This window comes from Anomaloglossus baeobatrachus, chromosome 3 (assembly GCF_048569485.1).
Source record: "Anomaloglossus baeobatrachus isolate aAnoBae1 chromosome 3, aAnoBae1.hap1, whole genome shotgun sequence".
NCBI classification, from domain to species: Eukaryota; Metazoa; Chordata; class Amphibia; order Anura; family Aromobatidae; genus Anomaloglossus; species Anomaloglossus baeobatrachus.
In genome coordinates, this window is record NC_134355.1 from 661,760,376 (window position 1) to 661,904,554 (window position 144,179).

The 144,179-nt window shown below is 46.8% G+C and overlaps 1 protein-coding gene across 1 annotated transcript; it reads right to left on the bottom strand.

Moving 5' to 3' along the window:
• Positions 1–13,326: 13,326 nt before the first annotated feature.
• LOC142297002 (cytochrome P450 2K1-like) lies at positions 13,327–60,794 on the bottom strand. Its single transcript, XM_075341209.1, has 9 exons — positions 60,605–60,794; positions 58,660–58,822; positions 57,508–57,657; positions 52,178–52,338; positions 27,921–28,097; positions 21,132–21,273; positions 20,518–20,702; positions 14,843–14,984; positions 13,327–13,666 (listed from the first exon to the last, which is right to left on the bottom strand). Exons 1-9 carry the CDS (start codon positions 60,773–60,775, stop codon positions 13,488–13,490), a joined length of 1,470 nt encoding a protein of 489 aa, XP_075197324.1. The 5' UTR covers positions 60,776–60,794; the 3' UTR covers positions 13,327–13,487.
• Between the last annotated feature and the right edge of the window lie 83,385 nt (positions 60,795–144,179).

Here is a 144,179-nt window from a genome sequence, read left to right on the forward strand (position 1 = left end):
AACATGTGTCAGCTGGCCTCGCCTCAAAGCCGCCACCAGGTTCCAGCCATTGTCACACACGACCTTTCCTGGCTTTAGGTTCAGAGTTGTGAGCCAGTGATCTGCCTGCTGTTTCAGAGCTGTCCACACCTCTTCTGCATTGTGGGGTTTGTCACCTATGCAGATTAGCTTCAGCACTGCCTGTTGCCGCTTCGCCGAGGCAGTGCTGCAGTGCTTCTGTGTCGCCCTGGACAAGCCAGGGGCCACAGAGCACAACACTTAAACACCCCACACTCCCTGCAGGCATATCATAGTCAAAACACAAAATCCTTGTTGCCTTCCCCAGGGGCTGTTGTCCACACCAGGGTGTGGAGCCAGGCGGTTGGTCTCCACCCACCGAGGAGGAGGGAAAACACAGGCAGTGAGAGTTAAGCTAAGGAAGTGGAAGGAGGAAAGTAGTAGAGAGGAGAAAAGTGACAGCAAAGAGCCTAAAGTTGGTCCGGGTGTGTGGCCTAGACAGGACAGCAAGGTTGGCAGGATGTGGTGACCGTCTGCAGTGGAGGCCGATTGGAGTCTGCCGTAAGGACCGTGGACGGGTGGTGACCCGGCCGTACCGGACCGGTATACAAAGAGAAGCCAGCACCATTGGCAGAGGACTTTCGGATCCCGGCAAGGCTTGGTGTCGCCGTGAATTTGCCAAATCCGTTAGTGAAGGGGACCTCAGGGTTTCCAAACAGCCAAGTCCAGATAGAAGGCAACCGTACAACCGTGAAGGGGAGACACAGCCACCGCTAAGGGCAACCGTCTCCCAGGGCCAGCGCCTGTGGGCAAAAGGGGCTCCTCCGGCCCATATCCAGGTCAGGGAGCGGGTTACCGTTGGGAAACCATCACTACCAACACTTAACTTAGGTGCAGGGAGAGACAGTCATCACTAACCTGCAGGGAGGAACAACCGCAGCCGTCCGAGTGACCCGTCCATCCAGCCACTTGTTTTACCGTGAACTGTGTCATCATCATTGGGCTGAGTGAGTACCTCCGTGCCGTGCGGCACAGCGCTGCCCCTGTGACCCTGCACTTCATCAGGCCCCGCAACCCGCCTGTCATCCATCTCTACCCCATCACCAGGCCCCGGGACAACCAACCCCCCTACCCACGGAGGGGAGAAATAACAGCAAAGCTGCTCCCTGTCACAGGCTCCCGGGATCCCCGTCCAGAGCAGCGGTGGTGTCCACACAATCATCACAACCGTGGGTGGCGTCACGGACAATATCCCCAAAACCCAAACCACCCCTTTTCACTCACGGGCGAGTAGCGCCGCTCGAGTCCCCGGGATCCGGCCATCGCTCGAGCCAACGAGCAGCAGCAGCCGTAGAGCTGCGTCAGCCGGACCCTAGCAGTGGGAGAGCGCACCATCCCCTCCTCCGCCTGCGACACTTCCAGCTTGGGACTGGTGTGGAGGGTAAAGTGGATCAGGATGCGCAGGAGGAGGAGGAGGCTGAGGAGCATGACATTCCGGAGCTGTAGAGTGTGGGTGAAACCCTGACTGAGGTAGGGCCTGCAAAACTTGGTGTGTGAAGGACGTGTTCCGTCCCTCGCTCAGACTGGGTCCCAGCTTGCACAATATTAACCCAGTGTGACGTCAACGAGATGTAGCGGCCTTGCCCACATGCACTTGTCCACGTGTCTGTGGTTAGGTGGACTTTGGCTGAAACAGCGTTGTTCAGGGCACGTGTGATGTTTTGTGACACGTGGTTAGTTATGCAATGCGGGGACGGCACACCGGGAGAAATAGTGGCGGCTGTGGACCGAGTAACGTGGGACAGCTGCCACCATCAGGTCGCGGAATGCTTCTGTCTCAACCAGCCTAAAAGGCAACATTTCCAGCGCAAGCAGTCGCGAAATGTTAGCATTTAGAACTGTGGCATGTGGGGTGTTGGCAGTGTATTTGCGCCTGCGTTCAAAGGTTTGCTGAATGGATAACTGAACGTTGCGCTGGGACAAGGACGTGCTTGATGATGGTGTTCTTTCTGCGTAGGCAACTGCAGGTGCAGGAGTGGAGGAGGCTTGTTCGCAGGCAGCATGGACAGGGGATTGGCTCGCATGCACAACCAGCGAAGACGTAGCAGTGACATCAGCAAGCACTGCTCTTCGACTCTGTTGTACTTCCCACAAAGTCGGGTGCTTGGCTGACATGTGCCTGATCATGCTGGTGGTGGTCAGGCTGCTAGTTTTGGTACCCCTGCTGATGCTGGCATGGCAGGTGTTGCAAATGGCCTTTTTAGAATCATCTGGAGCCAACTTAAAAAACTGCCAGTGTCAGAGTTCCGGGTTTTCCAGTTTTCTTTTGAAAGAGCTTGCCCTTTGTTAACATGGAGTTTTCTGTTCTGTTGCCCTACTTCCTGTCCATCTGTTTAAAAGCCGCCCCTAAAGCTTAGTCCAGTGCCTGAGTATACTGCTTCCTGTGTGCTCCTGCCCTGCTGCTTTTGGTTCCTGATTGTTATTCGGATCCTCTTGGAAAACAACCGACACCGACTCTGGACTTCATCTGGTATCATCTAGCTGTGCCTGGACTCCGTTTGCCGTCTTTGGTCGGCACTTCTGCCCGGTTCCTTCCGTTTAATACCACTCTGGACTCACATCACGTACGGACATTTTTCGACTTACCTATTGCCCTTTTGTGTCCCGGCTGCTGCGCATTTAGGGCTTCTGGGGTGATTGCCAGACAGTCCCTGTATAGGGGTTCGCTCTTGGTGGTCTCCCTGGGGGAGTCCGGTGCGCGGTCCCGGGAATTCCCTTTCGCTCAGTCCCTGGAAGGTATTTCCTGTATTTATGTTCTACTGTGTTTTTGTTCCGTTTATGTACATATTTGCTGGTTGCATATTATAAATGTCTTGCACCAAGAACTCGTCTCTGGTTGTCATTGCCCTAACGCAATCGAAATCCTCAATACATACAATAGTATTACAGCCAGACTCGGGAAGACCTAACATTTGTACAGGCACCTTGTGTCGTGTTGTTCCGGGGAACAGTTGCCTGCCGTCTGCCTGGGGCCACCACTCTGCTTCTTACTGCCTGTTGTGATGCTACGCCTCCCTCCCCCTGTGCACTGCTGTCCTCGCTCTGCATATCCTCCTGCCAGGTTGGGTCAGTTACTGGATCATCCACCACGTCGTCTTCCTCTTCCGCACCCTGCTCCTCCTCCTGACTTCCTGACAATTGTGTCTCATCATCGTCCACCCCTTGTTGAGACACGTTGCCAACTTCGTGAGAACGTGGCTGCTCAAATATTTGGGCATCTGTACATACAATCTCGTCATGGCCCACTTCAACAGGAGCTGGCGAGAGGCCAGAATTTGTGAATGGAAACGTGAACGAACAGCTCTTCCGAGTGTCCAAGTGTGGGATCAGTAATGTCCGTGGACGTGTGCTCGGCCTGGTGGTAGGAAGGAGGATCAGGTTCTGAAATGTGCGGTGCAGTATCACGGCTACTGACACTTGACCGTGTGGAAGACAGAGTGTTTGTGGTGGTGCCAATCTGACTGGAAGCATTATCCGCTATCCAACTAACAACCTGTTGACACTGGTCTTGGTTCAAGAGCGGTGTACTGCTGCGGTCCCCAAGAATTTGGGACAGGACGTGCGAGTGACTAGATGTGGCCCTTTGTTGTGGCGAAATTAGAGCTTGCACACAACCTCGGTCTCTGCCTGCACCACCATCACGTCCACTTCCTTGTTCGTTGACAACGCCCTTGCGCATTTTGCAATGCTGTGCTGATGTGTATTCACTAGACTTGTGCGTTATATCCAAGTTTTTGCAAAACTCACACAAATGCAGCGGAAAGCTGCCACCAACAGGCACACACGTGCGGTTTTTAAATGCAAGCACGGAGGCACTAAGAACCTAACAGGTCTCTATCCAGGGACAACGTGGAGCCTCCCAATTTTTGGCTGCCCTGCCTAAGGGCTATACTACAATAGACCCACTTCCTTACAATGGGCACTTCAGGTTTACAGGCCCTCATGCACGTCTCTATCCAGGGACAACGTGGAGCCTCCCAATTTTTGGCTGCCCTGCCTAAGGGCTATACTATAATACACCCACTTCCTTACAATGGGCACTTCAGGTTTACAGGCCCTCATGCACGTCTCTATCCAGGGACAACGTGGAGCCTCCCAATTTTTGGCTGCCCTGCCTAAGGGCTATACTACAATAGACCCACTTCCTTACAATGGGCACTTCAGGTTTACAGGCCCTCATGAACGTCTCTATCCAGGGACAACGTGGAGCCTCCCAATTTTTGGCTGCCCTGCCTAAGGGCTATACTACAATAGACCCACTTCCTTACAATGGGCACTTCAGGTTTACAGGCCATCATGCACGTCTCTATCCAGGGACAATGTGGAGCCTCCCAATTTTTGGCTGCCCTGCCTAAGGGCTATAATATAATACACCCACTTCCTTACAATGGGCACTTCAGGTTTACAGGCCCTCATGCACGTCTCTATCCAGGGACAACGTGGAGCCTCCCAATTTTTGGCTGCCCTGCCTAAGGGCTATACTATAATACACCCACTTCCTTCCAATGGGCACTTCAGGTTTACAGGCCCTCATGCACGTCTGTATGCCGGGGCATTGGTGAACCTCACAATTTTGGACTGCCCTGGCAAAGGAAAATACTACAAAGACTCACTTCCTCAAAATGGGCACATTAGACTCAAGAGGCCTTCATGTACGTCTCTTCTCAGGGACATCGGAGTGCCACACAATGTTTTCACGTAAAATCTTTCATGTATTAATCTCAAAAAGTAACATACACCAGCTCTATCTCACTATAGGGTATGTGCCCTTAACATTTCTGCCATGAAAAATCATTTTGGGGTCATTTTGGAAGGTTTTCTGGTGAGTCCGTAAAAATGGCGTGAAACGCGGACAAAATTGTTCACAGCTGTGACTTTTGAGTGATAAATGCTTCAAGGGGTCTTCCCCATGCTGTTGCCATGTCATTTGAGCACTCTTCTGAGACTTTTGTGACATTTTTAGGGTTTCTCCATGCTGCCGGGGGGTCATTTCACAAAAATACTCGGGTCTCCCATAGGATAACATTGGGCTCGTTGCTCGGGCCGAGTACACGCGTATCTTGGGAGGCTCGGCCCGAGCTTCGAGCACCCGAGCTTTTTAGTACTCGCTCATCACTAATAAAGATCTGTCCTAAAAGGGTTCAAGTTACCTGCCGTACGGACCAAGTCTGAAAGACAACCAGGAGGGGACCCTAGATGCTCCAAGCCACGGCTCCCACCAACCAGAGACAGGTGCAGGGGAAGTAAGCCATCAGGTCACCCCACCGGCACTGGAACTAAGGGAACCAGTGGTGAGGACCAGCCTCCATCGGGTTGCCAGCAACAACTTTGTGAGTAAAGAACCAGTTACACTGCAATCCCTTGTGTGGCCTACCTTCTTTACGCGCCCAAGCGTTATCAATGGATATAAACCACAACCACCATCATCTATTCCCTGGGGCCTGGCCCTACTTGCGGAGGTCCGCAACATCCCGGCTGTCACTACCATCAGCCTCAGTAGTGAGAGACTGTGCAGCGGCAGCTCCATCTTTATAGCCGCAACTTCAAGTGGCGTCACGACAAAAATTTTATTAATTATCCCTGTAAATATATTCCCCCTTTTTTAAAAGCGACCCCCAGGGTCAAGGAATCGGGCACCGGCCATTACACCCATGACATTCCTCAGTGAAACCAGGCCTGGGACTGAGTACCTGTCAGGGCCAGGTGGACGGGCAGACCCAGGAGGTGGATCCACTGGGCCGAACTCCTAGATGGTGGTAAGGGGTCCGGTAGCTGGAGCACTATAGGCAGCAGAACAGTCCGTGCACAGGAGTATAACGGAGAAGTCCCTGGGACTACGGAGTCACTGGTGGTAGTCCGGGTGACGCAGCTCAGGTTCGGAAGCCGAGAAGATGTCAGGCGGGGTCCGGAACCTTTGGAGCGAGATGACAGGTCACCGCAGGGATACGAGATGGTACGGACTGTCAGGATGGCAGATGGACTGCGTTCGGGGTTCGGGATTCGGTCTGGACCGGATGGCGAGGCAGGCACAGCTCTACAAGAGAGATAGGTGAGTATATACACATATACACCAGGAGACCTGACTCCTAGCTTAAGAAACACGAAGATCAGGCCCCGCCCCCTTGGACATAAACCCCCTTTATACCCTGTACCTGTTTTGCATCATTTCCTGTTAATGGACGCTGGCCCTTTAAGAAAGGGTCAATGACCGCGCGCGCGCCCTAATGCGCATGCGCGCGGCCCGAGTGCCAGAAGCCAGAGCAGGAAGCTGCGAGGAGGAGGCAGCAGGGCCAGGATGGGGCTGTGAAGCCGACGGACGCCGGGTGCGGGGACCAGGACGCTGGGGACGCGCTGGCAAGGGGTGCTGGAGAGCGGGGAGCGGCGGTGACCGGACCAAGGAACCGGGAAGCGAGACGGGGGACCCGGGGAGCGTGACAGGTGAGCCGGAGGGCACCACAGGGGACCCGGGGAGCGTGACAGTACCCCCCCCCCCCACGCCCCCCTCCCCGCAACCGGGACAGGAAGGCACGGATCAGCGGAGTACCCACATTCTCCCGGGGCTCCCAGGACCTATCCTCAGGACCATACCCTGCCCAGTCCACCAGGAAGAACTGTCGACCCCGTACGGTCTTCATGGCCACGATATCCCTTACCGCATAGATGTCGTCATCGGCTATAGGAGGAGGAGCCGAACTGGCAGCAGCGGAGAAGGGACCCAGGACAACCGGCTTGAGCAGGGAGACGTGGAATGAGTTGGGTATCCTCATCGTGGCCGGGAGCTGTAGCTTGTAGGAGACCTCATTGATCTTGTTCAGGACTTTAAACGGCCCGATGTAGCGAGGACCCAGCTTGTAGGATGGTATCTTCAATCGGACGTACTTGGATGCAAGCCAGACTAGATCTCCAGGAGAGAAACACGGAGGATCCAGACGTCTCTTGTCTGCGTGTCTTTTCATCCGCAGGGAAGCACGCCCAAGGGACGCCTTGACAGAGTCCCAAATGGTTGCAAAGTCACGGGCTACAGTATCAGCAGCAGGGACATCCGAAGAAGGGGATACAGGCAATGGAACGGAGGGCTGAAGTCCGTAAACGACATGGAAGGGAGAGCTGGAGGAGGACTCACTGACGTGGTGGTTATGGGAGAATTCAGCCCAAGGAAGAAGCGTGGACCAGTCGTCGTGATGGGCGTTGACATAGTGACGTAAGAAAGAGGTCAATATTTGATTGACCCTCTCCACTTGGCCATTAGACTGGGGATGGTATGCAGATGAAAAGTCCAGAGTCACTCCCAGATGGTTGCAGAGAGCCCTCCAGAAGCGGGAGGTGAACTGAGTTCCTCTATCGGATACGATGTGAGATGGAAAGCCATGCAAGCGGAAGATGTGATGTATGTAGGCGTCCGCGAGTTCCTGAGCAGAGGGCAATCCAGCCATAGGGACGAAATGAGCCATTTTAGAGAATCGATCCACCACGACCCATATGACTGTGTGTCCGGAGGACAATGGCAAGTCTGTAATAAAGTCCATCGCTATGTGTTGCCACGGAACTGAAGGTATCGGCAGAGGCAGAAGACGGCCATATGGCAGGTGTTTGGGCGTCTTGTTCCTGGCACAAGAGGAGCAGGCAGAGACAAAAGCAGCGACGTCCGTGCGAAGGGATGGCCACCAGTAATGGCGTACAATCGCACCCCATGTTCTCTTCTGACCAGCATGACCGGCTGTTTTCGAGGCATGACCCCAGTGTAACACTTTTTGCCTGTCTGTCTCAGAGACATAGGTCTTCCCGGGCGGTATCTGGGCCAGGGTGACAGGGGCCACCGGAATGATTTTGCTAGGACAGATGATGGGTTGGGTAGTCTCCTCCTCCTGCTCCATGGGCATGAAAGACCTGGACAAGGCATCAGCGCGTACATTCTTGTCCGCGGGTCGGAAATGGAGCTGGAAATCAAACCTGGCAAAGAATAAGGACCACCTGGCTTGCCGTGGGTTCAGTCGCTGAGCAGACCGCAGGTATTCCAGGTTCTTGTGGTCCGTGTAAATGATAACGGGGTACACTGCTCCTTCCAGAAGGTAGCGCCATTCCTCCAGAGCCAGTTTGACTGCCAAGAGCTCTCGGTCACCGATGGTGTAGTTGCGTTCAGGCGCTGAGAAGCTCTTGGAGAAGAATCCGCAAGTCACCATCTTCCCGGAGGAGGATTTCTGCATGAGCACTGCTCCGGCTCCTGAGGAGGAGGCATCCACCTCCAAGGTGAACTGGCGGTTTAACTCCGGACGGTGAAGTACAGGAGAGGAGGCAAATGCCCGCTTCAGCGAGCCAAACGCGGCGTCGGCCGCAGGTGACCAGTCCTTTGGATTAGCCTCCTTCTTGGTCAAAGCGGAGAGAGGAGCAGTCAAAGCCGAGAAGTGAGGGATGAACTGGCGGTAGTAGTTGGCGAATCCCAGGAAGCGTTGGATTGCCTTCAGTCCAGAAGGAGGAGGCCAGTTGAGAATGGAGGAGACCTTCTTTGGATCCATCTGCAGTCCGGTATCAGAGATGATGTACCCCAGGAAGGGGAGAGAAGACTGCTCAAAGACACACTTCTCATACTTCGCGTACAGACGATTCTCTCTCAGTCTTTGTAGAACCAGCTGCACGTTCTCTCTGTGGGTCTGGAGGTCCGGAGAGAAGACAAGGATGTCATCCAGATATACTACCACACAGAGGTAAAGAAGGTCCCGGAAGACGTCGTTCACCAGTTCTTGAAAGACGGCTGGGGCGTTACACAGGCCGAAGGGCATCACGCAGTATTCATAGTGCCCATCGCGAGTGTTGAACGCGGTCTTCCATTCGTCCCCAGAGCGGATGCGGACCAGATTGTAAGCACCCCGAAGATCCAGCTTGGTGAACACACGAGCTCCTCTAAGCCGGTCAAACAATTCAGGGATGAGCGGCAGAGGGTACTTGTTTTTTACGGTGATTTGATTCAAACCCCGGTAGTCTATGCATGGGCGTAAGTCGCCCTCTTTCTTCTTGACAAAGAAGAAACCTGCTCCAGCAGGAGAGGAGGATCTCCGGATGAATCCCCTTGCCAGGCTCTCTGTGATGTAAGTAGACATGGCCCTTGTTTCGGCTGGAGACAATGGATATATCCGTCCTCGAGGTGGTGTAGTTCCAGGGAGCAGGTCAATGGCACAATCGTAGGGATGATGTGGCGGAAGTACCTCGGATTCCTTTTTATCAAAGACGTCTGCAAAGGACCAATAGGCCGAGGGCAGCCCCGGTAGGTTCTCTGGAACCGGAGGTCGTCGGATGGGTTGTATGGTCTTCAGGCACTTCTCATGGCACGAAGAGCCCCATCGGGTGATTTCGCCAGTGCCCCAGCTGACTGATGGTTCGTGTGTCCGCAACCAGGGAAGTCCCAGCAGGATTTGATGGGACATGTGTGGGAGGACGTAGAGAGCGATGTTCTCGGTGTGCAGGGCACCGATACGCAGTTCCACCGGCTTGGTGATCCAGGAGATGGTGTCAGAGAGGGGTCTCCCATCCACAGAGGCAATCACGAGGGGCTTGTCAAGTGGAGTAACAGGCACCTGGTACTTGTCCACCGTGGCCTGCTGGATGAAATTGCCTGCTGCCCCGGAATCGAGGTATGCCTCAGCCGTGAACTGCGTCTCTCCCGTTGTCACTTGCACAGTCCATGTAACCGGGTCTGAGAGAGTCCCAGCACCTAGGGTGGCCTCTCCTACCAACCCTAGGCTTTGGAGTTTCCCGGCCTCTCAGGACAGGAGCGTAGCAGGTGTGTATCCTCTCCGCAGTAAAAGCAGAGGCCCTTGGCGAGCCGCTCAGCTCTACGTTGTTCAGACTGCCGCACTCTGTCGATCTGCATGGGCTCGTGGACGGGGACCCCAGCTGTCGAAGACTGAAGTACGGCGGGCTTCTGCGGAGGAGAGGAATGCCGTACCGGTCGTCTCTCACGGGACACTTCCTTGGATCGCTCCTGAAAGCGGATGTCCACTCGAGTCGCTAGGGTAATCAGGGCATCCAGGGTGGTCGGTACGTCACGACCCGCCAGCTCATCTTTAATTCGCCCCGAGAGTCCTTCCCAGAAGGCGGCGGTTAGGGCCTCGTTGTTCCACCCGAGTTCCGAAGCCAAGGTGCGAAACCGGATTGCGTATTGGCCCACCGTCAGAGTCCCCTGACGCAGCCGGAGAAGAGACGAAGCAGACGCGGAGGCGCGTCCGGGCTCATCAAAGGTGCCACGGAATGCCTGCAGGAAGTCCTGGATGTTCGTGGTCACAGGATCCCCCTTCTCCCACAAGGGGTTCATCCACGCCAGTGCCTCACCCTCTAGATGGGACATGATGAAGGCGACCTTGGCTTGATCAGAGGCAAACAAATGCGGCAGCTGCGTGAAATGGAGGGAGCATTGGTTTAAGAATCCCCTGCAGGTCTTGGGGTCTCCGGCGTACCGGGGTGGTGAGGCCAAACGAAGTCTGGAAGTATCTGAAGAAGTCGCCACGGGAGCTGGAGCCGTGGCTTGACTAGTGGAGGCCCGGGATGCTGAAGACGTGACTGCCGCTTGTAGCGTGTTCAGGCGGGCGTCCACAGAAGACATAAATTGCAGCATGGGGGTCTGAGTCTCACGCTGGCGTTGGAGTTCCTCCTGTACGGCTGCTAGTGCTGCAGCGGGATCCATGGCCTGATCTTACTGTCAGGGCCAGGTGGACGGGCAGACCCAGGAGGTGGATCCACTGGGCCGAACTCCTAGATGGTGGTAAGGGGTCCGGTAGCTGGAGCACTATAGGCAGCAGAACAGTCCGTGCACAGGAGTATAACGGAGAAGTCCCTGGGACTACGGAGTCACTGGTGGTAGTCCGGGTGACGCAGCTCAGGTTCGGAAGCCGAGAAGATGTCAGGCGGGGTCCGGAACCTTTGGAGCGAGATGACAGGTCACCGCAGGGATCCGAGATGGTACGGACTGTCAGGATGGCAGATGGACTGCGTTCGGGGTTCGGGATTCGGTCTGGACCGGATGGCGAGGCAGGCACGGCTCTACAAGAGAGATAGGTGAGTATATACACATATACACCAGGAGACCTGACTCCTAGCTTAAGAAACACGAAGATCAGGCCCCGCCCCCTTGGACATAAACCCCCTTTATACCCTGTACCTGTTTTGCATCATTTCCTGTTAATGGACGCTGGCCCTTTAAGAAAGGGTCAATGACCGCGCGCGCGCCCTAATGCGCATGCGCGCGGCCCGAGTGCCAGAAGCCAGAGCAGGAAGCTGCGAGGAGGAGGCAGCAGGGCCAGGATGGGGCTGTGAAGCCGACGGACGCCGGGTGCGGGGACCAGGACGCTGGGGACGCGCTGGCAAGGGGTGCTGGAGAGCGGGGAGCGGCGGTGACCGGACCAAGGAACCGGGAAGCGAGACGGGGGACCCGGGGAGCGTGACAGGTGAGCCGGAGGGCAGCACAGGGGACCCGGGGAGCGTGACAGTACCCCATAGCTCTGGGGTGCGACATATGCATAGGCTTTGTGAGGTTCAGAGTCCCTCCCTTATAGACACACATGACATGCCCAGATAAGGTAATACAATATTAAAATTACAGTTATCGGGGACTACTGGTGAGTGTTGGTTTTATTTTCCCCTCTAAAATGTTATATACTGTAGTCATAGGGGACGGGGAAATATGCTGACTAGTGAGAAATGGCCCGGCTATTAGGTTATGGAAGAGGTGGGGTTTCTTTTTTCTCTTTTAACTTTTGCAGTAAATACAAATCATTATACAGGATAAAAGGTTTCCTAACATTTTTTCCTGGAAAATCTATTTTACCTCAATTTTGTATGTTTAAGGCCTAAGCCACACGGCATGAAAATCGGAGCGAGTGCAATGCGATAAAACATCGCATTCCACTCGGACCAATATTAGACTGTGTGTCAGCGCCCATGAGCGATTATTTTCTCAGCCCTAATCGGACCGAGAAAACAATTGCAGCATGATGCAATTGTAGTGCGGTCCTTGTTTCTCTCACACCCATTCAAGTCTATGGGGCGAGAGAAAGATCGCACTGCATTCGCGGTACACCGGTGTACTGCGAGTGCAGAGTGAGAATGGCAATAGCCGGCTACGGAGGAGAGAGGGAGATAAATCCCTCCCACACTTTTCACCTGTGCCTCTGTGCCCACTGCACAGTCTGCATGTTTTTATTCTGCTACAATAAAATCAAGTTTTATTTCTACAAAATCTCCATGATGCTGGATTTTTTCCTTTGCTGATATCCATTGCCGCCCGGGCCAGGGTGTTTCATTGCATCAGTGCAGAATCCAGGAGTGAAGAGGGGTGAGCTGACCTTTTTTATTCTTATAAATCCCTCCCCTCCGCAGCTCCAGCCCTCCGTTCCTCAGCGCTGGCCTGCCCCTTCTCAGTGCAGGCCCTCCTCAGTGCAGGCCGTCCTCAGCTCCAGCCCTCCCCTCCTGAGCGCTGGCCCGCCCCTCCTCAGTGCAGGCCCTCCTCAGTGCAAGCCCTCCTCAGTGCAGGCCCTCCTCAGCTCCAGCCCTCCCCTCCTGAGCGCTGGGCCGCCCCTCCTCAGTGCAGGCCCTCTTCAGTGCAGGCCCTCCTCAGTGCAGGCCCTCCTCAGTGCTGACCCTCCCCTCTTCAGTGCCGGGCCTCCCCTCCTCAGCGCTGGCCCTCCCCTCCTCAGTGCCGGCCCGCCCTCCCGCAGCTGTGGTCCGATCACATGATCGGACCTTAGTCGCAGTGACACACGCATGACACTTGGCTCCTGCTGTGCTGCCAGTGTGATCCTAGTGTTATGCGAGGATCACACTAATCCCCCGTGTGGCCCCGGCCTTATTGTTAGTCCCCAAAAGGGGAGTGATACTCTGACAACATTGTTCTCAGGAGCGACCTGGGAGTCAGAGATTCCATTTGTTCCCGTTCCATTTGAGCACTGTTTCCACCCACGGCAATGAATTTCCTGCCCCCCTCAGACCTCCTGTTAGAGTTTTCCGAAACAAATGCTTGAGTTTCCCATTGACTTCCATTATACTGTGTATTGGAGTCGTGCCCATCCGAATGTCTGACCTGCTCGATTCGAGCACCAACACTTCAGCATTTTAGTGCTGATTCATTAATATTTATTACTATGGAATTGGAAAAAAATCAGCAATGCAAGAATCAATTCTGCATAAATAAAGTGTCTCTATAATTGGAGCATCTGAATATGCTGGATATTGTTATGAAATGTCAAAAGCAGTGTGTTTTTTTACTAGTATCAAATAAAAGGCGACATTAAACAAATATTTTAATTTGTATTTGTAAAATAAAAGTTTCATAAATGAATATTTCACAATATGTACATTATTATGATATCATTGTCTATGTATATTATAGTAACTCAGAAATAATATGTTTATTAAGGCATATCCATTGCCATATTATTATTTTCTTATCTGCGAGGAATCGCACATATTTCATGGGGTATTGGGGCATTAGTGAACCCCACGGCTGGATTGAGGTCCAGTTCTGCCCCTGGTGGGGCCCGGAATGTGAAGTTCTGTAGCAGAGTTGTGAAGAACAGGAAAAGCTCCATTTTTGCCAAGTTCTCTCCGGCACAACTTCTCTTACCTGGATGAGATAGAATAAGAAAGTTTAATGGCTGTCAAAGTACAAGTAACAGAGATAGGTATATATGGTACAATGGCAATAGGTGCACGAGGAGCTTTAGTTGGTAGAGACCTCTCTAGATGGGTCAATAGAATCAGCTGATCATTGGGCCATCTAAACATACCATGAAAGTGTTGGTTCTTAAGGTTATTGGATTGTTTATGTTGGTATTACAGGGTATCTGTATCTGTCATTGTAGAAAAACATGGTAGGGGTTTAGATCCTGATTTCAGCAATATGTCACTTACTGGGCTGTGTATTGCTGTTTCAATAAAATCAGTGTTTTATCAGCAGGAGAATATCACTGCTGGATTACCTGCCTTCTAAACCTTCTGCTGTTTTTAACCCCATACCCACCACTGATTAGCAGCTTTTAGACAATATACAATGTATAGAGAAAGCTACCAATTAGTGGTTTGGTCGGGGTTATACAGAGTTCAGCATTCTGAGCACTGCGAGATCCACAGCAGAGAAAACAGTGATTGTATCAAAATAATAGCATGTAGACAAGCAAGTGACACATCGCCGGAATCAGGGTCTCAGCCTCTACATCATGCTGCTCTCTGATTATATAGCAAAAACTTGGTGACTGTTTCTCCTTAAAAAATCATTTGTTTGCATAATATAGTTGATATTGGTCAGTGTTAATAAGCCTAAAACGAGCATCAAACACTCGTTATGAGAAAAGATCTGTCCATGTAAACCCAATGGTCCTAAGAAGAATTTTAAGAGAAAACCTCTTTATTACCAAAGGTAAGAGGTTTCACTGGTTCAAAAGTCCAAACTTCCCTTTGCAAAAGAACATGTTAATATTGTGCAAATATTGGTAATGTACATTATATATATATATATATATATATATATATATATATGTATATATATATCTTGACATAGGAAGTCTCTCCGGGGAGAAAGGAGACAAACTCTAGCACCACCTATTGAAAGTAGCAATCCTAAAAGTCCAAAGTGGCTTTTTAACAAGCCTTTTCATATGACCTAGGATTTATGCCAGATCAGAACCCCAATTTGCAGACACGGTGTTTTGGGGTGATTGCCCCTCGTCAGTGCAAAGTATGGGATCTGATCTGGCTTTTCTGCTTCATTGATTACACTGGCATTTCTGTCCTTCTGTCTTACCTAGTGAAAATGGGATAAAAGCTTCATTCTTCTTTAAATTTCCTTCCGCATCAAGAAAGTGTTCTGGATAAAACTGTTCTGGCTTCTCAAAGCAGGATCCATCCTTAAGGACAGAGTGCAGCAATGGGATAACAACTGTGCCCTAATATACAAATATCATGTAAGTGGGAATGCAATGACATTCATAGCAGAGTTTTACAATAAAGACGATGTCTCACACTCAGAAATATTTGAACAGTGACACAAGTTTTGACATTTTAGCAATTTACCAAAACATATTCAAGATACAGCTATATAATCAATATGGGCTTAAAGTGCAGACTCTCAGCTTTGATTTGAGAGTATTCACATTCTAGTAGGAGAAAGGGTTTAGGAATTACAGGTCTTTAGAGGAAACCTGTCAGGTCCCCCCGTGCCCCCCAGAACCACCAGCAGCTGTTTGTTCCTATCTAAAGTGCCTTCCTAACAGTCCCTTTATTACATTGCACTTTATTAACATCTTTGTATAGTGCTGGCGATGATGCTAGAGATGTGGTAACAAGCTAGGTGGGCTGACTAGTCTGGGAAACAAACGCCCCACCAACTAGTCAAGGAGGTCATTTACATATCATAAATGGACTAAGGGAATTTAGACCTGACAAGTTCCTTTTAATATGTAGCGGCCTCTTTTTCAAGTGGCCAAAAATAATTGAACAGGTAACTCAAAAGCCCTTTAATGGGCAACACCCTTGTTAATCTATCATCAATTCAGCAGGTATAAGGTCTGGAGCTGATTCCAGGTATGGTATTTGCATTTGGAAGATGCAGTCAAAGGAGCTCTCAAAGGAGGAGAAATAGACTATCATTAGAATGAAAAAAAGAGAGGAAATCAAACACAGATAGCAGAGATGTTAGAAATGGCCAAATCAACAGTTGGTACATTCTGCAAAAAAAAAAAAAAGTTCACTGGTGAGCTTGAAAACTCAAAAAGGCTTGGACATCCATGGAAGACAACAGTAGTGGATTATTGTAGAATTCTTCCCATAGTGAAGGAAAGCCTATCACAGCATCCATCCAAGTGAAGAACACTCTCCAGGAAGTCGGTGTTTTAGTATCTAAGTCCATTATAAGAGGACTTCATAAGAGCAAATTACAGAGAGTTCAGCCGAGGGTTCCAAGCATTAATCAGCCTTCAAATAGAAAGGAGAGATTAGACTAGGCTATGGGATGAGCTTAAAGAAGTGGTTGACCATTTTATTTTTTTTCTCTCAAATATCTTATGTTGCCAATAATGCCTGTGAGCAGCGCTATTGTAGTCCACTCACCCCATCGTATGACTCCCGGGGCTCAGTGATCTCGGGGATCCAGTGATATCACGTCAACTTCCTGTTCACGTGACATCACCACGGCCGGCTCAAGTCTCCATGAATGACTGGACTGTGGACGGAATTTCACCGCTCCTCACCACCCAGCATCCCTCCTGCTTGCACGCTTTGCAGTGAGGGAGGAGGGATCATTGAGATGATGGGATGTGCTGAGTGGTGAAATGCTGCCCACAGTCCTGTCACTCACGGAGACTGCAGATGCCCTCAGTTGACGTGACATCACCATATCCCGGGGGTGACTGAGCCCCGGGGGTCACATGATGGGGTGAGTCGACTACAATAGTGCCTCCAACAGGCACTATTGGCAACATAAGATATTTGAGAGAAACGTTGTTTCTCAACATAATATCCATGTGGCCAATAATGAAAAGGGGTGAGCCCCTCCTTTAAGTCTACATTCAACCTTAAAAACTATGAAACTATAAGACTTTACAAAAAAAAAACATTTAAAGAAGCTGTTCAGTTCTGGAAAAGCATTCAATGGACAGATGAAACAAAGATAAACCTGTACCAGAATGATAAGAACATGAAAGTTTGGAGAAGGCTTGAAAAGGCTCATGATCCAATGCCAGCACATTTTACATACTGGACTTAAGACAAAACGTAATGTAGCTAGCCTCATAAACAATCATAAACTGAAGTAAGCTGTTCTAAAGGGCTGAAAAAGCACTAGCAGACTTCAGGATTCTCCACAAAGTATTAAAAATAAATATTTTTATTATGGTAAAGTAAGTTTATCCAATTACTTTTGAGCCCCTGAAATAAGGAGGCTTTGTGGAAAAATGGTTGCAATTCCTAAACGTGTCATAATTATTTTTCAACCCTTTAAATAATACCTGGAAGCCGATACTTCACTGGTGCCGGCATCACACGAGACGATATATCGGGCGACATGTCGATGGGGTCACGTCGTAAGTGACGCACATCCGTCATCGTCTGATATATCAAAGCGTGTGACAGCTACGAGCGACGGTGAATGAGCAAAAATACTCACCTTATCGTTGCTCGTTGACACGTCGCTCATTTTCAAAATGCCGGTCCTCCTTCTGTGCGCCGGTTGTTCATCGTACCTGGGGCAGCACACATTGCTCCGTGTGGCAACCTGGGGAACGATGAACTGCAGCTTACCTGCGTCCCGCCGGCAATGCAGAAGGAAGAAGGTGGGCGGGATGTTACGTCCCGCTCATCTCCGCCCCTCCGCTTCTTTTGGCCGGCCGCTGTGTGACGTCGCTGTGACGCCGAACGTCCCTCCCCCTTCAGGAAGTGCATGTTCACAGCCCAAAGCAATGTCGATCAGCAGGTAAGTGCGTGTGACGGGGGTAAACGACTTTGTGCACCACGGGCAACTAATTGCCCATGACGCACAAACGATGGGGGCAGGTACGATCGCTCGTGCAATCGCACGATAGATCGTACCATGTGACGCCGGCATAGCATGTCAGTTGTTTTATTTTAAATATAAATTATTAACATGCCGAGCCAAATACCAAAGATTCAGTCATTGCCCAAATATTTCTGGACCTAACTGTAAGTGCATTATGTGAATGGCTCACTTATTTTAATGAGAGCCATGTAATGCTTTATATACCAAATGGTAGCACAGCGGAAAAATTGATTACGTGCTGCTAGATTCATTCGTTAAAGTGAACTTGTCGGGCGCAATATGCAATCAGAACCACGAGCAGTACTGGATGTATATTGATAATCACTGCCTAACCGCCCCTGTATCTAGTAGGATAGATAAAGAGATCGTTAGAAAAAGTATTTCTAAAGATCCTTTATTATATGCTAATGAGGCTGATGACTAGACACAAGGGCGTTAGTTCCCTTGGCTAGTCGGCCCACATAGCATGTTAGCATGTCCCTGTGGGCGTACTAACATGCTAATGAATACGCAGTGACGCCGCACATACCTAGCTGTTCATGATGGCCAATGGAGGATGAATGCGCACTGTGCATGATCTGGAGTCCCTGATACCTATATACCTATACCTTACTGAAGCCAGGAAGCTTACACCCGGCATCAGTTTAGTACGCATGATCGGAACTCTAGGGGAATCCGGATTATGCCCAGTGCGCATTCATCCTCCACCGGCCGCCATCAAGAGTGAGGTATGTGCTACATCACTGTGCATTCATTAATATGTGAGTATGTCCACAGGGACATGCTAACATGCTATGTGGGCCGACTAGCCAAGGGAACTAACGCCCTTGGACTAGTCACTGGCCTCATTAGCATATTTTAAACAATCTTTAGAAATACTTTTTCTAAAGATCCTTTATCTATGCTAGTGTATACAGGGACAGTTAAGCAGGGATTAGCAATATGTACCCAGAACTGCTCGTGGCTCTGGGTACATATTGCACCTGACAGGTTATTTGTAATGTAATTACAGCTAATCACTATGGTTTGAAGTTGCTTTTTCATTAGCAATGGCTGTAGCAGAGAAAAAATGATCCCAGGTATGGCTGTGAAATTATATTTGTATTATAAATTCTAGGCCAGTAGCCTCCTGAGCAGTCAAAAACATATATGTGCACATTGAAAATTATATTACATTTTAGGCTAATATTGCATGCTTCTTAAGCCTGCTTTACAAGCAACGACATCGCTAACGAGATGTCGTTGGGGGTCACGGAATTCGTGACCCACATCCGGCCTCGTTAGCGACGTCATTACGTGTGAAACGCACGAACGACCGTTAACGATCAAAAATACTCACCATATCGTTGTCCAGTCGTTGTAATCCCGATTATCGTTGCTGTTGCAGGACGCAAGTTGTTTGTCGTTCCTGCGGCAGCACACATCGCTATGTGTGACACCGCAGGAGCGAGGAGCATCACCTTACCTGCGGCCGTCCGCATTGAGGAAGGAAGGAGGTGGGTGAGATGTTCGACCCACTCATCTCCGCCCCTCCACTTCTATTGGGCGGCTGCTTAGTGATGCCGCTGTGACGCCGAACGAACCGCCCCCCTTAGAAAGGAGGCGGTTTGACGGCAACAGTGATGTTGCTAAGCAGGTAAGTATGTGTGACGGGTGTAAGCGATGTTGTGCACCACGGGCAGCGATTTGCCCGTGATGCACAACCGACGGGGGCGGGTGCTTTCATCAGCGACATCGCTAGCGGTGTCGCTGTGTGTAAAGCCCGCTTAAGTTCCAACTTTCATTTTATACTGATTCTTTGGTGGATAAATGCATAGACAGCTTGGTGCAAGACATAGTTCTGATAACTGTACTGTAAAAAGACATCTGTGTGTCCATCATAAGTCCAGGGCTGTGTAACGCCTGCCTGGATCCACAGACTCAGATGGGCTGTAACGGGGAGGCTAGAGGGAAGCCACTCACCAAGTAGGACCCCCAGAACCCTGAAACCCTTTAACCCCTATACAGGGATTTGGAATTACACAGGGAACTGGAGATCACTACCTGTGGAAGGCTGCAGTCCGATGAGAGTAGTAGTCAGGCAGGGTCAAACCAGGAATAGCGGAACAGGGACAGAATCAGCAGGCAGTGACGTAGTCAGCAAACGTAGCAGAGGTCAGATCCGGGTCGGGCAGCAAGGTACAAAAACAGTAGGCAGAAGAGTAGTCAAAACACGCAGAAGTCAACACAGGAATCACCAACACAATAGGACGTAACAGGAGCCAGGAAAATCAGATCTATATCTGGCAGTAATCATGTGACAGGAGGGGAAATAAGAAGGGTGTGGTGTCTTCCCATTGGCTGTAGCTGAACGCTGGCAACTTCAACTGGAAGACACATGCCACCTACAGTCAGCCAGCGGTACTGCAGATCCCAAGCTAACCCAGCCCAGTGGATGATCGGAGCCTGCGCCCACTGGTGCTGCTGGCATCGACTTCTCTCCCATCACCAGCACCATCCACGGCAGGAACACGGCGTCGCCTGGCGATCGGAGCAGAAGTCGCTGGAGCAGACTCCGGCGGTGACGTAACAGGCTGATTGTTATTTACATTATCTGTTTTCCTATATTTTTAGGATTCAATGAATTCAAGCAGTCAAAAGACTCTGAATTGTAAAATTGTATAATCTAATAGAGTGAATAGCAAGAATAACGTTTGTTTGCTGATTCCTATTTAAAATGTTTTTCTTTATGTTTAATAATTTGAGCACATAGTAGGGACTATTGTAAAATAAACATGCATTTTTGGTCACAATGTAAAAAAAATCCCATAAGACCTCCTTAGCACAATCTGATTACATTGTAAATTTGTCAACTGCATACTACAAACTCACCCATTACTAAGCACAAAAGGACATTACATATGATAAAATATTGTATCTCAAATCACCTTTGGAATAAAATAACCTCTGAAGGTTACGTCTCTAATTGTTGCATGTGGAAGGTTTACAGGTACGATATCACCAAATCTTTGAATTTCATGAATCACAGCATCAGTATACGGCATTTGTTTCTTATGTTCTGTTTTTGGTTGAGCAGATCCAATAACACTTTCAATTTCATCTTGAACTTTTTCTGTTCAGTAAATAAGATGTGATGTTTTAAATGTAGACACTTTAATTACTGTCAATATACAATTAAACTAGGATCACTTTCAATGTACAACTTGTAAATCTTTGATGAAAAAATGTTGTTCTGATGAATGCAGAGATAATATATGCTTTTACATTATTATGGGGTAGCTGTATGGCCCATTGCAGTACCATAAAATATATAATTAAACTGAATTAAAATACTTAACCGCTTACATAATACTAAAGGTTAGACTAATTGGAGAAATTATACAAAAATGTTCTGTCTGTGCCATGCTGCATATACTGTAATTGCTCAACCTGATAAAACAGTCACTTTTTCTATAATGTGATAGACCACAGTGCATTTGTTAAATAAATGAAGGTAGCATTAAAACATTGAATTGCTAATAATGTGAAATGAAAGCCTTACTTTGGATTTCAGGATATTTCATCATTAATAATAATCCCCATCGCAGGGTGGTTGAAGTCGTCTCCATACCAGCAGAAAACAAGTCTATCACCAGAACGCATAGATTTTGGTCATGAAAATATAGATTAGATTCAGGTGTTCCCTTTATTTTGTTGAAAGAATAAATGCTTGTTATTAGTAAAGTATTTTACAGATGATGATACAAAATGCAGATAAGATACGGAGACACTTCTTAAGTAAGGGTATGTGCGCACGTTGCTTTTTACCTGCTTTTTACCTGCTTTTTTGCTGCTTTTTCTTCTGCGCTGTTTAATGCCAAAATGGATGTGTTCTTCTATTCAAGCAAAGTCTATGGGAATTTGGGTTTCTTGTTCACACTATGTTGTTCAAAATGCTGCCTTTATGAGGCAGAACTTTGGTCAAAAACTCAGCTTTTCAAAGAAGCAACATGTCAATTGTTTTTGCCATTTGGGTTTTGCACTGCAAAGCTGAGTTTTTGACCAAAGTTCTGCCACAAAAAGGCAGCATTTTGAACAACATAGTGTGAACAAGAAACCCAAATTCCCATAGACTTTGCTTGAATAGAAGAACACATCCATTTTGGCATTAAACAGCGCAGAAGAAAAAGCACCAAAAAAGCAGGTAAAAAGCAGGTAAAAAGCAACGTGCGCACATACCCTTACCGTCACACTAAGCGACGCTCCAGCGATCCCACCAGCAACCTGACCTGGCAGGGATCGCTTGAGCGTCGCTACACGGGTTGCTGGTGAGCTGTCACACAGGCAGATCTCACCACTGACCAGTGACCAGCCCCCAGCCAGCAGCGACGCATGGAAGTGATGCTGCGCTTGGTAACTAAGGTAAATATCAGGTAACCAACCCGATATTTACCTTGGTTACCAGTGCACACCGCTTAGCGCTGGCTCCCTGCACTCCTAGCCAGAGTACACATCGGGTTAATTAATGTGTGCAGGGAGCAGGGAGCCGGCACTGACAGCGTGAGAGCGGCGGATGCTGGTAACGAAGGTAAATATCGGGTAACCAAGGAAAGGGCTTCTTGGTTACCCGATATTTACATTGGTTACCAGCCTCCGCAGAAGCCGGCTCCCTGCTCACTGCACATTCAGTTGTTGCTCTGTCGCTGTCACACACAGCGATGTGTGCTTCACAGCGGGAGAGCAACAACTAAAAAATGGTCCAGGACATTCAGCAACAACCAGCGACCTCACAGCAGGGGCCAGGTGGTTGCTGGATGTCACACACAGCAACATCGCTAGCAACATCGCTGTTGTGTCACAAAAGTCTTGCCTCAGCAGCGATGTTGCTAGCGATGTTGCTTAGTGAGACGTGGTCTTTAGTTTTTTTGCCCTGACTGTGTATATTTGAGTATTATCATGTTGTAAATCCCATTCTCAATGCTCTTAGTGAGGGAAGGAGGTTGTTAGCCAAAATCTTGCAATATATGACCACACCTATCCTCCCTCCAATGCAGTTATCTTGTTATCTTTGCAGAAAAGCATGCCCAAAGTATAATGTTTCCACCCTTATGCTTCACAGTTGGGCCGGTGTTCTTGGGGTTGTACTCATCCTTCTTTCTCAAACATGGTGAGTGGAGTTGATACCAAAATGTTCTATCTTGGTCTCATCTGACCACATGACCTTCTCCCATGTCTCCCATGGATCATCCAGATGGTCATTGGTAAACTTAAAATGGGCCTGGGCATAAGCTGGCATGAGCAGGGGGATATTGCATGCCCTCCAGTATTTTAATCCATGTTGGTGTTGTGGCGCCCCTGAGGCTCCAGTCACCACAGAGGTATTGCACTTCAGCCAGAAGTGTGGCATCCTATTCCCAGATAAGAACAAGGTCATAGGTCATTGCACACACAAACACCGACACTCTTTATTAGTGACACTCCATCAGGCCATGGTTCTTTTGCAGCCAGCTTGGAGGTGGGGATTAGTTAGTGGAAGGAGAGGTGAGAAGATTAGTGAGTGAGGAGTTAGGAAGAGGACAAGGAGTTGAGAGGTCCTGGGGTCTGGAGCTGGAGCAGCTCGTACCAGGAACAGGAAAGAAGGGGTCCTAGTGCCACGGGAAGTGCGCCATACACCCGTGGTCTCTTTTCCACAGTCGGCATACCGGTGTGACGGGACTTGGCCGCAACGGAGACCGGTCCCTAGACTAGTGGAGAACAACAAGGCTCAGCTATTAAACCGGAGGCCGAGGATACTTCAAGTACTGAGACCACCACCGCACATAATCCGTTGAAAAGGTGACCACATAGGACCAAGGGATAGAGCAATCAAGTTACCCGACAGGGTCCAGAGAAACTGGCTCAGGGCACTGTATGTGTAGGCGCGGGGCAGGTGGGAGAGGCCAGCGCAAGAAGACGACCAGGGAAGGAACATAGACAGGTCTACTGGTTTGTGCCTCCAAACTATCTGGGAATCGGCTGGGGCCCCTCACGGCAGAACTCAGCACTCTGAGGGCAACATCTGACCGGTCGTGTAAAGTGGGAATGGACAAATGTGAGTAAAGAACTTGTTACTGCATTTCCCGTGTTGTCCATTTATTTGCCGTGTCTCCGGTCCTGCACCCCGCCATTCCAGCCCAACACCATAGACTACATTAACCATATCTGCCCTGGGGCTAAGCTCTACACGTGAAGTGCTACATTACCTTGCTGCGTCACCACCAACCCCAGGGAAAATGGAATAGCAGCGGCGGCCCATAATTGGCCACGTACCATGGGTGGCGTCACAAACTCTTCCCCTGTAAATATTCCCACCCATCTTATTGACACCGGCAGGTTCACGGAGCTGGGCCCTGCCGCCTTGATGTTCTCCTGACAGTTCCGAGTGCCCCACGGCCCCGGTGGGCGTGTCAGTGTAGTGTGTAACTAAAGGCCCCGTCACACTAAGCAACATCGCTAGCAACATCGCTGCTAACGAACAACTTTTGTGACGTAACAGCGATGTTGCTAGTGATGTTGCTTAGTGTGACATCCAGCAACAACCTGGCCCCTGCTGTGAGGTCGTTGGTTGTTGCTGAATGTCCTGGGCCATTTTTTAGTTGTTGCTGTCCCGCTGTGAAGCACACATCGCTGTGTGTGACAGCGACAGAGCAACAACTGAATGTGCAGGCAGCAGGAGCCGGCTTCTGCAGACTCTGGTAACCACGGTAAACATCGGGTAACCAAGAAGCCCTGTCCTTGGTTACCCGATATTTACCTTCGTTACCAGCCTCCTCCGCTCTCACTGTCAGTGCCGGCTCCTGCTCCTTGCACGTGTAGCAGAGTACACATCGGGTAATTAACCCCATGTGTACTGTAGCTAGGAGAGCAGGGAGACAGCGCTAAGCATTCTGCGCTGCTCCCTGCTCTGTGCACATTTAGCTGCAGTACACATCGGGTAATTAACCCGATGTGTGCTGTAACTAGGAGAGCAGGGAGCCAGCGCTAGGCGGTGTGCGCTGCTCCCTGCTCTCTGCACGTGTAGCTGCGTGCGCTGGTAACCAAGGTAAATATCGGGTTGGTTACCCGATATTTACCTTAGTTACCAAGCGCAGCATCTTCCACGCGGCGCTGCTGGCTGGGGGCTGGTCACTGGTTGCTGGTGAGCTCACCAGCAACCCGTGTAGCGATGCTCCAGCGATCCCTGCCAGGTCAGGTTGCTGGTGGGATCGCTGGAGCGTCGCAGTGTGATATCTCACCAGCAACCTCCTAGCAACTTACCAGCGATCCCTATCAGGTTGGATCGTTGTTGGGATCGCTGGTAAGTTTTTTAGTGTGACTGGACCTTAACAGTAATCTTTGAGAATGTGATCCCAGCTCTCTTCAGGTCATTGACCAGGTCCTCCCATGTAATTTTGGGCTGTTTTCTGACCTTTCAGCTCACAACTATCTGTACCCATAAGGTGAAATCTTGCTTGAGGTCTACACCAAGTAAGATTGAAAGTCATGTGTTTCTTCCATATTCTAATAACTGTTGTTGCCTTTTCACCAAGCTGCTTGTCTAGTGTCCTTTAGCCTATCCCAGCCTTGTGCAGGTCTACAGTTTTGTCACTAGTGTCCTTAGACAGCTCTTTGGTCTTGGCGATGGTGGAGAGGTTGGAGCGTGATTGAGTATGTAGACATCTGTCTTTTATACAGGTAACAAGTTGAAACAGGTGCAATTAATACAGATAATTAGTGCAGAGTAAAATGGCTACTTAAAGTAAATATAAGGCTGCTTTCACACATCAGTTTTTCGCCATCAGGCACAATCCGGCGAATTGCGGATAAAATGGATCCGGTGTCGGATCCGTTTTATTCCCCTCAGACTTGTATTAGCACTGCATTATGCCAGATGCCCTTGCGTTGCATGCGGCATCCGCCGGATCCGGTGAAATTTCTTCACCCAGCTGCTGGAAAGGACGCAGAATGGAACTTTTTTTGGCATGTTGTATAATGGAAGCCTATGGACGCCGGAACCGTCGTCATCCGACATATGACGGAATCCAACCACGAATCAGTTTTTTTAAACTGAGCATGCTCAGTATCACAACGGATCTGTCAAAAAAAGGAAGGAACGCATGGGAAAAAACTGATGCTACGGATCCTTTTTTTCGCTGGATCCATCGCATCAGTTTTTTCGCCGGATTGTGCCTGACGGCAAAAACCAGATATATAAAAGTAGCCTAACAGGTCTGTGAGAGCCAGAATTTTTGTAGGTTGGCAGGTGATTAAATACTTATTTCAGGAAATTAGAAAGCAAATTAAATATTTAAAGATCATTCAATGTGATTTTCTGGATTATTTTTTTTATTTTGTTCCAGTTGAAGTGTACTGACTATAATAATTACAGATCTCTCATTTTTTGTAGGTGGGAAAACTTTCAAAATCGTCAGTGTATCAAATACTTATTTTCCCCACTGTAGATAGACAGACTGATTGATTTATGGATAGATACATATGGAAATAGAGTCATATAAAAAGTTTGGGCACCCCTATTAATGTTAACCTTTTTTCTTTATAACAATTTGGGTTTTTGCAGCAGCTATTTCAGTTTCATATATCTAATAACTGATGGACTGAGTAATATTTCTGGATTGAAATGAGGTTTATTGTACCAACAGAAAATGTGCAATCTGCATTTAAACAAAATTTGACTGGTGCATAAGTATGGGCAGCCTTATCAATTTCTTGATTTGAACACTCCTAACTACTTTTTACTGACTTACTAAAGCACTAAATTGGTTTTGTAACCTCATTGAGCTTTGAACTTCATAGGCAGGTGTATCCAATCATGAGAAAAGGTATTTAAGGTGGCCACTTGCAAGTTGTTCTGCTATTTGTATCTCCTATGAAGAGTGGCATCATGGCCTCCTCAAAACAACTCTCAAATGATCTGAAAACAAAGATTATTCAACATAGTTGTTCAGGGGAAGGATACAAAAAGTTGTCTCAGAGATTTAAACTGTCAGTTTCCACTGTGAGGAACATAGTAAGGAAATGGAAGAACACAGGTACAGTTCTTGTTAAGCCCAGAAGTGGCAGGCCAAGAAAAATATCAGAAAGGCAGAGAAGAAGAATGGTGAGAACAGTCAAGGACAATCCACAGACCACCTCCAAAGACCTGCAGCTTCATCTTGCTGCAGATGGTGTCAATGTGAATCGGTCAACAATACAGCGCACGTTGCACAAGGAGAAGCTGTATGGGAGAGTGACGCGAAAGAAGCAGTTTCTCAAGTACGCCACAAACAGAGTCGCCTGAGGTATGCAAAAGGACATTTGGACAAGCCAGTTACATTTTGGAAGAAGGTCCTGTGGACTGATGAAACAAAGATTGAGTTGTTTGGTCATACATAAAGGCGTTATGCATGGAGGCAAAAAAAACACGGCATTCCAAGAAAAGCACTTGCTACCCATAGTAAAATTTGGTGGAGGTTCCATCATGCTTTGGGGCTGTGTGGCCAATGCCGGCACCGGGAATCTTGTTAAAGTTGAGGGTCGCATGGATTCAACTCATTATCAGCAGATTCTTGACAATAATGTGCAAGAATCAGTGACGAAGTTGAAGTTACGCAGGGGATGGATATTTCAGCAAGACAATGATCCAAAACACCGCTCCAAATCTACTCAGGCATTCATGCAGAGGAACAATTACAATGTTCTGGAATGGCCATTCCAGTCCCCAGACCTGAATATCATTGAAAATCTGTGGGATGATTTGAAGTGTGCTGTCCATGCTCGGTGACCATCAAACTTAACTGAACTAGAATTGTTTTGTAAACCGGAATGGTCAAATATACCTTCATCCAGGATCCAGGAACTCATTAAAAGCTACAGGAAGCGACTAGAGGCTGTTATTTTTGCAAAAGGAGGACCAACAAAATATTACTGTCACTTTTATGTTGAGGTGCCCATACTTTTGCACCGGTCAAATTTTGTTTAAATGCGGATTGCACATTTTCTGTTAGTACAATAAACCTCATTTCAATCCAGAAATATTACTCAGTCCATCAGTTATTAGATATATGAAACTGAAATAGCTGTTGCAAAAACCCAAATTGTTATAAAGAAAAAAGGTTAACATTAATAGGGGTGCCCAAACTTTTTCATATAGACAAACAGAAAGACAGGTATGTAGATAGACAGATATTTGATAAATATTAGATATGCATACATGAGACAGATAGCACACGTTAGACCAGCGGACAGAACACAGCCATGTAGAAAGATCCAATATACTGTATGAAACCAATACAAGTAATACTGTAGTTTTTAAAATATTTTAAGTAATATTTACCTCTTGTTTCTTGGCCAGGAAAGCGTCAATGAGGCTCCTTTGATTGTTCACATCCAATTCTCTTCCCCGATTGGTAAATGTGTCTGTGATAAACGTTTTCATTTCGCTGAAGTTTTCCCTTATTCTTTGATGGCTCCCGGGCAGCCACTTGGTCAGATTGGGGTAACTGATAAAAAGCTTCATGTAAAAAAGATCACAACGGTCAGTTCAATCTAATAAAATACAATGTAACACAACATGAAAAGTCACCTATGAAGAGCAGGAGGAAATATTTAGAATTTCTATTCTTCCTTCATATTTATTTATATCCTTATTGTCAAACATATAAGAAAAAGAGGCAGAAAAAAATCTCTGTGAATGTGTACATAGTATGGAAAGTGGTCAGGACGGGACAGATTTTTTTTTTTTTTTAATTCTGGGCTATGAAGAAAATAAGGCTGATTGGGATTAGTTATTACTGTAATCCACTATGTTTGAGGCCCCCTTCACACGTCCGTGAACCACGTGCGTGATTTTCACGGACGTATCAAAGGTTCGTTTTCCCCTCCGTGTGCCGTGTTTATGGCACTACATGTGTTCTCCGTGTGTTATCCGTGATAATACACGGAGAACAGATAATTTCTACTCACCTGTCCCTGGCTTCGCTGTCCGTGGTGCTGATCTTCGGTCTCCGGTCCTGCCGACTCCCCGCTGCTGCTGCTTCCGGCCGCAGTGCAGTGAATATTAAATGAGCATAATGAGCGGCAGTCGGAAGCAAGTGACAGCAGCGGCAGAGACAGCAGGGCTGGAGAAGATTTGGTTTTTTTTTTCTCTGACACGTGTGTTTTCTCCGGCACGTGTCACACGTGACCGCATCCACACTACATCCGTGTGGTACGGGTGCGGGCCGTGTGACACCCGTGCTGCCGGAGCAACACCGAGATGTATCCGTGTGGAGCACACGGACACACGTATGCTCCACACGGAGGCATGGGCCAATGGCTGCACACGTGCATGCACATAAACCCATTGATTTTAATGGGTTTACGTGTGACCGTGTCTCCGGTACATGCGGGCACGGACCTAGCACGTACCGCTGACACGTGCGTGTGAAGGGGGCCTGAAACAAAGTTCTATTTTTGCAAACCTTACCCTGGCAAAACTATAAAGCGGTAAATATCAACTCTATACTGCCCCTTGATCCATTGGCATAATGACATCCTGCAGTGGATAGCTATAGGGCCAGGTTAACACAAGAGTATTTAATGGTTCATATATGGACAGGAATGCTGGAACTGATCACTGGTCTATCCACCTGGTCTTAGGACCTTAAGCCTGCTTTACACGTTACAATTTCGCATACGATATCGAATGCGATTTGCAACGTCCCCATCATATGTGTGGCACGTTCAATTTGTTGAACGTGCCACACAAAGTATTAACCCCCGTCACACGTACTTACCCGTCCATACGACCTCGAGGGGGGCCGCGAACGTCCACTTCCTGGAGTGGGAGGGACGTTTGGTGCCCCAGCGACATCACGCGGCAGCCGGCCAATGGAAGCGGAGGGGCGGAGATGAGCGGGACGTAAACATCGCGTCCACCTCTTTCCTTCCGCATTGCTGGCCGGGAGATGCAGGTAAGATCTGTTCATCGTTCCCGGGATGTTACACACTGCGATGTGTGCTACCCCGGGAACATTGAACAACCTCACGTTCAATTCATGAGGAATGAACGACGTGCGTGCGATGAACGGATTTTCGTTCAATCGCAATCTCACGTACCTGTCACACACTACAATGTACCTTACGATGCCGGATGTGCGTCACTTACGACGTGACCCCGCCGACACATTGTAAGATACACTGCAGAGTGTAAAGCCTGCTTTATACAGTGCCTACAAGTAGTATTCAACCCCCTGCAGATTTAGCAGGTTTACACATTGGGAATTAACATGGCATTGTGACATTTGGACTGTAGATCAGCCTGGAAGTGTGAAATGCACTGCAGCAAAAAAGAATGTTATTTCTTTTTTTTTATTTTTAAATGGTGAAAAGTTTATTCAGAGGGTCATTTATTATTCAACCCCTCAAACCACCAGAATTCTGTTTGGTTCCCCTAAAGTATTAAGAAGTATTTCAGGCACAAAAAACAATGAGCTTCACATGTTTGGATTAATTATCTCTTTTTCCAGCCTTTTCTGACTAATTAAGACCCTCCCCAAACTTGTGAACAGCACTCATGCATGGTCAACATGGGAAAGACAAAAGAGCATTCCAAGGCCATCAGAGACAAGATTGTGGAGGGTCACAAGGCTGGCAAGGGGCACAAAACCCTTTCCAAGGAGTTGGGCCTACCTGTCTCCACTGTTGGGAGCATCATCCAGAAGTGGAAGGCTTATGGAACTACTGTTAGCCTTCCACGGCCTGGACAGCCTTTGAAAGTTTCCACCCGTGCCGAGGCCAGGCTTGTCCAAAGAGTCAAGGCTAACCCAAGGACAACAAGGAAGGAGCTCCGGGAAGATCTTATGGCAGTGGGGACATTGGTTTCAGTCAATACCATAAGTAACGTACTCCACCGCAATGGTCTCCGTTCCAGGTGAGCCCGTAAGGTACCTTTACTTTCAAAGCGTCATGTCAAGGCTCGTCTACAGTTTGCTCATGATCACTTGGAGGACTCTGAGACAGACTGGTTCAAGGTTCTCTGGTCTGATGAGACCAAGATCGAGATCTTTGGTGCCAACCACACATGTGACGTTTAGAGACTGGATGACACTGCATACGACCCCAAGAATACCATCCCTACAGTCAAGCATGGTGGTGGCAGCATCATGCTGTGGGGCTGTTTCTCAGCCAAGGGGCCTGGCCATCTGGTCTGCATCCATGGGAAGATGGATAGCACGGCCTACCTGGAGATTTTGGCCAAGAACCTCCGCTCCTCCATCAAGGATCTTAAGATGGGTCGGCATTTCATCTTCCAACAAGACAACGACTCAAAGCACACAGCCAAGAAAACCAAGGCCTGGTTCAAGAGGGAAAAAATCAAGGTGTTGCAGTGGCCTAGTCAGTCTCCTGACCTTAACCCAATTGAAAACTTGTGGAAGGAGCCCAAGATTAAAGTCCACATGAGACACCCAAAGAACCTAGATAACTTGGAGAAGATCTGCATGGAGGAGTGGGCCAAGATAACTCCAGAGACCTGTGCCGGCCTGATCAGGTCTTATAAAAGACGATTATTAGCTGTAATTGCAAACAAGGGTTATTCCAGAAAATATTAAACCTAGGGGTTGAATAATAATTGACCCACACTTTTATGTTGAAAATTTATTAAAATTTAACTGAGCAACATAACTTGTTGGTTTGTAAGATTTATACATCTGTTAATAAATCCTGCTCTTGTTTGAAGTTTGCAGGCTCTAACGTATTTGCATCTTATCAAACCTGCTAAATCTGCAGGGGGTTGAATACTACTTGTAGGCACTGTAGATAGAGATGAGCGAACCCCCCTTGGTTCGGTTCAGCATGGGGTGTGCTCACGAACCTTTATCGAAATGCATTGGTTTCAATGGACATCAGTTTGGATTAGTATATTATTTATATACTAGAAGGTGGCCCGATTCTAACGCATCGGGTATTCTAGAATTTATTGTGTAGTTAATGTATGATTTTTGACTAATAATGGAAGGAAGACAATATATTTTGGTCAAAGATAAATTTTATTGTTTAAAAATTGTGAATGTTTAACATGAAGATGTACCTGTATGTAACTAAATATTGTTGGAAACTAACTGCATTAACAGTATACTATGTGATTTAGCAATATCATTGAAAAATACACAACATTGCGTTTAATATGAGCGGGGTTGTGTGTGTGTGTGTGTGTGTGTGCGTGGTGGTTTGTGTGTGCCGGTGTGTGTGTGTTTGATGGGCTGTGCCGTAGCTACTGCTTTTGCCACCCGGGGCGGTCGTCAAATTTGCCGCCCCCCCCCTCCGTTGGCTGTTGATAATCCAGAAACCTTAAAAATTCCGGAAAGCCATCAAAATATTTATTTTTCATGGAACTACAATCAAAGATCTAATTGTAGACTGCTGCTATTAGTCCTAGACTTTCAAATTTTTACACATATGTAGGCCTATTATACACACAAACAGCTCTGCATACAGACAGACACGGCTCTGCTACATACATACAGACACACACAGCTCTGCTACATACATACAGACACACACACAGCTCTACTGCATACATACATAACTCTGCTGCATACATACAGACAGACACACACAGCTCTACTGCATACATACAGACACACACACATAACTCTGCTGCATACATACAGAAATACACAACTCTGCTGCATACAGACAGACACACACAACTCTGCTGCATACATATAGACACACAACTCTGCTGCATACATACAGACAGACACGCACAACTCTGCTGCATACATACAGACACACAACTCTGCTGCATACATACAGACACACACAACTCTGCTGCATACATGCAGACACACACAACTCTGCTGCATACATGCAGACAGACACACATACACAACTCTACTGCATACATACATACAGACAGACACACACAACTCTGCTGCATACATACAGACATACACACACTACTCTTCTGCATACATACAGACAGACACACACAACTCTGCTGCATACGTACAGACAGACACACACAACTCTGCTGCATACGTACAGACAGACACACACAACTCTGCTGCATACGTAGACAGACACACACACACACAACTCTGCTGCATACATACAAACACACATATAGACCCACACACACACGGCTCTTGGGGGCCCACACACATGGCTCTTGGGGGCTCACACGCGCGGCTCTGGGGTCCAGCACATACGGCTCCGGGGGGGGGGTACAGGGCATACACCTGACGTGGGTGGAGAAGCCCATACAGATCACTGGGGCCCATAAATCGGGTGGCTGGGAGGGAACATACAGGTGGAGTGTGGGGAGGGGTGTAGCAGATACCGCTCGGTCACTGAGGAGAGGGGGGCCCACACAGCGCCGGAGGGAAGTGCTGTGCTGCAGGTCGCTGGCTGGCACTGTGCCTCCTTCATCTGTGGGACTGAGCAGGATGCCGCGTGGTAGCTCCGCCCACAGATGAAGCTCAAACCAGGAGGACGCTGGGAATGCTGTGGTCTGCATGCATTAAAGGGACGGCAGACACAGTTTCCTGCCGAGGACTGCAGTCCCCGGAACTCGGCCCGGGGGCAGCAGAACTGAAGGCGAGTGGCCAAAATACCGCCTCCCTGAAACGTGCCGCCTGGGGTGGACCGCCCCCTCTGCCCCCCCTTTGCTACGCCACTGGTGTTGGGCTGTGTGGGGGTCGTGTTGTGTGTGTGGCTTCATTTCCCGCTGGCCATGAATAGTAATGATTGGCTCATGAGCACTCTGGGATGCAGCTCTCCCACTAACCACCGATGAATTCAGGGGAAGCACATGGCTACTTAAATATTAACACTGCAGTGAATGTTAAGTAGCCATTCATGAATAGTAATGAGTGGCTCATGAATAGTAATGAGCGGATCATTAACATTCACAGCACTGTTAATATTTAAGTAGCCATGTGCTTCCCCTGCATTTATCAATGGTTAGTGGGAGAGCTGCGTCCCGGAGTGCTGGGTTCCTAGTGCACCGCAGCTGCGTCTCCTCCTGTCCCCGTCCCTCTATGTGTCTCTGTGACGTGGGGAAGGCCTGCGATGCCGCAGCTGGGTCTCCTCCGGTCCTTGTCACTCTGTGAGTCTCTGTGGCGCGGGGAAGCCCTGCGATGCCGCAGCTGCGTCTCAGCCGATCCCCATCCCTCTGTATCTCTGTGGCGTAGTTGGGTCACTGACCTGCGCTTTGGGGCCTCCTGTGGGTCGGGGTTTACTGTGCTCCGTCGCGTCGGGTGTAGGGAGCTTCCATGGCGGTGTCCCTTGTACCTGTCCGCCGGCTGCGTCATGGCGTTATCAGGGTTTCGGCAAGTGGGCATGTCCTAATTGAGTGGTTGTCGCTGCTGATTGGGTGTGGGTAGAGTTAACCCTGCTTTACACGCTGCAATGTATCTTACAATGTGTCGGCGGGGTCACGTCGTAAGTGACGCACATCCGGCATCGTAAGTTACATTGCAGTGTGTGACAGGTACGTGCGATTGAACGTTAAAACGTTCATCGCATACACATCGTACCTTAATCTAGAATTGTACGTCAGATTGTTCATCGTACCCGGGGTAGTACACATTGCAGTGTGTGTGACACCCCGGGAACGATGAACAGATCTTACCTATGTACTGCGGCTCCTGGCTCACAATGCGGAAGGAAGGAGGTGGGCGGAATGTTTTCGTCCCGCTCAGCTCCGCCCCTCCGCTTCTATTGGCCGGCTGCCGCGTGACGTCGATGTGACGCCGAACGTCCCTCCCACTCCAGGAAGTGGATGTTCGCCGCCCACATCGAGGTCGTATGGAAGGGAAGTACGTGTGACGGGGGTTAATCGTTTGTGCGGCACGTTCAACAAATTGAACGTGCCACACATACGATGGGGGCGTTGCAAATCGCATACGATATCGTATGCGAAATTGCAACGTGTAAAACAGGCTTAAGGTGTGGGTGTGTAGGGGATGTAATGCAGGGCCGCTGCTGATTTGGTAAGGTGGAGTGAGGGGTGGGTGTGGGGGAGTGTGTGTACACACACGTACACACGCAGGCATGTCCATTTTTTCTCTGACAGCACGGGTGTCACACGGATCGCACACTGATGTGATCCGTGTGACATCAGTGTGACACATACCAGAGAAAACACGGGTCTTTTTAATAAAAAGATGTTCTATATTTACCTCTCTCCGGCTCTGCTGCCTCCCGCTCCTTATCGCCACTCATTATACTCACTGAATATTCAGTGCCCTGTGGAGCTGGAAGCAGCAACATCGCGGGGACTTCAGTGCCGGGGACCGCATCGCTGGTGAGTATACAGCAGATTGTGTTTGTGTTTGTGTTCAGTGTATACATGCATGTGCTCTATGTGTGTGTATGTGCTCAGTGTATCCATGTGTGTCTGCTATGTGTACATACTTATCACAATTCCCAATGAACTCTGATGAACCCGTGAAGCTGTAGCGCGAGTGTCGTGGGTGTCATCAGGATGTCACATTGGGAACTCCGATGACCTCCTGGATGTCACTGTGCTTGCAGAATACTAACCTGTCCCCACGGTGCTGTCTTCAGTGGTGCTGTATCCAGCGCTGTCCCCATGATGCTCTGGCTTCAAGGTCCTGAGTGCGGTTGTGAAGTCCCGTTACCTTCAGGTTGCCTCATGGTCTTCAGGGACTTCACATGTTGGGAATTTTCCTGCAACAGGTGGGTCAGGTTAACTTCAATGGGAATTGTGACGCCACTCTCGGTATTGTGGTCAGTGGGTGACCTTCACTGCAGTTTGGGGAGCGACTGGGGCTGATGGTAAATGCAGTCTGGTGTTATGGCCTCCCGAGAGTGAGGCTGGCCCCAGGGTTCAGGTGTAAGTGTGTAGTACCACAGGTCGCAGAAGAACTCACACACAGGCAGCAATATCTTTCAGGGTTTTTACTCACTTTTTGCTGGTAGAGTGAGACAACCCGGGCGATGCTATGATGAACCAGGAGGGGAAACAGGTGCCCTTCAGGCTGATCCAGGGGTGACTGCTGACTCGCCTTCCTAGACCTTCTAGTTTTCAGGTGACCCCGACTTGGACTGCTTCGGGATCACCCAAGGAAGTTGCAACTGCTTCTTCTACCCTTTCTGGCCCATTTGCTGACAGCATGGACCAAGTAATGCTGGCTGCTTGTGTGGCGCCCTGGACTAGCCAGGTCATCACAGATAACACACAAACACCCCCACCCCCATCAGACAGGGACACCAGCCAAACAAAAACCCTTGTTGCCTCCCGCCAGTGTCTGATGTCCACACCAGGTGGGGATGGAGCCAAGCGGTTGGCCCCACCCACCGAGGAGTTCACAGGCCTGGAGGCGAGAAAAGTGACAGTTTAGTGTTGGAGTTTGAGGAGTGAGGAGTAAGCACTTGGGTGTCTGGGTTTGTGGCCCAGGCACTGACAGCAAGGTTGGCAGACAGTGGTGGCCGTCGGCAGGAGTGGTGGAGCAACGCGGAACCGTAGGACCGGGGACGGGCGACCACCCGTCGGTACCGACCGGGGAGCAAAGTGAAGCCAGCACACACAGGCAGGGCCATCGGACCCTGAACAGGCTTGGAGCCGCCGACAATAGTCAGATCCGAATGTGACTGGAACCCCAGGGGTTTCACAACAGCAAAAGTCCCGATTGAAGGCAACCGCCCACACCGTGAGGGTATACAGCTATCACCTAAGGCTAGAGACCCAAGGGCCAGCATCTGCGGGCAAACGGGCTCCTCCGGTACCCATACACTGGGGAGCGGACTACCGTTGGGAATCGATAGTAGTCAGAAAGAGAACATCAAGGTGCAGGGAAAGACAGCCGCCATCACCTGTCCGGGGAGAGACACTGCAGCCGGCTGCGGGACCCGTCCATCCAGCAGTTTGGTTTACCGAGGACTTTGTACCTTTCTTGCTGAGTGAGTACACCCGTGCCATCCGGCACCGCGCCGCACTGTCCCTGCAACCCTGCACCTTACCAACCCTGCCTCCCCGTCACAACATCACCGGGCCCCGGGACCACCGACCCCTACCCACGGAGGGGGAAAACAACATCCCAGCTGCTCCCTACCATCGCTCCCGGGATCCCCGTCACAAGCAGCGGTGGTACCCATCTTCACCACAGCCCGTGGGTGGCTTCACGGACTAACTCCCCCAAACCAACCACCCCTTTCACTCACGGGCGAGGAGTGCCGCTCGAGTCCCCGGATCCGGACCACCGCTCGAGCCACCGAGCAGCAGACCCGAGCGTTAGCGAGAGCGCAGCAGCGACAGCATCCTCCCCGCCCACGACACTTGCCTTTCCTTACTTATGGGCCCCCTCGTTGCTGTTGATGCTGCGGACTCTGTGTTGTTTGGTGAGGTACATCCAGCACCCTCACCAGCAGGTTTAGCAGGCCAAGTAGATGGGTTCCTGCTCTGGGGACCTGTTTCCCCATGCGGGCCTGGTCTACCGGTAGTCCCCTTACTCAGCCACCTCTTCACTAGGTGGTTTTCAGGCGGCACCACTGGGTAGCCGTTCTCCCCCGCCAGCAGCCAATACAGGTGCAGGGTCTGGCTAGTGTCCTGCTCTTCAGCCCTCCACTCCAGACTCGGCTGCTCCACTCCTACTCCTCTGACTGCCACTGCACATTTCTTTGTCTCCAGTCACACCACCCACCACTCGCTGGGATGCGAGGGCTCCACCCCCTCCCTGGGTCTGCCCAGGGGTCCCCTCTAAGCTGTGTGTGTGTGTTCCTGGTTACTTTGTGTCTGTGTGTACACACCCTAGTCAACCTTTGGGATTATCTGTTTGTACTGACCCAGCATGGGTGTAGTACTCAGTGGTGCCTGACCAGGTCAGAGGCGCCACACGGTGAATACACAAACCACATAAGTTGTGGGCCATTTTTTTTTTTTAATGAAGACATGTGTTATTGGGCCTGTGGCAGGCTTGAACACTGGCAGTAACCTCTCCACAACATTTAGAGACAAATCTTTTTAATCTCTGCCGACCCAAACAAAAAGCTGTTTAATATCATCAACTGCCCCTATCCATAGGGAATTATCCTCTCCTCATAGAGCTTTAAAACACCCGGGAGTTATGGTCCATGTAATAAAGGCTGTGAGCCTGCTTTTTAAATTCAAAAACTGATCCCAAACCCACCGTGCCTTCTACAGCAGTGCATCCAGCACATAATCCTGTTCTAGAAATTGCTGTACAACCAGCTTGATCCATGCAGTGTATATGTGATGTTGCCCAGATGTTGTGTAGCTCCACCATTGTGCCGCCACTAGTTTTTCAGCCTGATCACACTTGGCCTTCCCTAGCTACAGGTTCAGTGGAGCCAGCTATTTATCCAACTCGCTCAACAAAGTACTGAGAGAGGAGCAGATGGATGTTCCTGATGACATATTCATTCTATAGTAGATGTGGAAAGGGAGGGGAAGGCTATGGAAAAAGAACACTGGCAGTAACCACTGCACAACATTAGGAGACCCATTTTCTAGCCTTTCTTTGAAAACAACAGTTCAGTACCATCAATTGCTTCCTCCCGATAGGGAATTACCCCCTCCCCAGCTTTCAAACAGCAGGGAGTTACAGGCCACCAAACACATAGGCTTTGGCCCTTTTTTGTATTTTTGGGTTAAAAATCAAGATATGTGGAGGGTGTGGCTTGCATCCAAAATGGCAGTCGCATCTATAATTTAATCTTGCTGAAATTGAGCACCCAGACATATTTTCTGATCCTTTTTGAGATGGAGAATGTAAGGAGCCTCAGGATGAACAGAAGAAAGACCATTTCAGCTGCTGAGAAGCTCAGAGAGTTTGAGCGGCCTTCTGCCCAAAAGGGCATAAAGGCACCTGCAACGCTCAGTGGAGAGGTGAGGGAGAAGGAGCTTGTAACGGAGGAGGATGGAGGTGAGGAGCAGGAGCTCACTGAAGCAAATGTCGGAACACCTCCTATCTGCCATTCGGGACTCCAAAGTTTCACTTACTGGTAAGATCAATGAGGTCAAGATTGATATGGGCCTCCTCTGTTTAGATCTGCAGAACCTCCGGGAGCGAGTGAAGGAGGCGGAATCCAGGGTCTTGGTGCTGGAGGACGGCGCGGCTCCAGTTGCTGGGAAGCTCGCCTCAAGGGTGGCCAGTCTGTGGGCCAAGAGAGCAATGGACCTGGAAAATAGGCTGCACCACAATTATGTGTATCCTGGGCCTCCGGGGAGATTCCTATGCATTCGCAGACACATAGAACAGAGAACTGTTCCCAGATGTGTACCGCCCCGCGCTCGGCTGCAGCCAAGCCGCTCGGATCCGGGCTCGTTGGTGGGTGGCTCGAGCGCCTCTGGACCCGGGGTCACTTCACTCTGAAAGGGGACTGGCGCTTTGAAGGGGATGTAGGTTTATGGCCAGGGCCGTGGTTGTGGTTAAGTTCGTGATGCCACCCACGGGATGTGGTGAAGGTGTAGACATGGTTATGCAGCAAGATGTTAACCCTTCCGTGGGCAGGGGTGATGGCCCCGGGACCCATTGGGTAGAGCGTGCTGGTGTGGTGCAGGGCGGTGCACGGCCCGAGGGCACAGTTGTACTCACGATGATTGACACACACGAGTCTCTGGTAAGCCAAGATGATGATGGTCGGTGCCTGCAACCGGCTGCGTCTGATCCCCCACCCAGTTTGGTGGTCTCTGCCTTTCTCCTGCACCGTGTTGTGTAGCTGTGTACTGCCCATGCTTCATCGAAGTGACGCACATCTGGCGCCGGTAATGATGTCGCAACGTGTAAAGCCTAGATGCGCCGATAAACGATCGCAAAAGCGTCGAAAATCGATGATCTGTGTAGCGTCGGTCATTTTCAAAATGTCCCCTCTCATACTACATTCTAAGGCCAAGTTATAATAAAGTGGCTTAAAATTTTTGCTGTACAACCAGGTTGATCCATGCAGTGCATATGTCATGTCACATGGACATTGTGTTGCCCAGCAGGGGGAATGTGACCGTTGAACTTCGGGAGATTCACCCTGACGATGTTTCGAATTTACCAGAAGAAATCATCCATGAAGTTGTGGAATGTTCAGTGGGATGAATATCTGTGAAGATAATATGCATCTGGTTTTAGATCATGTAGATGTGGTCGAAATTGAAGATTCATTTGACAGTGTAGCAAGGACAGATGGTGAAGAGGATCCAGCTAGTGAAGATAGAGTAGACATTGAGACGATTCATGTCGAAGGCGTCTGTGGATATGAAGAGATGGCATCTGTTGAGGGATTGATTGAATATTTAGACACTCTAACTAGTGAAGACTTTCAGCACAGTGAAGATGATTCATCCACCTTCAACATCACTGAGTGTGAAGAGATGACAAGTAAAAACTATGAAGTGATTCAGGCAGAGGAAGGCGTTCTCTCTCCAAAAGGAACAAGTAAAGACATGTGTAAGCTTTGAAGAGTTTAAAGCCACTGTTACAAAAGTTTAATTGACTGACGTCAGTCAAGATTTTAAGGATAGTGGAGGTGAACAATTAGTGTCTGATCAAGACCTGAAACTCAAAGAGCTCTATGAAGAGTTTGAGGGTAAAAAAGATGTCAGGATGCCAGAGAAGAAAAGAATTGTTGATAGAAATGTAGAGTGTAAATGAATGTGCGATGCCCTGAACTATCAGATCGTCACAGGATATTGTGCAATCTGCCCTTCTGTGCAATATCCACCTCCTCCTTGGTTACGGGTCCCTTAAGCCTGCTTTACACGGGACGACCGATCGTGCGATTTCACGATCGATCGTACCCGCCCCCTTCATTTGTGCGTCACGGGCAATTGATTGCCGTGGCGCACAAACTCGTTAACCCCCCGTCACACATACATACCTCCCGGGCAACGTCGCTGAGGGTGGTGAACATCCACTTCCTGAAGGGGGAAGGATTTTTGGCGTCACAGCGACGTAATGCTACCAATTGAAGCGGAGGGGTGGAGATTAGCGGGATGTAAACATCCTGCCCACCTCCTTCCTTCCGCATAGCTGGCGGGAGCCACAGGACAGGTAAGCGATGTTCACCGTTCCCGTGGTGTCACACGGAGTGGCGTGTGCTACCCCGGGAACGATGAGCAACCGGCGCCATTTTAAATAAACGAGATTATGAAACCGAGCGACGAGTACACGACTCACGATTTGTGAGTGATACTGCGTCGCTCGGAGGTGTCACACAGCCCGACGTCGCAAGCAATGCCGGATGTGCGTCACAAAAACCGTGACCCCGACGATCTATCGCACGATAGATCGTCTCGTGTAAAGCACCCTTAACAATTGGTGTTGCCAAAACCAGCTAATCAAAATCCTAGAAACACTCTGCACCACACCCACCAGACACACGAGTGGACGGCCTGAGTGGAATAGGGTCGTCCACTTGGGGGGTTGGTTAAGGGGAGGTCAGGAGTGTCAGGAGTCAGTCAGTCAGTCAGAGAAAGGGGGAGTGTGATGCCCTGGCCTATCAGGTCGTCACAAGGATGCCGTGCAATCTGCCCTTCTGCATGGTACCCGCTCTTCCTTGGTTACGGGTCCTGTCCCTTTAGTGTTGCTAAGAACAGGTATACACAAATCCTGAGGAACACTCTGCACCACACCCACCAGACACCCATTGGGCAGCCTGAGGGGAATAGGGCCACCCAGATGGAGGGATGGTAGAAGGAGGGCCAGAAGTGTCAAGGAGTACTGAGAGAGTAGTCAGTGAGTCGTGACAGGAAAAGGTCACGCTGTGGAGCTGGGTTCCTTTACCCGTCCCAGGTGCCAAACGTTGGCCTGGCCTGGAAGGAGCTAGAACCCCGATCGCAGAAGGTAGTGAAAGGGGGCACGGTACTGCCACGGAGAGAAGTTCAGCCGCCTTGTGCTACAACCAGGCAGGGGTCAGGGCATGACGGGGTACACGGACCCTAGGCTGGGAAGTAGCTTTACGAAAATTTTTAAAATTTTGCAATTTTCAAACTTTTAATTTTTATGCCCTTAAACCAGAGAGTAATCTCACACAAAATAGTTAATAAATCACATTTCCCACATGTCTACTTTACATCAGCACAATTTTTGAATCAAAATTTTTTGGGGTTAGGAAGTTAGAAGGGATCAAAGTTCATCAGCAATTTCCCATTTTTTCAACATTTACAAAACCATTCTTTTTGGGACCACATCACATTTGAAGTGACTTTGAGAGGCCGAGGTGACAGAAAATACCCCAAAGTGATACCATTCTAAAAACTGCACCCCTCAAAGTACTGAAAATCACATCCAAGAAGTTTATTAACCCTTCAGGTGCCTCACAGGAATAAAGCAATGTGGAATGAAAAAAAATATATATTTTACCTAAAAAGTGTTGCTTTAGCGCCAATTTATTTATTTTAGAAGAAGTAAGAAGTAATGGAACAAAATGGAACCTAAAATGTGTTCCCTAGTTTCTCCTGAGTGCGCTGATACCCCACATGTGGTCAGAAACCTCTGTTTGGACAAATGGGAGGGCCCGGAACAGAAGGAGCAATATTTGAATTTTGGAAAGCAAATTTGGCTGAAATAGATTGCGGATACCATATTCTATTAGCAGGGCCCCTAAGGTACCTAAACAGCAGAAATCCCCCACAAGTGACCCCATTTTTGAAATTAGACCCCTTAAGGATTTTATCTAGAGATATAGTGAGCATTTTGAACCCACGGATACTTTATAGAATTTGATAACATTAGGCCGTCATATTGAAAATTTTCATTTTTTTTCACAAAAATATTGCTTTAGCACCAAATTTATCATTTTTCAAGAGGTAACACCAAAAATTGGACCTTACAGTTTATTACCCACTTTCTTGTGATCGCGGTGATACCCCACATGTAGTCAGAAACCTCTGTTTGGACAAATGGTTAAGCTTGGAACGGAAGGAGCAATATTTGAATTTTGGAAAAGCTGAAATAGATTGCGGACACCATGTCATATTTGCAGGGCCCCTAAAGGTATCTATACAGCAGAAATCCCCCACAAGTGACCTCAATTTGGAAAGTAGACCCCTCAAGGACTTTATTCAGGGGTATAGTGAGCATTTTGAACCCCCAGGGGCATCACAAAAATGTTGCTCTAACAGCAAATGTCTAACTTTTAGGATGTGTGCCCACGATCCGGCGACACTGAGTCTACGGAGATGTAAGTATTGTCCATGGGAGAATGCAGCTGGCCATGACCTCGATCCAGATGCGGGCTGCTGCTTACTTTAGCTCTATTCTCTCCACGGAGAATTCTCCTCTCCGCAGCATAAATTGACATTCTGCAGCGCCAGATGTCAGTTTATGCTGTGGAGAAAATAAGCACAGTGGCAGGAGATTTCTAAAAATCCTTCCACTGTGATTGTACTGTACAACGCATCAAAAACACAGCATCGAAAACGCTTGAAACCCTAATTGCGGGCACGCAGCCAAAAAAGCTAGGAAGGATAGATAGATAGACAGACAGATGTCAAACACATATATAATGTCCCACCTCCCTGCATATTCCAAGCTGACGCCCTTTAGTGACTTTCAGGTGTCACTAAAGGGTGCTTAGCCTTGTATTTAGCCAAAAAATAAATAATTAAAAAAAAAATGACGCGGGATCCCCCATTTTTGATAGCCAGCTAGGGTAAAGCAGATGGCTGTATCCTGCAAACCGCAGCTGGCAGCTTTACCGTGGTTGGTGATCCAATTTGGAAGTCACCCCAGGCTCTTTTTTTATAGTTATTCATAAATAATAATAATTAAAAAAGTAGGGTCTCCCCCAAATTGGATCACCAGCCAAGGTAAAATGGACAGCTGTGGTTTGGTAGTCTCAAGGGTGGGAAGGTCCATAATTATTGGCCCTTCCCAGCCTAAAAATAGCAGGCCGCAGCTGCCCCAGAAGTGGCGCATCCATTAGATGTGCCAATCCTGGAGCTTCGCCCCAGCTCATCCCGTGCCCTGGTTCGGTGGCAAACGGGGTAATAAATGGGGTTGATACCAGCTGTAATGTCACCTGACATCAAGCTCAGCAGTATGTGATGTCACGGCGTCTATCAGATACCCGACATCACAAACTGTCAGTACTAGCAAAAAAAAAATAGACGACAAAAAAAATTTATTTCAAAAAACACTCCCCAAAACATTCCCTCTTTCACCAATTTATTGTAAGGAAAAAAAAAAAATCTGGTCTGCAGTAATCCAATAAGGGGGTCCCAAGATGACTCTGGACCTTCTAGAATATGGGGGCATGCTCAGGAAACGTATCCCCCATTTTCTAGGAGTGCAGACCCTCCATGTGAGGAGTGTGGGTGCACTGAATCTGCACCCACTCTCCGAGGTCCACAGCAGCAGTATCCGTGCAGCCAGCGCAGCTCTCACTGTGACTGAACACAGGAAGCTGAGCTGACAGCTGCTCCTGCGCATGCGGCAGCGTCTATTGTGAAGGATTAGGGATGTGGGGTATCAATGCTGCACAGATACACTGGAACACTGGGGGACACCGGCGGGCTATAGGGGGGTGACCTGGCAGGGCCTGGGAGGATTTTTCTGTCGCATGTGTCATGGCACATGCGACAGAAATCAGAAGAGTAGGGTGAATGCGGCCGGCGCGCTGCTGTGCGCGCTGCCATCTTGGATTTCCGGGAGCGGGTTGGGAGTCGGGGGGAGGCACTTTGGCGACACCGGGGGACCGGAGAGGAGAATTATCTCTAATCTGATATGTTTGTTCATGCCAGTGAGAGATAAATCATTTTTTATTGGCGCTGTCATTTACTGTAACGTGATAATCGGTATACGGTGTATATCGGTGATCACGTGAGCGGGGACCGGAAAAACCGGCCTGAATTATGATCTCCAGGATCTCAGCTACCCCTGAAACCCCGGAGATTTTCTGACGCTGGGGGGCGCTATTCACTTATTTCTGCCTGCCGTTTATAAATGGCATTTCGGAATAAGTACCTTATTCTGCCCCCATTTATCTCCGTAAGGCTGTCGTAATGGGGTTAAAGGTTTGTGCAGCCGGCACAGCTTTCAAATTTTCCCTGTCAAAGCTGTTTCATGAAAACAGTAGTGGTTGTCTGACTGAATCTAGAGAAGGTCCATCGTCGTTGTTGAGGCGGCTTTGCTGCTAGCATCTTTCACGGTATATTTTCAAGTATAGAGAGTGGGCGACTTTACAACAGAGACGCCTGAAGAATGAGGATCTCACTTCTTTTAACCGCTTCAGTGTTTATGAACCCTGAAGTGCTTAAAAGAGGTGACATATGATATGTACAATGTTGTTTTGACATTGCTGTGGACTATTTCGTTTTATAAGGCTTTTAAGTGATGGTTTTATAGATGGAAAATAGGCGGAATCTTCTTAAGGCCCCCTTCACACATCCGTGTCTCAGGTACATGTGAAAACAGACATCACACGTACTGGAGACACGGGCACACGTAGATCCATTAAAATCAATGGGTCTGCGCACATGTGCATTTTTTCACATGGACCGTGTGTCCATATGGAGCATACGTGTGTCCGCGTGCTCCACACATAGACATGTCCATTTTTCTCTCGCAGCACAGGTGTCACACGGAGCGCACGGATGTGATCCGTGTGACACCAGTATGCTACATACCAGTGAAAACCAAGTTTCTGCGAAATAAAATTAATTTCTACACTCACCTTCTCCAATGCTGCTGTTTCTGCCGCTGCTGTCACTTGCTTTCTACCGCTGCTCATTATACTCATCGCATATTCACTTCACTAAGGACCGGAAGCAGCATCAGCTGAGCTGGGAGTCAGCAGGGCCTGAGACCACAGAGCGGAAGACATCAGCACCACGGACAGCAGCGACCGAGACAGGTGAGCAGAAAGTTCCTGCTCTCCATGTATAATCATGGATAGCACACAGACAACATTCGTGTGCCAAAATCACGGCACACGGAGGGCCATACGCACCTTTTACATGCCCGTGCAAAATGTGCATGTTTTTCACGGACATGTGAAAGAGGCCTTAAAAGGATGCTAAGAATTCTTAGAAGAGGCTAAGATTTATTTTTTTCTTATTTTTATATATGTGTAAAATCTATGTAACAAAAATTAAAAACACTGAAATACAGAACCAAAATGAGTCCCACACACAAAAAAAAAAACACCTGCCAGTTTACATGTCTGAGAAAGAAAAAAGGATGTGTGAAACCAACCTTATCAAGATAACATTGAGTCTTCCCCTCCAGGCTTATTAGGGACAGAGTCTAAATTGATGTGATTTTTTAGTCTGTACTTATGCTTAAACTCGATATTGCTACATGGGAGAGCAGGTTTGTTTATTTGTTTGTTTTGCACAGTTCATTGCACATAGCAATTTTTCATTATATACATATATATATATATATATAATTGCCTTATTCTGTCTGTCTGTCTCGCTCCAAAATGACATCATTACAGTGACAACCGTTGCCACACTGCGCGCGCTAGAGAGCCTGTGACTAACGGTTCAGCTAAGTGAACATCATGAACTACGGCGCAACAGGACGACGCCCGACAACTTTCCCCGCACCCGCAAGGAGCCCCGACTCCCAGGTGACTGCTGCACTCCCAGGAGCCAGCACCGGGAACCCAGCTGACATATACCCTTGCATTGCTGGGATCGTGCCGGGAGACGGCGTACGCTGGTAACCATGGTACACATCGGGTAACTAAGCAAAGCGCTTTGCATAGTTACCCTATTGTGTACCATGGTTACCAGCGTAACTCAGCTCCACCCCCCATGCGCTCCGCCCTCCGCATGTATACACTGAAAACACGTGCACACACACGAATAGTCACCTGTCCCCAGCCATGCAATACCCGGCACTGACGTCCTCAGTGCCATGGCCCCCCTCGCCTCCACCTCCCCCCGCACTCCGCCCCCCGCATGTATACACTGAACACACATTTCGGCACTACCGCACCCATCATCCTCCCCGCACACATTCCGGCACTACCGCACTCATCATCATCCAAGCACACACCCCGGCACTACCACTCCCAACATCATCCCTGCACACACTCCGGCACTACCGCACTCATCATCATCCCCGCACACACTCCGGCACTACCGCACCCATCATCCTCCCCGCACACATTTCGGCACTACCGCACTCATCATCATCCAAGCACACACCCCGGCACTACCACTCCCAACATCATCCCCGCACACACTCCGGCACTACCGCACCCATCATCATCCACCGCACACATTCTGGCACTACCGCACTCATCATCATCCAAGCACACACCCCGGCACTACCACTCCCAACATCATTCCCGCACACACTCTGGCACTATCGCACTCATCATCATCCCCGCACACACTCCGGCACTACCGCACTCATCATCATCCCCACACACACTCCGGCACTACCGCACTTGTCGGGGGCGGAGGAGGGGACGCTGCGCTCTCCCTCTGCTTGGGTCCGACTGCCGCTGCTGCTGCGGCCGCTGCTGCTCGGTGGCTCAAGCGATGGGCCGGATCCCGGGGACTCGAGCGGCGCTCCTCGCCCGTGAGTGAAAAGGGGTTTGGTTTTGGGGATTTATTGTCCGTGACGCCACCCACGGCTGTGGTGATTGTGTGGACACCACCGCTGCTCTGTATGGGGATCCCGGGAGCGGTGACAGGGAGCAGCAGAGTTATTTCTTCCCTCCGTGGGTAGGGGGTTTGTTGTCCCGGGGCCCGGTGATGGGGTAGGGGTGGATGGCAGGCCGGGTGCGGGGCCTGGTGAGGTGCAGGGTCGCGGGGGCAGCGCTGGGCCGTACGGCACAGTGGTACTCACTCAGCCTGAGACGTTGACACAGTTCTCGGTAAAACACACGGCTGGAAAGACGGTTCTCACGGACGGCTGCTGTTGCTTTTCCCCGGTAGTTAGCGGTGACTGTCTCTTTTCCCTGCACCTATGTTCAATGTTGGTAGCGATGGATTCCCACCGGTTACCCGCTCCCCGACTTGGATATGGGCCGGAGGAGCCCCTCTTTGCCCGCAGGCGCTGGCCCTGAGAAACTGGTGCCTTGGCGGTGGCGGTGTCTTTCCTTCACGGTTGGACTGTTGCCTTCAATCGGGACTTAGTTGTTTGGAGACCCGGAGGTCCCCTTCACTGACGGATTTGGCAAATTCACGGTGACTCCTAGCCTTGCCGGGATCCGAAAGGCCCCTGCCAATGGTGCTGGCTTCTCCTTGTATACCGGTCCGGTACCGCTGGGCCACCACCCGTCCACGGTCCTTTTGGCAACCTCCGATCAGCCTCTCCTGCAGACGGTCACCACCGTCTGCTAACCTTGCTGTCTCAGTCCGGGGCACACACCCGGACTAACTTCAGGGTTTCCAAACTGTCACTTTCTCCTTCACTTCAACTCCTCTACCACTTCCCTCTCACTTCAAACTCTATCTCCCTTCAACTCCAACTTCAACTTCAACTGCCTGGTTTTCCCGCCTCCAGGACTGTGAACTCCTCGGTGGGCGGAGCCAACCGCCTGGCCCACCCGCTGGTGTGGACATCAGCCCCTGGTGTGGACATCAGCCCCTGGAGGAAGGCAACAAGGATTTCTGGTCTAGCTTAGGTGTACCTAACCGGGGTGTAGGGTGTGTTGATGTCATTACCTGTGACCCCTGGCTTGCCCAGGGCGTCACACACTCATCATCATCCCCTCACACAAACCGGCACTACCACACTCATCATCATCCCAACGCACACGCAAGCACTACTGCACACATCATCATCCCCGCACACACGCAGGCACTACCTGAGTGAAGTCTCCGGTGACAGCGCGCCTCCCTTCAGTTGGTACGTGGAGCTGACACTGAGCGGTCATGTTCTACGGCACTCCCTGTCAGCTTCATGTAACAGAGCTGAAAGCGTCATGTGGATTACGTTGGACCTGGTTGGGTGTTTGGGGATTACTAAAGTGCTAAAAGAGGTTTTTTTTGTCTTTTATTCGAAATAAAGGATTTTTCGTTGTGTATGTTTATTTACTTTCACTTACAGGTTAATCATGGAAGGTATCTCGGGGAGATGCCTGCCATGATTAACCTAGGACTTAGTGGCAGCTATAAGCTCCCATTTAACTCCTTATTACCCCGATTGCCACTGCACCAGGGCAATTTGGGATGAGCCGGGTAGAGTCCCGGGACTGTCTCATCTAATCGATGCAGCAATTCTGGGCGGCTGCTGGCTGATATTGTTAGGGTGGTGGGCTCCCCATAACGTGGCGCTCCCCATGCTGAGAATACCAGTCTTCAGCTGTGTGGCTTCATCTTGGCTGGTATCAAAATTGGGGGGACCGCAGTTTTTTTTTTTAATTATTTATTTATTGTACCGCACGATATAGACCCGCTCACCGGTGGCTGTGATTGGTTGCAGTGAGACAGCTGTCACTCAGCGTGACTGCAACTAATCATAGGTGCCGGTGGGCGGGGGAAGCAGGGAAACGAGATTGAATAATGAGCGGCCGGCATTTTCAAAAGCAGGAGAAGCCGCCAGAGCAGTGTGACAGCTGTGCAGCGCCGTAACGGTGATCGGTGAGTATGAGAGAGGGAAGGGGGATAGAGGTGGGGTGGAGGGTGGGAGATTGGGGGAAGAGGGGGGGAAAGGGGTGGGAGAGAAGGGGGGGAGAGACCAGGAGTGATTTTAAACGATTTAGATCGTTCTGCTCGACATGCTGAGCATGCGCAGTAGAACGTGACGGGATCAGTCAGCGGATTCCGCCGCTTAGTGCATTGCGGCGGAATCTGCCACCATAGACAATCATTAGACACCTTGGCGGGTTCTAACAGACTCCATCAAGGTATTTTAACGACCCAAAAAATGCTACATGCAGCATTCCCCCCATCCGACGCTGCGTCAAATTAACGACGCTGCATCCTCCAGCGGATGCAATGCAGACACTTGCGTTACAGTGCGTCGTCAATACAAGTCTATGGAGAATAGTGCAGTGTGCGTTAAAGGACAGCACTTATCTCCATAGCGGCGGATTGCGCAGAACGCAAATGTGAAAGCGCCCGAACACACACACCTGGATAGTCACCTGTCCCCAGCCATGCAGTCCCCGGCACTGACGTCCTCAGCGCCATGGCACCGCTCAGCTCCACCCACCCGCACTCCTCCCCCCGCACACATTACCCCGTAGGATGGCGGCACATGTCAGGATGGTGGCTGCACCACGATGGGGGCACATACCAGCATTGGGCCACATCACAGCATCAGAATATTTTTTCTTAACTTTACACTGTTCATGGTTTTCTTTCATTACAAGCCATGGACAGCATTAAACATTAGACTCATCTATTAAAATTGCTCCTTCTGTTTGTCATTTTAAAACCAATAAACAGTTATAAGAATACTAAATTAAACCTAACCCATCCAGTCCATTCATTACCTTATTATTCAATCTGCTAACCTACATACACATTCTAGACTACCCGATACGTTACAATCGGGCCACCTTCTAGTTTAGTATATGTGTCATAGACAACTTGGTTTCCTTTGTAATTTTTGTTGATATCTTTGTAGAAACAGGAAAAGTCATCAATAAAATTTAATAGGTTAAATTTCATGAGATACCCAGGAATGAGAGCATCAGATGTCCTCCTTTTAGTAAGTGTATTAGTGCAGAAAAATCACAATATTTCAGCAATGCAGGCCCTTTATCAAGCAAAAGAAAGCCAGGAACCAGAACATTAAACGTCCTCCTTTTGGTAAGTTAATAAGTTCAGAAATATCACAATGATTCAGCCACATAAGGCCTTTATCATATATGATATGCATATCTATCTTTTTCTATGAATTGATAAAGGCCTTATGTGGCTGAAACATTGTGATGATAATAATAATAATAATAATAATAATAATAATAATAATAATAATAATAATAATAATAATATTAATAATAATATTTTTTAGTTCTATAGCGCCAACATATTCCGCTGTGATTTCTCTGCACTAATAAATTTACCAAAAGGAGGATGTCTGGTGCCCTAATTCCTGCATTTCTCTGTATTGCTATAATCTTGTGGAAGGTTTCACCAAGTGTGCACAGACAAAAGAGTGGATCATAGGACTCATCTATTGGAAGATTGGAGTGCAAGGTTGTGTAGCACCCCTGAAGCCATCAGGAGCTACAAAGTACTACATCCTGTCAAAGATGCAGGGCCTACCCCCAGGAACCCGGAAGACCAGTGCCGGTAACAACAAAACACATAATCCCTGTTTTTCCCTTCCCAAGGACTGGTGACAGACTAGAGTTTGACCCAATGGATGGCCACCTAGGGGTGGAGCCGATTCAGTCCACTAGATCACAACCAGCGGGGATGGGTCAGACACTCAGTAAGTGTAAGTGAGAGGAGATGGACGTGACCGTACTGACGGGAGTGTGTAACAGTGACCTGTCAGGTGCAGGCGTGTGGTTGCCGAAGGAGTATGGTGGAGTACTCTTGGAACCAGTGCACCAACGGGGTACAGAGCCCTAGGTCAGGCAAATGCTCCAGGCAGACCTGATAAAATCTGCACAGTGAGGGGGACCATTCAGGACCTCACTGACCGTAAAGTCCGGGGGCACCAGCAGTGACGGGAGAACCAGGGACCGGAACTGCCCGCCGTACAGACTAAAGACTGAGAGACTACAAGGAGGGGACCCTCAGACGCTCCAAGCCACGGAGACCCACCAATATGAGAAAGGTGCAGGGGAAAGAAGCCACCAGGTCACCAAACTGGGACTGGGACTAAGGGCACTAGTGGTGAGGACCAGCCTTTCTCCTAGTACCAGCCATCAAACTGCTGTGAGTAAAGAAAACCAGTTACACTGCAATCCTTTGTGTGGCCTACGTTCTTTCCGCGCCCAACTCCATCACCTACTCCCTGGGGCCCCGGCCCTACTTGTGGAGTGCCCAACATCCGTGACTGTGCAGCTTTGGTTCCATCTCCATAACCGCAACCTGCAAGTGGCGTCACGATAAAATATTTTTTTAAATATTCCCTTGTACGTAACCCATTTCAAGTGACCCCTAGGGTCATGGAACTGGGCAACTGCCACCCAGTGACACATCCCAGTAATACACCACCCGGGACCGAGTACCCCATAGCCCTGGGTCGAGTCAGTTGCAAATGCATAAAATTGCAAATAGTTTGTAAAATCCTCTGTACTTGCTGGTTTTCTAGCTACCTGCAAGCTCTTTGCTATATAGTTTGTAAGCACTGCTCTGAAGCTGGCTGGGTCCATGGATCAGGCCAGCCTTAATGTCCCCTCTCTTCTCCAATGATGCACAGTCAATGATGTGTCTACTAACAGATTTAATGAGTACAACGTTCTGTTCAGAGGCTAAGCCATGTCGTTGACACAAAAGCAATCATCAGGAGCTGGTATATTGATGGATCACCACTTAAGAAATAGACACTAGTGGTTATTGCCTGAAAAGTCACCTCGAAATAGTGTTTTTTTTCATCTTTATTTTTGGCCTGGGCTCACTGGAGGATTCCTAGGTACTTTGATGGGCATGCGATATGACATCTTTGTGATATTAGTGTAATGGAATAAAATTTATTAGCATTTTTTGATGGGGTACAAGATCTTCACAATGCTAAATCTAACCTCTTGTATAGAAAAACATACCTTGACCATTGGAGTTTCTACAATCGTGATATTTTCATTAATTAGACTCATGAGCTTCAGGGCTGTAGGGTCATCATACTCAAATCTTTGATCCAGTAGTATGGACACGATTACGTTGGCTACAGCAGTGTTCATGATGGACAGGTTATCAAACGGTTTTCCTAAAAGTAAGTCAAAAGATATGGTAAAATTTTGACTCATGCAAAAAGATGTTGCAAACTAACCAAGAGAAAGGACCCTAGCACTACCAGTATGCCCTAATGGCAGACATGCCAGATGTGCCAATTGTACAACTGGATAGCTGCCCAATAGGTAAGTAAACTCTTTGCTAGACTATTGGAACAATATAAGGAGATGACATATGATATAAATATGAGTTGGACTCTATCTGACTAAAGGGTGCTTTACACGCTGCGACATCGCTAACGATATGTCGTCGGGGTCACGTCGTTAGTGACGCACATCCAGCGCCGTTAGCGACATCGCAGTGTGTGACACCAAGGAGCGACGATCAACGATCGCAAAAACGTCAAAATTTGTTGATGGTTGACACGTCGCTCCTTTTCATAATATCGTTAGTGGTGCATGCCGCTGATTGTTTGTCGTTCCTGCGTCGTCACAAATCGCTATGTGTGACACCGCAGGAACGACGAACATCTTACCTGCGTCCACCGGCAATGAGGAATGAAGGAGGTGGGTGGCATGTTCCTTGAAGGAAGGATTGTTCGGCGGTCACAGCGACGTCGCTGAAAAGGTATGTGCGTGTGACGCCGCTGTAGCGATAATGTTCGCTACGGCAGCGATCACCAAATGTCGCACGAACGACGGGGCCGGGTGCTATCGCACACGACATCATTAGCTATCGCTAGCGATGTCGCAGCGTGTAGAGCACCCTTAAGTCACATGTTTTATTTCCTTTTACAATCATAAATAAGACCTATCAGGAATTACGTATAATAGATTAAAATAAACATTCAAGTAGTAAGAAAAAAAGTAATCAAAATATGATCTCCAGGACTTCTTTGGTGCTTCACATTCAGTTTAGAATGCTCAATCTCAAAGTAAAGCTAAAGTATAGCAAATCATTTTTTTCCCGAAACATGTCCTAAGTAGAGATGAGCGATCCTGCCAAGGATCGGATTGGTTCAGAATCACCGATCCTGCCTGAGATCGCTGATCGTATCTCAGCCGATTCAATCATCGATCCTAGCAGAACCCATTAAATTCAAGGGAAGCAAAGTGATGTGTTGTAAAATGGTGCAGGGGGGCTGCAAAAGAAAGAAAATAAAGGTATAAAGCAGTGCATATTTATCAGTCTCCCCATGGCTGCAGCACTACTTCCTGGTCCACTAATTATCCCTCATACATATTCACCGGCATTTTTGACTGCTGTTGGACCATGCCCAAACACTCTGAGACAGCATCTGTGATTGGCTGGAGTCACAAACACTGTCTGTGTCCTTATATTGGTGATAAATAAATAAATAATAATGAAAAATTGTCGTAGGGTCACCCCCTGTATTGATACCAGCAAAACTAAAGCCACGACTATGGGCTGCAGCCCCAGCCATACGCCTATTGTTGCTGTGTATCAAAATAAGAAGAACCACAAGCCAATTTAAAACAAGATATTTAAATAAATAATTTTAAAAAATAGAGTGCAGTCCTACCCAATTTTTATACCCAGTCATAATAAAACCACCAGCTGGGAGCTGGTAATCTCAGGCTGGGGAGACCTAAGGTTGTTGGGCCCCTCCAACCTAAAAATAGCAGCCTGTAGCTGCCCAGGATTTTTGCATCCATTAGCTGTGACAGTCCCAGAACATTACCCAACTCCTCTCGATTGCGCTGGTGCGGTGGCAATCGGGGTAATAAGGGGTTAATAGCAGTTCACAGCTACCCATAAGCCCTAGATTAGTAAAATATAAGAACACAAACACACAAGAAATCTTTATTTAAAAAAACAAACAAACAATCTTTCACCAATTTATTAACCCCCATAACACCCAACCTGACGTAATCCACACGAGGATTGCCCATGACAATTTCAGCTCTGCTACATTTGAAGGAACAGTGTGGGGCCATAGAACAATGACCACATTGAGATTCGGGCAGAGACTGAGCCACAGCGATGAACAGTGACGTTACTCAGGTTAGATGCGGTCACAGCTGAAGGTTCCCACTGCCTTCCACCTGTGAACGCATGTAACCTAACCTCAGGGGACTTCAATGAACTATGTGACCTCACCTCAGTAGCTCCCATGAGGTCCACTGAGGTCAGGTTACCTGGGGTCACAGGTGGAGGGCCATAAGAATGTCCAGCTGTGACCGCAACTAACCTGAGTGATGTCACTGCTGAACGAGTGGCTCATTCTCTGTCTGACATTACAGTGTGCAGTCATGTTCTATTGCCTTATGCTGTCAGTTCAGATGTAGCAGAACTGGAATCGTCATGAGATCTGGTGTGGATTATGTCGGACCTGGGTCTTTTGGGGGTTAATATTGTGGTGAAAGAGGGTGTTTTCTTGTATTTTATTTCAAATAAAGGATTTTTTCTGTGTCTCTGTTTATTTTCTATCAGTTACTATTCTAGGGCTTACTGGCAGCTGTGAGCTGTTATAACCCTTCATTATCCTGATTGCCACTGCACCAGGGCAATGAGGAAGAGCCAAGTAAAGGCTAATGGATGCAACAATCCTGGTTGGCTGCATGCTGCTATTTTTAGGCTGGGGGCCCAATAACCATGGTTCTCCCCAGCCTGCGAATACCAGACCCCAGCTGTCGGGTTTTATCCTGGCTGGGTATCAAAATTTGAGGGAACTTCACACCGTTTTTTCTAAATTATTTATTTAAATAATTTTGAAAAAGCCACATGCAGTTCCTCTTATTTTGATACACAGCCAAGATAAGCATACGGCTGGGGGCAGCACCCTTTAGCCGTAGGCTTTATCTGTGCTGGTATCAAAATAGGGGAACAACATTTTTTAAATGTATTTATTTTATACCAGCAGTAAAATAATGTCAGAGAGGGTGGGGGCGTAGTCAGACTGCAGCCAATCAGAGATGCTGGTGGGTGGGGAAAGCAGTCAATATGTATGAGGAATAATTAGCAACCCTGAAGCTAGAGCTTCAGCCGCGTGGAGACTCGGTACGTATGTACTGTTTTAACACTTTTGCTTCCTTTTTTAACAGTGGCTAATAACAGCCATGCCAATACTTGACATAGTTGTGGTAACAAGAGTGAGGATGTTTTTTGCCATTGGAACATTTACTGATCTTTAGCAATATCATAGCATTTTGCAGTAAATGTTCAGGTGTCCGATCCTGATCCGGCCAAAGATTGTACAATTTTAACATTTTCTGATCTTTGACGATCAAGATCATTCATCTATAGTCCAAAGATTTGTCTTATAAGAAAAATCATTCTCCTATCAAGACTCATTCAATCAACCATTATACAAAGTCCACATTCGGACTGGGAGGCATAGACTGGACCCCAAATTAACAGCCTCATATGTGCCTTTGAGGCTGTAAAGTTTTGGTAACTACACCCACAGCCAGTCTTTGCATCATATTCTGAGGTCCTACAGAAAACAGAATGGCCACAGCAGAGGCCACAAAAAGGTAACCACAGCAAGGGAAATGTATGCTAGAAAGGAGTGCTGACAGCAGGACTTATTGATCAGCTGATGATCTCTGCAGCTTCAAATTAAGTGTTTTTTTCTAATTATATCAGCCTTTATTATCTATTCTAATTGTACTTTATGGGGTTGTCTATTCTTGAATGACAAGACTGCAGTCAATCTGTGTAACTGCAGACTTTTGAATTCTGAGGATTCGTTGGTGTTAGGCTGTCAACTATGCAACATTTAATGCGCCCATGGGGCCAGAGGTTTTACTTGTCGCCGGGCCGGTGATGGTTGGGGATGTCACAGCGGCCTTGCCCGGTTTCGTGGCCCCGAGGTGTCAGTAAAAGATGAATGGGGTTGGGGATGTTGGGGGTAGTTGTCTTTCATGACGCCACCTGAGGGAAGCTGCCGCTGTGGGAAGACTCTCTCTGCTGAGGCAGATGATAACGCAGCTCGGGTGGTTCAGCTCCTCACAGGTAGAGCTAGGCCCCAGGGAGGCTGATGGGGGGTAGTAGTCTATGGCGCCGAAGCGCAGGGGCTCGGCGCTACAAATGATGGGCACAACACAGAGTCTGCGCTTCAACTTCTTCACTCACTGTCATATTGTCACCCTTGGAGTGCTGGTTTTCACGAACATGGGCTCCAGTTGATCACGGATAAATCGGAGACCAGTGCCGATGTTGTGGACGGTGAGCCCTTCCTTTCTTGCGCTGTGTGTAATGGGTTCACATGACATACAGCTACACAGGGTCCCTTCTCTGCAATGTTAAAGTTCCATGCCGCTTAGTAGCAGGCAGCGCAAATTTTGAATGGGCTAGATCGTGGTCTCAACTTTTGGCTCTCTTTGCTGCTGTACCCCGGTCACTTGTGGTGGGTCAAGAAACCTAGAATCTCCTTTCCCGGCAGAATTATTAAAAGGACGTAAAGTTCCTCTAATCTAGGGTTCTGAACCCCATCTGTGCTGGTCCTGGGGGAGCTTAATCTGTATCCCCTCAGCTACCGTGTTCTCCTGTGTCTCACCAGTTCCACTGGTGTTGCTCTACTCCACTCCTGTCTGTCTGTGTTTTTCCTCCTAACTCCCTGGACATCACCCCTTCCCCTCCCGGATTCCCAGACTAGTGGGTGGGAGGCCCTTACCATTACGTGGCCGCCCTATAGACCTGACTCTAGCTTGGTCCCCAGTATGAGAATAGGGCAATGGTGTGTGTGATTTTGGCTGTAGTGGAACTGACACTGTCCTCCTCCGAACCCGGGATGAATATCTCACCTTAAGTCAGGTGCAATACCCTGTGGCGCCTGGAGCCCCAGGGGCGCCACACATGCATATTCCTGCCCACTAGATATAGCATGGCATACACCACACAATCTAGTCGGCTTCTGACTGGGAATATGCATATCGTATAGTTGACTGCCATTCGCAGCTCAGGCTCCGGTGGATACTCGCAGCTCACAGTGTGTGTGCTGGGAAAATTCACAAGTCTGCAGTCACACAGAGCTATAGATGTTTACTAACACTGCAGACTAGTCAATAATGTTACTGTTCTCTTCAATTCTCAGTGCACTGATGCTGGATAAACCAAGTATCGCCTCTACCCCATACAGTAGCTTTCATCATCCCCGAAAACTAAGGTTTTTTTTATAAAATCTCTCTCTCATTTCTTTCTTTAAATATCATACCGTACATTGTTGACCTGCCCTTACCTCCATAAGATCTAAATGTCTGCATCAAGTTTTCACATTCCTCACTGATCTTATCCTCTATGGTTTTCCTTCCCATACCGAAATCTCTTAATGTTGACAGAGTGAATTTTCTCATCGTTTTCCAGTTCTCTCCATGGGAAAAGAGAATACCTGAATAAATAAGCACTGGTTAGTCCATCAAGCCGAACATTCATTGACTAATTCAGCCTAAAGATACTTCTATACCTGGTGTAGACTTAAAAAAAAGTTTTTTTAAAAGAACTGAGTCCTCAGTGGTTGATACCTTTTAATGGCTAACTGAAAAGATGGTAATAATTGCAAGCTTTCGAGACTACTCAGGTCTCTTCATCAGGCATGGTATAACACAAAATCTGACAGCAAGCTTTCGAGACTACTTGGGTCTCTTCATCAGGCATGGTATAACACAAAATCTGAAGCAAGCTTTCGAGACTACTCAGGTCTCTTAGCAAGCTTTCGAGACTACTCAGGTCTCTTAGCAAGCTTTCGAGACTACTCAGGTCTCTGGTGTAGACTTGCCATTCAGACATAAATCTTGAATACAATGTTCTTAAAGAACTGATCTCCCACACTCTATACTCCACTGCTGTATTCATAATTTTCTAGCCTTAAATTAAATTCCAGGATTAGAAAAACATAGTTACCTTCTTCTAAAAACAGTGTCTCCCGTGCTTTAAAGAGAACCTGTCACCAGTGTTTTGACTATTAAACCAAAAGTGTCACCTTCTGCAGCTCCTGGCCTGCATTCTATGAAGGTGCACCTCGTTGCTGACCCCCCTTGCAGACCCCAAAAAGAACTTTATAAAATCCCATTGGGTTGTATGCTGACGAGCTGTGTTGGCCAGATGGGTGGGCTCTATTTCGGCTTCTGTCCCTCCTTGTCGCCTTGTTCGCTATCCTCCTGTCATGATTGACAAGGGTGACGCCACAATCATCATCCCATGCTGCCGTCCAAGTCTTGAGCAGGCGCAGTTCTCTCTGCCCCCATCGCGGGCTGAGCATAAAAACAGTTTACCTCGCGCCTGTCGGTGATGTATCTGCGCAGTATAACAAAAATACAGATATCCACAACTAATGGCAACATTTAGAAGTAATTTAAAAATAATGACTAGTTGTAGTTAAAGAAATATTTACCATGTCCGTTTGATGTTATTGAGGTTAAGGGTGACTCTGGCCTTCCAGAAAATTCCTCTCCATAGTTCATAAGTGCATCTTTGACAGTTTCATAACCAGTCAGGATAACCAACTTCTCCTGTCCAATCTGGAGGCTAAATACTGTTCCAAACTTTTTTGAGAGCTAAAATCCAATAAAAAGTGAAAACGAAAAATAAGTTAAAACTGATAAAGTAAATACCGTATTTTTCGTATTATAAGACGCACCGGATTATAAGACGCAGCCCAAATTTGGAGGGAAAAAAAAGATAAAAAAAATATGGGGTCCATTTTATAATCTGGTGGTGCCTTACCAGGGAGAGGAGGCAGAAGTGGAGCAAGAGTCACAGGAGGCAGGGGCGGTATTGGAGTACTGAAATACTGCGAGTAGTATAGAGGGGGGCCCAGATACTCACTGCGGGTGCTGCTCTGTGTGGGGCCGGTGACGCGGCGGCTGTTTGCGGGGGACGTTGAGTCACCAGCCATTCTAAAGATGTTGGTGGTCGGCGGTGAGCGCTTCAAATAATGGCAGTCGGAGTCGGCGCGTGCGCAGATGAAAGCTCCATCATCCCTAGGCGCCATTATTTGAAAGTAGTGTGCAAAGAAAAAACAGCTCATCTGTCACCCAATACTGCAGGATCCCAGGCGTGCACGAGATCCGCTGGTAAGTCCAAACCAGCATGTAATGGCCAACGGGAAAGAGGAGGGGTTGGATCCAGCACCAATTCTAAAAATAGGGTAAAAAATGATTTTCCTTTATTGATACATTTTAAAATCCTTGTATGAAGACCACTGATGGAAAGTTCAGGTCATAGGTAGTCTTGACTACCTAAGAAATGAACTTTCCATCAGCGGTCTTCATACAAGGTTTTTAAAATGTATCAATAAAGGAAAAGATTTTTTTTACCCTATTTTTGGAATTGGTGCTGGATCCAACCCCTCCTCTTTCCCATTGACCATTATTTGAAACTCTGACCGCCAACATCTTCAGAATGACCGCACGCCACACAGAGCAGCTGCCCTCTGAGCAGAATGGTGCAGTCGAGCACCGAGCAGAACAAAGCAGTTGAGCACCGAGCAGAACGAGCAGAACGAAGCAGTCGAGAACAGAACAGAATGGAGCAGTTAAGCACCGAGCAGAACGGAGCAGCCGTGAACAGAACAGAGCGGCCCCACACAGAGCAGAGCGGCGCCGCCCGATGCACAGAACAGCGTCGCACAGACCAACAACGCCAGCAGCACAGCGCATTGCTCAGAGCACCTTCCCTGCCTCTTTTGAGCCCTCTGCACAACCCCCCCGGTAAGCTACATTCGGATTTTAAGACTCACCCCTCCGTTTCCTCCCAAAGTTTTGGGTGGAAAAGTGCGTCTTATAATCCGAAAAATACTGTATATGTTCTGCCTGTAGAGAGGAAATTACATATTCCAGTATTAGAAAATTAAGAACATAATGTTATATTGCAATATAGAACAGTGATAATATGCTGCTGTGTGCAATTCCTACACATAGCCTAAATGTCTTAATAGTAACATTTTATTTTACTTTTTTTTATTTTTTTATTTTTTTACTTTTTTTCACTGTTCAGAATCTTTACTTCTTGGCCACAGGGGAAAGCATATGCAAAAAATGCTTCCTATGCTCTGAATAAACCCATCTCTTGCTTCAGTGGCTCACCACAAAACTCACTCGCTCTATGATGGGCAGTGTCTAATACCCAATTTTGCCTCGGATGCCATTGCAAAAAAATTGAAAAACTTAAATCCAGATTATACGTGACCTCTCAAGAAAGAGACAATTTATGATTAGTTGCTTGCCAAAAGACCCGTCTACACATTAGGATTTTCCAACTAGAGAACCAGAAACATAATGGAGGTAAACAACTCAATGACATGTGGTTGCAGTTTGATTTGAAGTGGACCTTATTACCTCAAAAAATGACTTGTGAGGTTTTCTTGAGTTGACAATGTGCATATTCCCAATGATTGGCAAGGGTTTGGGTCCTGGTGGAAAATTCCGGTATTTGTCATTTTTATTGTTGAAAACAATGACCAAAATTAAGAAGACAGCAGCAAACAGAAGAATCGAGACCACGTCCATGGTCAACTTCAGCTTTGTAATGCCTAGGAAAATATAATGAAAGACTTCTATCAAAAATGGGTATTCCAAATCACAGCACTCAATCAATGTATAAATAGTGATATTCAAATTGTCTCTCCAGTAAAGGAGACAAACTCTAGCACAGCGCCACCTATTGGAAGTAGCGATCCTAAAAGTCACAAGTGGATTTTCGACAATCCTTTGCAATATGACTCAGGATATATAAGCCAGATCAGAATCCCAATTTGCAGACACGGTGTTTCGGGGTGCTTGCCCCTCGTCAGTGCAAAGTATGGGGGTGTCTGATCTGGCTCATGAGAAAGCTATGTGGGGACCACGGGGGAACACTATTCTCCTTAAGGAGACTTTGCAAGCCAGTCTGGCTGCCAGGTAAGGGGACTTATAGCTGCAATGCCCCTCTGGAAAATATTCAAATTGTCTCTCCAGTAAAGGAGACAAACTCTAGCACAGCGCCACCTATTGGAAGTAGCGATCCTAAAAGTCACAAGTGGATTTTCGACAATCCTTTGCAATATGACTCAGGATATATAAGCCAGATCAGAATCCCAATTTGCAGACACGGTGTTTCGGGGTGCTTGCCCCTCGTCAGTGCAAAGTATGGGGGTGTCTGATCTGGCTCATGAGAAAGCTATGTGGGGACCACGGGGGAACACTATTCTCCTTAAGGAGACTTTGCAAGCCAGTCTGGCTGCCAGGTAAGGGGACTTATAGCTGCAATGCCCCTCTGGGAAATATTCAAATTGTCTCTCCAGTAAAGGAGACAAACTCTAGCACAGCGCCACCTATTGGAAGTAGCGATCCTAAAAGTCACAAGTGGATTTTCGACAATCCTTTGCAATATGACTCAGGATATATAAGCCAGATCAGAATCCCAATTTGCAGACACGGTGTTTCGGGGTGCTTGCCCCTCATCAGTGCAAAGTATGGGGGTGTCTGATCTGGCTCATGAGAAAGCTATGTGGGGACCACGGGGGAACACTATTCTCCTTAAGGAGACTTTGCAAGCCAGTCTGGCTGCCAGGTAAGGGGACTTATAGCTGCAATGCCCCTCTGGGAAATATTCAAATTGTCTCTCCAGTAAAGGAGACAAACTCTAGCACAGCGCCACCTATTGGAAGTAGCGATCCTAAAAGTCACAAGTGGATTTTCGACAATCCTTTGCAATATGACTCAGGATATATAAGCCAGATCAGAATCCCAATTTGCAGACACGGTGTTTCGGGGTGCTTGCCCCTCGTCAGTGCAAAGTATGGGGGTGTCTGATCTGGCTCATGAGAAAGCTATGTGGGGACCACGGGGGAACACTATTCTCCTTAAGGAGACTTTGCAAGCCAGTCTGGCTGCCAGGTAAGGGGACTTATAGCTGCAATGCCCCTCTGGGAAATATTCAAATTGTCTCTCCAGTAAAGGAGACAAACTCTAGCACAGCGCCACCTATTGGAAGTAGCGATCCTAAAAGTCACAAGTGGATTTTCGACAATCCTTTGCAATATGACTCAGGATATATAAGCCAGATCAGAATCCCAATTTGCAGACACGGTGTTTCGGGGTGCTTGCCCCTCGTCAGTGCAAAGTATGGGGGTGTCTGATCTGGCTCATGAGAAAGCTATGTGGGGACCACGGGGGAACACTATTCTCCTTAAGGAGACTTTGCAAGCCAGTCTGGCTGCCAGGTAAGGGGACTTATAGCTGCAATGCCCCTCTGGGAAATATTCAAATTGTCTCTCCAGTAAAGGAGACAAACTCTAGCACAGCGCCACCTATTGGAAGTAGCGATCCTAAAAGTCACAAGTGGATTTTCGACAATCCTTTGCAATATGACTCAGGATATATAAGCCAGATCAGAATCCCAATTTGCAGACACGGTGTTTCGGGGTGCTTGCCCCTCGTCAGTGCAAAGTATGGGGGTGTCTGATCTGGCTCATGAGAAAGCTATGTGGGGACCACGGGGGAACACTATTCTCCTTAAGGAGACTTTGCAAGCCAGTCTGGCTGCCAGGTAAGGGGACTTATAGCTGCAATGCCCCTCTGGGAAATATTCAAATTGTCTCTCCAGTAAAGGAGACAAACTCTAGCACAGCGCCACCTATTGGAAGTAGCGATCCTAAAAGTCACAAGTGGATTTTCGACAATCCTTTGCAATATGACTCAGGATATATAAGCCAGATCAGAATCCCAATTTGCAGACACGGTGTTTCGGGGTGCTTGCCCCTCCTCAGTGCAAAGTATGGGGGTGTCTGATCTGGCTCATGAGAAAGCTATGTGGGGACCACGGGGGAACACTATTCTCCTTAAGGAGACTTTGCAAGCCAGTCTGGCTGCCAGGTAAGGGGACTTATAGCTGCAATGCCCCTCTGGGAAATATTCAAATTGTCTCTCCAGTAAAGGAGACAAACTCTAGCACAGCGCCACCTATTGGAAGTAGCGATCCTAAAAGTCACAAGTGGATTTTCGACAATCCTTTGCAATATGACTCAGGATATATAAGCCAGATCAGAATCCCAATTTGCAGACACGGTGTTTCGGGGTGCTTGCCCCTCGTCAGTGCAAAGTATGGGGGTGTCTGATCTGGCTCATGAGAAAGCTATGTGGGGACCACGGGGGAACACTATTCTCCTTAAGGAGACTTTGCAAGCCAGTCTGGCTGCCAGGTAAGGGGACTTATAGCTGCAATGCCCCTCTGGGAAATATTCAAATTGTCTCTCCAGTAAAGGAGACAAACTCTAGCACAGCGCCACCTATTGGAAGTAGCGATCCTAAAAGTCACAAGTGGATTTTCGACAATCCTTTGCAATATGACTCAGGATATATAAGCCAGATCAGAATCCCAATTTGCAGACACGGTGTTTCGGGGTGCTTGCCCCTCGTCAGTGCAAAGTATGGGGGGTGTCTGATCTGGCTCATGAGAAAGCTATGTGGGGACCACGGGGGAACACTATTCTCCTTAAGGAGACTTTGCAAGCCAGTCTGGCTGCCAGGTAAGGGGACTTATAGCTGCAATGCCCCTCTGGGAAATATTCAAATTGTCTCTCCAGTAAAGGAGACAAACTCTAGCACAGCGCCACCTATTGGAAGTAGCGATCCTAAAAGTCACAAGTGGATTTTCGACAATCCTTTGCAATATGACTCAGGATATATAAGCCAGATCAGAATCCCAATTTGCAGACATGGTGTTTCGGGGTGCTTGCCCCTCGTCAGTGCAAAGTATGGGGGTGTCTGATCTGGCTCATGAGAAAGCTATGTGGGGACCACGGGGGAACACTATTCTGCTTAAGGAGACTTTGCAAGCCAGTCTGGCTGCCAGGTAAGGGGACTTATAGCTGCAATGCCCCTCTGGGAAATATTCAAATTGTCTCTCCAGTAAAGGAGACAAACTCTAGCACAGCGCCACCTATTGGAAGTAGCGATCCTAAAAGTCACAAGTGGATTTTCGACAATCCTTTGCAATATGACTCAGGATATATAAGCCAGATCAGAATCCCAATTTGCAGACACGGTGTTTCGGGGTGCTTGCCCCTCGTCAGTGCAAAGTATGGGGGTGTCTGATCTGGCTCATGAGAAAGCTATGTGGGGACCACGGGGGAACACTATTCTCCTTAAGGAGACTTTGCAAGCCAGTCTGGCTGCCAGGTAAGGGGACTTATAGCTGCAATGCCCCTCTGGGAAATATTCAAATTGTCTCTCCAGTAAAGGAGACAAACTCTAGCACAGCGCCACCTATTGGAAGTAGCGATCCTAAAAGTCACAAGTGGATTTTCGACAATCCTTTGCAATATGACTCAGGATATATAAGCCAGATCAGAATCCCAATTTGCAGACACGGTGTTTCGGGGTGCTTGCCCCTCGTCAGTGCAAAGTATGGGGGTGTCTGATCTGGCTCATGAGAAAGCTATGTGGGGACCACGGGGGAACACTATTCTCCTTAAGGAGACTTTGCAAGCCAGTCTGGCTGCCAGGTAAGGGGACTTATAGCTGCAATGCCCCTCTGGGAAATATTCAAATTGTCTCTCCAGTAAAGGAGACAAACTCTAGCACAGCGCCACCTATTGGAAGTAGCGATCCTAAAAGTCACAAGTGGATTTTCGACAATCCTTTGCAATATGACTCAGGATATATAAGCCAGATCAGAATCCCAATTTGCAGACACGGTGTTTCGGGGTGCTTGCCCCTCGTCAGTGCAAAGTATGGGGGTGTCTGATCTGGCTCATGAGAAAGCTATGTGGGGACCACGGGGGAACACTATTCTCCTTAAGGAGACTTTGCAAGCCAGTCTGGCTGCCAGGTAAGGGGACTTATAGCTGCAATGCCCCTCTGGGAAATATTCAAATTGTCTCTCCAGTAAAGGAGACAAACTCTAGCACAGCGCCACCTATTGGAAGTAGCGATCCTAAAAGTCACAAGTGGATTTTCGACAATCCTTTGCAATATGACTCAGGATATATAAGCCAGATCAGAATCCCAATTTGCAGACACGGTGTTTCGGGGTGCTTGCCCCTCGTCAGTGCAAAGTATGGGGGTGTCTGATCTGGCTCATGAGAAAGCTATGTGGGGACCACGGGGGAACACTATTCTCCTTAAGGAGACTTTGCAAGCCAGTCTGGCTGCCAGGTAAGGGGACTTATAGCTGCAATGCCCCTCTGGGAAATATTCAAATTGTCTCTCCAGTAAAGGAGACAAACTCTAGCACAGCGCCACCTATTGGAAGTAGCGATCCTAAAAGTCACAAGTGGATTTTCGACAATCCTTTGCAATATGACTCAGGATATATAAGCCAGATCAGAATCCCAATTTGCAGACACGGTGTTTCGGGGTGCTTGCCCCTCGTCAGTGCAAAGTATGGGGGTGTCTGATCTGGCTCATGAGAAAGCTATGTGGGGACCACGGGGGAACACTATTCTCCTTAAGGAGACTTTGCAAGCCAGTCTGGCTGCCAGGTAAGGGGACTTATAGCTGCAATGCCCCTCTGGGAAATATTCAAATTGTCTCTCCAGTAAAGGAGACAAACTCTAGCACAGCGCCACCTATTGGAAGTAGCGATCCTAAAAGTCACAAGTGGATTTTCGACAATCCTTTGCAATATGACTCAGGATATATAAGCCAGATCAGAATCCCAATTTGCAGACACGGTGTTTCGGGGTGCTTGCCCCTCGTCAGTGCAAAGTATGGGGGTGTCTGATCTGGCTCATGAGAAAGCTATGTGGGGACCACGGGGGAACACTATTCTCCTTAAGGAGACTTTGCAAGCCAGTCTGGCTGCCAGGTAAGGGGACTTATAGCTGCAATGCCCCTCTGGGAAATATTCAAATTGTCTCTCCAGTAAAGGAGACAAACTCTAGCACAGCGCCACCTATTGGAAGTAGCGATCCTAAAAGTCACAAGTGGATTTTCGACAATCCTTTGCAATATGACTCAGGATATATAAGCCAGATCAGAATCCCAATTTGCAGACACGGTGTTTCGGGGTGCTTGCCCCTCGTCAGTGCAAAGTATGGGGGTGTCTGATCTGGCTCATGAGAAAGCTATGTGGGGACCACGGGGGAACACTATTCTCCTTAAGGAGACTTTGCAAGCCAGTCTGGCTGCCAGGTAAGGGGACTTATAGCTGCAATGCCCCTCTGGGAAATATTCAAATTGTCTCTCCAGTAAAGGAGACAAACTCTAGCACAGCGCCACCTATTGGAAGTAGCGATCCTAAAAGTCACAAGTGGATTTTCGACAATCCTTTGCAATATGACTCAGGATATATAAGCCAGATCAGAATCCCAATTTGCAGACACGATGTTTCGGGGTGCTTGCCCCTCGTCAGTGCAAAGTATGGGGGTGTCTGATCTGGCTCATGAGAAAGCTATGTGGGGACCACGGGGGAACACTATTCTCCTTAAGGAGACTTTGCAAGCCAGTCTGGCTGCCAGGTAAGGGGACTTATAGCTGCAATGCCCCTCTGGGAAATATTCAAATTGTCTCTCCAGTAAAGGAGACAAACTCTAGCACAGCGCCACCTATTGGAAGTAGCGATCCTAAAAGTCACAAGTGGATTTTCGACAATCCTTTGCAATATGACTCAGGATATATAAGCCAGATCAGAATCCCAATTTGCAGACACGGTGTTTCGGGGTGCTTGCCCCTCGTCAGTGCAAAGTATGGGGGTGTCTGATCTGGCTCATGAGAAAGCTATGTGGGGACCACGGGGGAACACTATTCTCCTTAAGGAGACTTTGCAAGCCAGTCTGGCTGCCAGGTAAGGGGACTTATAGCTGCAATGCCCCTCTGGGAAATATTCAAATTGTCTCTCCAGTAAAGGAGACAAACTCTAGCACAGCGCCACCTATTGGAAGTAGCGATCCTAAAAGTCACAAGTGGATTTTCGACAATCCTTTGCAATATGACTCAGGATATATAAGCCAGATCAGAATCCCAATTTGCAGACACGGTGTTTCGGGGTGCTTGCCCCTCGTCAGTGCAAAGTATGGGGGTGTCTGATCTGGCTCATGAGAAAGCTATGTGGGGACCACGGGGGAACACTATTCTCCTTAAGGAGACTTTGCAAGCCAGTCTGGCTGCCAGGTAAGGGGACTTATAGCTGCAATGCCCCTCTGGGAAATATTCAAATTGTCTCTCCAGTAAAGGAGACAAACTCTAGCACAGCGCCACCTATTGGAAGTAGCGATCCTAAAAGTCACAAGTGGATTTTCGACAATCCTTTGCAATATGACTCAGGATATATAAGCCAGATCAGAATCCCAATTTGCAGACACGGTGTTTCGGGGTGCTTGCCCCTCGTCAGTGCAAAGTATGGGGGGTGTCTGATCTGGCTCATGAGAAAGCTATGTGGGGACCACGGGGGAACACTATTCTCCTTAAGGAGACTTTGCAAGCCAGTCTGGCTGCCAGGTAAGGGGACTTATAGCTGCAATGCCCCTCTGGGAAATATTCAAATTGTCTCTCCAGTAAAGGAGACAAACTCTAGCACAGCGCCACCTATTGGAAGTAGCGATCCTAAAAGTCACAAGTGGATTTTCGACAATCCTTTGCAATATGACTCAGGATATATAAGCCAGATCAGAATCCCAATTTGCAGACACGGTGTTTCGGGGTGCTTGCCCCTCGTCAGTGCAAAGTATGGGGGTGTCTGATCTGGCTCATGAGAAAGCTATGTGGGGACCACGGGGGAACACTATTCTCCTTAAGGAGACTTTGCAAGCCAGTCTGGCTGCCAGGTAAGGGGACTTATAGCTGCAATGCCCCTCTGGGAAATATTCAAATTGTCTCTCCAGTAAAGGAGACAAACTCTAGCACAGCGCCACCTATTGGAAGTAGCGATCCTAAAAGTCACAAGTGGATTTTCGACAATCCTTTGCAATATGACTCAGGATATATAAGCCAGATCAGAATCCCAATTTGCAGACACGGTGTTTCGGGGTGCTTGCCCCTCGTCAGTGCAAAGTATGGGGGTGTCTGATCTGGCTCATGAGAAAGCTATGTGGGGACCACGGGGGAACACTATTCTCCTTAAGGAGACTTTGCAAGCCAGTCTGGCTGCCAGGTAAGGGGACTTATAGCTGCAATGCCCCTCTGGGAAATATTCAAATTGTCTCTCCAGTAAAGGAGACAAACTCTAGCACAGCGCCACCTATTGGAAGTAGCGATCCTAAAAGTCACAAGTGGATTTTCGACAATCCTTTGCAATATGACTCAGGATATATAAGCCAGATCAGAATCCCAATTTGCAGACACGGTGTTTCGGGGTGCTTGCCCCTCGTCAGTGCAAAGTATGGGGGTGTCTGATCTGGCTCATGAGAAAGCTATGTGGGGACCACGGGGGAACACTATTCTCCTTAAGGAGACTTTGCAAGCCAGTCTGGCTGCCAGGTAAGGGGACTTATAGCTGCAATGCCCCTCTGGGAAATATTCAAATTGTCTCTCCAGTAAAGGAGACAAACTCTAGCACAGCGCCACCTATTGGAAGTAGCGATCCTAAAAGTCACAAGTGGATTTTCGACAATCCTTTGCAATATGACTCAGGATATATAAGCCAGATCAGAATCCCAATTTGCAGACACGGTGTTTCGGGGTGCTTGCCCCTCGTCAGTGCAAAGTATGGGGGTGTCTGATCTGGCTCATGAGAAAGCTATGTGGGGACCACGGGGGAACACTATTCTCCTTAAGGAGACTTTGCAAGCCAGTCTGGCTGCCAGGTAAGGGGACTTATAGCTGCAATGCCCCTCTGGGAAATATTCAAATTGTCTCTCCAGTAAAGGAGACAAACTCTAGCACAGCGCCACCTATTGGAAGTAGCGATCCTAAAAGTCACAAGTGGATTTTCGACAATCCTTTGCAATATGACTCAGGATATATAAGCCAGATCAGAATCCCAATTTGCAGACACGGTGTTTCGGGGTGCTTGCCCCTCGTCAGTGCAAAGTATGGGGGTGTCTGATCTGGCTCATGAGAAAGCTATGTGGGGACCACGGGGGAACACTATTCTCCTTAAGGAGTGATACTTTTTTTTACTTTATTTTATATGAAAAAATCCAAGTGAACTCCCCAATCACAAGATTTGAAGGAATAATAGAAAAATAGTCACTAAAACAAGAGATTGTTACAGTCCTCCAAGACCTTCCTCAGACTTTCAAGCTGTACAAATAGTGGAAAAGTGGAACGTGCCTACAGAAGACCATGGTCAGCAGTAATGCCTTGCTGATTTCATGGACTTTGATAATCCCTTTAAAATATTTTTTTAAAGGGAACCTGTCACCAGATTTGGGGCCTATAAGCTGCGGCCACCACCGGTGGGCTCTTATATACAGAATTCTAACATGCTGTATATAAGAGCCCAGGCTGCTGTATAGAGCATAAAAATCACTTTATAATATTCACCTAAAGAGCGGTGCGGTGCAGACTGGTCGAATGGGTGTCTCCGTTCTCCAGTACCGGCACCTCCTCTTTTGGCCATCTTTGTCCTTCTTCTGAGACCTGCTCAGGGCAGATCAAAGTGTGCGTGCGCAGGACCTCAATGCCGGCATGTGTGCATGATGTAGAACACATCATGCACCCAGGCTTCAGAAGAAGGAGGACAAAGATGGCCGAAAGAGGAGGCGCCAATATCGGAGAACGGAGACACCTGTTCTACCACTCTGCACCGCACCGCTCCTTAAGTGAGTATTATAAAGTGATTTTTACATTCTACACAGCGGCCTCTGCTCTTATACAGTGTGTCCACCAATATCCTGTCCACTGCCATTAACTTAAGAACGGCGGCAGCTATAGACATAGAAGTGCTGTCTAGGTATAGTAAAGTAGCCATGCACTATGCAATGAAACCACCTATAGCGCCACCTGGTGGAAAACAACAGAGTTAGCATTTTTATCTCGAAAACGGAACAAGATAGTGAAAAAAGTGAATTAAAAAATTGTAGGGCATCATCAACTCAATATGAATCGACATCTTGCATACAGAAATGCTATGATATGAAACCCATGACCCCCCAAAACATTAAATGCTGGTCACGCATATGGCGCTCATTTAACTTTGATGCTCAAAGTGGCCCCCGTCAGCTGCAATGCACATCTGGGCTCTGCACAGCATACTGTATCTTGCTGCACGTTGTGCAATATGGTAGGTGACACGTTTGCACAAGCATCTGTGATACGTCGTCGTAGGTCCTACAATGTTGGTGGAGGGGTCGCATACACCTGCTGTTTGATGTGACCTCACAGAAAGAAGTCCAATGGGGTCAGGTCAGGTGAGCGTGGAGGCCACTCCACACAGCCACCATAGCCAATGACTTGTAGGAAGGTCTCCATGAGGTATCTCTGCACGTCTGCAGCCTTTTGAGTTTTACACATTCTAATCATAGCATTTCTGTATGCATGGTGTCGATTCGTATTGAATTGATGATGCCCTACAACTTTGTAATTCACTTTTTTTCTCTATCTCGTTCCGTTTTCGAAATAAAAATGCTAACTCCGTTGTTTTCCACCAGGTGGCGCTATAGGTGGTTTCATTGCGTAGCGCATGGCTACTTTACTATACCTAGACACCAATTCTATGCCTATAGCTGCCGCCGTTCTCAAGTTAATGGCGATGGACAGGATATGGGTGGACACACTGTATACAGCATGTTAGAATGCTGTATATAAGGGCTCAGTGGTGGTGTCGCCAAATCTGATGACAGGTTACCTTTAAGATATACTTAGATTCACATAGACTTATACATTTACATTCTGACTACCTCTTGTAGCAAGCGACTAAAGAACATTCAGGGAGCTACTTTCATTGACTTTCATTGGCTCTCTATCCTGTTTCCTTAGTGCAAGATATTCCTATGTAAATTGTCCCACACAAATAAATGCTTCCATTTTGCAATTGTCTTAGTGCCTGTAAAATTGGTTCTGCATACAGCAGTATTCAACACATTATTTCTAGAGAATGCTTGTGTGTTATGTTGTAGGTCAAGGAGATCTATGCATGTAATCAATAGAGGCATGGACATAATGATTGCGGTCACAGAAGGTGGGATCAGGACCAGGCTCGTGCAGGTGGGAGGCCCACTGATGTCAATTTTGCCTTGATATGATCCTCGGATGAACATTCAGCTAAAAAGTACTGTGGTGCAGAGACCACTGACTCACTGCACTGCAATACCACTAGTCAATAAGAGGTCAACAGCAAATGCCAGCTTGCTAGTGATGGGTGGCGCACGGAATTGATGTTATGTGCTGCTCATGTATGCATACCGAAGTCAGCTGTGTCTCACTCCAAACTAGATGTTGTGAATGAGAGAAGCTGAGCCTGATCTTTTTTATTTTTGAAACATGCTGGAGAAGAACGGAAGGGGCAAAGAATCATGGACATCATACCAGGATGGGTAATATTACACCTGGATTGGGGGCACTATACCTGGATTACAAATGTAGCGCTCCTGAACCCCTCAGGACACTACTAGGTACTGCATCCTGACAAAGATGCAGGGGCTACCCCCAGGGACCTGGAAGACTAGTGCCAGTACCACCAAAACACATAACATCCTCAGTTTCCCACTCTCAATTAGGGATGACTGACTAGTCCGGGACTCAATGGATGGCCACCCAGAGGTGAAGCCAGTCCAGTCCATTAGACGGCAACCCGGTGGGAGGGGACAGACACAGACAGTCAGACAGTAAAGTCGGTGGTGACAGTTGAAGGGAACGGACGTGTCTCCAGTCGGGGTCATGTAGCCAGTTGCGTAACTAGAGTTTGATGGGCCCTGGTGCAAAAAATTGGACCGGGGCCCCCCTCCAAGTACACAGACACTTAGGGTACGGGATAATAACACTGACACTTGGGGAACAGGATAATGACGCTGACACTTGGCTTTTATCCTCAGCATCCAGGTATCCCATGATCTGAAATCCCTCTATCAGTACCCTGCTTTCCCATGATCTAATATCCATCTTGTCCTCATCACCCAGCTTCCCCTTGCTTTGCCATACATCTTTCCCTCAGCACCCAGCTTTCCCATATCAGAGCATGGGAAAGCTGTGTGCTGAGAGATGATGTATAGCAGAGCATGGGAAAGCTGGGTGCTGAGGAAAAGAGCCTTTTTCCCTCAGCACAAAACATTCCCATGCCATGCTTGTATCTTTGTCCCCCTAGTATTTAGTTCTCCAAATACTATAATGGTCCCCACATAGCCTTCCATATAGTATAAAGGGTCCCACATAACCCTTCATATATTAGAATGCATCCCCATAGTCCTCCATGTATGCATTTCCAATAGTCTTCCATATATTATAATTCACCCTATAGTTCTCCATATATTATAATTCACCCCATAGTTCTCCATATTTTATACTACACCACACAGTCCTCCATGTTTTATAAGGAACCCACATAGTCCATGTGTAAGGTAGCTTCCATAGTCCTCCATATATTATAATGTAGGCCCCATAGTCCTATATGTATTATAATGCAGCCCCATAAATCTTTATATTGTATTATGCAGCCCCATACTCCTCAATGTATAATGCACCCCTAGCCAATGTATAAGGTGTCCTTCATGTTGTATAATGCATCCCATACAGTCTCTGACAAAAGTTCTGTCGCTTATCCATGTTATGTAAATAAAAGCTTGTAATCCGACTTTAAATTCATCCATTGGTTTTATAAATTACTCTTTGAAAGCTGAAACCCTCCCAAATTTGGTTTAGGTTATGAAAATAAAGATGCTGCAAAGCTGAAATATTGATCATTTAATGAACACAGAAAGGTCAGATTTTGGCAAGACAAAATGTTGTTGGTTGTGGGCAAATGGAAGGGCATCCATTAAATAAGGAACTAACCGTGGATCCCCATCAAAAATGCTGGCAGTATAGAACGGGACTGACCTATAGATAGCAAGGTAAATCGAAATCCTCCTCAGATGTACATACTGATATTATATTCGCGTACAAATAATTATAAACATAAAGAGGACCATACATCAATCGTAAATACGAGAAAATAAGGTCCTACATGAAAATACACGAGACACAAATATCAATCAACATATATAACAAATTGAACTTGATCGATCACTCTAATTTTGAGGTTAGTAGGATAACAGTTATGGCGCAGCTTAAAGTGCCGTGGGATCATCCTTAAGGATTCTAGCTCCTTCCCCTCGCGCGCCGCAATTATATTTCTGACGTGCTCTCTGGTGCGTGTATCAATGAATTCACTGCACTCGTTTCTTATATAGCAAATGTGAACAAAATTTTATTGAAAAACGTGATAGAGCAACATCCAACGACGTTTCGACCCACCAGGTCTTAATCAAGTCGCTGTCTGATGGGTGACTGTAGGGTGAAGAATGGTGTGCACTGAGGCACTGAAGTAATGAAAGAGGTGCCTTGAGGATATGGTATGTAGGCACAGCCGCGCCGTTGCTATAGAATTCTCGTGTCCTCTCTGGTGCGGACGCGAAGTTCTCTAGAAGTCAATCCAATGTATATTAGATCGCAATCGCATACAGCAAAATAGATGACATGGGTCGTGTTGCATTATATAAAGCTCAAGTTTAGCTAGGATCGAGAGGAGGTAATAAAAAACGGATTTTGGCGCAGCTGGAGTGCCGTTGGATTGTCAGGTTGGGGACAATGTCCCCACATGGCTTAAATGAAAAATTGTCTTTTTCCCCATTTTTGTAATACCAATTGATCTCCCGGTTCTCCTATTTTTATGTGTGTGTTTTTATTTTGTTTTCAATAGTTTTTTTTTTCCTTTTCTCTAATCTGTAAGGTATTTAGATGGACGGCTAGTCATGTTGTTTGTCGAGTGATGGGACATTGATAAGGAACGCAAATGATGGAACCCTATTAGCCTCATGTGTACATCATCATCACATGAATTTGTTATATATATTGATTGATATTTGTGTCTCATATACAGTTAGGTCCAGAAATATTTGGACAGTGACACAATTTTCGCGAGTTGGGCTCTGCATGCCACCACATTGGATTTGAAATGAAACCTCTACACCAGAATTCAAGTGCAGATTGTAACATTTAATTTGAAGGTTTGAACAAAAATATATGATAGATATTGTAGGAATTGTCACATTTCTTTACAAACACTCCACATTTTAGGAGGTCAAAAGTAATTGGACAAATAAACCAAACCCAAACAAAATATTTTTATTTTCAATATTTTGTTGCGAATCCTTTGGAGGCAATCACTGCCTTAAGTCTGGAACCCATGGACATCAGCAAACGCTGGGTTTCCTCCTTCTTAATGCTTTGCCAGGCCTTTACAGCCGCAGCCTTCAGGTCTTGCTTGTTTGTGGGTCTTTCCGTCTTAAGTCTGGATTTGAGCAAGTGAAATGCATGCTCAATTGGGTTAAGATCTGGTGATTGACTTGGCCATTGCAGAATGTTCCACTTTTTTGCACTCATGAACTCCTGAGTAGCTTTGGCTGTATGCTTGGGGTCATTGTCCATCTGTACTATGAAGCGCCGTCCGATCAACTTTGCGGCATTTGGCTGAATCTGGGCTGAAAGTATATCCCTGAACACTTCAGAATTCATCCAGCTACTCTTGTCTGCTGTTATGTCATCAATAAACACAAGTGACCCAGTGCCATTGAAAGCCATGCATGCCCATTCCATCACGTTGCCTCCACCATGTTTTACAGAGGATGTGGTGTGCCTTGGATCATGTGCCGTTCTCTTTCTTCTCCAAACTTTTTTCTTCCCATCATTCTGGTACAGGTTGATCTTTGTCTCATCTGTCCATAGAATACTTTTCCAGAACTGAGCTGGCTTCATGAGGTGTTTTTCAGCAAATTTAACTCTGGCCTGTCTATTTTTGGAATTGATGAATGGTTTGCATCTAGATGTGAACCCTTTGTATTTACTTTCATGGAGTCTTCTCTTTACTGTTGACTTAGAGACAGATACACCTACTTCACTGAGAGTGTTCTGGACTTCAGTTGATGTTGTGAACGGGTTGTTCTTCACCAAAGAAAGTATGCGGCGATCATCCACCACTGTTGTCATCCGTGGACGCCCAGGCCTTTTTGAGTTCCCAAGCTCACCAGTCAATTCCTTTTTTCTCAAAATGTACCCGACTGTTGATTTTGCTACTCCAAGCATGTCTGCTATCTCTCTGATGGATTTTTTCTTTTTTTTCAGCCTCAGGATGTTCTGCTTCACCTCAATTGAGAGTTTCTTAGTCTGCATGTTGTCTGGTCACAGCAACAGCTTCCAAATGCAAAACCACCCACCTGTAATCAACCCCAGACCTTTTAACTACTTCATTGATTACAGGTTAACGAGGGAGACGCCTTCAGAGTTAATTGCAGCCCTTAGAGTCCCTTTTCCAATTACTTTTGGTCCCTTGAAAAAGAGGAGGCTATGCATTACAGAGCTATGATTCCTAAACCCTTTCTCCGATTTGGATGTGAAAACTCTCATATTGCAGCTGGGAGTGTGCACTTTCAGCCCATATTATATATATATAATTGTATTTCTGAACATGTTTTTGTAAACAGCTAAAATAACAAAACTTGTGTCACTGTCCAAATATTTCTGGCCCTGACTGTATTTTCCTGTAGGACCTTATTTTGTCGTATTTATGATTGATGTATGGTCCTCTTTATGTTTATAATTATTTATACGCAAATATAATATCAGTATGTACATCTGAGGAGGATTTCGATTTACCTTGCTATCTATAGGTCAGTCCCGTTCTATACTGCCAGCATTTTTGATGAGAATCCACGGTTAGGTCCTTATTTAATGGATCCCCTTCTATTTGCCCACAACCAACATGGCATTTCTGAGTCCATGTGGTGGGCGTTTGCATCTGATCTCTGCCGAAGGTGCTTCCTGAAGGGGAGTTATGGGTAAAGTGACGTCGCTGAGGATTTCCTCTGACCCACGCCTCCCCTGGAATGACCAGAAAGCATTGCTCACGTGTGCAAAAGACCACCCCTAACATGCGCTCAATCTATGCCGTCCAGACTATTTAAACACACTATTGTTCTCTATTCTTATAGCCCCGAGGAAGAATACATCAAAACGTTCGTCGGGCTTGGGACGCAACCCAACATCTTTGCTGCACACTTATATGACATGGGTGAGTCTGGAGGAGGGTGTGTTTTGTTCCCAGTCGGAACAAACAGTCACATAGAAAGGTGAATAGGTATTTGGCAGGCTATTTGAGCGCCACCTACTGGTTGTTGGCTGTTCGTTCAGACCAGTGAAATATGTTTCTACACACCTACTCGTGCTCCAGTGTGTGAGATATATTCAGCTGCTACTGTCACACTCCCATATATTATTTTTGTTCATGCAGGCTTAGGGGTACTTTGCACATTGCGACATTGCTACTGCGATTACGTCGGGGTCAAATCGAAAGTGACGCACATCCGGCGCCGGTAACAACGTCGCAACGTGTAAAGCCTAGATGCACCGATAAACGATCGCAAAAGTGTCGTAAATCGGCGATCTGTGCAGCGTCAGTCATTTTCATAATGTCGCTACATCAGGAGATATGATGTTGTTCCTCGTTCCTGCGGCAGCACACATTGCTGTGTGTGAAGCCACAGGAGCAAGGAACATGTCCTTACCTGCCTCCACCGGCAATGTGGAAGGAAGGAGGTGGGCTGGATGTTTACGTCCCGCTCGTCTCCGCCCCTCCACTTCTATTGGCCGCCTGCCATATGACGTCGCTGTGACGCCGCACGACCCGCCTCCTTAGGAAGGAGGCAGGTCGCCGGCCAGAGCGATGTCGCAGGGTAAGTAAGTGTGTGTGAACTGCCGTAGTGATAATGTTCGCTACGGCAGATATCACAAGATATCGCATGTGCAATGGGGGCGGGTACTATCGCACTCGGCATCGCTAGCATCGGCTAGCGATGTCGCAGCGTGCAAAGTACCCCTTAGATGTTGAGCTGCATCCTATAGGGCTTTATAATGGTGTCCTCACATTCGGTCTTTTCTGTATGGACGATTAATGATGGTGTGATTAACCTGTTATTAACTTTAACCCCATAATGTGATAGTTTTTATGCAATAAACTGTTTTGTACTTTTTCAAATAAAATTTGTAGCAAACCATTAACAGTATCTTGGAGTATTTAGACTAAAATATGGTGGTTTAATCTATGTCAGGTCAGATAAACTCCCTAGTTTTTGTGTTAAATGGGATCAGGTCTACATATGGGGAGTAACCCAATGATTTGAATTTGAAAATGAAAATCCATTGTTCCCTTGTTTTTGTTCTCAAGAAATATCTTAAGACTGATTTTTCAAAGGTTTTATGGACTGATGAAATGAGAGTGACTCTTGATGGGCCAGATGGATGGGCCAGAGGCTGGATCAGTAAAGGGCAGAGAGCTCCTCTCCGACTCAGACGCCAGCAAGGTGGAGGTGGGGTACTGGTATGGGCTGGTATCATCAAAGATGAACTTGTGGGACCTTTTCAGGTTGAGGATGGAGTGAAACTCAACTCCCAGACCTACTGCCAGTTTCTGGAAGACAACTTCTTCAAGCAGTGGTACAGGAAGAAGTCGGTATCGTTCAAGAAAAACATGATTTTCATGCAGGACAATGCTCCATCACATGCATCCAACTACTCCACAGCGTGGCTGGCCAGTAAAGGTCTAAAAGATGAAAAAATAATGACATGGCCCCCTTATTCACCTGATCTGAACCCCATAGAGAACCTGTGGTCCCTCATAAAATGTAAGATCTAAAGGGAGGGAGAACAGTACACCTCTCGGAACAGTGTCTGGAGGCTGTGGTGGCTGCTGCACGCAATGGTGATCATAAACAGATCAAGAAACCGACAGAATCTATGGATGGTAGGCTGCTGAGTGTCATCATAAAGAAAGGTGGCTATATTGGTCACAAATTTTTTGGGGTTTTGTTTTTGCATGTCAGAAATGTTTATTTTTAAATGTTGTGCAGTTATATTGGTTTACCTGGTGAAAATAAACAAGTGAGATGGGAATATATTTGGTTTTTATTAAGTTGCCTAATAATTCTGCAGAGTAATAGTTACCTGCACAAACAGATATCCTCCTAAGATAGCCAAATCTAAAAATCTCCACTCCAACTTCCAAAAATATTAAACTTTGATATTTGAGTCTTTTGGGTTGATTGAGAACATAGTTGATCAATAATAAAAAAAATCCTCTAAAATACAACTTGCCTAATAATTCTGCACACAGTGTATAATGACCCCAACCCTGATGAAGGATATGCTGAAACGCATGACATACATCCATACTGGTCTCATAAAGATAATGCACTTTTCTATATTTGCCTGATTTCTCAATTTTTTGTATACTGACTCAATCTTGTAATGTACTCAACAGCACATAATGCTGCTCGGTGCGCATGATCTCTTCATCTATATATATAATTGCCTTATTCTGTCTGTCTGTCTGTCTGTCTGTCTGTCTGTCTTGCTCCAAAATTGTGTTCTTACGGTGACAGCCAGCGGATTGGCTGCTGGGCTCGGCATGCCCCCCCCCACCCTCCATGGATTGGCCGCTCGCCCCGGCACCCTGCACGCATTGGACGCTTTGCCAGGCCCCGCTCCCTCACGCATTGGATGCTCGCCCTGGCCCCGTCCCCCCGCACGCATTCCCCGAACCCACACGGAGACGCCCGACACCCAGGTGACTGCTGCAGCACCCGAAGCCCACACCGCAAGACGAAGTGGAGAAAAGCCACTAGCACACGTGTGCCAGAGCCGGCGTAGGCTGGTATCCATAGAACTGAATAATAGCAAGGACTAAAACTTAGCTTTTAATAAATACATTAAAAGGGTACCAAAGTGCTAGTGCATGAATTGTGCAAATAACAAAAGGTGATGCCAAAATGGCAATAAATCAGAACAATCTCACCCAGATCTTCTCCATGGATAAGATTAGACACCGGTCCGGGGTTGATCACTGGCTGGAAGAATCAGGGCAATGCGTCGGGTGATGGAATAGCAAACCCTGTTGTGCCCCGTGATTAGACGTCCGCCCTGACAAGGGCAGCCCCAAATAAGTTGTCTGCCCCACAACCACAAAATGAAAATATATGTACTCCCGACGCGTTTGCCTCTTAATAAAAAGAGTTCCTCAGGGGAGAGAGATCAGCCTGCAATGGCAGGAGAGAGAAAAAGATCGACCTCCATGGCGCATTAAGGATAATTATTCATTTCAGGGCCGCACTGATACAGTAATTTTCTGATCATTATGCATGATTGACAGCATTAGCATCAGAATATCTGCATTGCTTCGCTATTGCCTATTTGGTTACCATATGTTATTCCATAAGGCGGCACCTACAGGGTTAATCACCCATGTTTTTTAGGTCCGTGCGTCGCTATGAGCTTTTGTTATTTGCACAATTCATGCACTAGCACTTTGGTACCCTTTTAATGTATTTATTAAAAGCTAAGTTTTAGTCCTTGCTATTATTCACTATTATATTGGACTATTGGGCTATATTTTCTGCTTGACAAAATCTGCTATTATATTTATCCATAGTACACATCGGGTAACTATAGAAACCGCTTTCCTTAGTTACCGATGTGTAAGATGGTTACTAGCTTACCCCGGCTCCCGGCACACGTTAGCACTGTCGCTTACCTTTTCTCCACTTTGTCGCATCCGGCGCGATCACGTGCACTGTGTACACTACAGTTGCCGCGTGACAACCTCCGATCACGTGTTTTCATGTGACCAGGAAGTTGCGGCGCAGCCACTGTCTTGTACAGTGTACGGTTACACACACACACACACACACATAGCAGACACACATGGATACACCGATGCATACACACATAGCAAACATGCATGTATACACACACACTGAGCACATATACACACATAGCAGACACACATGGATACACTGGGCGCATACACACAGCGCACATGCATGTATATACACACACACACTGAGCACATATACACACATAGCAGACACACATGGACAGACTGGGCGCATACACACAGCGCACATGCATGTATATACACACACAGCAGACACACATGGATACACTGGGCGCATACACACAGCGCACATGCATGCATATACACACACACACACACACACAGCAGACACACATGGATACACAGAGCGCATACACACACAGCGCACATGCATGCATATACACACACACACACACAGCAGACACACATGGATACACCGAGCGCATACACACATAGCACACATGCATGTACACACACACACACATACTCTGCTGTACGCTCACCCAGCGATGCGGTCCCCGGCACTGAAGTCCCCAGCGCTGTTCCTGCTTCCAGCTCCTCAGGGCACTGAATATTCAGTGAGTATAATGAGCGGCGATAAGGAGCTGGAGGCAGCAGAGCCGGAGACAGCATCGCTGGAGAGAAGTAAATATAGAGAATATTTTTATTAAAAAGACCCATATTTTCTCTGGTATGTTTTACACTGATGTCGCACGGATCACATCAGTGTGCCATCCGTGTGACATCTGTGCTGCCGGAGATACCTGCGTGTGTGCGTGCGGGGTCATGAAAAGTCACACGGTCCATGTGCAAACATGGACGTGTGAGGCACATCATAGAATAACATGGGTACATGTGACATCCGTGTTACAAAACGCATGTCACACGTACCTAAAACACGGAGTCTGAAATCAGCCTACAGGAGCGCGCAGCATCCGACAAAGTCAAGAAAAGCCGGATGTGTGAAACCACTAGCTTACCCCGGCTCCCGGCACACGTGTGCCGGAGCCGGCGTACGCTGGTAACCATGGTACACATCGGGTAACTATAGAAACCGCTTTGCTTAGTTACCCAATGTGTAACATGGTTACTAGCTTACCCCGACTCTCTGCCCATTCAGATCATTGGTCTCCCACTGTCAAACACGCCGATGCGTGCTGCACAGCAGGAGACCAACAAGCAAAAAATAAACCAGCACTGTCGCTTTGCATAGTTACCCAATGTGTACCATGATTATCAGCTTACCGACGTACGCTGGTAACAAATGGTACACAATCCTGTAACTATGGAAAGCGCTTTTGTTAGTTACCCAATGTGTACCATGGTTACCACCTTACCCCCGGCTCCCGGCACATGTGTGCTTGAGCCGGCGTACACTGGTAATCATGGTACACATCGGGTAACTAAGCAAAGCGCTTTACATAGTTACCCAATTGTGTAACATGGTTACCAGTGTACGCCGGCTCCCTGCCCATTCAGATAGTTGGTCTCTCACTGTCAAATACGCCGATGCGTGCTGCACAGCGGGAGACCAACGAGCAAGAAATTAACCATCATTATTCAAGACTTGCTGATTATATTATTATTCAATCTGCTAACCTACATACACATTCTAGACTACCCGATACGTTAGAATCGGGCCACCTTCTAGTATATGTATATTTATGCACCTTGAAGCATTGTGCACTTTCAACTATATACTTCATTGTGCAGTAACAATCTGTTTACATGCACTTTGCACTTTATCTCACAGTTATTATTCTGTGTTATCAATCCTTGCCTTTCCATGCCTCAATATATTTAGAGCATATATAAATATCTTCATTGGTCCATACTTTGTGTTGCATTGATATGGTTGCCTTAACTCCAAAAACATACAGATAGGGAATTTAGATTGTGAGCCCCAATGGGGACAGTGTTCCTGATTTATGTAAAGCGCTGCGGAATATGTTAGCGCTATATAAAAATAAAGATTTATTTTATTTTTATTTATTTATAGGTTATATATGGTGCACATGAATATTGTCATTGGCACACACATTTGCATCATATTACACGATCAGCCTCTGATCAGTATCCTATAATTTTTTTTTACATGGTTTATATATACAGGTGCATCTCAATAAATTAGAATATCATCAAATTAAATTTATTTCAGTAATTCAAAACAAAAAGTGAAATACAAATATTATATAGAGTCATTACACACAGCGTGATCAATTTCAAGTGCTTATTTCTGTTACTGTTGATGATTATTTTAGTATTTTAGCCAATGAAAACCAAGAAGTCATTATCTCAAAAAATTAGAATAATTACCACAAAACACCTGCAAAGGCTTCCTACATGTTTAAAATGGTCCCTTAGTCTGGTTCAGTAGGCTACACAATCTTGGGGAAGACTAATGTCTTGACAAATGTCCAGAAAGCAGTCATTGACACTCCACAAGGAGGGTAAGCTACAAAAGGTCATTGCTAAAAAAAGCTGGCTGTTCACAGAGTGCTGTATCCAAGCTATGAATTGAAAGTTGAGTAGAAGGCAAAACTGTGATACAGAAAGGTGCATAAGGAACCGGGATAACTGCAGCCTTGATAGGATTGTTAAGAGAAGGCCATTCACAAATTTGGTGGAGATTCACAAGGAGTGGACGCTGCTGGAGTCAGTGCTTCAAGAGCCACCACACACAGACGTATCCAGGACATGGGCTACAAGTGTCACATTCCTTGTGTCAAGCTCATGACCAATAGACAACGCCAGAAGCTTCTTACCTGGGCCAAGGAGAAAAATAACTGGATTGTTCTCAGTGTCCAAGATGGTGTTTTCAGATGAAAGTAAATTTTGCATTTCATTTGGAAATCGCGGTCCCAGAGTCTGGAGGAAGAGTGGAGAGGCCACAATCCAAGCTGCTGAGGTCTAGTGTGAAGTCTCCACAATCAGTGATGGTTTGGGAAGCCATGTCATCTGCTGGTGTAGGTCCACTGTGCTTTATCAAGACCAAAGTCAGCGCAACCGTCTACCAGGACATTTTAGAGCACTTCATGCTTCCCTCTGCCGACAAGCTTTTTGGAGATGGAAATTTGGCACCTGTCCACACTGCCAAAAGTACCAATACCTGGTTTACTAACCACAGTATCACTGGGCTTCATTAGCTAGAAAACTCGCCTGACTTAAACCCCATAGAGAATCTATGGGGTATTGTCGAGAGGAAGATTAAAGACACCAGACCCACCAATACAGACGAGATGAAGTCTGCTAACAAAGTTTGGCACCCCTGAGGCTTCAGTCGCCACAGAGTATTGCACCTAATTTTAGGTGTAATGCTAAACCTGGTTCCTGAGGAGGTCAGTACCGGTGTCACCACATACACACCCAAATACACACCAGGTTGCCCCTGTTCCCACTGGGAGCTGGGCTAGGGTCGAGTAATAAAGGGGTTGCTGACAGAGAGGCGTTTACAGGATGCCCTCCAACAGGGGCCCCACCCACTAGTGCAATCGTTAATACTTTGAACAGGTTTACTTATGGAAATGAAAGGGTTAACACCATGCTGCTGTCCAGGAACAAAACTTCAAAAGGTTCATTGAAGATCAAAAGTGATTTTTATACTGTTTCAGAGCAAGAACAAATTCCCTCTTCAGGATCAAATCACAGATGGTACCCTTTTCATCTTCAATAATCCTTTTGAAGTTTTGTTCCTGGATGGCAGCACAGAGTTAACCATTTCATTTCCATAAGTGATCCTGTTAATCTCCTATAGGGACTGCTGCAGCCGGAATCTCTCCATCCATGCGCATATACACTGGAGATCCAAATTAGAGAGCAACACAAAATTTCCTAAATGTTGCGGTCATTGTGTCGTCCTATGTGATTATATCTTATCATGAGGAAACTTGCAGTATTTTAAGCTTATTTTATAAATTGATTTTTTTCAAAAGCACATAATAAAAATATAAATAAGATAAATATAAAAGAACACTGATCAAAATTAGAGAACACTTTCAGATCCCTGCAAATTATTGCTGTTAATCTGGCACTTGGTGCTAATTTCCCAAATTATCTGACAAACCCTATGCAACTGGCAGCCTAACTTTCCAGTTTACACTGACTGCAAATATGGTGTGCCATTCCCAAGTGACTGAAACCCTCCGGCAGCAGGTTGTCCAGACGAAGGCCAAAGGGGTGACCCTATCAGCCATAGCAAGAGAAGTTGGTCATTCCAAATCTGTGATTTCAAGGATATTGCACTTTTATAATATCACAAACTCTTTTACACACGTGGTCAAAATTGTTGGTCCCCCTCGTTTAATGAACAAAAAACCCACAATGGTGACAGAAATAACTTGACTCACGCCCACACAGCTCACTATTTCTACTCATTGTTACATAGTACAAAAAAAAATCAAACCGGTTCTTCAAGTTCAACATTTTTCTTTTAGGCTATGTGCGCACAGTGCGTTTTTGCTCGTTTTTCAGGTGCGTTTTTGGCCTCAAAACTGCATGACTTTGCTTCCCAGTAAAGTCTATGAGTTTTTAATTTTGCTGTCCGCACACAACTTTTTTTTTAAGCTGCGTTTTTGAGCTTAAAAAAAAAATAGACATGTCAATTCTTTCCTGCGTTTTTCTGCGTTTTCCTGCAGAAAACCGCAGAGATCAAAAACGCAGCAAAACGCAGCCAAAAACGCACCAAATCGCAGTAAAAACGCATGCGTTTTTGCCCCGTTTTTTGACGCGGGTGCGTTTTTGTGCGTTTTTAGCGGCCAAAAACGCACAAAAACGCAGCGTAAAAAAAAACGCAGTGTGTGAACTTAGCCTAAATCGTATACCACAACATCAATAATAATTAGAGATGATCTTTAGAAAGAGGTAATCTTTTATCTAATTCATTCGGTTAGCCCAATTGTTCAAAAAATTTCGATTTGAATCGCAATATTAAAAATCTCGATAATGAGAGAGAGCTAGAGAGACCAAATTCAATGAAGGGTTTAGTATCGTTCTTATTGTATTGTGCAAAAAAGTAAAAAAAGAAGTATGTATGGTAATTAAGAAGCTGGTATTGCAGTATATCACAGACCAATCAATTCACAGTCACACTTACTATGGAGGTCCAGCACCTCCCTATGGCTTGAATCTCATTTTCTATGTAACTCAACACTGCAGTAGTACAGCCCATTTAGTTTAAGCCTTTTTCTTTCTCCATGTAGAATTAGTTGTTATTCTAACCTCCTATCCCTACACAATACAGCATAAAATGACGCTCCTTGGCTGACCTAAAACTGTTATACTGGCTATGATAGTGCCTCTAATTGGCTATATTACCACGATGTGATGCTATATTGTAGGTTAGGAAGGTCCCTTTAAGCCGTCAGTGTTTAAATACAGACATGTCACACCTACTGATGTGGTCATCCGTGTGTCATATGTGTGTCGGCTGTGTGATGTCCGTGTGCCATGTGTGTGTGTGCCATCTGTGTTTGCATACGTGGGACATCTGTGTGACCGGTAGCGGTAAAAACCACATCATACTAAAATGAATGTTTTTTTAATGTTTAAAAGATGTGGAAAGCAAGAAAAATGACATAGATAGATCAGACAAAATAGATAAAGGGATACAGTGCTGGCCAAAAGTATTGGCACCCCTGCAATTCTGTCAGATAATGCTCAGTTTCTTCTTGAAAATGATTGCAATCACAAATTCTTTGGTATTATTATCTTCATTTATTTTGCTTGCAATGAATAAACACAAAAGAGAATGAAACAAAAATCAAATCATTGATCATTTCACACAAAACTCCAAAAATAGGCCAGACAAAAGTATTGGCACCCTCAGCCTAATACTTGGTTGCACAACCTTTAGCCAAAATAACTGCGAACAACCGCTTCCGGTAACCATCCATGAGTTTCTTACAATGCTCTGCTGGAATTTTAGGCTATGTGTCCACGAGAGAATGTAGCTGCGGATTTTTCTGCATCAAAATCCGCAGCTTTCCCGCAAAATCCGCACCTTTTCAAAGGTGCGGATTTGCCGCGGATTTACCGCGGATTTGATGCGGATTTTGGTGCGGATTTTTTTTTTTTCCAATTTTAGGCTATGTGCCCACGCTGCGGAAAATGCGCAGATTTTGCCGCGGATTTCTCGCGGAAAAGCCGCGGATTTCCCGAAAATCTGCAGCTCAGGCACTTCCCAGCCATTTCTATGGCATTTTGGAAATGCTGTGCCCACGCTGCGGATTTTTCCGCAGCGGATTTCGTGCGGATTTTGATCCGGAAAAATCTGCAACATGTCAATTATTGTTGCGGATTTTCATCCGGATTTTGGCTTTAAAATTGGAAAAAAAAAAAAAATCCGCACCAAAATCCGCATCAAATCTGCGGCAAATCCGCGGTAAGGCTATGTGTCCACGGTAGAATGTTGCTGCGGATTTTTCTGCATGAAAATCTGCGGCTTTCCCACAAAATCCGCACCTTTTCAAAGACACAGATTTGCCGCGGATTTACCGCGGATTTACCGCAGAATTGCCGCGGATTTTGGTGCGGATTTTTTTTTTCCCCCAATTTTGAAGCCAAAATCCGGATCAAAACCGCAACAATAATTGACATGTTGCAGATTTTTCCGGATCAAAATCCGCACCAAATCCGCCGCGGAAAAATCCGCAGCATGGGCACAGCATTTCCAAAAAGCCATAGAAATGGCTGGGAAGTGCCGCTGCTGCAGATTTTCGGGAAATCCGCGGCTTTGCCGCGAGAAATCCGCGACAAAATCCGCACATTTTCCGCAGTGTGGGCACATAGCCTAAATCCGCGGCAAATCGCACCTTTGAAAACGTGCGGATTTTGCGGGAAAGCTGCGGATTTTGATGCCGAAAAATCCGCAGCTACATTTTCTCGTGGACACATAGCCTTAAAGACAAAATCCGGATGAAAATCCGCAACAATAATTGACATGTTGCAGATTTTTCCGGATCAAAATCCGCACGAAATCCGCTGCGCAAAAAATCCGCAGCGTGGGCACAGCATTTCCAAAATGCCATAGAAATGGCTGGGAAGTGCCTGAGCTGCAGATTTTCGGGAAATCCGCGGCTTTTCCGCGAGAAATCCGCTGCAAAATCCGCGCATTTTCCGCAGCGTGGGCACATAGCCTTAGACCATTCTTCTTTGGCAGACTGCTCCAGGTCCCTGAGATTTGAAGGGGGCCTTCTCCAAACTGCCATTTTTAGATCTCTCCACAGGTGTTCTATGGGATTCAGGTCTGGACTCATTGCTGGCCACTTTAGTAGTCTCCAGTGCTTTCTATCAAACTATTTTCTAGTGCTTTTTGAAGTGCGTTTTGGGTCATTGTCGTGCTGGAAGACCCATGACCTCTGAGGAAGACCCAGCTTTCTCACACTGGCCCCTACATTATGCTACATTACATTTAAAAAAACACAGAGGGATCTATTCATATATATTATATAGAGTCATTACACACAGAGGGATCCATTCCTATATATTATATAGAGTCATTACACATAGAGGGCTCTATTCCTATATATTATATAGAGTCATTACACACAGAAGGATCTATTCCTATATATTATATAGAGTCATTACACATAGAGGGCTCTATTCCTATATATTATATAGAGTCATTACACACAGAGGGCTCTATTCCTATATATTATATAGAGTCATTACACACAGAGGGATCTATTCCTATATATTATATAGAGTTACTACACACAGAGGGATCTATTTCTATATATAATATAGAGTCATTACACACAGAGGGATCTATTCCTATATATAATATAGAGTCATTACACACAGAGGGATCTATTCCTATATATTATGTAGAGTCATTACACACAGAGGGATCTATTCCTATATATTATGTAGAGTCATTACACACAGAGGGATCTATTTCACATGTTTATTTCTGTTAATGTTGATGATTATGGCTTACAGCCAATGAAAACCCAATAATCATTATCTCAGAAAAATAGAATATTATATAAGACCAACTGAAAAAAAAATATTTTAAACTCAGAAATGTCGGCGCCTACTGAAACGTCTGTCCAGTACATGCCTTAATACTTGGTTGTTTAAAAAAAAAATGTGAAAGCAGAAAAGCAGCAATATCTGACTTTCATTTGTTCATTTTCATAGAATTTATATTTATTATTACTTTTGTCAGATTCAAGATATTTCTGTGACCATTGTGGGTTTTTGTTTCATTAAATGAGGGGTACCAACAATTTGGACTACATATGTAAATCCCCCAAGAAGGCTGGTCACCCTTGAAAGACAAATGCAAGAGAGTACAGGATAATGTGAACATCACCTACCCTTGCAGTATAGATTAATCACCTACCCTTATAGTATAGAACATCACCTACCCTTGCAGTATAGAACATCACTACCCTTGCAGTATAGAACATCACCTACCCTTGCAGTATAGAACATCACCTACCCTTGCAGTATAGAACATCACATACCCTTCCAGTATAGAACATCACATACCTTTGCAGTATAGAACATCACCTACCCTTATAGTATAGAACATCACCTACCCTTATAGTATAGAACATCACCTACCCTTATAGTATAGAACATCACCTACCCTTGCAGTATAGAACATCACCTACCCTTATAGTATAGAACATCACCTAACCTTATAGTATAGAACATCACCTACCCTTGCAGTATAGAACATCACCTACCCTTATAGAATAGAACATCACCTACCCTTATAGTATAGAACATAACCTACCCTTGCAGTATAGAACATCACCTACCCTTATAGCATAGAACATCACCTACCCTTGCAGTATAGAACATCACCTACCCTTATGGTATAGAACATCACCTACCCTTGCAGTATAGAACATCACCTACCCTTATGGTATAGAACATCACCTACCCTTGCAGTATAGAACATCACCTACCCTTATAGTATAGAACATCACCTACCCTTGCAGTATAGAACATCACCTTCCCTTATAGTAAAGAACATCACCTACCCTTGCAGTATAGAACATCACCTACCCTTATAGTATAGAACATCACTACCCTTGCAGTATAGAACATCACCTACCCTTATAGTATAGAACATCACTGCCCTTATAGTATAGAACATCACCTACCCTTATAGTATAGAACATCACCTACCCTTATAGTATAGAACATCACCTACCCTTGCAGTATAGAACATCACCTACCCTTATAGTATAGAACATCACTGCCCTTATAGTATAGAACATCACCTACCCTTACAGTATAGAACATCACCTACCCTTGCAGTTTAGAACATCACCTACCCTTAAAGTATAGAACATCACCTACGCTTGAAGTATAGAGCATCACCTACCCTTGAAGTATAGAGCATCACCTACCCTTGCAGTATAGAACATCACCTACCCTTGCAGTATAGAACATCACCTACCCTTGCAGTATAGAACATCACCTACCCTTATAGTATAGAACATCACCTACCCTTATAGTATAGAACATCACCTACCCTTGCAGTATAGAACATCACCTACCCTTATAGTATAGAACATCACTGCCCTTATAGTATAGAACATCACCTACCCTTACAGTATAGAACATCACCTACCCTTGCAGTTTAGAACATCACCTACCCTTACAGTATAGAACATCACCTACCCTTGAAGTATAGAGCATCACCTACCCTTGCAGTATAGAACATCACCTACCCTTGCAGTATAGAACATCACCTACCCTTGCAGTATAGAACATCACCTACCCTTATAGTATAGAACATCACCTACCCTTATAGTATAGAACATCACCTACCCTTGCAGTATAGAACATCACCTACCCTTATAGTATAGAACATCACTGCCCTTATAGTATAGAACATCACCTACCCTTACAGTATAGAACATCACCTACCCTTGCAGTTTAGAACATCACCTACCCTTACAGTATAGAACATCACCTACCCTTACAGTTAAGAACATCACCTACCCTTGCAGTATAGAACATCACCTACCCTTATAGTACAGAACATCACCTACCCTTGCAGTATAGAACATCACCTACCCTTATAGTATAGAACATCACCTACCCTTATAGTATAGAACATCACCTACCCTTATAGTATAGAACATCACCTACCCTTACAGTATAGAACATCACCTACCCTTATAGTATAGAACATCACCTACCCTTACAGTATAGAACATCACCTACCCTTATAGTATAGAACATCACCTACCCTTATAGTATAGAACATCACCTACCCTTGCAGTATAGAACATCACCTACCCTTATAGTATAGAACATCACCTACCCTTATAGTATAGAACATCACCTACCCTTATAGTATAGAACATCACCTACCCTTGCAGTATAGAACATCACCTAACCTTATAGTATAGAACATCACCTACCCTTATAGTATAGAACATCACCTACCCTTACAGTATAGAACATCACCTACCCTTACAGTATAGAACATCACCTACCCTTACAGTATAGAACATCACCTACCCTTACAGTATAGAACATCACCTACCCTTACAGTATAGAACATCACCTACCCTTGAAGTATAGAGCATCACCTACCCTTGCAGTATAGAACATCACCTACCCTTGCAGTATAGAACATCACCTACCCTTGCAGTATAGAACATCACCTACCCTTATAGTATAGAACATCACCTACCCTTATAGTATAGAACATCACCTACCCTTATAGTATAGAACATCACCTACCCTTATAGTATAGAACATCACCTACCCTTACAGTATAGAACATCACCTACCCTTATAGTATAGAACATCACCTACCCTTACAGTATAGAACATCACCTACCCTTATAGTATAGAACATCACCTACCCTTATAGTATAGAACATCACCTACCCTTGCAGTATAGAACATCACCTACCCTTATAGTATAGAACATCACCTACCCTTATAGTATAGAACATCACCTACCCTTATAGTATAGAACATCACCTACCCTTATAGTATAGAACATCACCTACCCTTGCAGTATAGAACATCACCTAACCTTATAGTATAGAACATCACCTACCCTTATAGTATAGAACATCACCTACCCTTACAGTATAGAACATCACCTACCCTTACAGTATAGAACATCACCTACCCTTACAGTATAGAACATCACCTACCCTTACAGTATAGAACATCACCTACCCTTGAAGTATAGAGCATCACCTACCCTTGCAGTATAGAACATCACCTACCCTTGCAGTATAGAACATCACCTACCCTTGCAGTATAGAACATCACCTACCCTTATAGTATAGAACATCACCTACCCTTATAGTATAGAACATCACCTACCCTTGCAGTATAGAACATCACCTACCCTTATAGTATAGAACATCACTGCCCTTATAGTATAGAACATCACCTACCCTTACAGTATAGAACATCACCTACCCTTGAAGTTTAGAACATCACCTACCCTTACAGTATAGAACATCACCTACCCTTGAAGTATAGAGCATCACCTACCCTTGCAGTATAGAACATCACCTACCCTTGCAGTATAGAACATCACCTACCCTTATAGTATAGAACATCACCTACCCTTATAGTATAGAACATCACCTACCCTTGCAGTATAGAACATCACCTACCCTTATAGTATAGAACATCACTGCCCTTATAGTATAGAACATCACCTACCCTTACAGTATAGAACATCACCTACCCTTGCAGTTTAGAACATCACCTACCCTTACAGTATAGAACATCACCTACCCTTACAGTTTAGAACATCACGTACCCTTGCAGTATAGAACATCACCTACCCTTATAGTATAGAACATCACCTACCCTTGCAGTATAGAACATCACCTACCCTTATAGTATAGAACATCACCTACCCTTATAGTATAGAACATCACCTACCCTTATAGTATAGAACATCACCTACCCTTATAGTATAGAACATCACCTACCCTTACAGTATAGAACATCACCTACCCTTATAGTATAGAACATCACCTACCCTTGCAGTATAGAACATCACCTACCCTTATAGTATAGAACATCACCTACCCTTGCAGTATAGAACATCACCTACCCTTGCAGTTTAGAACATCACCTACCCTTACAGTATAGAACATCACCTACCCTTACAGTATAGAATATCACCTACCCTTGCAGTATAGAACATCACCTACCCTTATAGTATAGAACATCACCTACCCTTATAGTATAGAACATCACCTACCCTTATAGTATAGAACATCACCTACCTTTACAGTATAGAACATCACCTACCCTTGCAGTATAGAACATCACCTACCCTTATAGTATAGAACATCACCTACCCTTTCAGTATAGAACATCATCTAACCTTATAGTATAGAACATCACCTACCCTTTCAGTATAGAACATCATCTAACCTTATAGTATAGAACATCACCTACCCTTGCATTATAGAACATCACCTACCCTTATAGTATAGAACATCACCTACCCTTGCAGTATAGAACATCACCTACCCTTATAGTATAGAACATCACCTACCCTTACAGTATAGAACATTACCTACCCTTACAGTATAGAACATCACCTACCCTTACAGTATAGAACATTACCTACCCTTATAGTATAGAACATTACCTACCCTTACAGTATAGAACATCACCTACCCTTGCAGTATAGAACATCACCTACCCTTATAGTATAGAACATCACCTACCCTTACAGTATAGAACATCACCTACCCTTATAGTATAGAACATCACCTACCCTTACAGTATAGAACATCACCTACCCTTGCAGTATATAACATCACCTACCCTTGCAGTATAGAACATCACCTACCCTTATAGTATAGAACATCACCTACCCTTACAGTATAGAACATCACCTACCCTTATAGTATAGAATATCACCTACCCTTACAGTATAGAACATCACCTGCCCTTGCAGTATAGAACATCACCTACCCTTATAGTATAGAACATCACCTACCCTTACAGTATAGAACATCACCTACCCTTATAGTATAGAACATCACCTACCCTTATAGTATAGAACATCACCTACCCTTACAGTATAGAACATCACCTACCCTTGCAGTATAAAACATCACCTACCCTTACAGTATAGAACATCACCTACCCTTGCAGTATAGAACATCATTTTATTAATTGAGGTATTATTATTATTATTATTATTATTATTATTATTTATTATTATAGCGCCATTTATTCCATGGCGCTTTACAAGTGAAAGAGGGTATACGTACAACAATCATTAACAGTACAAGACAGACTGGTATAGGAGGAGAGAGGACCCTGCCCGCGAGGGCTCACAGTCTACAGGGAATGGGTGATGGTACAATAGGTGAGGACAGAGCTGGTTGCGCAGTGGTCTACTGGGCTGAAGGCTATTGTAGGTTGTAGGCTTGTTGGAAGAGGTGGGTCTTGAGGTTCCTCTTGAAGCTTTCCACGGTCGTGGAGAGTCTGATGTGCTGAGGTAGAGCGTTCCAGAGTATGGGGGATGCACGGGAGAAATCTTGTACACGATTGTGGGAAGAGGAGATAAGAGAGGAGCAGAGAAGGAGATCTTGTGAGGATCTAAGGTTGCGTGCAGGTAGGTACCGGGAGACTAGGTCACAGATGTAGGGAGGAGACAGGTTGTGCATGGCTTTGTATGTCATGGTTAATGTTTTGAACTGGAGTCGTTGGGCGATGGGAAGCCAGTGAAGGGATTGGCAGAGTGGCGAGGCTGGGGAGTAGCGAGGGGAGAGGTGGATTAAGCGGGCTGCAGAGTTTAGGATAGATTGGAGGGGTGCAAGAGTGTTGGAAGGGAGGCCAGAGAGCAGGAGGTTGCAGTAGTCGAGGCGGGAGATGATGAGGGCATGCACTAATGTTTTTGCAGATTCTTGGTTAAGAAAAGCACGGATCCGGGAGATATTTTTGAGTTGTAATCGGCATGAGGTGAAGAGGGCTTGGATGTGTGGCTTGAAGGATAGAGCAGAGTCGAGGGTCACTCCAAGGCAACGAGCTTGTGAGACTGGGGAGAGTGAGCAACCATCAAGTGTGATGGAAAGGCTTGTTGGAGGAGATGAGTGAGGAGGAGGAAAGACAATAAACTCTGTTTTGTCCATGTTAAGTTTTAGGAATCGCGCCGAGAAGAAGGATGAAATAGCAGACAGACATTGTGGAATTTTGGTTAGTAGGGAGGTAATGTCAGGTCCAGAGAGGTAGATCTGTGTGTCATCGGCATAGAGATGATACTGGAAGCCGTGGGACTCTATGAGCTGTCCCAAGCCGAAGGTATAGATGGAGAACAGCAGGGGTCCAAGAACTGAGCCTTGGGGGACACCGACAGATAGGGGGCGAGATGAGGAAGTGGTGTGAGAATGGGAGACGCTGAAAGTTCGGTCGGTTAGGTATGAGGAGATCCAGGATAGGGCCAAGTCTGTGATGCCCAGAGATGAGAGAATCTGTAGTAGGAGGGAATGGTCTACTGTGTCGAAGGCAGAGGACAGGTCCAGGAGGAGGAGGACAGAGTAGTGTCGCTTGGCTTTGGCGGTTAGTAGATCATTGGTGACTTTGGTTAGGGCAGTTTCGGTAGAATGATGTGGTCGGAAGCCAGATTGAAGCCGGTCAAAGAGGGAGCAGGAGGAGAGGTATGAGGACAATTCAAGATGGACATGCTGTTCCAGTAGTTTTGAGGCGTAGGGGAGAAGGGATATGGGGCGATAGTTTGACACAGAGGATGGGTCAAGGGAGGGCTTTTTGAGGATGGGTGTAATAGAGGCATGTTTAAAGCATGAAGGGACTACACCACTTGCTAGTGATAGGTTGAAGAGATGGGTTAGGGCTGGGATGAGGACTGCGGTGATGTTGGGGATGAGGTGCGATGGGAGCGGGTCCAGTGCACAGGTGGTTAGATGTGATCTTGAGAGTAGAGTGGAGAGATTGTTTTCTGTCATGGTGGAGAAGCTGGATTTGGAGGAAGATGGCTGAGTAGCTATGATGAGGGGCTGTGGTGATTGTGGGCCAAAGCTTGCTCTGATGTTGTCAATCTTCCGCTTGAAGAAAGAGGCAAAGTCTTCAGCTGAGATGAGAGGAGAGGGAGGTGGTGCCGGAGGACGAAGGAGAGAATTGAAAGTGTTGAATAGCTGTTTAGGGTTGTGAGAGAAAGAAGATATGAGGGATGAGAAGTAGGTTTGTTTTGCAGCAGTGAGTGTGGACTTGAAAGTGGTGAGGGACTCTTTATATGCAATGAAGTGCTCAGTGGAATGAGACCTCTTCCATCTGCGCTCAGCAATTCTGGAAGCCCGTCTAAGTTCTTTAGTCTGCCTTGTGTGCCAGGGTTGCCTGTTGATTGTGCGGGTTTTGGTGTGTGTGAGGGGGGCAGCTGATTCGAGAGCTGCAGAGATTGTAGTGTTGTATAAAGTTGCAGCGGCATCTGCATCATGTAGAAATGCAATGTCTGTGAGGGGGAGAAGGGACTGAGAAAGGGCGTGTAAATCAATGTGTTTGATATTTCTGCGAGGGTGTGAAAATTTGTGGAGGGGGGGTTGCATACTTGGAGAAGAGAGGGAAGAGAATGTGAGTAGGTTGTGGTCAGACAGGGGGAGAGGCGAGTTAGAGAGGTTAGATAGGGAACAGAGGCGAGTGAAGATGAGGTCCAGCGTGTGGCCATCTTTGTGAGTAGCTGCAGAAGACCATTGGGTGAGGCCGAAGGAGGAAGCGAGTGTTAGAAGTTTGGAGACAGATGAGTGGGAAGTGTCAATGGGGATATTGAAATCACCCATGATGATGGTGGGGATGTCGGTGGAAAGGAAATGTAGTAGCCAGGTGGTGAAATGGTCAAAAAAGGCAGTGGCTGGCCCTGGAGGGCGGTAAATGACAGCCAGCTGAAGGTTGGAGGGGGCGTAGATGCGTACGGAGTGCACCTCAAAAGAGGGGAGCGTGACAGAGGGTGGTAGTGGAATTGGGGTAAAGGAGCATTGGTCGGACAGGAGCAAACCAACTCCTCCACCATGCTTGTTACTGGGGCGGGGGGTGTGAGAGAGTTGGAGACCGCCATAAGAAAGTGCAGCAGGAGAGGCTGTGTCAGAGGGGGTGAGCCAGGTTTCTGTGATGGCGAGGAAGGAGAGTTTATTAGTGATGAACAGATCATGAATGTAGGATAGTTTGTTGCAGACAGAGCGAGCGTTCCATAGAGCTCCTGTTAGTGGGACTGGGGGAGCGGGGGCTGGGTGAATGGGTATGAGGTTTGAGAGGGTGCGGAAATTTGTGTTAGGTTGTTGAAGAGGGTTTGAAGTGACAATAGGGATGTGGTGAGGAGGACCTGGATTTGAAGCAATATCCCCAGCACTGAGGAGAAGCAGTGAGAGTGTTAGTAGGTGGGAGCAGGAGAGGCCATGAGATGGACGTGTGTGTCTGGAGACACTAGGTGAAATGTGGAAGAAAATATGTGAGGGGAAGGTAAGATGGGTGGGGAGGATGGAGGGAGAGATGTAAAGTTCATTACTGGCTTGAGGGATCAGAGGGGGCAGTGAGAAGTGAAGTATTATAGGGGTGAGAGTGAATAGAAACACAAACATTGTTTACAGTGACTATGTATGCTGTTACCTTCCGGTCACTTCCGGCCCAATTCTGGCCTAATTCAATGCATCATACTTATATGGTGCATACTTGTATTGGTGCAGACGAAAAGTCTTGTGCAGACTTTTATTTGCCCCACTATATACACATACAAGTGCACTCAGCTGTGAAGGGGTGGGTTGCAAGACTAACCCCTTGATCACTCAATCAAAGAAAAAAAAAAAAAATAAAAGAAGATGCAGCTTAACATAGGCAAAATAAACAAAGGTCATAAAAGGGGGGTGCTAAACAGGGGGGGAAAGATCACACAGATGCTGGAGGATGTCAGGAAGATATTGAAGCAGAGAAAGAACAGGTCAGATATAGTGCAAAAGGAGAGTGCATGAATTGACATACCAGGTATTAGCACACACAGCAGAGCAAAGTGGAGTGAAGATCAGTTCATGGGAAAGTAGAGTGCATGAATTGACATACCTGTGGGAAGATAGACATGGTGATTAGATGATGGCAGATGATAGATGATAGATGACCAAGTGCATCATAATATCTCTGGCCTAATTCAATGCATCATACTTATATGGTGCATACTTGTATTGGTGCAGACGAAAAGTCTTGTGCAGACTTTTATTTGCCCCACTATATACACATACAAGTGCACTCAGCTGTGAAGGGGTGGGTTGCAAGACTAACCCCTTGATCACTCAATCAAAGAAAAAAAAAAAAAATAAAAGAAGATGCAGCTTAACATAGGCAAAATAAACAAAGGTCATAAAAGGGGGGTGCTAAACAGGGGGGGAAAGATCATACAGATGCTGGAGGATGTCAGGAAGATATTGAAGCAGAGAAAGAACAGGTCAGATATAGTGCAAAAGGAGAGTGCATGAATTGACATACCAGGTATTAGCACACACAGCAGAGCAAAGTGGAGTGAAGATCAGTTCATGGGAAAGTAGAGTGCATGAATTGACATACCTGTGGGAAGATAGACATGGTGATTAGATGATGGCAGATGATAGATGATAGATGACCAAGTGCATCATAATATCTCTGGCCTAATTCAATGCATCATACTTATATGGTGCATACTTGTATTGGTGCAGACGAAAAGTCTTGTGCAGACTTTTATTTGCCCCACTATATACACATACAAGTGCACTCAGCTGTGAAGGGGTGGGTTGCAAGACTAACCCCTTGATCACTCAATCAAAGAAAAAAAAAAAAAAATAAAAGAAGATGCAGCTTAACATAGGCAAAATAAACAAAGGTCATAAAAGGGGGGTGCTAAACAGGGGGGGAAAGATCACACAGATGCTGGAGGATGTCAGGAAGATATTGAAGCAGAGAAAGAACAGGTCAGATATAGTGCAAAAGGAGAGTGCATGAATTGACATACCAGGTATTAGCACACACAGCAGAGCAAAGTGGAGTGAAGATCAGTTCATGGGAAAGTAGAGTGCATGAATTGACATACCTGTGGGAAGATAGACATGGTGATTAGATGATGGCAGATGATAGATGATAGATGACCAAGTGCATCATAATATCTCTGGCCTAATTCAATGCATCATACTTATATGGTGCATACTTGTATTGGTGCAGACGAAAAGTCTTGTGCAGACTTTTATTTGCCCCACTATATACACATACAAGTGCACTCAGCTGTGAAGGGGTGGGTTGCAAGACTAACCCCTTGATCACTCAATCAAAGAAAAAAAAAAAAAATAAAAGAAGATGCAGCTTAACATAGGCAAAATAAACAAAGGTCATAAAAGGGGGGTGCTAAACAGGGGGGGAAAGATCACACAGATGCTGGAGGATGTCAGGAAGATATTGAAGCAGAGAAAGAACAGGTCAGATATAGTGCAAAAGGAGAGTGCATGAATTGACATACCAGGTATTAGCACACACAGCAGAGCAAAGTGGAGTGAAGATCAGTTCATGGGAAAGTAGAGTGCATGAATTGACATACCTGTGGGAAGATAGACATGGTGATTAGATGATGGCAGATGATAGATGATAGATGACCAAGTGCATCATAATATCTCTGGCCTAATTCAATGCATCATACTTATATGGTGCATACTTGTATTGGTGCAGACGAAAAGTCTTGTGCAGACTTTTATTTGCCCCACTATATACACATACAAGTGCACTCAGCTGTGAAGGGGTGGGTTGCAAGACTAACCCCTTGATCACTCAATCAAAGAAAAAAAAAAAAAAATAAAAGAAGATGCAGCTTAACATAGGCAAAATAAACAAAGGTCATAAAAGGGGGGTGCTAAACAGGGGGGGAAAGATCACACAGATGCTGGAGGATGTCAGGAAGATATTGAAGCAGAGAAAGAACAGGTCAGATATAGTGCAAAAGGAGAGTGCATGAATTGACATACCAGGTATTAGCACACACAGCAGAGCAAAGTGGAGTGAAGATCAGTTCATGGGAAAGTAGAGTGCATGAATTGACATACCTGTGGGAAGATAGACATGGTGATTAGATGATGGCAGATGATAGATGATAGATGACCAAGTGCATCATAATATCTCTGGCCTAATTCAATGCATCATACTTATATGGTGCATACTTGTATTGGTGCAGACGAAAAGTCTTGTGCAGACTTTTATTTGCCCCACTATATACACATACAAGTGCACTCAGCTGTGAAGGGGTGGGTTGCAAGACTAACCCCTTGATCACTCAATCAAAGAAAAAAAAAAAAAATAAAAGAAGATGCAGCTTAACATAGGCAAAATAAACAAAGGTCATAAAAGGGGGGTGCTAAACAGGGGGGGAAAGATCACACAGATGCTGGAGGATGTCAGGAAGATATTGAAGCAGAGAAAGAACAGGTCAGATATAGTGCAAAAGGAGAGTGCATGAATTGACATACCAGGTATTAGCACACACAGCAGAGCAAAGTGGAGTGAAGATCAGTTCATGGGAAAGTAGAGTGCATGAATTGACATACCTGTGGGAAGATAGACATGGTGATTAGATGATGGCAGATGATAGATGATAGATGACCAAGTGCATCATAATATCTCTGGCCTAATTCAATGCATCATACTTATATGGTGCATACTTGTATTGGTGCAGACGAAAAGTCTTGTGCAGACTTTTATTTGCCCCACTATATACACATACAAGTGCACTCAGCTGTGAAGGGGTGGGTTGCAAGACTAACCCCTTGATCACTCAATCAAAGAAAAAAAAAAAAAATAAAAGAAGATGCAGCTTAACATAGGCAAAATAAACAAAGGTCATAAAAGGGGGGTGCTAAACAGGGGGGGAAAGATCATACAGATGCTGGAGGATGTCAGGAAGATATTGAAGCAGAGAAAGAACAGGTCAGATATAGTGCAAAAGGAGAGTGCATGAATTGACATACCAGGTATTAGCACACACAGCAGAGCAAAGTGGAGTGAAGATCAGTTCATGGGAAAGTAGAGTGCATGAATTGACATACCTGTGGGAAGATAGACATGGTGATTAGATGATGGCAGATGATAGATGATAGATGACCAAGTGCATCATAATATCTCTGGCCTAATTCAATGCATCATACTTATATGGTGCATACTTGTATTGGTGCAGACGAAAAGTCTTGTGCAGACTTTTATTTGCCCCACTATATACACATACAAGTGCACTCAGCTGTGAAGGGGTGGGTTGCAAGACTAACCCCTTGATCACTCAATCAAAGAAAAAAAAAAAAAATAAAAGAAGATGCAGCTTAACATAGGCAAAATAAACAAAGGTCATAAAAGGGGGGTGCTAAACAGGGGGGGAAAGATCATACAGATGCTGGAGGATGTCAGGAAGATATTGAAGCAGAGAAAGAACAGGTCAGATATAGTGCAAAAGGAGAGTGCATGAATTGACATACCAGGTATTAGCACACACAGCAGAGCAAAGTGGAGTGAAGATCAGTTCATGGGAAAGTAGAGTGCATGAATTGACATACCTGTGGGAAGATAGACATGGTGATTAGATGATGGCAGATGATAGATGATAGATGACCAAGTGCATCATAATATCTCTGGCCTAATTCAATGCATCATACTTATATGGTGCATACTTGTATTGGTGCAGACGAAAAGTCTTGTGCAGACTTTTATTTGCCCCACTATATACACATACAAGTGCACTCAGCTGTGAAGGGGTGGGTTGCAAGACTAACCCCTTGATCACTCAATCAAAGAAAAAAAAAAAAAATAAAAGAAGATGCAGCTTAACATAGGCAAAATAAACAAAGGTCATAAAAGGGGGGTGCTAAACAGGGGGGGAAAGATCATACAGATGCTGGAGGATGTCAGGAAGATATTGAAGCAGAGAAAGAACAGGTCAGATATAGTGCAAAAGGAGAGTGCATGAATTGACATACCAGGTATTAGCACACACAGCAGAGCAAAGTGGAGTGAAGATCAGTTCATGGGAAAGTAGAGTGCATGAATTGACATACCTGTGGGAAGATAGACATGGTGATTAGATGATGGCAGATGATAGATGATAGATGACCAAGTGCATCATAATATCTCTGGCCTAATTCAATGCATCATACTTATATGGTGCATACTTGTATTGGTGCAGACGAAAAGTCTTGTGCAGACTTTTATTTGCCCCACTATATACACATACAAGTGCACTCAGCTGTGAAGGGGTGGGTTGCAAGACTAACCCCTTGATCACTCAATCAAAGAAAAAAAAAAAAAATAAAAGAAGATGCAGCTTAACATAGGCAAAATAAACAAAGGTCATAAAAGGGGGGTGCTAAACAGGGGGGGAAAGATCACACAGATGCTGGAGGATGTCAGGAAGATATTGAAGCAGAGAAAGAACAGGTCAGATATAGTGCAAAAGGAGAGTGCATGAATTGACATACCAGGTATTAGCACACACAGCAGAGCAAAGTGGAGTGAAGATCAGTTCATGGGAAAGTAGAGTGCATGAATTGACATACCTGTGGGAAGATAGACATGGTGATTAGATGATGGCAGATGATAGATGATAGATGACCAAGTGCATCATAATATCTCTGGCCTAATTCAATGCATCATACTTATATGGTGCATACTTGTATTGGTGCAGACGAAAAGTCTTGTGCAGACTTTTATTTGCCCCACTATATACACATACAAGTGCACTCAGCTGTGAAGGGGTGGGTTGCAAGACTAACCCCTTGATCACTCAATCAAAGAAAAAAAAAAAAAAATAAAAGAAGATGCAGCTTAACATAGGCAAAATAAACAAAGGTCATAAAAGGGGGGTGCTAAACAGGGGGGGAAAGATCACACAGATGCTGGAGGATGTCAGGAAGATATTGAAGCAGAGAAAGAACAGGTCAGATATAGTGCAAAAGGAGAGTGCATGAATTGACATACCAGGTATTAGCACACACAGCAGAGCAAAGTGGAGTGAAGATCAGTTCATGGGAAAGTAGAGTGCATGAATTGACATACCTGTGGGAAGATAGACATGGTGATTAGATGATGGCAGATGATAGATGATAGATGACCAAGTGCATCATAATATCTCTGGCCTAATTCAATGCATCATACTTATATGGTGCATACTTGTATTGGTGCAGACGAAAAGTCTTGTGCAGACTTTTATTTGCCCCACTATATACACATACAAGTGCACTCAGCTGTGAAGGGGTGGGTTGCAAGACTAACCCCTTGATCACTCAATCAAAGAAAAAAAAAAAAAATAAAAGAAGATGCAGCTTAACATAGGCAAAATAAACAAAGGTCATAAAAGGGGGGTGCTAAACAGGGGGGGAAAGATCACACAGATGCTGGAGGATGTCAGGAAGATATTGAAGCAGAGAAAGAACAGGTCAGATATAGTGCAAAAGGAGAGTGCATGAATTGACATACCAGGTATTAGCACACACAGCAGAGCAAAGTGGAGTGAAGATCAGTTCATGGGAAAGTAGAGTGCATGAATTGACATACCTGTGGGAAGATAGACATGGTGATTAGATGATGGCAGATGATAGATGATAGATGACCAAGTGCATCATAATATCTCTGGCCTAATTCAATGCATCATACTTATATGGTGCATACTTGTATTGGTGCAGACGAAAAGTCTTGTGCAGACTTTTATTTGCCCCACTATATACACATACAAGTGCACTCAGCTGTGAAGGGGTGGGTTGCAAGACTAACCCCTTGATCACTCAATCAAAGAAAAAAAAAAAAAATAAAAGAAGATGCAGCTTAACATAGGCAAAATAAACAAAGGTCATAAAAGGGGGGTGCTAAACAGGGGGGGAAAGATCACACAGATGCTGGAGGATGTCAGGAAGATATTGAAGCAGAGAAAGAACAGGTCAGATATAGTGCAAAAGGAGAGTGCATGAATTGACATACCAGGTATTAGCACACACAGCAGAGCAAAGTGGAGTGAAGATCAGTTCATGGGAAAGTAGAGTGCATGAATTGACATACCTGTGGGAAGATAGACATGGTGATTAGATGATGGCAGATGATAGATGATAGATGACCAAGTGCATCATAATATCTCTGGCCTAATTCAATGCATCATACTTATATGGTGCATACTTGTATTGGTGCAGACGAAAAGTCTTGTGCAGACTTTTATTTGCCCCACTATATACACATACAAGTGCACTCAGCTGTGAAGGGGTGGGTTGCAAGACTAACCCCTTGATCACTCAATCAAAGAAAAAAAAAAAAAAATAAAAGAAGATGCAGCTTAACATAGGCAAAATAAACAAAGGTCATAAAAGGGGGGTGCTAAACAGGGGGGGAAAGATCACACAGATGCTGGAGGATGTCAGGAAGATATTGAAGCAGAGAAAGAACAGGTCAGATATAGTGCAAAAGGAGAGTGCATGAATTGACATACCAGGTATTAGCACACACAGCAGAGCAAAGTGGAGTGAAGATCAGTTCATGGGAAAGTAGAGTGCATGAATTGACATACCTGTGGGAAGATAGACATGGTGATTAGATGATGGCAGATGATAGATGATAGATGACCAAGTGCATCATAATATCTCTGGCCTAATTCAATGCATCATACTTATATGGTGCATACTTGTATTGGTGCAGACGAAAAGTCTTGTGCAGACTTTTATTTGCCCCACTATATACACATACAAGTGCACTCAGCTGTGAAGGGGTGGGTTGCAAGACTAACCCCTTGATCACTCAATCAAAGAAAAAAAAAAAAAATAAAAGAAGATGCAGCTTAACATAGGCAAAATAAACAAAGGTCATAAAAGGGGGGTGCTAAACAGGGGGGGAAAGATCACACAGATGCTGGAGGATGTCAGGAAGATATTGAAGCAGAGAAAGAACAGGTCAGATATAGTGCAAAAGGAGAGTGCATGAATTGACATACCAGGTATTAGCACACACAGCAGAGCAAAGTGGAGTGAAGATCAGTTCATGGGAAAGTAGAGTGCATGAATTGACATACCTGTGGGAAGATAGACATGGTGATTAGATGATGGCAGATGATAGATGATAGATGACCAAGTGCATCATAATATCTCTGGCCTAATTCAATGCATCATACTTATATGGTGCATACTTGTATTGGTGCAGACGAAAAGTCTTGTGCAGACTTTTATTTGCCCCACTATATACACATACAAGTGCACTCAGCTGTGAAGGGGTGGGTTGCAAGACTAACCCCTTGATCACTCAATCAAAGAAAAAAAAAAAAAATAAAAGAAGATGCAGCTTAACATAGGCAAAATAAACAAAGGTCATAAAAGGGGGGTGCTAAACAGGGGGGGAAAGATCACACAGATGCTGGAGGATGTCAGGAAGATATTGAAGCAGAGAAAGAACAGGTCAGATATAGTGCAAAAGGAGAGTGCATGAATTGACATACCAGGTATTAGCACACACAGCAGAGCAAAGTGGAGTGAAGATCAGTTCATGGGAAAGTAGAGTGCATGAATTGACATACCTGTGGGAAGATAGACATGGTGATTAGATGATGGCAGATGATAGATGATAGATGACCAAGTGCATCATAATATCTCTGGCCTAATTCAATGCATCATACTTATATGGTGCATACTTGTATTGGTGCAGACGAAAAGTCTTGTGCAGACTTTTATTTGCCCCACTATATACACATACAAGTGCACTCAGCTGTGAAGGGGTGGGTTGCAAGACTAACCCCTTGATCACTCAATCAAAGAAAAAAAAAAAAAAATAAAAGAAGATGCAGCTTAACATAGGCAAAATAAACAAAGGTCATAAAAGGGGGGTGCTAAACAGGGGGGGAAAGATCACACAGATGCTGGAGGATGTCAGGAAGATATTGAAGCAGAGAAAGAACAGGTCAGATATAGTGCAAAAGGAGAGTGCATGAATTGACATACCAGGTATTAGCACACACAGCAGAGCAAAGTGGAGTGAAGATCAGTTCATGGGAAAGTAGAGTGCATGAATTGACATACCTGTGGGAAGATAGACATGGTGATTAGATGATGGCAGATGATAGATGATAGATGACCAAGTGCATCATAATATCTCTGGCCTAATTCAATGCATCATACTTATATGGTGCATACTTGTATTGGTGCAGACGAAAAGTCTTGTGCAGACTTTTATTTGCCCCACTATATACACATACAAGTGCACTCAGCTGTGAAGGGGTGGGTTGCAAGACTAACCCCTTGATCACTCAATCAAAGAAAAAAAAAAAAAATAAAAGAAGATGCAGCTTAACATAGGCAAAATAAACAAAGGTCATAAAAGGGGGGTGCTAAACAGGGGGGGAAAGATCACACAGATGCTGGAGGATGTCAGGAAGATATTGAAGCAGAGAAAGAACAGGTCAGATATAGTGCAAAAGGAGAGTGCATGAATTGACATACCAGGTATTAGCACACACAGCAGAGCAAAGTGGAGTGAAGATCAGTTCATGGGAAAGTAGAGTGCATGAATTGACATACCTGTGGGAAGATAGACATGGTGATTAGATGATGGCAGATGATAGATGATAGATGACCAAGTGCATCATAATATCTCTGGCCTAATTCAATGCATCATACTTATATGGTGCATACTTGTATTGGTGCAGACGAAAAGTCTTGTGCAGACTTTTATTTGCCCCACTATATACACATACAAGTGCACTCAGCTGTGAAGGGGTGGGTTGCAAGACTAACCCCTTGATCACTCAATCAAAGAAAAAAAAAAAAAATAAAAGAAGATGCAGCTTAACATAGGCAAAATAAACAAAGGTCATAAAAGGGGGGTGCTAAACAGGGGGGGAAAGATCACACAGATGCTGGAGGATGTCAGGAAGATATTGAAGCAGAGAAAGAACAGGTCAGATATAGTGCAAAAGGAGAGTGCATGAATTGACATACCAGGTATTAGCACACACAGCAGAGCAAAGTGGAGTGAAGATCAGTTCATGGGAAAGTAGAGTGCATGAATTGACATACCTGTGGGAAGATAGACATGGTGATTAGATGATGGCAGATGATAGATGATAGATGACCAAGTGCATCATAATATCTCTGGCCTAATTCAATGCATCATACTTATATGGTGCATACTTGTATTGGTGCAGACGAAAAGTCTTGTGCAGACTTTTATTTGCCCCACTATATACACATACAAGTGCACTCAGCTGTGAAGGGGTGGGTTGCAAGACTAACCCCTTGATCACTCAATCAAAGAAAAAAAAAAAAAATAAAAGAAGATGCAGCTTAACATAGGCAAAATAAACAAAGGTCATAAAAGGGGGGTGCTAAACAGGGGGGGAAAGATCATACAGATGCTGGAGGATGTCAGGAAGATATTGAAGCAGAGAAAGAACAGGTCAGATATAGTGCAAAAGGAGAGTGCATGAATTGACATACCAGGTATTAGCACACACAGCAGAGCAAAGTGGAGTGAAGATCAGTTCATGGGAAAGTAGAGTGCATGAATTGACATACCTGTGGGAAGATAGACATGGTGATTAGATGATGGCAGATGATAGATGATAGATGACCAAGTGCATCATAATATCTCTGGCCTAATTCAATGCATCATACTTATATGGTGCATACTTGTATTGGTGCAGACGAAAAGTCTTGTGCAGACTTTTATTTGCCCCACTATATACACATACAAGTGCACTCAGCTGTGAAGGGGTGGGTTGCAAGACTAACCCCTTGATCACTCAATCAAAGAAAAAAAAAAAAAATAAAAGAAGATGCAGCTTAACATAGGCAAAATAAACAAAGGTCATAAAAGGGGGGTGCTAAACAGGGGGGGAAAGATCATACAGATGCTGGAGGATGTCAGGAAGATATTGAAGCAGAGAAAGAACAGGTCAGATATAGTGCAAAAGGAGAGTGCATGAATTGACATACCAGGTATTAGCACACACAGCAGAGCAAAGTGGAGTGAAGATCAGTTCATGGGAAAGTAGAGTGCATGAATTGACATACCTGTGGGAAGATAGACATGGTGATTAGATGATGGCAGATGATAGATGATAGATGACCAAGTGCATCATAATATCTCTGGCCTAATTCAATGCATCATACTTATATGGTGCATACTTGTATTGGTGCAGACGAAAAGTCTTGTGCAGACTTTTATTTGCCCCACTATATACACATACAAGTGCACTCAGCTGTGAAGGGGTGGGTTGCAAGACTAACCCCTTGATCACTCAATCAAAGAAAAAAAAAAAAAATAAAAGAAGATGCAGCTTAACATAGGCAAAATAAACAAAGGTCATAAAAGGGGGGTGCTAAACAGGGGGGGAAAGATCATACAGATGCTGGAGGATGTCAGGAAGATATTGAAGCAGAGAAAGAACAGGTCAGATATAGTGCAAAAGGAGAGTGCATGAATTGACATACCAGGTATTAGCACACACAGCAGAGCAAAGTGGAGTGAAGATCAGTTCATGGGAAAGTAGAGTGCATGAATTGACATACCTGTGGGAAGATAGACATGGTGATTAGATGATGGCAGATGATAGATGATAGATGACCAAGTGCATCATAATATCTCTGGCCTAATTCAATGCATCATACTTATATGGTGCATACTTGTATTGGTGCAGACGAAAAGTCTTGTGCAGACTTTTATTTGCCCCACTATATACACATACAAGTGCACTCAGCTGTGAAGGGGTGGGTTGCAAGACTAACCCCTTGATCACTCAATCAAAGAAAAAAAAAAAAAATAAAAGAAGATGCAGCTTAACATAGGCAAAATAAACAAAGGTCATAAAAGGGGGGTGCTAAACAGGGGGGGAAAGATCACACAGATGCTGGAGGATGTCAGGAAGATATTGAAGCAGAGAAAGAACAGGTCAGATATAGTGCAAAAGGAGAGTGCATGAATTGACATACCAGGTATTAGCACACACAGCAGAGCAAAGTGGAGTGAAGATCAGTTCATGGGAAAGTAGAGTGCATGAATTGACATACCTGTGGGAAGATAGACATGGTGATTAGATGATGGCAGATGATAGATGATAGATGACCAAGTGCATCATAATATCTCTGGCCTAATTCAATGCATCATACTTATATGGTGCATACTTGTATTGGTGCAGACGAAAAGTCTTGTGCAGACTTTTATTTGCCCCACTATATACACATACAAGTGCACTCAGCTGTGAAGGGGTGGGTTGCAAGACTAACCCCTTGATCACTCAATCAAAGAAAAAAAAAAAAAAATAAAAGAAGATGCAGCTTAACATAGGCAAAATAAACAAAGGTCATAAAAGGGGGGTGCTAAACAGGGGGGGAAAGATCACACAGATGCTGGAGGATGTCAGGAAGATATTGAAGCAGAGAAAGAACAGGTCAGATATAGTGCAAAAGGAGAGTGCATGAATTGACATACCAGGTATTAGCACACACAGCAGAGCAAAGTGGAGTGAAGATCAGTTCATGGGAAAGTAGAGTGCATGAATTGACATACCTGTGGGAAGATAGACATGGTGATTAGATGATGGCAGATGATAGATGATAGATGACCAAGTGCATCATAATATCTCTGGCCTAATTCAATGCATCATACTTATATGGTGCATACTTGTATTGGTGCAGACGAAAAGTCTTGTGCAGACTTTTATTTGCCCCACTATATACACATACAAGTGCACTCAGCTGTGAAGGGGTGGGTTGCAAGACTAACCCCTTGATCACTCAATCAAAGAAAAAAAAAAAAAATAAAAGAAGATGCAGCTTAACATAGGCAAAATAAACAAAGGTCATAAAAGGGGGGTGCTAAACAGGGGGGGAAAGATCACACAGATGCTGGAGGATGTCAGGAAGATATTGAAGCAGAGAAAGAACAGGTCAGATATAGTGCAAAAGGAGAGTGCATGAATTGACATACCAGGTATTAGCACACACAGCAGAGCAAAGTGGAGTGAAGATCAGTTCATGGGAAAGTAGAGTGCATGAATTGACATACCTGTGGGAAGATAGACATGGTGATTAGATGATGGCAGATGATAGATGATAGATGACCAAGTGCATCATAATATCTCTGGCCTAATTCAATGCATCATACTTATATGGTGCATACTTGTATTGGTGCAGACGAAAAGTCTTGTGCAGACTTTTATTTGCCCCACTATATACACATACAAGTGCACTCAGCTGTGAAGGGGTGGGTTGCAAGACTAACCCCTTGATCACTCAATCAAAGAAAAAAAAAAAAAATAAAAGAAGATGCAGCTTAACATAGGCAAAATAAACAAAGGTCATAAAAGGGGGGTGCTAAACAGGGGGGGAAAGATCACACAGATGCTGGAGGATGTCAGGAAGATATTGAAGCAGAGAAAGAACAGGTCAGATATAGTGCAAAAGGAGAGTGCATGAATTGACATACCAGGTATTAGCACACACAGCAGAGCAAAGTGGAGTGAAGATCAGTTCATGGGAAAGTAGAGTGCATGAATTGACATACCTGTGGGAAGATAGACATGGTGATTAGATGATGGCAGATGATAGATGATAGATGACCAAGTGCATCATAATATCTCTGGCCTAATTCAATGCATCATACTTATATGGTGCATACTTGTATTGGTGCAGACGAAAAGTCTTGTGCAGACTTTTATTTGCCCCACTATATACACATACAAGTGCACTCAGCTGTGAAGGGGTGGGTTGCAAGACTAACCCCTTGATCACTCAATCAAAGAAAAAAAAAAAAAAATAAAAGAAGATGCAGCTTAACATAGGCAAAATAAACAAAGGTCATAAAAGGGGGGTGCTAAACAGGGGGGGAAAGATCACACAGATGCTGGAGGATGTCAGGAAGATATTGAAGCAGAGAAAGAACAGGTCAGATATAGTGCAAAAGGAGAGTGCATGAATTGACATACCAGGTATTAGCACACACAGCAGAGCAAAGTGGAGTGAAGATCAGTTCATGGGAAAGTAGAGTGCATGAATTGACATACCTGTGGGAAGATAGACATGGTGATTAGATGATGGCAGATGATAGATGATAGATGACCAAGTGCATCATAATATCTCTGGCCTAATTCAATGCATCATACTTATATGGTGCATACTTGTATTGGTGCAGACGAAAAGTCTTGTGCAGACTTTTATTTGCCCCACTATATACACATACAAGTGCACTCAGCTGTGAAGGGGTGGGTTGCAAGACTAACCCCTTGATCACTCAATCAAAGAAAAAAAAAAAAAATAAAAGAAGATGCAGCTTAACATAGGCAAAATAAACAAAGGTCATAAAAGGGGGGTGCTAAACAGGGGGGGAAAGATCACACAGATGCTGGAGGATGTCAGGAAGATATTGAAGCAGAGAAAGAACAGGTCAGATATAGTGCAAAAGGAGAGTGCATGAATTGACATACCAGGTATTAGCACACACAGCAGAGCAAAGTGGAGTGAAGATCAGTTCATGGGAAAGTAGAGTGCATGAATTGACATACCTGTGGGAAGATAGACATGGTGATTAGATGATGGCAGATGATAGATGATAGATGACCAAGTGCATCATAATATCTCTGGCCTAATTCAATGCATCATACTTATATGGTGCATACTTGTATTGGTGCAGACGAAAAGTCTTGTGCAGACTTTTATTTGCCCCACTATATACACATACAAGTGCACTCAGCTGTGAAGGGGTGGGTTGCAAGACTAACCCCTTGATCACTCAATCAAAGAAAAAAAAAAAAAATAAAAGAAGATGCAGCTTAACATAGGCAAAATAAACAAAGGTCATAAAAGGGGGGTGCTAAACAGGGGGGGAAAGATCACACAGATGCTGGAGGATGTCAGGAAGATATTGAAGCAGAGAAAGAACAGGTCAGATATAGTGCAAAAGGAGAGTGCATGAATTGACATACCAGGTATTAGCACACACAGCAGAGCAAAGTGGAGTGAAGATCAGTTCATGGGAAAGTAGAGTGCATGAATTGACATACCTGTGGGAAGATAGACATGGTGATTAGATGATGGCAGATGATAGATGATAGATGACCAAGTGCATCATAATATCTCTGGCCTAATTCAATGCATCATACTTATATGGTGCATACTTGTATTGGTGCAGACGAAAAGTCTTGTGCAGACTTTTATTTGCCCCACTATATACACATACAAGTGCACTCAGCTGTGAAGGGGTGGGTTGCAAGACTAACCCCTTGATCACTCAATCAAAGAAAAAAAAAAAAAATAAAAGAAGATGCAGCTTAACATAGGCAAAATAAACAAAGGTCATAAAAGGGGGGTGCTAAACAGGGGGGGAAAGATCACACAGATGCTGGAGGATGTCAGGAAGATATTGAAGCAGAGAAAGAACAGGTCAGATATAGTGCAAAAGGAGAGTGCATGAATTGACATACCAGGTATTAGCACACACAGCAGAGCAAAGTGGAGTGAAGATCAGTTCATGGGAAAGTAGAGTGCATGAATTGACATACCTGTGGGAAGATAGACATGGTGATTAGATGATGGCAGATGATAGATGATAGATGACCAAGTGCATCATAATATCTCTGGCCTAATTCAATGCATCATACTTATATGGTGCATACTTGTATTGGTGCAGACGAAAAGTCTTGTGCAGACTTTTATTTGCCCCACTATATACACATACAAGTGCACTCAGCTGTGAAGGGGTGGGTTGCAAGACTAACCCCTTGATCACTCAATCAAAGAAAAAAAAAAAAAATAAAAGAAGATGCAGCTTAACATAGGCAAAATAAACAAAGGTCATAAAAGGGGGGTGCTAAACAGGGGGGGAAAGATCACACAGATGCTGGAGGATGTCAGGAAGATATTGAAGCAGAGAAAGAACAGGTCAGATATAGTGCAAAAGGAGAGTGCATGAATTGACATACCAGGTATTAGCACACACAGCAGAGCAAAGTGGAGTGAAGATCAGTTCATGGGAAAGTAGAGTGCATGAATTGACATACCAGGTATTAGCACACACAGCAGAGCAAAGTGGAGTGAAGATCAGTTCATGGGAAAGTAGAGTGCATGAATTGACATACCAGGTATTAGCACACACAGCAGAGCAAAGTGGAGTGAAGATCAGAAAGCCATGGAACCCATAGGGTGGAGGGGCGACATGACTAGAGGGAAGGGAAGGAGTGATGGGGTTAATGGAAACAGGAATGGTTTGTTTATAAGGCAGAATAGAGGGATTGGTGGGTAGGAGGAGTTCCCTGGAGGAAGAGGTGGGACAGTTGAGGGGTGTAAGTAAAGGACTTTGACTTACCCCCTCTCTCTTGACTTCCGGATATGGAACGATCCCCGCCCACCCTCCCTTGTGTTTAATACCGAGGGGAATTTTGTCTGGGTTGTTTCTTTGTCACAGCAGCGGGGGGTAGGTCTGGTCCAGAGGCGGTTGAAGGCAATGGTAACTGGACAGAGAGACACCATCTTGGTATGGTGGCTCCAGGTTCCGGGATGTTGCAGGCACGGGGTTCTGCAAAGTTGGAGGGTTAATCCGTAGGTGATTAATACCTCATCTCTGGGTCGGTGTGTTGCGGCCAGGGATACTGGGGTGAGAAGTGGTTCCTGGACTGGGCCTACTCAGGGTTGTATATTTACTGTATTGGTTACTGTGTTACCTATTGTTATTTGTTGGGGTCGCCCGTTGGACGGCGCCCCCTTGTGTTAGTATGTAAATAATAGGTAATAAAGGCTGCTGTGGCCAATTTTAAACCAAGTCACATGCAGTTCGTGTATTATTTACAGATGGTATTGGTGGGTAACACACATACAGCACGACTGGAGAATCCTTCCTCAATGGTCAAGTTCATGGGAAAGTAGAGTGCATGAATTGACATACCAGGTAGAATATATACAGCTGCCATTGGTAACCAGTAAGGGTACAGGAGAGTCTAAACTTCCTCATACCTATAATGTTAAAGTTTTAAATACACATTTTGAACTTAGTCACCACCGCTGCATGGATAGGGTGAGATATTTAGAAATATTTCTTCCCGTATCATTTCAGAATTCGCCCTATGCCAAAAATATCTATTCATCGTTCACATATTATTTGCATATTTCTCAGAGATTTTCTCAGAGAGTTCATCTACATGTATAAAGAAAATGAGACATAAACAAGTAATAAACTATATATAACTTCAATAAGATATTAATGGTCCTACTTGTGTCCTGTCCCAATTCAACAAGCGAAGGCAGTCACTTCTCACATGAAGCCTATGTGTGGTCTAGTCTGGTGTAAAGTAAATATTGCCATTAAAAGACTGTAATGGAGTCTAAGAGCAAAATTGCTTACCTGTCCGTTCACTCTTCTTTCTCTCGCTCTATCAAAGAACTGGGTGTTGCACCACTGTGAGAATATGAATACCTTTTATGCCTTTTGCTGAGTTCATAAATGGTGCATGTAATCGCTTGGAAATGAAGATAATTTCTGGTTTACTTTGGACTTTTTATAGTGTTTGCACAGTCATCGGCCTTTCCCAGTTGTTGCATCACTATTAGTGATGAGCGAGTACTAAAAAGCTCGGGTGCTCGAAGCTCGGGCCGAGCCTCCCAAGATACTCGTGTACTCGGCCCGAGCAACGAGCCCAATGTTATCCTATGGGAGACCCGAGTATTTTTGTGAAATGACCTCCCGGCAGCATGGAGAAACCCTAAAAATGTCACAAAAGTCTCAGAAGAGTGCTCAAATGACATGGCAACAGCATGGGGAAGACCCCTTGAAGCATTTATCACTCAAAAGTCACAGCTGTGAACAATTTTGTCCGCGTTTTACGCCATTTTTACGGACTCACCAGAAAACCTTCCAAAATGACCCCAAAATGATTTTTCATGGCGGAAATGTTAAGGGCACATACCCAATAGTGAGATAGAGCTGGTGTATGTTACTTTTTGAGATCAATACATGAAAGATTTTACGTGAAAACATTGTGTGGCACTCCGATGTCCCTGAGAAGAGACGTACATGAAGGCCTCTTGAGTCTAATGTGCCCATTTTGAGGAAGTGAGTCTTTGTAGTATTTTCCTTTGCCAGGGCAGTCCTAAATTGTGAGGTTCACCAATGCCCCTGCATACAGACGTGCATGAGGGCCTGTAAACCTGAAGTGCCCATTGGAAGGAAGTGGGTGTATTATAGTATAGCCCTTAGGCAGGGAAGCCAAACATTGGGAGGCTCCACGTTGTCCCTGGATAGAGACGTGCATGAAGGCCTGTAAACCTGAAGTGCCCATTGGAAGGAAGTGGGTGTATTATAGTATAGCCCTTAGGCAGGGAAGCCAAACATTGGGAGGCTCCACGTTGTCCCTGGATAGAGACGTGCATGAAGGCCTGTAAACCTGAAGTGCCCATTGGAAGGAAGTGGGTGTATTATAGTATAGCCCTTAGGCAGGGAAGCCAAACATTGGGAGGCTCCACGTTGTCCCTGGATAGAGACGTGCATGAAGGCCTGTAAACCTGAAGTGCCCATTGGAAGGAAGTGGGTGTATTATAGTATAGCCCTTAGGCAGGGAAGCCAAACATTGGGAGGCTCCACGTTGTCCCTGGATAGAGACGTGCATGAAGGCCTGTAAACCTGAAGTGCCCATTGGAAGGAAGTGGGTGTATTATAGTATAGCCCTTAGGCAGGGAAGCCAAACATTGGGAGGCTCCACGTTGTCCCTGGATAGAGACGTGCATGAAGGCCTGTAAACCTGAAGTGCCCATTGGAAGGAAGTGGGTGTATTATAGTATAGCCCTTAGGCAGGGAAGCCAAACATTGGGAGGCTCCACGTTGTCCCTGGATAGAGACGTGCATGAAGGCCTGTAAACCTGAAGTGCCCATTGGAAGGAAGTGGGTGTATTATAGTATAGCCCTTAGGCAGGGAAGCCAAACATTGGGAGGCTCCACGTTGTCCCTGGATAGAGACGTGCATGAAGGCCTGTAAACCTGAAGTGCCCATTGGAAGGAAGTGGGTGTATTATAGTATAGCCCTTAGGCAGGGAAGCCAAACATTGGGAGGCTCCACGTTGTCCCTGGATAGAGACGTGCATGAAGGCCTGTAAACCTGAAGTGCCCATTGGAAGGAAGTGGGTGTATTATAGTATAGCCCTTAGGCAGGGAAGCCAAACATTGGGAGGCTCCACGTTGTCCCTGGATAGAGACGTGCATGAAGGCCTGTAAACCTGAAGTGCCCATTGGAAGGAAGTGGGTGTATTATAGTATAGCCCTTAGGCAGGGAAGCCAAACATTGGGAGGCTCTACGTTGTCCCTGGATAGAGACCTGTTAGGTTCTTAGTGCCTCCGTGCTTGCATTTAAAAATTGCACGTGTGTGCCTGTTGGTGGCAGCTTTCCGCTGCATTTGTGTGAGTTTTGCACAAACTTGGATATAACACACAAGTCTAGTGAATACACATCAGCACAGCATTGCAAAATGCGCAAGGGCGTTGTCAACGAACAAGGAAGTGGACGTGATGGTGGTGCAGGCAGACACCGAGGTTGTGTGCAAGCTCTAATTTCGCCACAACAAAGGGCCACATCTAGTCGCTCGCACGTCCTGTCCCAAATTCTTGGGGACCGCAGCAGTACACCCCTCTTGAACCAAGACCAGTGTCAACAGGTTGTTAGTTGGATAGCGGATAATGCTTCCAGTCAGATTGGCACCACCACAAACACTCTGTCTTCCACACGGTCAAGTGTCAGTAGCCGTGATACTGCACCGCACATTTCAGAACCTGATCCTCCTTCCTACCACCAGGCCGAGTACACGTCCACGGACATTACTGATCCCACACTTGGACACTCGGAATAGCTGTTCGTTCACGTTTCCATTCACAAATTCTGGCCTCTCGCCAGCTCCTGTTGAAGTGGGCCATGACGAGATTGTATGTACAGATGCACAAATATTTGAGCAGCCACGTTCTCACGAAGTTGGCAACGTGTCTCAACAAGGGGTGGCCGATGATGAGACACAATTGTCAGGAAGTCAGGAGGAGGAGCAGGGTGCGGAAGAGGAAGACGACGTGGTGGATGATCCAGTAACTGACCCAACCTGGCAGGAGGATATGCAGAGCGAGGACAGCAGTGCACAGGGGGAGGGAGGCGTAGCATCACAACAGGCAGTAAGAAGCAGAGTGGTGGCCCCAGGCAGACGTCAGTCAACTGTTCCCCGGAACAACACGACACAAGGTGCCTGTACAAATGTTAGGTCTTCCCGAGTCTGGCTGTAATACTATTGTATGTATTGAGGATTTCGATTGCGTTAGGGCAATGACAACCAGAGACGAGTTCTTGGTGCAAGACATTTATAATATGCAACCAGCAAATATGTACATAAACGGAACAAAAACACAGTAGAACATAAATACAGGAAATACCTTCCAGGGACTGAGCGAAAGGGAATTCCCGGTACCGCGCACCGGACTCCCCCAGGGAGACCACCAACAGCAAACCCCTATACAGGGACTGTCTGGCAATCACCCCAGAAGCCCTAAATGCGCAGCAGCCGGGACACAAAAGGGCAATAGGTAAGTCGAAAAATGTCTGTACGTGATGTGAGTCCAGAGTGGTATTAAACGGAAGGAACCGGGCAGAAGTTCCGACCAAAGACGGCAAACGGAGTCCAGGTACAGCTAGATGATACCAGATGAAGTCCAGAGTCGGTGTCGGTTGTTTTCCAAGAGGATCCGAATAACAATCAGGAACCAAAAGCAGCAGGGCAGGAGCACACAGGAAGCAGTATACTCAGGCACTGGACTAAGCTTTAGGGGCGGCTTTTAAACAGATGGACAGGAAGTAGGGCAACATAACAGAAAACTCCATGTTAACAAAGGGCAAGCTCTTTCAAAAGAAAACTGGAAAACCAGGAACTCTGACACTGGCAGTTTTTTAAGTTGGCTCCAGATGATTCTAAAAAGGCCATTTGCAACACCTGCCATGCCAGCATCACCAGGGGTACCAAAACTAGCAGCCTGACCACCACCAGCATGATCAGGCACATGTCAGCCAAGCACCCGACTTTGTGGGAAGTACAACAGAGTCGAGGAGCAGTGCTTGCTGATGTCACTGCTACGTCTTCGCTGGTTGTGCATGCGAGCCAATCCCCTGTCCATGCTGCCTGCGAACAAGCCTCCTCCACTCCTGCACCTGCAGTTGCCTACGCAGAAAGAACACCATCATCAAGCACGTCCTTGTCCCAGCGCAACGTTCAGTTATCCATTCAGGAAACCTTTGAGCGCAGGCGCAAATACACTGCCAACACCCCACATGCCACAGTTCTAAATGCTAACATTTCGCGACTGCTTGCGCTGGAAATGTTGCCTTTTAGGCTGGTTGAGACAGAAGCATTCCGCGAACTGATGGTGGCAGCTGTCCCACGTTACTCGGTCCACAGCCGCCACTATTTCTCCCTGTGTGCCGTCCCCGCATTGCATAACTAACCACGTGTCACAAAACATCACACGTGCCCGGAACAACGCTGTTTCAGCCAAAGTCCACCTAACCACAGACACGTGGACAAGTGCATGTGGGCAAGGCCGCTACATCTCGTTGACGTCACACTGGGTTAATATTGTGCAAGCTGGGACCCAGTCTGAGCGAGGGACGGAATACGTCCTTCACACACCAAGTTTTGCAGGCCCTACCTCAGTCAGGGTTTCACACACACTCTACAGCTCCGGAATGTCATGCTCCTCAGCCTCCTCCTCCTCCTGCGCATCCTGATCCACTTTACCCTCCACACCAGTCCCAAGCTGTAAGTGTCGCTGGCGGAGGAGGGGACGGTGCGCTCTCCCACTGCTCGGGTCCGGCTGACGCAGCTCTACGGCTGCTGCTGCTCGTTGGCTCGAGCGATGGCCGGATCCCGGGGACTCGAGCGGCGCTACTCGCCCGTGAGTGAAAAGGGGTGGTTTGGGTTTTGGGGATATTGTCCGTGACGCCACCCACGGTTGTGGTGATTGTGTGGACACCACCGCTGCTCTGGACGGGGATCCCGGGAGCCTGTGACAGGGAGCAGCTTTGTTGTTATTTCTCCCCTACGTGGGTAGGGGGGTTGGTTGTCCCGGGGCCTGGTGATGGGGTAGAGATGGATGACAGGCGGGTTGCGGGGCCTGATGAAGTGCATGGTCGCAGGGGCAGCGCTGTGCCGCATGGCACGGAGGTACTCACTCAGCCCAATGATGATGACACAGTTCAGGGTAAAACAAGTGGCTGGATGGACAGGTCACTCGGACGGCTGCGGTTGTTCCTCCCTGCAGGTTAGTGATGACTGTCTCTCCCTGCACCGAAGTTAAGTGTTGGTAGTGATGGTTTCCCAACGGTAACCCGCTCCCTGACCTGGATATGGGCCGGAGGAGCCCCTTTTGCCCACAGGCGCTGGCCCTGGGAGACGGTTGCCCTTGCCGGTGGCTGTGTCTCCCCTTCACGGTTGTACGGTTGCCTTCTATCTGGACTTGGCTGTTTGGAAACCCTGAGGTCCCCTTCAATAACGGATTTGGCAAATTCACGGCGACACCAAGCCTTGCCGGGATCCGAAAGTCCTCTGCCAATGGTGCTGGCTTCGCTTTGTATACCGGTCCGGTACGGCCGGGTCACCACCCGTCCACGGTCCTTACGGCAGACTCCAATCGGCCTCCACTGCAGACGGTCAGCACATCCTGCCAACCTTGCTGTCCTGTCCAGGCCACACACCCGGACCAACTTCAGGCTCTTTGCTGTCACTTTTCTCCTCTCTACTACTTTCCTCCTTCCACTTCCTTAGCTTAACTCTCACTGCCTGTGTTTTCCCTCCTCCTCGGTGGGTGGAGACCAACCGCCTGGCTCCACACCCTGGTGTGGACAACAGCCCCTGGGGAAGGCAACAAGGATTTTGTGTTTTGACTATGATATGCCTGCAGGGAGTGTGGGGTGTTTAAGTGTTGTGCTCTGTGGCCCCTGGCTTGTCCAGGGCGACACAGAAGCACTGCAGCACTGCCTCGGCGAAGCGGCAACAGGCAGTGCTGAAGCTAATCTGCATAGGTGACAAACCCCACAATGCAGAAGAGGTGTGGACAGCTCTGAAACAGCAGGCAGATCACTGGCTCACAACTCTGAACCTAAAGCCAGGAAAGGTGGTGTGTGACAATGGCCGGAACCTGGTGGCGGCTTTGAGGCGAGGCCAGCTGACACATGTTCCATGCTTGGCCCATGTGCTCAACCTCGAGGTTCAGCGGTTTCTAAAGTCATAGTCAGAGCTGTCTGATCTGCTGGTAAAAGTTCGCCGCCTGTCTGCACATTTTCGAAAGTCACCTACTGCTTCAGCCGGCCTTGCCGCCTTAAGACGCCGTTTGCATCTTCCGGCACACAGACTGGTGTGTGATGTCCCCACGCGTTGGAATTCAACTCTGCACATGTTGGTCAGGATATGTGAGCAGAAGAGGGCAGTTGTTGAGTACCTGCATCACCTAAGCCGTCGGGAAATGGGTCAAACTCCACACATAACACCTGAGGAGTGGAGATGGATGTCCGACCTATGCACCATCCGCCAAAACTTTGAGGACTACAACAAGATGGTGAGCGGCGATGACGACATTATTAGCGTCACCATACCGCTTCTCTGCCTTCTAAAATGGTCTCTGCTCAGAAAACAAACATGATGCATTGCAGGCGGAGCGCGATGAGTTTCAGCAAGAAACAGTAGTGGGTGTGGGTGATGATAACACACAGCCCAGCCTCGTCTCATCACAACGTGCAGTGGAGGACTATGACGAGGAGGAGGATGAAGACATGGAGCAACTCTCTGGCCAAATTGAGGATATGACATGCAGTCATATCCTCGGTTCAGCGTGGCTGGCCAGAGGACAGGGTAGATGATGAGGAGGAGGAGGACAGCATGTTCAGTCATCGTGTCGGTCAGGATACTGAAGTGATGGCTGTTAAGAGTCTGGCACACATGGCTGACTTTATGGTAAGCTGCCTGTCTCGTGACCCTCGCGTTAAGAACATCTTGGCCGACAATCATTACTGGTTGGTAACACTGTTAGACCCACGCTAAAAGGAGAACTTTATGTCTCTTATTCCCGAGGCGGAGAGGTCAGGCAAAATGCAGCAGTTCCAGAAGGCCATAGTCACGGAAGTAGGCAAAGCATTCCCCTCACAAAACGCTAGCGGCATAGGTCATGAATCAGTGGACAACCGAGGCGTACAGCCGAGAGAGGCACAAGTCCAATCCGCCAGAGGTAGGGGAACAGTCTTTAAGATGTGTGACAGTTTTCTCAGCCCCTCACGTACCACAGCCCCTGAGGTGCGGGGTAGTGCCACAAGAAATCCTAAGTTTGCCCAGATGCTGAAGGAGTACCTTGCAGATCGAACAACTGTACTCCGACATTCCTCTGTGCCTTACAATTATTGGGTATCCAAGCTGGACACGTGGCATGAATTGGCTCTCTACGCCTTGGAAGGCCTGGCCTGCCCTGCTGCTAGCGTTTTGTCAGAGCGTGTTTTTAGTGCCGCAGGTGGAATCATTACAGATAAACGCACCCGCCTGTCAACTGAAAATGCTGACAAGCTGACTCTGATCAAGATGAACAAGGGTTGGATTGGGCCAGACTTCACCACACCACCAGCAAATGAGAGCGGAATTTAAAGTTTGCCATGTACCTCCACTCACCCATGGGTACACACTTCTGGAGTTTGGCTAATCGCTGGACTGCTCCTCCTTCTCCTCATGCGCCACCATGATGATGACCGTTACAAATTGCAATACTTAGGCCTTTGTTTCAGGTATACCCCCAGTGGTAAATTTTTTCGCCCATTCTTTGCAGAATGGACATTACAACGACAGGAGACCCACTCCTTTGCAATGGGAACAATGTTTTGAGGCCCTCATGCACGTCTCTATCCAGGGACAACGTGGAGCCTGACGCTGCCACCGACTGCCACACACGTGCTGTTTTTAAATGCAAGCACGGACGCAATAAGAACCTAACTGGTTTTTAGGAGCGACAATTACTGAGAAGTCTGACACTATCAGACACTGCTGACTGACGTGTATTATACACTAGACTTGTGCGTTATATAATAGTTTGTGCAAAACGCGCACCTGTACCCTGCCACCGACTGCCACACACGTGCTGTTTTTAAATGCAAGCACGGACGCAATAAGAACCTAACTGGTTTTTAGGAGCGACAATTACTGAGAAGTCTGACACTATCAGACACTGCTGACTGACGTGTATTATACACTAGACTTGTGCGTTATATAATAGTTTGTGCAAAACGCGCACCTGTACCCTGCCACCGACTGCCACACACGTGCTGTTTTTAAATGCAAGCACGGACGCAATAAGAACATAACTGGTTTTTAGGAGCGACAATTACTGAGAAGTCTGACACTATCAGACACTGCTGACTGACGTGTATTATACACTAGACTTGTGCGTTATATAATAGTTTGTGCAAAACGCGCACCTGTACCCTGCCACCGACTGCCACACACGTGCTGTTTTTAAATGCAAGCACGGACGCAATAAGAACATAACTGGTTTTTAGGAGCGACAATTACTGAGAAGTCTGACACTATCAGACACTGCTGACTGACGTGTATTATACACTAGACTTGTGCGTTATATAATAGTTTGTGCAAAACGCGCACCTGTACCCTGCCACCGACTGCCACACACGTGCTGTTTTTAAATGCAAGCACGGACGCAATAAGAACCTAACTGGTTTTTAGGAGCGACAATTACTGAGAAGTCTGACACTATCAGACACTGCTGACTGACGTGTATTATACACTAGACTTGTGCGTTATATAATAGTTTGTGCAAAACGCGCACCTGTACCCTGCCACCGACTGCCACACACGTGCTGTTTTTAAATGCAAGCACGGACGCAATAAGAACCTAACTGGTTTTTAGGAGCGACAATTACTGAGAAGTCTGACACTATCAGACACTGCTGACTGACGTGTATTATACACTAGACTTGTGCGTTATATAATAGTTTGTGCAAAACGCGCACCTGTACCCTGCCACCGACTGCCACACACGTGCTGTTTTTAAATGCAAGCACGGACGCAATAAGAACCTAACTGGTTTTTAGGAGCGACAATTACTGAGAAGTCTGACACTATCAGACACTGCTGACTGACGTGTATTATACACTAGACTTGTGCGTTATATAATAGTTTGTGCAAAACGCGCACCTGTACCCTGCCACCGACTGCCACACACGTGCTGTTTTTAAATGCAAGCACGGACGCAATAAGAACATAACTGGTTTTTAGGAGCGACAATTACTGAGAAGTCTGACACTATCAGACACTGCTGACTGACGTGTATTATACACTAGACTTGTGCGTTATATAATAGTTTGTGCAAAACGCGCACCTGTACCCTGCCACCGACTGCCACACACGTGCTGTTTTTAAATGCAAGCACGGACGCAATAAGAACATAACTGGTTTTTAGGAGCGACAATTACTGAGAAGTCTGACACTATCAGACACTGCTGACTGACGTGTATTATACACTAGACTTGTGCGTTATATAATAGTTTGTGCAAAACGCGCACCTGTACCCTGCCACCGACTGCCACACACGTGCTGTTTTTAAATGCAAGCACGGACGCAATAAGAACCTAACTGGTTTTTAGGAGCGACAATTACTGAGAAGTCTGACACTATCAGACACTGCTGACTGACGTGTATTATACACTAGACTTGTGCGTTATATAATAGTTTGTGCAAAACGCGCACCTGTACCCTGCCACCGACTGCCACACACGTGCTGTTTTTAAATGCAAGCACGGACGCAATAAGAACCTAACTGGTTTTTAGGAGCGACAATTACTGAGAAGTCTGACACTATCAGACACTGCTGACTGACGTGTATTATACACTAGACTTGTGCGTTATATAATAGTTTGTGCAAAACGCGCACCTGTACCCTGCCACCGACTGCCACACACGTGCTGTTTTTAAATGCAAGCACGGACGCAATAAGAACATAACTGGTTTTTAGGAGCGACAATTACTGAGAAGTCTGACACTATCAGACACTGCTGACTGACGTGTATTATACACTAGACTTGTGCGTTATATAATAGTTTGTGCAAAACGCGCACCTGTACCCTGCCACCGACTGCCACACACGTGCTGTTTTTAAATGCAAGCACGGACGCAATAAGAACATAACTGGTTTTTAGGAGCGACAATTACTGAGAAGTCTGACACTATCTGGACTGTTTTACACTGTGTACACCAGCCCCAGATATGATGAAGGCTGGTATACGGTCACCACTAGGAATGGCTATATATACCCTGCCTGCCTGCCTGTATACTGCTACAATAGTCCTGACAAGGACTCTTCTGGTCACTAGCCTGTATTCCGACCTGGCTATACCCTGCCTGTATATAGCAACAATAGTCCTGAGAAGGACTCTGCTACTGTACTCCGACCTGGCTATACCCTGCCTGCCTGTATACAACTAGAATAGTCCTGAGAAGGACTTCTGGTCACACTGTTTGCAGCCCTGCTCCGGAACTAACTATAAAGGGCCGCAAAGCTTTCCCTGAATCAGCGACACTCTCCCTACACTCACTGTCAGAATAGCTGTGAGCAGAGCACAGCGCGCCGGCCTATATAAAGGCTCGGTGACGCTGTGCAGGCCGGCCAATCACTGCAATTCCACAACTAACAGGGCTGTGGCATTGCAGTGGTCTGCCAGCCAATCCCTGCATGAGGGCTGGCTCTCAAAAGAGCGCCAACATGCAGAAATGAAGACCACGAGTAAAGCACGAGTATCGCGAGATTACTCGGTCCCCGCCGAGCAGCCCGAGTACAGTGATACTCGTGCGAGTACCGAGTAGTGACAAGCATGCTCGCTCATCACTAATCACTATGCTTCTGTCTGTTTCAGATTGATTGTTCTTTTAAGCCAATATTGTCATTTAGAGATTTTATACTTTCTTTGTATATGATGAGAATGCATTTTTAAGAATGCCCCCACGCCTTCCTTTTTTCCCCCTCCTTGCCTCCAATTCCCCTCCCTTTTTTCATGAATTTATTCTAATGTTGTGCACTGGAAGTGAACTTTGTACATTTATATTGACTTTTCCTGGTAATTTACACTCATACTGTAAATATCTACTAATGTTACTGTTTTTTATAATGTTCATAAAATAAAAGGAAATTGATGGGTCCAACACTTTATGTATTTTGAAGCTGGAGTACTTTGTATAGGTTACTTATTATCATTGAAAATACTGTGTATTACATTATTCTTTTACAAGTTACAATAAATGTTTCTAATATCTTCAAAGCAATATCATTTTCTGAATGTTCTTACCATTTTATTTGTGTTAGTTGTCCAGAATATAATGTAAAAAAAAAATCCAGTACTGTTGAATGCAACTGAATAATGGATATTCCCGAAACTTCTTTATTTGATGGTAGGACTATAATTTAGCACAAGGCAACCAAAACACGCTGTAGAAGTTGATTTGGAGCCTATTACTTTGCTGGGACCTTTCAAATGGTTTGTAGTTGTTGGCACAGCAAGTTGCTAGTATTGACTCTTACAGGGGCAGCCAAATGGTGGGGGTTCCTTTATTCTCAGGAAAGCAGATAGCTGGAACCTTCATAAGTGACAATTTTATGACATATTTTATGACATATCCTAGTGGATATGTGACACCCTGGACTAGCCAGGTAATCACAGATAGCTCCCCGCACAACACCAGTCCCACACCAGGTAACACCAGCCAAACCACATAAACCCTAGTCAACTCCCTCAGAGCTTAATGGAGACATCAGGGGGGTGGAGCCAGGGAGTTGGCACGCCCACCGAGGAGTTCAGAGGCCCTGAGGCAGGAAACACAAAAACAGTTCAGTTCAGTTCAGTTCAGTTGAGTGTTAGTCAGAGAGTTGTGAGGAGTTGGAGAGTTCAAGTGCAGGAGGCCTGTGGGGACAGGTCTGCAGTGGGAACTGACAGGTGCCAGGGTCGTAGCCCTGGTACCTCGTCTAGGAGGCAAACGGTAGCCTTAGCCTGCAGGAGTCGGGAAGATGGCCAGGTGGGACCATGCTGGACCGGGACAGGGTAGTGGCACTGGAAACCAGAGCACAAAGGGGTGTACTCAGACCCTGAAACGAGGTCCAGAAGCCACTGGACTGAGTTAACTCACTGATTGAGGTCTGGACTATAGGTCCTTTCCCACCCAAGTCCCGACTGAAGACAACAGCCCACCAAGGGGGATAGAAAGCCACCGCACAGGCAGAGAGATCCCACGGTCCAGCGTCTGCGGGTAAACGGGCTTTCCTGACACACATACCGCCGGGGAGCGGACTCCCGTCGCTGAAGCAACAGTGAGTACCACAGTGCCATGCGGCCGCGCACCGCCCTTCACCGCCCAAATCTCCCCAACAGGTTGTGGGGCCATCATCCCTGCCCACGGAGGGGTTAACATCTTGCTGTATAACCATCTCCCCCGGGTGCCCCATACAGTTAGGTCCAGAAATATTTGGACAGTGACACAAGTTTTGTTATTTTAGCTGTTTACAAAAACATGTTCAGAAATACAATTATATATATAATATGAGCTGAAAGTGCACACTCCCAGCTGCAATATGAGAGTTTTCTCATCCAAATCGGAGAAAGGGTTTAGGAATCATAGCTCTGTAATGCATAGCCTCCTCTTTTTCAAGGGACCAAAAGTAATTGGACAAGAGACTCTAAGGGCTGCAATTAACTCTGAAGGTGTCTCCCTCGTTAACCTGTAATCAATGAAGTAGTTAAAAGGTGTGGGGTTGATTACAGGTGTGTGGTTTTGCATTTGGAAGCTGTTGCTGTGACCAGACAACATGCGGTCTAAGGAACTCTCAATTGAGGTGAAGCAGAACATCCTGAGGCTGAAAAAAAAGAAAAAATCCATCAGAGAGATAGTAGACATGCTTGGAGTAGCAAAATCAACAGTCGGGTACATTCTGAGAAAAAAGGAATTGACTGGTGAGCTTGGGAACTCAAAAAGGCCTGGGCGTCCACGGATGACAACAGTGGTGGATGATCGCCGCATACTTTCTTTGGTGAAGAAGAACCCGTTCACAACATCAACTGAAGTCCAGAACACTCTCAGTGAAGTAGGTGTATCTGTCTCTAAGTCAACAGTAAAGAGAAGACTCCATGAAAGTAAATACAAAGGGTTCACATCTAGATGCAAACCATTCATCAATTCCAAAAATAGACAGGCCAGAGTTAAATTTGCTGAAAAACACCTCATGAAGCCAGCTCAGTTCTGGAAAAGTATTCTATGGACAGATGAGACCAAGATCAACCTGTACCAGAATGATGGGAAGAAAAAAGTTTGGAGAAGAAAGGGAACGGCACATGATCCAAGGCACACCACATCCTCTGTAAAACATGGTGGAGGCAACGTGATGGCATGGGCATGCATGGCTTTCAATGGCACTGGGTCACTTGTGTTTATTGATGACATAACAGCAGACAAGAGTAGCCGGATGAATTCTGAAGTGTACCGGGATATACTTTCAGCCCAGATTCAGCCAAATGCCGCAAAGTTGATCGGACGGCGCTTCATAGTACAGATGGACAATGACCCCAAGCATACAGCGAAAGCTACCCAGGAGTTCATGAGTGCAAAAAAGTGGAACATTCTGCAATGGCCAAGTCAATCACCAGATCTTAACCCAATTGAGCATGCATTTCACTTGCTCAAATCCAGACTTAAGACGGAAAGACCCACAAACAAGCAAGACCTGAAGGCTGCGGCTGTAAAGGCCTGGCAAAGCATTAAGAAGGAGGAAACCCAGCGTTTGGTGATGTCCATGAGTTCCAGACTTAAGGCAGTGATTGCCTCCAAAGGATTCGCAACAAAATATTGAAAATAAAAATATTTTGTTTGGGTTTGGTTTATTTGTCCAATTACTTTTGACCTCCTAAAATGTGGAGTGTTTGTAAAGAAATGTGTACAATTCCTACAATTTCTATCAGATATTTTTGTTCAAACCTTCAGATTAAACGTTACAATCTGCACTTGAATTCTGTTGTAGAGGTTTCATTTCAAATCCAATGTGGTGGCATGCAGAGCCCAACTCGCGAAAATTGTGTCACTGTCCAAATATTTCTGGACCTAACTGTAACTGCAGCGGTGGTGTCTACACCTTCACCACATCCTGTGGGTGGCGTCACGAACTGAAACACGGCTCCGGCCGTACACCTACCTACCACCCCCCTACGTAGCACCAGCATCCTTTCAGAGCAAAGTGACCCCAGGTCCGGAGGCGCTCGAGGCACCCACCAACGAGCCCGGATCCGAGCTGCTCAGCTGCAGCAGAGCGCGGGGCGGTACAGATAGATCATGAAAAAAAATGTAAGTAATGTTCATCCATGTGTTGACTTTGAGGGGTGAGGAATTATCCCATCACGGTCCCTTTTTTATTCGTTATATATTGAATGCATGTTTTATAAGTAAATATATGTTGGTTCATTACATTTAATAGTATATATCTCACTATTGTTCACAGTTGACATAGGGTCAGCATCATCTAGTTCTTTAGAAATGTAATAAAGTTCATGGTTAAGGACCATATAGATCCATAGCAGGATCTTTAGTTACTGTAAAGGCTGTTTTACACGGTACAACCGATTGTGCAATTTCACAATCGATCGTACGCGCCCCCGTCCTTTTTGCGTCATGGGCAAATCGCTGACTGTGTCGCACAAAGTCGGTAACCCCCGTCACACGTACTTACCTCTCGTGCGACCACGCTGTGGGCGGCGAACGTCCACTTCCTGGAGTGGGAGGGATGTTCGGCGTCACAGCGACGTCACACGGCCGCCGGCCAATGGAAGCGGAGGGGCGGAGATGAGCGGGACGTAAACATCCCGCCCACCTCCTTCCTTCACATAGCCGGTGGTGGCCGCGTGACGCAGGTGAGCTGCTGTTCATCGTTCCCGGGGTGTCACATGGAGTGGCGTGTGCTACCACGGAAACGATGAACAACTAAATTAAACGATATTATGGAGCCTAGCGACCAGTACACGACTCACAATTTGTGAGCGATACTGCGTCGCTAGGAGGTGTCACACAGGCCGGCATCGCCAGCGATGCCGGATGTGTGTCACAAAAACCGTGACCCCGACGATCTATCACACGATAGATTGTCTGGTGTAAAGCAGCCTTAAGCGGGCTTTACACACTGAGATATCGGTCCCGATATCGCTAGTGTGGGTACCCGCCCCTATCTGTTGCGCGACACGGGTAAATCGCTGCCCGTGCCGCACAACATCGCCCAGACTCGTCACACATACTTACCTGCCCGGCGACGTCGCTGTGACCGGCGAACCGCCTCCTTTCTAAGGGGGCGGTCCGTGCAGCGTCACAGCGACGTCATTCAGCGGCCGCCCAATAGCAGTGGAGGGGCGGAGCTGAGCAGGATGTAACATCCCGCCCACCTCCTTCCTTCCGCATAGCGGCCGGGAGGCAGGTAAGGAGAGCTTCCTCGTTCCTGCGGCGTCACACGGAGCGATGTGTGCTGCCGCAGGAACGAGGAACAACCTCGTTACTGCTGCAGTAATGATTTTTGAGAATGGATCCCCATGTCACCGATGAGCGATTTTGCACGTTTTTGCAACGATGCAAAATCGCTCATCGGTGTCACACGCAACGGCATCGCTAATGCGGCCGGATGTGCGTCACCCATTCCGTGACCCCAACAAGTTCGCATTAGCGATGTCGTAGCGTGTAAAGCCCTCTTAAAGTGTTATTAGCAAACTTATTTTGCTATATATGCAAATCTATATCGCATTTGTTTAGGGATGTTCAATTTACCATATATCATTCTAGAGGGTTTATAAATCATATGTAACCAAAGATGGCAGATATAGTCAATAAGACCCTCGTATGCATTAGGTGAATCATACCATTTTGACGGAAATGTCTGACCAATTTAGTGAGAATGGGGCCTCCTGATTTTTCAAAAAAGTATGGTTAAATGAAAAAAGGGAAATTTTGCATTAGTTGTAAAAAAATGTGATATTGCATGGGATTTACATCATATTACAAGATGCTATTTCATCTCCTGCTTGAAGTGTTGCATAACTAATAACCATAAATATAATTCGTAAGACGTAGTAATTGTTTCTACACTCGTATGACCTTATTTGCTATAAAACATGTCTGGTTACCTTTCCTCCACACACACCTTCACCTTAGTGTATAATTTATCCTCCCACACAGATCACTATTTCTACTCATTGTTACAAAGTACAAAAAAAAAAATCAAACCGGTCCTTCAAGTTCAACTTTTCGCTTTTAATCGTATACCACAACATCAATAATACGGTAAATAGGGAGGATCTTTAGAAAGAGGTAATCATTTATCTAATTCATTGGGTTAGCCAAATTGTTCCCAAAATTTTGATTTGAATTGCGATATTAAAAAATTTGACAATGAGAGAGAGCTAGAGAGACCAAATTCAATGAAGGGTTTAGTATTGTTCTTATTGCAGTGTGCAAAAAAGTAAAAAATAGAAGTATGTATGGTAATTAAGAAGCTGGTATTGCAGATCAATCAATTCACAGTCACACTTAAGGCCGCTTTACACGCTGCGACATCGCTAGCATTTGCTAGCAATGTCGAGCGCGATAGCACCCGCCACCATCGTACGTGCGATATGTGTTGATCGCTGCCATAGCGAACATTATCGCTACGGCAGCGTCACACGCACATACCTTGTTAGCGACATCGCTGTGACCGCCAAACAATCCCTCCCTCAAGGGGGAGGTGCGTTCGGCGTCATAGCGACGTCACTGCGGTGTCACTAAGTGGCCGGCCAATAGAAGCGGAGGGGCGGAGATGAGCAGGATGTAACATCCCGCCCACCTCCTTCCTTCCGCATTGCCGGTGGATGCAGGTTAGGAGATGTTTGTTGTTCCTGCGGTGTCATAGCAATGTGTGATGCCGCAGGAACGAGGAACAACATCGCAAGTGCCCAAGCAACAATATTTGGTTTTAGAACGACCTCTCCAAAACCAATGATTTTTACCACTTTTGGGATCGTTGAAGGTTGCTCGTACGTGTCACACTCTGCAATGTCGCTAACGGCACCGGATGTGCGTCACAAACATCGTGACCCCGACGATATATTGTTAGCGATGTCGCAGCGTATAAAGCACCCTTTACTATGGAGGTCCAGCACCTCCCTATGACTTGAATCTCATTTTCTATGTAATTCAAAACTGCAGTAGTACAACCCATTTAGATTAAGCCTTTTTCCACGTGTCTCCATGTAGAATTAGGCTATGTGCGCACGTTGCGTTCTCTGCAGTGCGGAAAAGAACGCACCCTCTGGCAGACTGGACACTGCGTTTGTAAAAAAAAATGCATCCACAACGCATGCATTTTGGATGCATTTTCCATGCGTTTTGGATGCATTTTTGACAGTGCGTTCCCCTGGCAATTCAGCTCTTTATTTATATGCCCGCTGACAGAAGACACAGTCACGCGATGAGAATGAGCTTGGATGAACTTCACCCGACTTCATTGTCATCCCTCAGCTCTGTCTGTGTGTCATGTCCTGATTAGCGGTCACCCATGAAGGACTCACCGGTGACCGCTAATCCCCTTAGTGACTGAAGTGAGCAGCACGATCAGCGGTGCCGTCACTCAGGTTACCCGCGGCCACCGCTGGATCCTCCACCCGAGACCACAACTCACCTGTGACATCATCGCTGATCGCGCAGCTCACTTCAGTCAGTCGGGCGACTTGCTGTCACAGTTGGAGGATCCAGCGGTGGCCACGGGTAACTTGACTGACGTCATTGCTGATCGTGCGGCTCACTTCAGTTACTGCGTGGAGCTGACAGAGAGCGATTGTGGTCTCTGGCTGCTCCTGTCAGCTTCATGTAGCAGAGCTGAATGCGTCGCAGGACCTCGTGTGGATTACGTTGGACCTGGAGAGGTATTGGGGATTGTCTTTTATTCCGAATAAAGGATTTTTACGGGTGTATGCGTTTATTATCTTTAATTTACAGGTTAATCATGGAAGGTATCTTGGAGAGACGCCTGCCATGATTAACCTAGTACTTAGTAGCAGCTATGGGCTGCTGCCATTAACTCCTTATTATCCTTATTACCCCGATTGCCACCACACCATGATGATGAATCGGGTAGAGTCCCGAGACTGTCGCATCTAATGGATGAGGCAATTCCGGGCGGCTGCTGGTTAATATTGTTAGGCTGGGGGGCTCCCCATAACGTGGAGCTCCCCATCCTAAGAATACCAGCCTTCAGCTATGTGGCTTTACACTGGCTGGTATCAAAATTGGGGGGGACCGCAAGTCATTTTTTTAAAATTATTTATTTATTTTACTGCACAATATAGACCCACCCACCGGCGGCTGTGATTGGTTGCAGTGAGACAGCTGTCACTCAGCATGGGGGCGTGTCTGACTGCAACCAATCATAGGCGCCGGTGGGTGGGGAAAGCAGAGAATACGAGATGGAATAATGAGCGGCAGGCATTTTGAAAAGAGGAAAAGCTGCCAGAGCTTTGTGACAGCCGTGTAGCGCTGCACCCGTGATCGGTGAGTATGAGAGAGGGGGAGAGACCGACCAATGGACAGAGAGAGGGACAGACAGAGAGAGAGAGACCGACCGATGGACAGAAAGACAGACAGAGCGACCAAGTGACAGACAAAGAGACCGACCGACAGACAGAGAGATTGACCGACATTGACAGAGAGAGACTCAAAAGACCAGCATTTTGTTTGTGAAAAAAGCATGTGGAACGCAACAAAAATGCAGTTCAAGTGAATTTTGGTTGCGTTTTGACCCACATCATTGATTTCAATGGGTGGAGAACGCAGCTACAACGCACAAAAGAAGTGACATGCTACTTTTTCTTCTGCAGCGATTTCTTGGCATCCAAAACGTTGCGTTTCAAAATGCAAAATAAGCATTGAATTATCGGACTTCTCATAGATTTTGCTGGGGAAGCAGAATGCATGCAATTTGGCACTGAAACACTGCAGACCAAAACGCAGCGTTAACTCGGTAAAAAAATGCAGTGTGCGCACATAGTGTACCGCCCCAGGGTTCGGCCGGCTGCCTAGATGCTCGGATCTGTGCTCGTCGGTGGGTGGCTCGAGCTCCTCACGGACCCGGGGGTCATGTCGCTCTGAAAGGGGGTTGGCGCCACACGTAGGGATTTTGGTGGGGAGGTCCACAGCCAGAGCCGCGGTTGTTTGTAGAGGATTTGAGTTTGTGACGCCACCCACGGATTGTGGTGAATGGATGAACACCACCGCTGCCATTGACTAGGCTCCCGGGGATGGTGTTACGCAGCTTGGTGTTGACCCCTCCGTGGGTAGGGGGATGATGGTCCCGGGGGCCCGAGGGAGGTGCTGAGGCGGGGGAATGGATGGTACTGGCGTGTCGGTGCGGTGCGGTGCGCATCCCAAAGGCACTGTTGTACTCACTATTACAAACACGCTGGAGTCTCTGGTAAACCAAACAAGATGGTGAACGGTGCCCGCAGCCAGCTGCGCTTTTCCCCTTATCAGGTTGGTGGTTTCCGCTTTTCTCCTGCACCTCACTTGTGTAAAAATGACGACTCCTATGCCTGAGCAACGGTAGTCCGCTCCCCAGCCTGGTGTGTGCCGGGAGAGCCCTTTTTGCCCGCAGACACTGGCCCGTCGGGTCTCTATGCCTGGGCGGTGGCTTTACCCTAATGGTTGGGCTGTTGTGTTCAGTCGGGTCTTAGGTGGGAAAGGGCCTAAAGTCCACTCCTCAATCAGTTTATTTGACTCAGCCCAGTTGTTTCTGGGCCTCGTAATGGGTCTGAGTACCCTTCCTGGTGCTCCGGTTTCCAATCTGTTCCCCGGTTCGGTACCGGCGGGCCACCGCCCGTCCACGGTCCCTACGGTTCCACCGGCTGTAATCTCAGCTCCTGCAGGCAGCCACCACCGTCTGCCTCCTTGCAAGAGGTGACTGGGCTCCAACCCAGACACCTGTTGTAGACTATGGCAGACCTGGACGCAGGTCTGCCCTTGAACTTCACTCCACTCCACTTCACAGTCAAGACTAGACTACTCCTCTCTGCTCCCCACGGGGAACTGCTCTGTTTTCCCGCCTCAGGGCCTGTGAACTCCTCGGTGGGCGGAGCCAACCACCTGGCTCCGCCCCCCTGGTGTGAACATCAAACCCGGAGGGAGGTGACAAGGGTTTTTGTACATTGGCTGCTGTCACCTTATTAAGGGGGGGGGGTGTTTGTGTAAGTGCCTACCTGTGACAACCTGGCTAGTCCAGGGCATCCCATTAGTCTTAGTTGTCATTCTTTTCTCCTATCACTACACAATACAAGCATATAATGGTGCTCCTTGGCTGACCTAAAACTGTTACACTCGCTATGATAGTGCCTCTAATTGGCTATATTCCCACGATGTGATGCTATATTGTAGGTTAGTAAGGTCCCTTTTAACCGTCATTGTTTAAACACAGACATGTCACACGTACTGATATGGTCATCCGTGTGTCATCCGTGTGTCATACATGTGATGGCTGTTTGATGTCCGTGTGTCATCTGTGTTTGCATATGTAGGACATCTGTGTGACCAGTACCGGTAAAAAAAACGCATGATACTGAAATGAATGGTTTTTTAATGTTTAAAAGATGTGGAAAGCAAGAAACATGACATAGATAGATGGATCAGATAAAATAGATAGAGAGATATAAGGAAAGAAAATAAGAAAGAACGTAAAATAGAAAGAAAGAAACAAATGATAGAATAGCTCAGTAGATATAGAGATAACTAGCTTGGCCTGCTGTTTTGCAGCATTTTTATTTTTTAATTTAAAAAAAAATTACGTGGAGTCCCCCCCAATTTTCATATCCAGAACAGGAACAGTATCAGCTGCTGGATACAACCTTCAGTTGTCTGCTGTATCTTTTCTGGTTATACAAAATAGAAGGGATCCCACACTTATTTGATACATTTTTAGATTAAAAAAAAAATGATGTGGAGGCCCCTCTATTTTACTAAAACCAGCCAAGGACCAGCATACAACTGGGGTATGATATTATTAGGGTGGGAAAGGCCATGGTTATTTGGCCCTTTCCAGCCTAACAATAGCAGCCCACAGTCGCCCCAGAAGTGGCGCATTCATTAGATGCATCAATTGTGATGCTGGACCCAGCTCTTCCTGTTGCTCTGGTGCAGTGGCAAACGGGGTAATATTTGTGGGGTTAATGCCAGCTCCAGCTGGCATCAAGCCCTGGTTTTAGTAATGGGCTTACTGGGTAGTTACTAATCCAGTAGTTGAAAGGAGAATAAAAAAGTTCATTTGAACAATAAACTCCCAACTTCAGCCCTCGTTCAACAATTTATTTGTTTGTTTTAAAAACTAAAAATAAAAAAAAAATACAAAAAATCCGCCGTAATTCATTGTGAGGTCCCACAATGTTCCCCAAAAGGGAACTTGAAAAGACATAACAAGAGAAAATTATTCATTAAATAAAGACAAGAGACACCCTCTTTTCCAATTTATTTCCCTGTCAAAGCCATAATCCTGGTCTGCCGCGATCCAATTGTGGGGGCCCAAGTTGATCCCATGCTGCTGGCCCATTCAGTGAAGAACCAAACATTCTCCGGTGGTCCGCTCCCCGGTGGGTGTGTGGAAGGAGTTCCTTTGCCCGCAGGCGCTGGCCCTCGGATCTCTGGCCTCTGGCGGTGGCTACTATCCAGTCGGGTTGGGTTGTTGCCTTCAATCGGGACTTTGGTGGGAAAGGACCCCGTGAGGTCCAGACCTCAATCAGTTAATTCGACTATGGTGGTGGTCTATAGCCTAGTCAGGGTCTGAATACCCTTCCTGGTGCTCCGGTATACTGTTGGCTTCCCGGTTCGGTTCTGGCGGGCTCCAACCCAGTCTCTGTCCCTACGGTTCCACCGGTTGTGTTCTCGGTCTCCTGCAGGCGGCCCCTGCCGTCTGCCTGCCTGACTGTTTTGGGGGTCCTAGGCTCCAACCCAGGCTCCGCGCAGAACTATACTTGACTGCTCTCTCCACTGCTCTCCACTGAACTGCCTCCACTCAACTGCTCCTTCCTGCCTCAGGCCAGCAGACTCCTCGGTGGGCGTGTCTTTCTGCCTGACTCCGCCCACCTGGTGTGCCTGTCTAACACTGGGTGAGGCAATCAGGACTTGTGTTTGACGGGTGTTACGTTCCTAGTGTGGGGGGGGTGCGTATAGTGTAGTGACCTGTGACCCCTGGGGTGTCCAGGGCGTCACACTCCCCCTTGGTTTAATGCAGATCGTCCACGGACTGCCCGTCTACACCGGTTTATTTTTGTTGTTAAACTTTGAAAAGATAAAAACATGTGAACAAATAAGCAATTTTTTTTTTCTTTCTTCCCTTACAGGAGGCACATTTTTAAACCGTTACAAACGGAACAACATTTTTAATAACAACCGGGACGGGTCCATGTCCTTCCGCTTTCCCACCCAAGCAACCTGGACCTTGATGCTGCCCCTAAGAACCGGGCAGCACCCCTCTTCCCCAGTCCGGAAAATGGGAACTGGCCCAGGCCACCCAAGCGGGAACTGGTACGGTGCTTTGCACCCGGTCAGTCTTGCAGGGGCCCCACGTCCGAGGGGACCCCTGCCCCGGAGGATGGTCACCGGTTCGGGTGGTGACCGGACCCCAGCCTACTCTGCTGCGGGTCCTTCCTCCAACCAGCCTCTCCGGAGACTGGCAGTGCGGGAAGGGCATGGCGGGGGCAGGAAGGGGCATTATTTACAGACCCAATAGTTATTGGGTTGGCCTGCTAGCTCTCGGCCTTGTTCATGGCAGTTGCTCATGCGAAACAGGGGCAAGGTGACAAAAGGTGACCAAGGTGACAACACAAGTCCCAACAGGGACGGGCGCTTCATAGCCAACAGGCTACCACAAACTCTTGAAGGTCCCAACGGGGACTTGCTGGTAGGTCCCAACGGGGACTGTCCTTTGCGACAACGGGAGGTCCGCTGCCCTACTCTTCATCGAGGGTCTGGCCCCGCGCCTGGGGTGGAGGGTTCCGGAGACTTTCCTTTACCCTGATGGTGCGGGTCAGTACCGCAGCCTTCTCCTTCTCCCGGGCCTCGATTTCCCGGCCCATCGGGTTCAGCTGCCGCTCCCAAAATGGCGGCTCTGCGTGCTCCTTCCGCGCGGGGGTTGGGCCCAGCAGGCGCTCCCCGCTGCTGGCCACGACCGGCACCATCTGGGTTGGGGAGCATTGCTGTGTCGCTGCCTGTCTTGCTGCCCTGCAGCTACAACCCTCCGTGGCCTCAGCCGAGGCCTGGAGCTTGGGAGCGGCCAGCCTCACCTTCCGGGCCTTTTTCAGGTTAGTGTCCACCATTCTGCTGGCCGGGCGGACTGCCGGGGCCTCTTCAGGCGCGGCCACCTCTGGGATCAACGGTTCCCCACGGGGAACGGGCACCTTCCAGGGCAACGGGATTGGTGCCGGCCGGGCAAGCGGCCGTCCGCAGGCGGCGTCCACAGGCTGGTCCTCGCAGGCAGGTGCGGTGAATTCTGCTGCCGGCTTCGGGGGCATCGGACCATTCAGCGGGGCAGCGACGACTGGTACGGGCGTTGGGGGACGCAGCAGGGTGTGCGGGAGCAGACCGGGCCTCTCAACCACAGCGGCCGGTCCCTCGGGCACATAGGGGCACGGGTCGCTTACCCGCTCCTCCAACTCTGCCTCCACCTCACGTGCTCGCACGGCCGCAGCTACCTTTGCCATTTCAGCCACCCACCCCTGCACAAGGAGCTGGACTCAGACCTGTAGACGGTGACTCAGCTGCGCCACCCAGGCCTTCACCCACGCCGCTGTTTAGGGCGCGGGCCTGTCAGACGGGGTGGACGTGTTGCTTGCTCGGCTTCCAGGAACAAGACGGGTGCAGGGTCCTGACGTCCCCGCTTCTTATCCCCGGGACCACATGGGGAACCGCTCTTCACCCGTCCCCCCTTGGTTCTCTCCGGCACTGCCTTCTTTTGGGGGCAGGGTCTCACTTTTCGCGCCTTCGCTGCTCAGGGAGGACGACTCGAGCGGGAACTCTTCGCGCCCAAGATGGCAGATCTTCAAATTTTTCAGCGGGACGCCGCTGACGGGAACTAAAAGGCGCACTTCTATGGGTGAATAGACTGGATCGATCCTGTTCGTGACGCCAGAAGAGTCGAAGTGTACCGCCCCATGGCCTTGGCTGCGACCGCCGAGCCGCTCGGATCCGTGCTCGTTCTGCGGGCGGTGGCTCGAGCCTCTCACGGACTCGGGGGTCACTTCGCTCTGCAAAGGAGGCTGGCGCTACGCGCGGGGGATGCGGGTATTTTGGGTGTTGGGGTGATTGTTAGTGACGCCACCCAAGGGTTGTGGTGATGGTGGACACCACCGCTGCGGTAGAGGTGAGGGACTCCCGGGAGCGGTGTAAGGGCGCAGACTTAGTGTTAATCCCTCCGTGGGTAGGGGTGGTGTTTCCCGGGGCCCGGTTGCGGGGAGATGGTGCAGGGCGCAGTGCTGCGGTGCGGTGCCGGATGGTGCTGTTGTACTCACGATTAAGGCACACAGAGTCACTGGTAAACCAAACGTGGTGATAGACGGGAGGCCCGCAGCCAGCTGCAGTTCACTAGATGGATTGGCAGAGTCCACCTTTCTCCTGCACCTAAGTGTAAGTGGACCACGGTGCCTAGGCACGGGTGGTCCGCTCCCCTGCGGGTGTGTCGAAGGAGCTCCTTTGCCCACAGGCGCAGGCCCTCGGATCTCTGGCCTCTGGCAGTGGCTACTAACCAGTCGGGTTGGGCTGTTGCCTTCAATCGGGACTTTGGTGGGAAAGGACCCCGTGAGGTCCAGACCTCAATCAGTTAATTCATCTATGGTGGTGGCCTATAGCCTAGTCAGGGTCTGAGTACCCTTCCTGGTGCTCTGGTATACTGTTGGCTCCCCGGTTCGGTTCCGGTGGGCTCCAACCCAGTCTCTGTCCCTACGGTTCCACCGGTCGTGTTCCCGGTCTCCTGCAGGAGGCCCCTGCCGTCTGCCTGCCTGACTGATTTGGGGGTCCTAGGCTCCAACCCAGGCCCCGCGCAGAACTGTACTCGACTGCTCTCTCCACTGCTCTCCACTGAACTGCCTCCACTCAACTGCTCCTTCCTGCCTCAGGCCAGCAGACTTCTCAGTGGGCATGTCTTTCCGCCTGACTCCGCCCACCTGGTTTGCCTGTCTAACACTGAGGGAGGAAATCAGGACTTGTGTTTGACGGATGTTACCTTCCTAGTGTGGGGGGGTGCTTGTGGTGTAGTGACCTGTGACCCCTGGGGTGTCCAGGGCGTCACATATATGGCTGTGTCCAGAACATGTATTTAGAACTTTGAGAATTTGAGGGAGAGCTTGATGGTTGGGTGGAACATGTTGAAGTTATTGTGGAAGGTGATCAGACCATCTATTGAGTCTGTTCACAATATTAGCAAATCATCAATGTAGCGGAAGAATGCTAGAGGCTTAATAGCACAAGATGCCAAGAGCTCCTCCTCTAGTTTAGCCAAAAAAAGGTGAATATATTGTGGTGATATTTTGCTTCCCATGACGCAGCCCATACACTTTTGGTATAGATCATTCCCCAAAAAAAAATAAGGGGACAAATCTGATAAATTGCAGAACTTTTTGAGATGTCCTCTGCGTCACATCCTGGTTTTCAGTCTTCTGCATCATATCCTGACACAGTGGCCTTAAAAATATCAGTTATTATTATTATTACTACTATTATTATTACACCATTTATTCCATAGCGCTTTACATGTGAAAAGGGGTATACATAGTATGAACAAGTACAATAATCATAAACAAATCAAGTCCCAGACTGGTACAGGAGGAGAGAGGACCCTGCCCGCAAGGGCTCACAGTCTACAGGAGGAGAGAGGACCCTGCCTGCGAGGGCTCACAGTCTACAGCAGGAGAGAGGTACCTGCCCGCGAGACTCACAGTCTACAGGAGGAGAGAGGTCCCTGCCCGCGAGGGCTCACAGTCTACAGAAGGAGAGAGGACCCTGCCAGCAAGGGCTCACAGTTTACAGGAGGACAGAGGTCCCTCCCCGCGAGGGCTCACAGTCTACAGGAGGAGAGAGGACCCTGCCCGCGAGGGCTCACAGTCTACAAGGGATGGGTAGGAGTACAGTTTTGTTTTAATGTTCCTAAATAAAATATCTGCCCTACTCTGTGACCCTGAATAATTGCCCCTATTGTGCTCCATACACAGAATATGATTTCCACACTATCCATTTTATGATACATGCCCATCACACTGTGATCTCCTTTCTATTTGGGGCCCTTTCTTTACACTATGTCCCACCTTTACTGTCGAGTCTCTATACTGTACCCCCTACGCACACTATCCAATGCATACTATACTCTTTAAACTGTCCCCGCACACCATCTACCTATGCGGCCCACAATAACTAGTCTCTATGTTTTACCTCCTCATGCTCCTGTGACGCCCCTGGACTATCAGGTCGTCACAGGGTATTGCACAACCTACCCACTCGTGCATTATTCCACCTACCACTTGTTTCTGGGTCCCTAACCAAATGGCGTTTCCTCCAACAGCAAATCAAATCCTAGATACACCCTGCACCACACCCACCAGACACACCAGTGGACGGCTTGAGTGGAATAGAGTCGCCTACCTGGGGGGGAGTCAGGGAAGGGGAGGTGAGGAGTGTAGTCAGTAGTCAGTAACCCTCGAGCTGTGAGGAGCTTAGAGGAGATCAGGAGCGGTGGCACCAGAAAGAAAGCTGTCTAGGTTGCAGACGGTTGTCTGGGCCTAGAGGAGTCGGACCCCCGGTCGCAGGGTATTGTGGCAAGGGGCTCAGACTGTCGAGCAGGACAGCCGGCGGCCTTGCACCATCACCGGTCCAGGACCAAAGGCACGACGGGGTACACGGACCCTAGGTCAGGGAGTAGCTTCAAGCAACCCGATAATTTATCTGACGAGAACGGAGCCTTCAAGATCTGTTCTCACCCACTCCAGAATCGGAGCATTAACGCAACGAGGGGGATAGGACTTTCCAATCCAAAACGGTCCAGAAAATCCCAAGCGTGAGCCCTGAGAGCAGGATCCCCCACTTAGCCACAGTGGGGAGCGGGGCCCGGCAACTTCCAAGCAAATGGACCACCAGTTGAAGTTAAACTAAAAAGTGCTTTACACGCTGCGACATCGCTAGTGATCTGATTAGTGATGTGACGACCTAGCGATATAAAAATGACCTATGTGCGATCTCGGCAGATCGCATCTGCGATCTGGCGTGTCACATCGCTAACGAGATCGCTAGCGATGTCGCAGCGTGTAAAGCACCCTTAAGTGCCTGGAGGCAGGTCACGGATCACCAGGCAGCACCATTGCGGACGGGACCCGGATGAGCTCCCCTCAGCGGCAGCGGTGTCCAGAGACTCGGTTTACCCGGTTGTCAGTGTCTGCTTAATGGACTGAGTGAGTACATGAGTGACCCCTGGATCCCACGGTATTCCCCTACACCAGAGTCCCAGTACATTCCCCCTACCCGTGGAGGGCTATGACACCTGGCTGCACCACTACATTACCGCGTGTGCTCCCAATGGCAGCGGCGGTATTCCCCAAATTACCGTACACCACAGGTGGCATCACAAACTATATCAATCTTCCCCTGTAAATACCACCTTCATTTGAGTGGCCGCACGACCCCCGGGTCCGGAGACCCACGAGCCACAGCGAACCTTGATCCGAGCAGCCCGGCTGCTTCCATGGGGGCGGCACACTCCCTCACAACTGCACACTGTTCCTCCCATACTGTTTCCTCACAATATTCCCCTCAATACTGTCCCCTCACATTCTCCCATGCTGTCTTTTCACATGTCTTTCATGTCTTTTGTCTTTCCCCCGCACACTGCCCCATCCCGCTGACTCCTTTTTATATTGCCCTCCTACTCTACCCAGTTTCTATACTGTGCCCCTTTACACTTTTCTCCTCTCATACTGTTGCCTCAGAGATTGCTTCCCCTACACTGATCCCCCCCATGATGCCCGTTTCTCTAATGCCCCTCACAATGCCAAATCTCTATACTGTGCTCCCTCAAAATTTTCTTTCCATAAAGAGTCCCCTCATAAATTTTTTCCCAATATTGTCCCACAAATGTGTATGAGGGCATCAGAACAGATAGCTGCTGGTTCAAACATGCACTTTTCCAAAACGTATCTTATATGTGTGCGCTCATCATAAAGGTCTTAAACGTGCACAGAGCAAGTCAACTTTACTCAAGGCTTACGCCTTACGTACAGTATTTTTGAGATGTCAGCAGCCGAGTTCCTTGGTAAGAATAAACAATATGTGGCACAGTGAAATCTCCACCATGTTTATGAGCTGGTAAACTATTCTGTACCTTCATGAGCCCTGTATAGAAGAGTTTTGGTCAATACTGAAATAAAGAAAGTTTTAGAAAAAAAATGAAGCAAAGGTCTCAGTAGAAATAAAGCTAATCCAGGTTATTTTCTGCGTCTGGTATTTATGAGAATGGGTATTAGTTGATTTATGTAATATGAATAATAAAGTTTATATGTTTATATGAATATGGTATTTCATGTGTGTTTTATACACAAATTAAGAAGTTTTTTTCCAAATACCTTTTGTTTCACATTCTGCCTGTGAGTGTCGCTATCACTGTCCACTCAGTCCGCATCACGTGACCCCCTCCCCGCTGCAGTGCCTTCTGATGTCTTGTGATGTCACTTCAACTTCTGGAATTGAAAGTTGACCCGGCATCACCGAGGCAGGACTCAGTCTCCATGAGTGACTGGGCTGTGGACGAGGTTCACCACATGTCACAGCCCAACATCGCGTGTGCTTGTGACGCTCTGTTAATGAAAGTAGTGAAGGAGAGAGCGTGCTTGTTGTTGAGCTGTAACGTGAGGTGATACTCCGTCAACAGTCATGTCACTCAGGGAGACTGGGTCTCACCTCGGTGATGCCAGGTCAACTAACTTCCAATAACCCCAATAACCGGAAGTTGGCATGACATTACCGGACATAAGAGGCCACTGCAGCCAGGGGTTATATGATGTAGACTAAGCGAACAGTGGTAGTGCTGCTCACAGGCACAAATGGAAACACAAAGTATTTGGAAAACTACTTCTTTCACCAATGTAAATCTATGTGGCCACTATACATTGCCGTGGACCACCTATTAAGCACTTCACTGTTTCCAAACCCTGAAGCATTTAAAGAGAAATGACATGTTAATTCTTCATGTGGCTTCCACTAGGGCACTGGCAGACATATCGCCGATGCAGACGTTGAAACTGCTCCTGGGCCCAGAGGTTATTGGGGGCCCATGCAGGGCAGTTAGTAATGAGGGCAATCTGGCCTGTAGTTCTAAGCTAGAGGCTCCGGGGGACCTCTGGCCAGATTGTCCTCATCTATCATAAGCAGTGAGTTGGGCAGGGAGCTATTCTGCTGCTCAGTAGAACAACAGGAATCCATCCTCTGCGGCTAGAATAGAATTAATCTTATGAGGTGATGATATTCCCAATAGGGGTAGGGCTTCTTCCAGAGCAGAGTTGAGGATCTGTGGAAAGATCAAAGTGAGAGGACTGAAGGGCTGCAAAAAGGAGCAACGGGATAAGGATGAGTAATGTGGGTTTTGTTTTTTTGCAGGCACAGAATAATAAATATATATAGAAATAAGTGGATGTTCCTACATGGGTGCTGCATATTGGGAGATTGTACAGGGAAAGTGCTGCGTATTGGGGGATTTTACAGAGAAGGTGCTGCATATTGGGGGATTGTACAGGGAAAGGGGTGTTTTTACATGCGTGGGACTGGATGAGAAAAGGGATGATCTTGTATGTGCGGGGTGCGTACTGGTAGGATGTGCAGGAAAGAGGATGATGATACTCCCTTGGTGAAGGAGGGGGTGATGTTACAGTTGTTAAAGGGCTGCATTCTGGGTGGCTTAATGCAACAGGCAGCATGCTAGGGGAGATACCTGCTGGGGGGAGCTGCATGGTAGGGGGCTGAATGGGGAAGGGTTAGGTGCACACCAATTTTAAAATTGGAAAACCTTTATTGAACATGTTTGTGTAGCACCCAGGGGATATGGGGTACTCGGTTCCGGGCAGTGTCTCTACAGGGAATGTCACGATAGTGGCCGTTACCCGGTTCCGTGCCCTGGGCCCTTTTTGTAATCGGGGCTATTTACAGGGGAGTTGTGAATAAAGTTATTTGTGACGCCACTTGCGGTGTTGCGGCTAAGTGTGGGGAGCCGCCACTGCAGATTTTGCTGTGGCTAATAGAATATGCAGCTCTGATGACTTGGACCCTCCGCAAGTAGGGTATTACCACAGCAGGCGTATGGTGCAGTGAGTGTTGGAAGAAGGAGTCCAGACGGGTATTTAGTGCAACTGGTTTACTCACACTTTGGATGTTAACTGGTTGTCCAAGGCCGGCTAGTTTCACTTCCAGGTCCCCTTCATCCCAGTGCCAGTCTGATTCTCTGGTACCTTCTTCTGGTACCTTCTTCCCCTGCACCTGTCTCTGGTAAGTGAGTCCTCCTGGTATGGAACACTGGGGTCTCCGGTCTGTGGTTTGTCCACCTCTGTCCGCCTGATGGTAGCGTGAACCCTGTGGGGATGGAGTCTCTGGTCCTGTCCCTGGCTCTGAATTTGCTACTGAGTTTTTGGATTCTTTAGGGTCAGCAAGGTCCTTGCTGGTCCCCTTTGCTGTGCAGGTGTTAACAGATTGGCATGGAGCTCTTTCCTGTCCTAGGGTCCTGTACCCTGTTAGTGCATAGTTCCGGGAATACTCCACCGTACTCCACCAGCAACTACCTCTCCTAGGTACCAGGTCACCGTTAACCCAAGTCAGGATGTCACTTGTCTGTTCCCTGTCACTGCAGACTTCATTACTCCACAGTCTCTCCTGTACTGACTTCCTGTGTTGTCTTTGTCCACAGTCTGCCCCTCCCACCTGGTCAACTATTGGACTGGAGTGGCTCCACCTCTAGGCAGCCATCCATTGGTCCAACCGTAGCTGGGTACCATTCTATGGGGGATTTGTTGGGGTAACTGGTATTACCTGGGTTCTTGGTGTTACCGGCACTGGGGTTCTGGGTCCC

Bases quoted from the DNA above. Each gene is read 5' to 3' on its own strand.
- LOC142297002 (XM_075341209.1), bottom strand. From the start codon at position 60,775: ATGGACGTGGTCTCGATTCTTCTGTTTGCTGCTGTCTTCTTAATTTTG. The intron at 57,658-58,659 runs GTAAATATTTCT...TTATTTATTCAG, and splicing joins AATAACATCAAACGGACATG to GTATTCTCTTTTCCCATGGA. The intron at 13,667-14,842 runs GTAAGACAGAAG...TATCTCATCCAG, and splicing joins TTTTATCCCATTTTCACTAG to GTAAGAGAAGTTGTGCCGGA.